The sequence below is a fragment of the Xenopus laevis genome, chromosome 9_10L, assembly GCF_017654675.1.
Source record: "Xenopus laevis strain J_2021 chromosome 9_10L, Xenopus_laevis_v10.1, whole genome shotgun sequence".
NCBI lineage: Eukaryota > Metazoa > Chordata > Amphibia > Anura > Pipidae > Xenopus > Xenopus laevis.
The window spans coordinates 44635240-44748290 of NC_054387.1; the positions used below are offsets into that span (position 1 = coordinate 44635240).

At 41.0% G+C, this 113051-nt stretch overlaps 1 protein-coding gene across 9 annotated transcripts; it reads right to left on the reverse strand.

Moving 5' to 3' along the window:
* Window positions 1-1659: 1659 nt before the first annotated feature.
* Window positions 1660-87839, reverse strand: chd6.L (chromodomain helicase DNA binding protein 6 L homeolog). Of its 9 annotated transcripts, XM_018235250.2 has the most exons (40): window positions 87578-87839; window positions 69338-69518; window positions 63751-63851; window positions 56953-57002; window positions 56317-56816; window positions 54210-54357; window positions 52851-53000; window positions 51651-51716; window positions 50568-50626; window positions 49518-49635; window positions 49172-49258; window positions 47297-47431; window positions 40819-40940; window positions 39867-40110; window positions 38310-38486; window positions 38053-38196; window positions 32226-32481; window positions 29747-29957; window positions 29396-29591; window positions 29006-29170; window positions 28675-28854; window positions 28437-28547; window positions 27558-27760; window positions 26851-27050; window positions 26090-26249; window positions 25713-25802; window positions 25518-25621; window positions 25165-25291; window positions 24092-24143; window positions 23812-23884; window positions 23079-23292; window positions 22704-22912; window positions 19943-21448; window positions 19325-19375; window positions 18112-18263; window positions 17497-17700; window positions 16413-16856; window positions 15847-16029; window positions 5055-5174; window positions 1660-3632 (listed from the first exon to the last, which is right to left on the reverse strand). In XM_018235250.2, exons 4-40 carry the CDS (start codon window positions 56983-56985, stop codon window positions 2751-2753), a joined length of 8076 nt encoding a protein of 2691 aa, XP_018090739.1. In that variant the 5' UTR covers window positions 56986-57002; window positions 63751-63851; window positions 69338-69518; window positions 87578-87839; the 3' UTR covers window positions 1660-2750. The 9 variants fall into 9 exon arrangements, with proteins under 9 accessions (XP_018090739.1, XP_018090740.1, XP_018090741.1 ...); XM_018235251.2 differs by lacking the exon at window positions 63751-63851 and having other exon boundaries at window positions 23812-23881; XM_018235252.2 differs by lacking the exon at window positions 63751-63851 and having other exon boundaries at window positions 18112-18242.
* Between the last annotated feature and the right edge of the window lie 25212 nt (window positions 87840-113051).

Here is a 113051-nt window from a genome sequence, read left to right on the forward strand (position 1 = left end):
GAGTCACTTTACAGGTGCAGGTCAGCACCGAGGGAACATGCCTACAGAATAAAAACCCAGAAATCACACTCTCGTTTTTAACTTGCAGCACAAAATTTCCTGCCGAAATGGGACCATGGACTCCCAACACTGACAAACAGCAAAAACGAGCTGCAGACTCAGTGTTGCCTTTAACCTTTTCCACCGCCGTAGATAATCAGTGATTCTACCTGGCAACTCATGATGCCCATAGGCTGGATCTGTGCCACCATGGAAAGGGTTAAAGAAAAGGAGAACCATGTTATTTTGATTTGAACTGGGTGCCATTAGCTGTTAGTCCAGTTACAGTTCTATATATATATATATATATATATATATATATATATATATATATATATATATATATATATATATATATATATATATATATATATATATATATATATATATATATATATATATATATATATATATATATAAAAAGATAAAGAAGTATGCAACACTAATGATGGAAAGGGCAAGTAACACCAAAAAATGAAAATATATGAAGCCAATGGCAGTCTACACAAAATATGTTTAATTTTATTTTGTAGGGCTTTCTCCCCCGGGTCATTGACTGGATCTCCCTGGTAACAATTTATTTGAACAATAAATAAAGGTTGGACAGTTCTGTGTGAAATAAATGAAAAGTTCTTGCACAGTCACAGATCCCTCCACAAGGGTATTGGCTACATGGAGTACAACAGACTAGTTAGTCCTTTGCTCAAAATCAGGGGTTCTTAAACATTCTATACACGTTTCAGATTCAAAACAACTGTTGTTGTTTACTCACTTCAGTTAAAATCAAGTCAGCCGACACTGACGTCTGGAGCAAAGACTCTGGCCTTAGTGCTGAGACTTATTAAAGGGGTGGTTCACCTTTGAGATAACTTTTAGTATGATGTTGAGAGTAATATTCTGAGAGAATTTGCAATTGGTTTTCATTTTGTATTATTTGTGGTTTTTGAGTTATTTAGTTTTTTATTCAGCAGTTCAGTGCATTTTAAGCAATCTGGTTGCTAGGGTCCAAATTACCCTAACAAGCATGCATCAATCTGAATAAGACACTGGAATATAAATAAGAGAGGGGTTGAATAGAAAGATGAGTAATAACAATTAGCAATAACGATAAATGTGTTGCCTTACAGAGCATTTGTTTTTTAGATGGGGTCAGCAACGCCCATTTGAAAGCTGCAAAGAGTCAGAAGAAAAAGGCAAATAATTCTAAACCTATAAAAAATATATAATGAAAATCAATTGAAAAGTTGCTTAGAATTGGGCATTCTATAACATACTAAAAGTTACCTTAAAGGTGAACCACTCCTTTAAAAGGCCTCTGGCTACAGCAAAGTGGACATATTCTATTAAAAATGCAGGACGTATACTTTCTATACAGGATAGAAATAATTACTATGATCATTTCAATTACCCAATTTCCTTTTTATGGTGTTACTTGTCCTTAATGAGAATTACAAAAAAAAAAAGTATGTGTATGAACATAATTTAACAGAGCATCAAACCTATTCCAGTTATTGCTGAACTGAAGTTCTTTTCTAGCCAGATCCCATTGTGTCCAGTGCGCAAGGGGTTAATGAGTGTGCTTTTTGCACTCGGAAAATATTGCACTCGTAGTCATGTTCATCTCTGCACTTTTCGTCTGAAGTTGAATTTTTTAATATATAGGAAATCCCCTGTCCTAAATGGAATAGTCACGCTTTTTGTTTTTCTGCCCCCAAGCCCAGCACCATCGGCTGAAAAGGAGCACAACAATGTTGTCAATGGCACCAGCTTGCCAGCCACTAGCTTACATATATTGTATTTTGTTTTAATTAAAAAAATACTATTTTTTTTTTCATTAAAGAAATATACATCTATTTTATGTAGCGAAAGGACCCTGCTGCGGGTACTGCGATGCACTGCTGAGCCCTCTCACAGTGACAATATTAAAGTGTATAAGTCCCTTTCTTATCCCTCATAGGGCGCATGAAATTATATCTATATGGGCTCCATTATTTTTTTATTTTTTTTACAATTTCTGTAAAAAAAAAAAAAAAATCAATTGATTTTTTTTTTAAAGTCAAAATGTTCTGTTTCTGAATGAAATGAATTTTTTTTTTTTTTTTTTTAAATGAGTGGGTGATGGTCAAAATGCAAACACTATTACAACCCTTTTCTAACACTGCTTTATACCGGAATTGTGAGAAAAAAAAAATAAAATAAACAGAACGAAACCAAATTTTTGTTGAATACCCAACAATAATTAAGGTTCTGTCACATGTCATTTACGGACAGCACCGTACACAGTTCTATTGCTTTTGCTTACAGCCTGTCTTTGGATTCAGGGATTGTTGTTTGAAGACCAGGTGGATGCACTCCCCTTTGAACCAATCATTTACAGCCTGGTTTGATGAGGTGGAGAGCAAGCACAATTGGACAAAATATTTAAAAAAAAATCATTATTTCGTATCATCCTTATGCTGGAATGACAGGGGAAAAAAAACATTAGAACTGAAACTGTATTCTCTGCGTCCCGGCTGAGTCACAGACCGTGGTATTGTCTTGCTATAGCGACTGGTTGCTACAGGCACGCCTCAGTGAGTAGGAGTACTGGAGGGGGGGAGATTGGGGAGGTTGGTTTAGGTCAAATTTACGGATGGTCAACCCAGAGATCCAAGAGAACTAGAAATATCCAAAGGAAGAGAAAACCGACAAGTCCCAAATTGTGGATATGTCTAATTGGTATCATCTAGAGTATCTTTTAAACCAGAATCCTCCTGGTCTTTCTCAGATGCCGACATATTATTTGTGTCACAGTTCTGAGCTCTGGGGGAGTGTTGCTCTTTTTCTGTGCTTTCTTTAAAGGGCACAGTCTCCTGTTCGGAAGTCTGGGAGTCCGCTTTTGTCTTCTTCCTCCTTCGCCGCTGAGGATCAACGCCACCTGACTCTGAAAGCCGGTTGGGTTGAACCCCTGGTATGGCCATGCCAATTCCAGGCGACAAAAACATGGAAGGGTACAGCAGACTTGGGGACATGCCAGGGATAAGGAATGGGTTGAAAGCTACATGGCTGCTGGTAGTCACTGCAGGTTCTGATTTCTCCTGAAAGGATCCAGTAGAGTTTTCAGAAGGTGCAGCGTCTTGTTTAGTTTCTGGGCATGCGTCTTTGTCCTCAGCTTTTTCAGGGTGTGAGGTACCACTTTTAATTGTGCTTCCTAAAGAAGTTGCCATCGATGATGAGATGGGAGAGTTAATAATCCCTCCGACACCGAACATCTGAGGCATAGCGGCCATGCCGGGGAGCATCATGGGTAACATGCTTAAGGTGCTTTTAACTTCCTCGTTGGTGGAGACTGTAGTAAACCCAGCAGGGAACCCAACCAGCCCAGTTAATGGGATCCCTTGCATATTCCTCATGTTCTGTAATCCCACTATATCCATCCCAGCAATTAGACCGTTCATAAAAAGGGGCCCCATGCCCGAAGGAGAATCAGGGCCCACAGATCCTGCAGATTTAAGCAGTTCACTTCGAGGCCGCCTGCCTCGCCTCCTGGGCATGGCATCATGCATAAGCGTCTCTGACAGCGCTCTGCCAAACTTGCTTTCTGGGAGATATCCCTAAGGGAGGAAAAAAGCAAACAAAACACTTTGATTTTGAGCAAGAACAGTGTTATAAGAAAACCATATACCTTCCCAAATATATTTGGATACTGCTGATAAAACAGAAAATGTTTATATATCCACCACCAGCATTAGAGGCACCTCCATGTGTCTAAACATTTACAATATTCCAATACAAAACTCCAGCAGCACTCCGGTATAGTGAAAGAATTTTATTTGTGCAAATGAAGCTTGATTTGCACAAATAAAATTCTTTCACTATACCGGAGTGCTGCTGGAGTTTTGTATTGGAATTTGTACTGGACCTGGGCAGACAGAGTCACAGCTGGCACCCGACGCTACAAAAAGCGGTGAGATTGATTGTGTAGCACTACACCCTATGTTTGTAAACATTTACAATAAACACGGTTCACTCATTTGGTCAGTGAGTGAAAGCAAAAGAGCTGCACAGAATTAGCAGAGCCACATGCAGTCAATGTAGAACACTGGCTTTAAAGGAACAGTTCAGCGTAAAAAATAAAAATTGGGTAAACAGATAAGACTGTACAAAATACAAATGGTTTCTGATATAGTTAGTTTGTCAAAAATGTAATCTATAAAGGCTGGAGTGGCTGGATGTCTAACAGAACAGAACACAACTTCCTGATTTGCAGCTCTCTAACTCTGAGTTAGTCCATAAAGTAAAAAAAAAAACCCGACCCCCTTCCCTCCTCCCCCAGCCTAGCTGCTACCCTGGGCAAATGCCCCTAACTCTTTACTTACCCCTCAGTGCAGATTCTGTCCAGTGGAGTTCACGGCAGCCATCTTCTTCTCTTCGGTAATCTTCGAGAAGTGCCGTATCGGCGCATGCGCATTTGGGGCAATTTTCTGTTTCTGCACATGCCCCGAAAGTCACGGCAATTGACGAAGCGCCAATCTCATTCTGAAGATTACCAAAGCGGCTGAAGATGGCTGCAGTGAACTCCGCTGGACAGAATCTGCACCGAGGGGTAAGTAAAGATTTCAGGGCATTTGCTTGGGTAGAAGCTAGGCTGGGGGGGGGAGGGTCTATGTAGGGAGAGTTTTTTTTTACTTTACAGTTGAATTCTCCTTTAAGGGAACCACATGGTACATAACTGTTCAGTGAGTTTTCAATTGACACTCAGCAATCAGCTCAGATTCAAAAGCAACAGTTATGACCCATATGCCCCCTTCAAGTCAATGATTGGTTACTGCCTGGATAGCTGAAAAGCAGGAAGTATTGTTCTGACTATTATGTTACACATCCAGTCACTCCAGCCTTTATACATTACATATTTGGCTAACTAACTATATTAGAAACATTTTTTATTCTGCACAGCCTATCTATTTACCCAGTTTTATTTTTATTATTTTTATACTGAACAACTCCTTTAATACCAGGTTATAAACTAATCTTACCTGCTGCCCTGTGTCCTTGTTAATTGCTGACACACGGTCATCCCCTGCCAGCAAGCTAAAATCTGGTTTGCCGGGGTCCTTGCAGCGCTGTCTCCTCTGCTTGGGCTTCTCCGAAAAGCTCTATTAAACAAGAGTTGCAAAGGAAACAGCCTCACTTTAATTTTCTACTTTGTGAGTCAAGTCAGCATGGCCACGCGGCTGCCCAAAATTAGCCTGCTGCCCAGTCATTCTGCAAGATGCACACACACACTCACACACACACAATCTATTCACATCCCCTGCATTTCCATACTGATCAATTAGGATTTAAAAAATGGCTGCGCACTAATCAGATACACAGATATAAAGACTGATGTCCTTATGACTGTGCAGAAAACCCTATAGCAAGTTATTTTACTACAATGTAAAGACTTACAGAAAAATAAATGGAATGCACAGCTATTTATAACCAGGGGTTATCTTATGAATGTGCATATATATGTATATATTCTTTAAGAATATAGATTAAGAATGCATGCCTACAAATAAAGAAGGTATCGATTAGGCATGTTTATAAATGAGACCTTAAGGGCTAGTCCACACGGGGAGATAGCCCTGCGTTTGCGGTCGCGGCGACAAAGCGCCGCGCCAGTCGCCGCGACCGGCGCAGGCGACAGTTTTGTATGGGCGCCTATGTAAAAACGCCTGTGCTAACCACACGAGGCGATGCGCTTTTCAACAGTCGCCTGAAAAAGCCTGGCGAGGCATTTTCAGGCGACTGTTGAAAAGCGCATCGCCTCGTGTGGTTAGCACAGGCGTCATCCTGTCATCAGAAAACATGTTTTTTAAAACGCATCAGTTAATAGTGCTGCTCCAGCAGAATTCTGCACTGGAATCCATTTCTCAAAAGAGCAAACAGATTTTTTTATATTCCATTTTGAAATCTGACATGGGGCTAGACATTTTGTCAATTTCCCAGCTGCCCCTGGTCATGTGACTTGTGCCTGCACTTTAGGAGAGAAATGCTTTCTGGCAGGCTGCTGTTTTTCCTTCTCAATGTAACTGAATGTGTCTCAGTGAGACATGGGTTTTTACTATTGAGTGTTGTTCTTCGATCTACCAGGTTATCTTGTGGGAGCTGCTATCTCAGTGCTGTCCAAGTTCTGTGGTACCGAGGGCCAAAATTTTACTGGCCTATGTGGAGGAGGGCCGATAATGGAAGTCAGTGTTGGCCACTCCCCCTTTTAAACCACACCCACTGTAAACCACACCCATATTACCACAAGAACTTTTAAGATCGTATCCACATTAACGGTGGTAACACCAAAAAACCAAATGGTTGGTACTCACTGCAAGGAAATTCCTCATCACTCATATGTGAAAAATTGCCTGATCCTCCCCTGTCGATAATACAAGAACCCCCAACACATGATTAAACACCTTAGGGGCCCTTAACAACAATTTCCAAATGCTAACAAATCCCAAGAACAAACCCCTAACAGGCTTACATCCCACAGGTAGGGTAGGGCAAGCAGCACTGGGCAAGCAGAGAATGGCACACACAGGGAGGCAGGGCCAGGCCAAGGTATTTTTGCACCCATGGAAAGGCTTCAATCAGTGCCCCCCACCCAGTCCTGCATTACCATTTCCCACCTTACCAGTCATATAGCTCCCTGTACCTGTGCCAGCACCTATCATATTGCCTCCATTTGTACCTATACCAATGGCAGTCAATCCCTCAGATTGCCCCCAGGCCCCAATCTGTACCTGTGGCAGCATAAGCCAAAACATCCATCATATTTTTACCCCCAATCTGTACCTATGCCAGGGGCAACCAAAAGAATCCATCATATTGCCCCAATTTGCATCTGTTCCAGCAGTAGCCTAAAACCCATCATATTGCCCTCAAACATCTGTGTACCTGTGCCAACATATATCAATTCAAAATCGGGAGTCCATATAGTTATTTAGCCAGGCCGAAGGGACCCGCCCCAGTTCCCAAGGCAATCAACTGCAGAAAAGTTTATATCAAAAACGATATAAGCCCAAGGCCTCTTAAAGTAAAAACAAATTAATTTATTGATATTCACATTAACCCTTTAAGTGCCAGCAGAATTTCACATTTTGGTTACGCGAAATGCCAGCCGTTTTTGAAACATTTTGTGCTCTCTCACTTTAGGGGCATTTTCTGAGGGGAAACCTATAGTTTACCTAGGAAGACTATACATTGTTTTTTTCGGTAGAAACTGAGCTTTCTAAATCTGCCTGAGTTTTCATGTATTTCCACCTGTGCAAAAAAATTTATAGTGCTAAATACCAAAAAAAAATGAAAAATTACCATTTTTCATCGTATATCAATTTATACCAGAAAAATATTTCATTTTACGGATGAAAATCCAACTGATTTGGAAAGCCTTATGTCTGTCGAACGTGCCAATACCAGATATGTATAGTTTTAGGGAGATTTAGGACTTCTGTACCTCAAAAACTCCCGGCAGTATATTGCCGAATTTTGAAAGCACTAAGGCAGAAAACGGCATGCTTTAGATTCCAAGGCAAAAACTCCTGAAACCGTAGGTTTACCCCAGAAAACCATACATTTTTGAAAAGTACACATTCTGCCGATTACAAAATGGGTAACTATGTCTCTCTAATCCCAACTACCAAACATAAAAGCTTGTCTGAACATAGCGGTTTTTTCAAAAAAAAATTCAAAATTCTGAAAAATCATTGCAAAGGTTTTATTTTGCTGCTCCGCATATCCCAAACTATATTAGGTACCAAGAAAAAGCACCTGAAATATGATTGCCAGGGGTCCACTGAACAGTTTGACACCCATTATGCATAGGTTTACCAAAGTATCTGGCATTTAGAGACACCAATATGAAGTTAGCACATCCAAATTGATCAGGACTTTACTTCAGCTACTGAGAAATCAACACATTGACTGCATTTTTTGTGGGGTAAAAACACAGAAATATATGTTTACCCCCCAAACCCATATATTTTTGGAAAGTACACATTCTACAGAATCTAAAATGGGTACCCATGCCTTTCTGCTCCAAACTACTGAGTCGCAAGGCTTTCCCAAATTGTCGGTTTTGGTGAAATATGTGAAAATTGCCTCAAACCTTCAACTTCCCAGCACCATATCACCCATGTATCATTATGTACTAAGAAAAAGCACCCTAAATATGATTGCCAGGGTTCCTCTGAACATTTTGGTGGCCATTGTTCATAGGTTTACCAAAGTATCTGGCATTTAGAGGCCCCAAAATGAAGTTAGCGCATACAAACAGTCCCGTGGGTAACTTCAGCTAATGAAAAATCAAACACATTGACTGCATTTTTGTGGGGTAAAAACACAGAAATATATGTTTACCCCCAAAACCCATATATTTTTGGAAAGTACACATTCTACTGAATCTAAAATGGGTACCCATGCCTTTCTGCTCCAAACTACTGAGTCGCAAGGCTTTCCCACAATTGTCAGTTTTGGTGAAATATGTGAAAATTGCCTCAAACCTTCAACTTCTCAGCACCATATCACCCATGTATCGTTACACACCAAGAAAAAGCACCCTAAATATGATTGCCAGGGTTCCTCCAAACAGTTTGGTGGCCATTGTTCATAGGTTTACCAAAGTATCTGGCATTTAGAGGCCCCAAAATGAAGTTAGCGCATACAAACAGTCCCGTGGGTAACTTCAGCTAATGAAAAATCAACACATTGACTGCATTTTTGTGGGGTAAAAACACAGAAATATATGTTTACCCCCAAAACCCATATATTTTTGGAAAGTACACATTCTACCGAATCTAAAATGGGTACCCATGCCTTTCTGCTCCAAACTACTGAGTCGCAAGGCTTTCCCACAATTGTCGGTTTTGGTGAAATATCTGAAAATTGCCTCAAAACTTCAACTTCTCAGCACCATATCACCCATGTATCGTTACGCACCAAGAAAAAGCACCCTAAATATGATTGCCAGGGTTCCTCCAAACAGTTTGGTGGCCATTGTTCATAGGTTTACCAAAGTATCTGGCATTTAGAGGCCCCAAAATGAAGTTAGCGCATACAAACAGTCCCGTGGGTAACTTCAGCTAATGAAAAATCAACACATTGACTGCATTTTTGTGGGGTAAAAACACAGAAATATATGTTTACCCCCAAAACCCATATATTTTTGGAAAGTACACATTCTACCGAATCTAAAATGGGTCCCCATGCCTTTCTGCTCCAAACTACTGAGTCGCAAGGCTTTCCCAAAGTTGTCGGTTTTGGTGAAATATCTGAAAATTGCCTCAAAGCTTCAACTTCCCAGCACCATATCACCCATGTATCATTACGTACTAAGAAAAAGCACCCTAAATATGATTGCCAGGGTTCCTCTGAACATTTTGGTGGCCATTGTTCATAAGTTTACCAAAGTATCTGGCATTTAGAGGCCCCAAAATGAAGTTAGCGCATACAAACAGTTCTGTGGGTAACTTCAGCTAATGAAAAATCAACACATTGACTGCATTTTTGCGGGGTAAAAAACACAGAAATATATGTTTGCCCCCCAAAACCCATATAGTTTTGGAAAGTACACATTCTACCGAATCTAAAATGGGTACCCATGCCTTTCTGCTCCAAACTACTGAGTCGCAAGGCTTTCCCACAATTGTCGGTTTTGGTGAAATATCTGAAAATTGCCTCAAAGCTTCAACTTCTCAGCACCATATCACCCATGTATCGTTATGCACCAAGAAAAAGCACCCTAAATATGATTGCCAGGGTTCCTCCGAACAGTTTGGTGGCCATTGTTCATAGGTTTACCAAAGTATCTGGCATTTAGAGGCCTCAAAATGAAGTTAGTGCATACAAATAGTCCTGTGGGTAACTTCAGCTAATGAAAGATCAACACATTAACTGCATTTTTTGTGGGGTAAAAACACAGAAATATATGTTTACCCCCCAAACCCATACATTTTTGGAAAGTACACATTCTACAGAATCTAAAATGGGTACCCATGCCTTATTGCTCCAAACTACTGAGTCGCAAGGCTTTCCCAAAGTTGTCGGTTTTGGTGAAATATCTGAAAATTGCCTCAATGCTTCAACTATCCAGCATCATATCACCCATGTATCATTACGTATCACAAAAAAGCACCCAAATTGTGATTGCCAGGGGTCCTCCAAACAGTTTGGTGCCCACTGTGCATAGGTTTACCAAAGTATATGGCATTTAGAGGCCCCAAAATGAAGTTAGCACATACAAATTGTCCTGTGGGTAACGTCAGCTAATGAAAAATCAGCACATTGTCTGCATTTTTGTGGGGTAAAAACACAGAAATATATGTTTACCCCCCAAACCCATACATTTTTGGAAAGTACACATTCTACAGAATCTAAAATGGGTACCCATGCCTTTCTGCTCCAAACTACTGAGTCGCAAGGCTTTGCCAAATTTGGCGGTTTTGGTGAAATATCTGAAAATTGCCTCAAAGCTTCAACTTTCCAGCAACGTATTGTCCATGTATCATTACCAGCATAAAGCATCCTAAATATAAACATAGGGGTCTACTAAATAGTTTGATGCCCAATGTGCATAGATATACCAAACTATGTGGCGCACAGAGACCCCCAAATGACAATATGTATAGACATTTTCACGGCTGACGCGCTGGCTGCTGCAACATAACCACCCGGTGTGTGTATTATGCGACATTAGACCACCTAACAGTACAGAGACCCCAGAAAACCATATATTTTCAGAAAGTACACATTCTGACGAATCCAATATGGGTAAATAAGTGTTTCTACTACAAACTGCCAAACTGCAAAGCAATGCTGAACATAACGTTTTTTATCAAATTTCTGAAAATCGTCACAAAGCTTGAATTTTACCCCATTATATGCCCCACATTTCGTAACTTATCAGCATAAAACATCCTAAATATGAACGCCAGCGGTCTACTGAACACTTTGATGCCCAATATGCATAGATATACCAAACTATGTGGCGCACAGAGACCCCCAAATGACAATACTGTATATACATTTTCACGGCTGACGCGCTGGCTGCTGCAATATAAGCACCTGGTGTGTGTATTATGCGACATTAGACCCCCCTAACAGTACAGAGACCCCAGAAAACCATATATTTTCAGAAAGTACACATTCTGACGAATCCAATATGGGTAAATAAGTGTTTCTACTACAAACTGCCAAACTGCAAAGCAATGCTGAACATAACGGTTTTTATCAAATTTCTGAAAATCATCACAAAGCTTGAATTTTACCCCATTATATGCTCCACGTTTCGTAACGTATCAGCATAAAACATCCTAAATATGAACGCCAGGGGTCTACTGAACACTTTGATGCCCAATATGCATAGATATACCAAACTATGTGGCGCACAGAGACCCCCAAATGACAATAGTGTATATACATTTTCACGGCTGACGCGCTGGCTGCTGCAATATAAGCACCTGGTGTGTGTATTATGCGACATTAGACCCCCCTAACAGTACAGAGACCCCAGAAAACCATATATTTTCAGAAAGTACACATTCTGACGAATCCAATATGGGTAAATAAGTGTTTCTACTGCAAACTGCCAAACTGCAAAGCAATGCTGAACATAACGGTTTTTATCAAATTTCTGAAAATCGTCACAAAGCTTGAATTTTACCCCATTATATGCTCCACGTTTCGTAACGTATCAGCATAAAACATCCTAAATATGAACGCCAGGGGTCTACTGAACACTTTGATGCCCAATATGCATAGATATACCAAACTATGTGGCGCACAGAGACCCCCAAATGACAATAGTGTATATACATTTTCACGGCTGACGCGCTGGCTGCTGCAATATAAGCACCTGGTGTGTGTATTATGCGACATTAGACCCCCCTAACAGTACAGAGACCCCAGAAAACCAGATATTTTCAGAAAGTACACATTCTGACGAATCCAATATGGGTAAATAAGTGTTTCTACTACAAACTGCCAAATTGCAAAGCAATGCTGAACATAACGGTTTTTATCAGATTTCTGAAAATCGTCACAAAGCTTGAATTTTACCCCATTATATGCTCCACGTTTCGTAACGTATCAGCATAAAACATCCTAAATATGAACGCCAGAGGTCTACTGAACACTTTGATGCTCAATATGCATAGATATACCAAACTATGTAGCGCACAGAGACCACCAAATGACAATAGTGTATATACATTTTCACAGCTGACGCGCTGGCTGCTGCAATATAAGCGCCTGGTGTGTGTATTATGCAACATTAGACCCCCCTAACAGTACAGAGACCCCAGAAAACCATATATTTTCAGAAAGTACACATTCTGACGCATCCAATATGGGTAAATAAGTGTTTCTACTACAAACTGCCAAACTGCAAAGCAATGCTGAACATAACGGTTTTTTATCAAATTTCTGAAAATCGTCAGAAAGCTTGAATTTTACCCCATTATATGCCCCACATTTCGTAACGTATCAGCATAAAACATCCTAAATATGAACGCCAGGGGTCTACTGAACACTTTGATGCTCAATATGCATAGATATACCAAACTATGTGGCGCACAGAGACCACCAAATGACAATAGTGTATATACATTTTCACAGCTGACGCTCTGGCTGCTGCAATATAAGCACCTGGTGTGTGTATTATGCGACATTAGACCCCCCTAACAGTACAGAGACCCCAGAAAACCATATATTTTCAGAAAGTACACATTCTGACGAATCCAATATGGGTAAATAAGTGTTTCTACTACAAACTGCCAAACTGCAAAGCAATGCTGAACATAACGGTTTTTATCAAATTTCTGAAAATCGTCACAAAGCTTGAATTTTACCCCATTATATGCCCCACATTTCGTAACGTATCAGCATAAAACATCCTAAATATGAACGCCAGGGGTCTACGGAACACTTTGATGCCCAATATGCATAGATATACCAAACTATGTGGCGCACAGAGACCCCCAAATGGATATATAGTAGATAAAATTTACAAGGCAAAACAAAATAAGGCAGTAAAGAGTGAAATGAAAAAAAATCCAATAAAACCACAAAAATCAATGTTTTTTTTCCAGAATAGTGTTATCGGCCATCAGAATCACAGTTTGAATATTTTAGCTGGGCCAAACAGGTTATACGGCTAGAAACAAGTGAACACAACATATGCAGAGCTGAAAATGCAATAAAATGGCTAAAAATTCAATAAAATGGCTAAAAATGCACCAAAATACCCAAAATTGCAATATAATCACCGAAATAACATACAAAAGATATTGCACAGTACGGTTAGCGAATACGCTATTCGTAATGGCAATAAAACATTTTTTTCAGCCAAAAAAAGAGACGATGCGATAAGAAAAAAAAAAAAAAAGCCACAATGCCATGTATGTGCGTGTGCGTGTGTACAAATGGTAAATTACATGTTATGTGCGCGTGTGTGCGTGTGCACATGTGTGTAAGTGCAGTGAGTGTAAGTGACCCCCCCAATCCCCAAAAATGTATGTGTAAGTGTGTGTAAGTGTGAATCTAAGTGTGTATTACTGTAATAAGTGTGTGTTGGTGTGTTTGTGTGTGTAATTGTTGCACTAACCTGAAAAAGTCGCTGAAGACTGTTGCACACGATGTGGAGGGGTCCCAGGAAGACATCTGCGACGATCCTCGTGTTCCTGTGCTGTGGGGGCGGAGATCAACGGCGCAGTGCAGGCTGCAGCAGCAGGACACGTAAGTAACACGTGCCTGCTGCTGCTTTTGGGCCCCTGGGCGATCGCGCCCCAGGGGCCACTCGATCCCCTGCTCTGCTCGTTGCCTAGGGGCAGGGGATCGAAGCGGAACGGAGCGAGCGGCTCTAACAGCCGCTCCTCCGCTCCACAACCCGGAAGTGCTGCAGAACGTAGAATCTACGTTCTGTGGCATTTCAAGTTACTTTTCCACAGAACGTAGATTCTACGTTCTGTGGCACTTAAAGGGTTAAAACAGTATCTAGTACATACCACCCCACATATCCCACCTTACGCGTTTCGCACCCTCCGGCGCGAAACGCAGTTGATTACCTGTGCCAACAGCCACCATATTGCCCCATGTACCTGAGCCAGCAGCAGCCAATCCCTTATATTGCCCCCAATCTGTACCTGTGCCAGCATCAGCCAAAAAATCTACACTATTGCCTCCATATATGTACTTGTGCCAGCAGCAGCCAAATATCCATCATATCATTTGTTTACCTGTGCAGGTAGCAGCCAAGATATTGCCCACAAATATGTACCTGTGCCAGCAGCTGCCAAAAGGAAACTGGGGAGTGATTCTGTCTGGAACAGGGGGTTTATAAAGTTGAAAAACTATTAAAGGCCAAGGAAATCAGGGTTTAAAAAAGAAAGAAAGGAAATTCCCCTTAAAAGTGTGCCCCCCCCATGATTGCGCCCTAGGTGGGCGCCTACTCTGCCTGCCCCTAGTTTCAGCCCTGCAGGGAGGGAAGACAGAACAGAGCAGGAGACAAGGAAAGATCTCAGTCTAATATGTACTACATACAGTGACACAGTGCTGGTGCCCCATTAGCATTTTGTATAAAGTGTGAACAGGAGAACAATGTGGGCAGTTTCAGTCTGGGTCTCAGGTGTGAACAGTACAGGCTTTAGGGTATAAACAATAGAGGTGTCACAAGTGAGAACAGCAGCGGGATCACAGGTGTGAACAATACAGGGGATTAGAGTCTGAATTTGAGGTTTAAACAATGCAGGGTGCAGTTTATCTCTACAGTGATACCTTTTAAATTTTACATATGGTAAACAGACATAGCATCTGGGGGGCGTGGCCCGCGGGCCGCCAGTTGGACAGCCCTGTGCTATCTGGTTACGTTCCCATTGTTCTTTTGTTTGGCTGCTGGGGGGGGGGGAAAGGGAGGGGGGGTGATATCACTCCAATTTGCAGTACAGCAGTAAAGAGTGGTTGAAGTTTATCAGAGTCACACTACTTGGGGCAGCTGGGAAATCGACAATATGCCTAGCCCCATGTCAGATTTCAAAATTGAATATAAAAAAAAATATGTTTGCTCTTTTGAGAAATGGATTTCAGTGCAGAATTCTGCTGGAGCAGCACTATTAACTGATTCATTTTGAAAACATTTTTTTTCCCATGACAGTATCCCTTTAATGACTTCAAAGCTTTGGCTGCTAGGCTGCTATGTTATGTTGTGCATATAAAATATCTATCATGGAGGCCCCCTTATATCATAAACATGCGTTAAATGGAAACTGAGAAGGAATTTGCCTTCTTCTTCTGACTCTTTCCAGGTTTCAAATGAGGGACATTAACCCCAATATATAGGGACCATTGCAAATTGCTGAATTTGCAAACTGGAGTGCTGCTGAATAAAAAGCTAAGTTACTCAAAAAATAATAAAGCATGAAAACCAACTGGATATTGTCTCAGAATATCACTGTCTGCATCATACTCAAAGTTCATTTAATGGTGAACAACCCCTTCAATGAATACAACTGCAAAGTATGAAATTTGGGTACATAGATACTGCAGTGCTGTTTTACCCACAATGCAGCTTTACCCTAGAATTCCAGTGTAACATGGGTGCCTGCCACCAAAACCTGGGTGTGATGAACTAATTGGGTGTCAGATTCCCTAGGCTATGGTTCAGTTCTATGGATGCAAACTATGGGACCAAGTCCAGACTTCCAATAACTACATGATTGATTTTTTTTTGCATTTGTTTTCCAAAGGTAGTTCAACCATTGCTGTGTAGCAAGCTCAGTAAAAGCTGGAGATACTTACACCCCCATAAGTTGGGATATCAATAGTACAATCTGACTGCTGTCGAAGCCACTCCAGGAGGCTTTTGTTGGAGATTACTTTCTCTGGCTGAAGTTTAGCTCCAGGGAGAGCAGAACGAGTAGAGGCAGGGATGGAGCTTTCTGTGTGCCCAGAGCCTTGCTGGTTTGGCATTTCTCTGAGTCCCTGTAAAAAGAAAGAAAAACAGTTCCTTCTCTTTTAGGGTAGATGCAACTAAACTATAATTATATAATTATATAGAGGTGAGTGTAACAGGGGTGAAGGTTGATCCCCTTCACTGAACCCTTGGCTAGAAAGTTAAAATGTTCCAGACTGAGAAAAAACAATATTGTGATATTATGTTATACAGGAAACTAAAGGGACATTCTGATACTGTGCCTTCTCATATGAAGAAACAGAGTTGCACATAAACAAGGCTCACAGGGGAAAATGAACTTACGGCAAAATGTTTTATTGAATATTTCAGCAAATATCTGAAGTATAAATACTCCTCAGAAATAGGACAGTCTAGCCTTTAAAATAATCAAAAATTAATGAACGGCACTCACCAGAATTCCAGCATGCATGCCCCTGTCCTTTAGGAAACCCAGATCCATGCTCTCCACGTTTTTTCTCCTCCCTCTTCTCCTACGCAAAGAGGACTCATCCCTCCTCAAGCTCCCATTCACAATTTGTCCAGTCACGGGATGGATCAGTCCGGCTTGCAGAATCCCTGACAAATCCATCCCCAAGGAGCTCTGTAGCCCACTGATGCCAGCCATCTTGGGTGTGCAGGTGTTCATGGAGTAGGAAGAGCCTCCGCCAGCAGTCTGCTCCCTGCACAGCTCTAAGGCAGCATCTCTCCAGCCGTTTAGTGTGGAATTAGTCCGACCATGGGGTGGGCTGAGATGCTCCATGCCTCTGTGTTTGCCATCAGGCCTCTCGCTGTCAAACTCAAATGGCCTTCTGTGCTTCCTTTCCTCATTTGGAAAAGTTGTTGCCGATAAAGTCTCCTGTAAAAGAAATACTGTGTATTGCTTCTCCTGTACTGCCATAATTTTATGGTATCTCTCTTTAAATGCTACAAGCAAACTTAGGCGGTTATTCTTGCTATGAAGAGTCCCATTTACAGTCCCGTTCCAAGGCTAGCTATTTATAGCTAGTGAGAAAGGCCAGTGAGCTAGTTGTTTCCCAAATAAACACCTTTATTTTTTCTCCGTTGTACCTACATACTTGCTTTTGAGCTTTTTGCACCCAGGCACCTTACTGCTGCATACAAGTTGTGCAGGCACCCATCTGCTTATATTTATATATTTTTTGTTTCTGTTGCACTTCCTGCTGCCTCCTTTCCCAGGCTGTGCATGGGAGCTGGGCTGACCTGATAGGGGAATGCAGGACTGTGATTGGCTATACCCCTCCTACTGTGCTTCTGGCAGGGACCATAAGGACACTCCCACCTCTCATTTGAAACACAGACAGGGACCAGTGAACATCTATAGGGGGCCACAGTAAAGGGTCCAAGACAGTTTAAATTTACAGCCAAAAGTAAAACCATCACCATATAGTATACATCATTTGTTTTTTTTAATTTATCCTATATGTCTGCTATAAATGTGGTTACCAAGCCCACAGGTACCTTGCTGACACACTCACTTTCTGGGCATGAGGCACAGGAGAACCATTGCTGTAAGACAGATTTTGTGCTTCTGAAGCGGTATAGCTGCTGCTTCTTGTACATGTACTCAGCACCGTGGACGGCACCATACACTGGGCTTCAAACTGTTGGCTGGAGGAGGGCCATTTTCCCTTCAACACTGCGTGACAGATGTTGTCTATCCGGTTTATGATCACTCGATCCTGCAATGAGAAAAGCAAAGGGATTGAGGGGAAACAAACAAGTCTCCTGTTACTGCCAAAAAATTAGGTTGTGTGCTAAGATACGTGATTCTATTTACTGTATCATTATTTTAAAGAAAGCCCAAGTCTTATATAAATCCCCATATAATCAGCATGTACGAGTCACACTTGGAAAGTCCTTTTAATCCTAAATAGCAGAAGGCTGCACTGCTGAATTGGTCCTGAAAGGTAAACTGTATGCTCCCATCGACTTCAATGGAAAATATCTCAAAGCATGAGAAGTGATGCTTTTCGGCCCATAAATGGCAGAAAATATAGCACCATGTTCCATGGGGTCCTAAGTCTGTCGCCCCCTATTCTGCATCTCAGAAACAGCTCTAGCAGAGATAAGCAATCATTTTTTATATATACCTTGGGCCATTCAGAAAAGGAATAGAGTGTTTTCTCCTGCAAAAGTTGAGCAATGGTTGGAGCACGGCCATCTTGAAAATCCTGATGTGCTTCTTCAAGAACAGACAGGGAACAAGCGTTTACATCTTCCTCTGTGTATTTATCAAGATAATCTATATAGGACAAAGTAATAAAACAATTATTCAAGACAGACAACAGTCTATATTAGCCTATGTACAATTTGCCATACAAATAAGGTTTTACATGTTCATAAGAGTAATCTCCGATTTCACACACAAACCTCATTAAAATAGAAGCCAAAAAGATGTCAAACTTCTGAGGTCAAAATGATGGTCTTATCTAAGGCCCACTCACAGAAACGTTATTTTGAATTTTCTCTATGTTTTTGATTGTTCCCAATTTATGAATGACTCTTATGACTGAGCTCCTAGTCATGTTTAGTACACTGTAGAAAGTTAGGAGGCTTTGGCTCACTGCAGCACAACACTCAACATGCTGCACTCATGCATGTTGGTATCAGTTGGAACACCTTCATTCTGCCTCTCCTCCTTATGCATAATACAAAGGCCACAGGAGCACCTACAAACTTAAAAAAACATCACCAAATGTTCTATACAATTGATATAGCTGGGTACTCCTTAAATGCATCTAATGACACTTGACTAGTGAAATGTGCCAAGTGTGATGTCATCACTACATACCAGGGAAGGAACTTGTGGATGTGGGAGATGCTGGCAATCTACTGTAAACCTAGAATTATGTACTATAATTAGGGGTTCACATACTGCATGGCTGAATGCCCACAAAGATGGCACAAAGCATAGTGACATCAGAAAGTTGAGGAACTTGTGAAAAATGGGCAGGGTGTTTGGCAGATTTTAATTCAATAAAGTCAGGGCAGGTGTAGTTTGACCTAAACTGCCAAATGTTTGACCTTAAGTGATATGAAATAACAGTTATGAGCCAAGGAGGGCATCACAAAAAGGGGTCTTGTGATTAAAATGAGCAAATATAATATATATGTATGGGGGTCATATGTATAGTTGGGCTAGAGAAGTGCTCGACCACAGAAAAATAGAAGACTATTTTTTCAAAATAAAAAGAGATTAAGTGGTCAGCATGAACAGTTCACCTCCTCTTATACATATTATTAAAAACCCTTCTTCCAAGTTCATCTGAGGCCCTCCAAGGTGAGCTAAACTCTCTCTCTAACCTGTGGTTTCTGACCTCCACATCCACATCCTGCCGCAATTCTTGCTGTCTTCTGTTTGCAAGGAGCAAAGGAGGCAAAAATAAAGAGGGAATGTAAAAACAAAACAAGAAAAAACTTCAGAGAGGTTGTTAACTGCCAAGAGTTTAGATTGATCATTATGCTGTTGCATAAAGCTGTGATGTTGACCAGTGATGTAAAAGCAAAATGAGATTGCATACTATACCATTTAAAATGATGGTGCTTAATATGACAATTAGCTGACTGAGGTCAAATAGAGTAAGAGGGGACACACATATAATGGCAGAGCAGAAGAACACTTCCTGTAGGTTTGAGAAAATTATAGCAGCAAGCAATATAATAATGAGGAATATAATTATGGAGGGGTAGGTTGACATTGCACGCAAAACCACTCCCTTTCATGTAAAACAGTAGGCCTGCCTTGCTTTTTGTCTAGCCTTCATGTACATTTAATACACTGCTGCTTAGTGATACCTATGGGCCATTTAAACATGATCGCTTCAAAAATAAGAAAGCTTAGCTTCCTTAGAGGTTATGGAGTAAATGAGTAATTGTGAAAATTAAATTATATGGGGATGAGTGTTTTGACATTATACCAACCTTTGCAGTTGCACTCTTCCTCCACATTCTCTTTCTTCACTTCTTTCTTCACTTCATCGTCCTCAAGCTTGATTGTTTCGTTTCTCTCCAATGGAACCTTGGTTTCTTCCACAACATTTTCTCCCTCAATTCTCTCTTTCAAGTCTTCAACCTTTTGCTTTAAGAGTCCAGAAAGCATAAGGCTGGTTTTGTGTTTCATCTCCACACAATCGTTGACTTCCAAAGAAGGGATGCAGTAACTACTCTTTGATGTTGAGCTATCCTTTTCTATACAGAGGTCTTCTACCTTCTGGTCCTTTAGTGTGTCCTCCAGTGGAAGATCCTTCATGTCATTTAGCTCATTTTGCCATTTCACAATAGGATCCTCTTTTAGTTCCTGAAGGTCAGCCCCCCATTCCTCTTTCTCTTGCATTGGTAATGGATTTAAATGTGGGCTTTCGGAATGTTCATCAGCTAACCCACAATCTTTGTCCTCATTGATACTGGGGCTCAGTGTTGAATGGTCACCAAACGTTTTATCTAGAAACTCAAGGTCTAGACCTAAAGATTGTTCAGCGGTCTGGCTAAGAGATGTACAAAAGTTATCATCATCTAAGTCCCTCTGTCCAATGGCTTCCACCTGTGCTTTCTCACAGTCCTCTGCTACCAAACCAAGATGGCTCCCTGAATCACCAAACGGTTCATTTATTGTATCTATGTCTTCCAATGGCTCATCCTTTTCACTGCTTCCCAAGAAACAGTCTCTAGACACAGGCTCCTCAACAGGCAATATATTATCATCTTTAGTCTTGCTCAGTGAATAATCAGCTGGCTCATTCTTAGCTTCCAACCCCAAAAAACTCTCCTGGGTGAGAGCGCTTTGTGCACTGTTGCTAGGATCTAACAATGCACTGTTGGTAGGATCTAACAGTGCACTATTGCAAGTCTTCTCATCACATATCATGCACATGAGGGAATCCGACATAGAGCACTCGTCATGGTTGTTTGAGATCATATCTCCGACTTGAGAAATAAAGTTTTCACAAGTAAGGTCCGGAGGGCTGCAGGTTTCATTTGGAACAGAAGCCTCTTCAACTTCTGTTTTAATTTCTTTATCAGGACTGAGCTTTGTGGATTCGCATGTCCTTTCCAAATGACAAGAAGCTGGCTCATGCTCCTTGGAATTCATCTGGAAATGGTAACACATGTTTTCCCCACTATTCCTTTTATGTTGGGCATAATTCCTATAGGCATCTAAAAATGACAGCTGATTGTCATTCATTATATAGTAATCTGTACGGCTAAGCCCATGCTTGGCAGTGCCTATCAGTAGATCTTTATCATGTTTGCCGCACTCCCACCACACTGGAAGATAAAGGCTTGGTCGGCACAGTTTCAGACACTCATGGAGTTGTGGGTGCCTTAGCACTTGTTCTCTGACCTTCCTCAGTAGCTCAATACGATACAGAGTTCTTGCCGCTCGTTCTTCCGTTATGGGGTCCAAGAAAAGAGAGGGGTCAGCGGAACCTGTAGTGACAAACGTACATACTTCAGGTTTATCACAATACTAAGGTTAAGGTTATGGCTGAACATTAAAGAATATTAGCAAGGTGTTTTCAGGAACTTATTCAATGGTGTGCTTTTCAAAATGCAAACACAGTAGGGCACATTTACTTACATAGACTCAGTGGTCAAAGTGCAATTTAAGCACAGTCACCATGTTTTTTTCCCACAGTGCACCGTTCTCCCCAGAATTCAGGCACGATTGCAGATGCAAACGAGTAATTCTCATAACACAATAGCACAATGCCTACTGAAATTGCTCATCACAAATTTGCCACAGCTGCACCGAATATTTTCAGCGTTTGTCGTTGCGACTGGCATCTGAACAAGATTCTTTAGACACAAGTAATGCACCTATTGACACTGGCCATAAAGGAACCTCTTGGTCAGGAGGTGGTAGAAGCTCCAGGGTCCCCCTGCACCAATATGTGCAGCAGCATCCAATTCGTTACAGAAGGCAGGAAGGACTGAGCAAAGCGCAACTATACAAAGAGTGCATTTGGATGCAAGTACCTTTATTGAAAGTTGTTTTAGGTGCAGGAAAAAACGCAAGTTGCTTACTGCACTTGCAAACCTAAATGAGCCCTAAAATATTAAGGAGTTTACTACATAGGTTGCTAAACTACTATAGATACTATTTTTCCTTTCTGAAAGGAAAAATAAAAACAAAGCCTTCACTGGGTGCCACTATGAGCTCCATCAATAGATACAGGGTCCAGTAACCTCTCTGCTTCTCTTTCCTTTGCCTTCTTTCTACCATTCATGTTTATACTCTCTTGCCTGCTCCTTAATACTTTTTTAACCTCAACGTCTCCATTTTTGTATTATTTACCTGCTATTTTTATTTGCACCTTCTACTTGAACTCCTCTCCATAATCCAACCCCCCCTCCCTTTCCTCACTCGATCCCCCCCCACCCCCATCCTTAATCCTTTCTTCTTTATCACACCCACTTGTATATTTCGCTCTCTTTCTTACCGGGCTCATGCTTATTTGCACACCACAGTGTAATTGGACAAGTCTGACACCCCTTCATTGATGTTAGATTAGGAAGGAAAGCTATAGCACTGGAAGGGAATTAATGTCCACTGGTTGAGTAGACTAGTGGGCCTGTTAAATCATTGTCCTACAGCACCATGCCAACCATCAAAAACATTTGTAACTTTTACTTCATTAATAATGGCTAGTAAACTATCTCTACTGGAGATCCCTTCTCTCACCATCATCTTTCCTGAGTGGAAGGCGGCAGACATTCCTGCACATAGCGACGAAGCTGTGGAAATATTTCTCTAGGCTTTCATCGGTCTTCTTATCAAGACGAGACAAAGCACGAAACTGGGTCCAGTCAAAGCACTTCTTCTCAGGATCATATATTACACCAAACGAGGACACTGTCCTGTAGAAGTCTGCCTGCTCTCTTCTGGTCCATCTACAAGATTAATATCCAGATAATACAGGTATGAATAGTTGTTTGCACAAAGAGAAATACAATCATAAACCATAATGTTGCAAAATCCTATTGTGAATAAAAACGTAGGCCACTTTTGATGCTAAACATGCCAATGAATCTTGCTAAATTACATGTACACATCTACCTTTTCTGCATTTCCTTCATGATGGGGTCCATTTCTGCTCTTCTGGCCATCTCCTCCTGTAACCAGTAACTGTGGTTGGTAGAAACCAAAACCTCAGGCCTCGCTAGGTCCCTGCGGTTGCATCGCTGGTATACAGTGATCAATCGGCGAAGTCGTGCAGTAAGAGCTGATGCTACAGGCCAACACAGTTTGTCTGGTTCAGAGCTATCCTGGGCTTCAAACACCAAGCAAGATATTAGCATCCCTCAAAAGACTACAATAGTAAAGCAATACGATGGACAGGAAATAATAACCACACGGATGGATGAGGAGCTAATGTCTATATCCAAGTCAGACTACATCAAAATATTTAAAGGATCCATCCATCTATTCTCAAAAAGAATAGAAATGACTTAATTGTGCAAGTTCTGCATTAATGAGATTGAGGGGGGGGAAGACTGTGATAACAATTTGTCAACCATTTAAAATATTGGGATTGCTGTCGATATGAATTTTGTTGGCATATTGACACTTTAAAGGGTTAGAGAGCTATCGCAGAGACGTTCATAGATTTCAGGATCTTGTTTAAATTTCAGTTTGCAAATGAGAATTCAGATTCAGTGCTGTATTTGTGGAAGATTCCAGATTTGGCTAAATGTTAATTCATGGTTGTGTTGCAACGGATTTTGAAAGTTTTTCCCTAAAAGCTGACACAATAGACACATAAATTGGAACAGTGTTTGCATCTTTTTACCTTGCATATCCTCAACTATATTGCTCTCCTCATCTCTCTTTTCCTCCTTTCCAGTGCTGTCGTTTGTATCCTGCTAACAAAAACAGGTAAAAACTCTTAAGCAAAAGCCATATGCCTTCTACCCTGGTGTTCTGTGTGTTCCAGGCAGAAAATAAAAGATGAACCCATTCAATAGTAAATGCCTCCTGGATCAATAAACAAAAAGACAGAAAACCCTTGTAGGGGAGAAACACACCAAATGGACTGAATGATACATATTCATTTGCTCACCCACACTCACCTCTTGTTGTGCATTTGCTTTCTCTTCATTATTTTCTTCCTTAATTGCACTCCTGTAAAGCAAAGATTAGGTTTCATTGAAAGGCTTTAAGTGATGCCCTCCCACAAAACATAGTAACAGAGTAGTTGAGTATAAAAAGGTAAATATCCAAGTACAACCCCTTTAGAAATTACATTTTAAAAAAAATTCAAGGACCAATAATTGCACAAAGTGAATATATTTTTTATTTAATTCCCTGCACACATGATTTCAATAAGGAACAGGACATCACGGTGCAATGCACTGTGGGTTATGTAGTTCCAACATGCTGTCTGTAAGCTGTGGAGAAGTCGTTACAATTTGTAACCTTAGTGTTTAGTCCCTCCTTCTCTGCTAGGATTTCAAATGATGCAGGAAGAGAAGAACTGGATTTCATCATAGAAAATGGCGTTTATTCATACTTTTTGAAGAAACAGGTAACTATGATGGGTATATTAGGGGTTTCTGTGTTATATGGGTCTCTTCATCAAATTTTTGTTTGGAAGTGGGAGTTGCCCTTTAATGTTCCTGTCTTTGGTGTTTCAGTCCGACAGGTCAGTAATGCAGGTGCAGATTCTGAACCTGTACAGTTAGTTGAAACATTTCTCAGCATGGCCAAATATAAGAAATGTATCAGACTAATGTAATCAATTTAGAACTGTTTACAAAGTTGGGGATGCTCCCCCAGAGTTGTTTTAAAAAGACATAAAAAGGTGAAATATGAAACTTTTAACTTCAATATTAGAAAAAAATAGAAAGTAAATGAAAAAGTATTTTTGGTAAACTATCTAAAAAAAAAAAAAAAAAAAAAAACTAAACTGAAAAAAAGTGTTGGAAGGTGTAAATATTACCACGTACACCATAAAATCTAAATTCATTTCAGTTTCCACTATGCAAATTATTTGAAGAGTTCTGGAATGGGGTTGTTTCAGAAGTTGCTAACAGTGTACCTTACATTTAGTAGTTATTTCCACAGCTGCAAAGTAGACCCCAATGCTGAACAATAATCAACTGTTATATACAAAGCATACATATACTAAATGAACCATGCTCACCGATCTCCAATTTCTGAAGCCACATCATTTACTCCATCTGCAGTGAGCAAGGTCTCGTCTGGCATTCCTACCTTCTCCAGGAAACAAAGTGCTGGATCTACCCGCATGGCAAAGTACCTCTCATATCCTAGAACAGTAGAGGAAAGACTAATGAAAAACCTTGGTATACAGAAGTCATTTGGCATCATTTGTTTTTAAAATACATATTCCCAATACAAATTTTCTGGTGGATTCTAAAAGAGAATAATAATAAATGTAGCCAAAGAGCAAACCATATCCTAAGTTAATAACAAAAGCATTCTTCTGCACAATCTACCTTCTTCCTAATTAATTGCCACCAAAGAAATTTATACCGTGTTTGTAAACGCCAAGCAGGAGAGATTTATCAGCTTCTGCATCCCACCAGTCCACCGGTATTTCCACATAATCTATATCTGGTAACAATACCTCCAGGTCTCTGTGACAAGAAACAGATTATCAGGATCACAATGAACACTTGTGAAAAGGTTCCCCTAGCTCCATTTGAGTATCTGGCCCACAATTCTTACTTGGCATTTTCTCCCTCCAAAACTTTGCTTGCAGCATCTCCCAATACCTCAGCCTTGAGGTAATACAACATACGCACTCTCAGGAGGACTCTAGAAAGGAGAAAATTGTTGAATATAGATTCTTCACAAACTGTGCATTCATAATAAACAGCCCACAATCACTCAGATGCCCTTTGCCCACTACTACTTTTTAGTCTTCCATGCCAATCTTGACCTACTCATGAAGCTCATCCACCTCATTCTAACTCATTCTCTACTGAAAGCAAGCAAACTTCTTCTCCCCTGATCTCTGGCTCCCAAATGATTTCAGTTTAATCACTCTTTCTTCTATCAATTTCTCAGTGGCACGCCATCTTACATCTCCAAAGTAAACATACTTGTTGCAGTGCTGCTTGAGATGTTTCTTGTAGCTGTCATCATGCAGAACTATCTCTGGGTTACAGCTGGCCAGCCAGTCTGCATTCTTTATCTCAGGCAACAGCATCTGGTTTTTCAATTTCTTTCCTTTCCTTCCACGAGGAACAGGCGCAGATAAACCTATAGCAAAAAAAAAAAAAAAAAAGATCAACCGATATCATCAAGAACAAGACTATTGTTTCTCAAACCTTTAGGTGTCCTGCCAGATGTAGAATCTAATCCTCTGTATAAACCAACATAAAAATATTAATCACATGATATATTTTTGCTCTTAGCACTGGCTGGTATTGAGCTTTTTGGAAATCTATTTCTGGTTATTCCATATTTTGCACTTCTAGTGCAAGGGATATCTGGGGCCACTGAGATACATTTAATCAAGCCAAATCCGGCATTGGCAATGCAGTGGCTACAGTCATAGGTCTGGGATATAATAGAAGTGATTCCCAGCTACAATATTAAAAGTGATGTTTTAATGAATTTCTCATTTTTACATATTGGTTCCCATTGGTGACATATTGTGCACATTCTCCTAACCCTGTTTATGGTAATGTAGTGCAAAATGAATGCCTTATTTCAATTCAGTCTCCCCTAAGCTATACATTGCTTTGCACTTTATTAAGTCCCATCCTTTCTCAGGCCCACAATTCCAGGCTACCCCAAATAAATTGGAACCAAAGATATATGGTATAGAGTTATGCAAAAGAGATGCCAGCACGGTTACCTGAATGATTCTGAAGTGCTTGGTTATGTCCATCCTTCGTGGGGGTGATCAGATCCCATATGAAGCTTTTGATTTTCTCATCTCCCTTGTAATGTTTCACGCAGTAAACCAAGAGTGCCCTGCAGATCATCTCCATGTCTTTCTCGTTTAAGTGCCATTTAAAGCGGCCAAGGTTCAGGATATCTTTCCAGCGACCCCAGCTATGGAAATAGAACAGAACTGCCATTCAGAAAATGTCTTCCGCACCCAACCTCCCCTAAGTCACATGGCTGCCCATGCTTGAACTAAAACACCTGCAAAATCCATGGTAAGACCTAAAGTCCTGCCCAGACTTATGTACAGTCAATCATAAAGAAAATGGCTTATGTGTCCCAAACAAATACCAGGCTCAGACATGTTAATACCTTCATAGCTGAAAAAAGAATGACAGGGACAAATCATATAAATATAAAAGAGAAATGACAGGCAGTACCAGAAGTGAAACACAAGCATGTGTGATAGAAGACAGACTACAGAAAATGAAAAATTAGAAACGGCAGCCAAATGCATAATACAATTACAAGTAAAGAGGAGAGAGCAGAGGTGAGAACAAATGGGGGACATTCTAATAAAAGTGCAGTAAGGGGAAATTAGAGGGGGTAGAATGTAACAATGGCTGAAAGAACTGGAGAATATATCCTCAGTTTTTAATTACGACTGTCACTGACCCAAAAATGAGGAGATTTTTCTCCACTCTGAAGCACTCAGCCCGGAGGTAACGCCTCGTTTTGTCGTTCAGCCTCCGGGACCTTGTTGGTCTCTCCTCCGTGTCACTTTCCAGTTCTGAGAATTCCATCAGCTCATCATCCTCAAAGGAGTTGTAGTGTTTGGTTTGCTTCCTGACACGGGGTCGATCAATCACAAGGCTTTCCTTTACATAGGGATAGGAAAAGGTTTTAATACAAAATAGAGATAAACTGAATCCATCATTTTTTGATTATGGCAACCCTAGTTTGCATATTAAAAAAAAAATCCCTCATCAAAAAAATTGTTATGCGTAGTCACATTAATTTAAGGGTTCTGATTTGGTCCATTTTAGCAGCAAGGATTAAAATTTAACCAACCAATAATAGGTTCAGTGCATGCCTAATACAAAGGCAAATGATACTCTTGACAGTCTATTGGGCCTGTGTCTTGGACCCATGGCATCATGATGCTCTGAAACAAACTATATCTGATCGGGGTTCACATAAATATTAAATACCCTTGGTCAGTGGTGTAACTGTAGTGGAAGCACACCCTGTGACCATGGGGATGACCCGCCATACACACACATTTGAGGGAGGGGAGCAGAAAACATTTTGTTTAAGGGGGGCCCAGGCCCCAAACGTTATGCCAATGCCCTAGGCAGAAAATTCCAGTAGCCAAAGACTACACTGGATTGTGGGGCTTTTAAGTAACATTCACAAACAGATCTGTGTGGTTTAGCCTACCACCTGAGTAGCAAAATCCGGAAAGGATGTGCCTATGAGATCTTTCTTTATATAATATAGTAAGAGTATACAGCTCACTACATAGAAGAAAAAGGACAAAAAAGGGCTGATCACCTTCTCATTTCTACCATCTGTATCGAGCTCTGCAATTTTTGCCCATTTTTGCCAGAAGTTGGGATCATCCAAAGAGATGTCCGTTCTATTGCCTGAAGACACAAAGCTGGCCTGTGTAAGGAAGAGATAGATTTAACCAACTGCTGCTTTCTAAACACCAGATGCAATGTATTACTCAGAATGGCAAAACTATTAGCTATGGCTTATTTCAGCTGCATTGTATGAACTTTTCAAAGACCTTAGCAAATGTGGAGCCCTTCCCTTCGGACTGAATAGTGATGGTTTGTGTCCTTCGCTGAAGGATCTGATCTATATCTTCCTCGCAGAATTTGGAACCTTCATCCTCTTCATCCATCAGAGCTCCATAGGCACCTTTTCTCAGAAGATCTTCCACCTCAATTTTTGAGAGGGGCTGTACCTGATCACAACAGAATTATTATGACACAAATAACCAAAGCATTTTCAGGCTATGTGAGAATGTTAATTCTGACAATATTAAACAGTGGTTCCTCACTCAGTAAAAGTTTCAACTGCCAGCCTAAGATATCAGATCATTCATTTAAACTTACCCCATTAGTGTTTCCCTTCCTGTTGATGTCCTGAAGTACAGCTTTGTCCAGGCCCAGCTTTAAGCTTGCTTTGTCAAACATCTCCCGCTCATATGAATTTCTGGTTATGAGACGATACACTTTGACAGCTTTGCTCTGTCCAATGCGATGGCAGCGAGCTTGTGCCTAAAATAATGCAGAGAAAAAACATCGACTTCACTTTTTCATATGGAGAGCTCAGCATTATATAATTCTGCAATACACCTGCCAAAACAGGCACTGTACAATGTACAAAGCTACATACATAGTTTACCAATAAAACTTATTTACAGATATACAAAAAGTAACAACAGATGCAAATCCTGTTTGCAGTAACATGGCTATGTGATACTAACAAAACATACAACTTACCTGCAAGTCGTTCTGTGGGTTCCAGTCAGAGTCAAAGATTATGCAGGTGTCAGCAGCAGTTAAGTTAATTCCCAAGCCTCCGGCTCTTGTGCACAGCAGGAAGACAAAGCGGTCTGAATCTGGTTTGCAGAATCGATCAATAGCTGCCTGGCGGAGATTACCTCGAACTCTGCCATCAATTCGCTCGTAAGTATATCTGGAAACAGAACACTGATTAATCTGGCTGATGAATACTGAAATCAACTATATAACTGCAGAGCCTGATTCCTAAAAAACAATTAGCCTTAATTTGTGCTGCATGGGCTGTATAGTGTAAAGTTTATGAAGGTACAGATGATGAACTCAACTCACCGCCTCTGAATAAGATAGTCTTCCAGGATGTCGAGGCAGCGCACCATCTGGGAGAAAATGAGAACTTTATGCCCACCTGCGATGAGCTTGGGAAGAAGTTTATTTATAAGCACCAGTTTTCCAGCAGCTTGGATCATGGCCTGGAGTTGGAAATCAAGTGCGTCTGGGTTATGCCGCTTGCGGAAATCCTCCAGAATCTTCTCCTCTGCACCTGCATGGCCAAATATCAGTTTTAATCTTTTGGAAAAGTGGCAATCAATACTTTTGTCTGTCATAAACCATCGTGACAAACAGGTACCAGCACCTTTTGGTTAAGAGAGCAACAACCACCATCCATTGGTATCCTAGTTGGATGGATGCTCAAGCAGCTTAACCCTTGCTGTCGCAAGTGTTTTATTGTGGTCAAAAAGTGAACACTTTTCACTTTTGCAAATGGGAGTGCTGCTGCTTGTTTTCTCCCTAGATTGGGGGGGGGGCACATGCTCCCTAGGGATGTAGATCTTGCTGCTAGTGACTTCTCCTACAAGAACTAGGACTACGGTTCACAAACCTGTCACCACAGGGCCACAAATTTCTATTCTATGCCCTCCTAGCCCTTAGGACATCAGGACCCTCCCCTACCTTCCTGCTCCATAGATGCTGCAGGCTACAGCACCAGTGAACCACCGCCACAGCATGTATTATGGGGAGGTGGATCGACGAGGGCTGCAGGTGAGTATCTTTTCCGCACCTTTCAACCCAAGCCCCCGACCTACTCTCTCTCAAGGACCAATCTTCCACTGGCATGGCTAGTGAAACATAAGTTCTGGCCAGGAAGGTGATTCCGGAAGAGGTAATTTCCACCATGCTGTGCTCCTCCAAACCTGTCCAGGCCAAGATATACCACAGGGTATGGGGTACCTTCATTGTCTGGTGTGAGTCTTCTGATCCTCAGGTCTTCAGCAAGGGACTCATCCTCTCCTTTCTGTATGAGTGGTTGGTCAAGAAATTGACCTTCACTCAAGGTACAAATTTTAGTCCCGTCTATCCTTTATCAGCGGCAGATCACTTTGCAGTCCAACATCAAGACCGTCTTACAGGGGGTAACCAGTTTGACACCCCAGTATTGTCTCCAAGTCCCTTCGTGGGACCTCTACCTGGCCCTGTCAGTCCTTCAGGGGGAACACTTTGAACCACTTTACATTATTTGGCTCCCTACCTTATCTCGCAAGGTGGTATTTTTGCTGGCAATCACCTCAGTAAGGAAAGTAACAGTAGTGGCAGCTCTTTCTTGCAGTTTTCCCTTCTTGATATTTCATTCTGACAAGGCTGTCTATTGTCCAGTGCCAGAGTTCTTGCCCAAGGTGGTTTCTGAGTTTCACCTTAACCAGGACATAGTCGTAGCCTCATTATGTCCAGAGCCCAGTTATCCCAAGGAACAGAGGCTCCACAATCTTGAAATGGTTAGGTTGCTCTGAGCCTATATTGGATGACCAAGCCTATCAGAAGATCCAACTCATTCTTTGTTCTGCCTAAGGGACCCAAGAAAGGTCTGAAGGCTGCTAAGATTGGTGGATTCAATCCACCATCATCAGGGCTTACGCAGTTAAAGAGGACCTGGAAATAATTCCAAATTCTTTTCTACCATGTTAGTCGAGTAAAATAAACTTTACTTACACTATATTTATTATTTCAATGTTGTTTCCTTCAGTCTTGGAATTACACTATCACAGCACAAAGGCAGGAGCCATTTTGTGGACACTGTTATTAAGATAATTGTGTATCACTCCAAAATCTTGTGTATGCACCAGAATGGGAAACCTAATTCTCATGTGCAGTGCCCTTTATAATTACAGAGTGTGAGGAAGTAAGGGGGAATGTGAGAAGTGCAGTGATATGTAGAAAGTGATAAATGAAAAGTGAAAATAACTGAATGCCCCGCCTCTATGCCTCAGGCATAGAGGCGTGCAGATAATATTTGATTGACAGCTCAGATATTTAAACAAATTTATAACCAGTATGGATGTTTTAATGAAAAAAACAATTTATGTTTTATGTTTAATTTGCAAAAGACTTTCACTATGCTTTTTATGTGTAGGTGACAAGTCCACTTTAAGGGCCGACCACCACAATTTAAGATCCAAGCTCATATGAATTGCTCCCTCAGTACTTCCTGGGTGATCAGGCATCAGCAAAACAAGTCTGCAGGGCAGCCACACAGTCTTCATTACATACATTTTCATGGTTTTACAGGGTGCACACGCAAGTCTTCGGCTGAAGCTGGTTTCGGGAGAAATGGGGTTTTTTTTTGCCTTCCTCTGGATCAACTAGCAGTTAGATAGGTTTTATATAGACTTAAAAAGTTGAACTTAATGACCTGGATGGTCTTTTGTTCAACCTGACTTACTATGTTACTATGTAGACAAAACCATGTGCATTTGCAGTGGCAATGGCACCAGTGAAGGACTTAAACAATGAGTGAGTATAAAGGGTTACTCACCATTTATTAGATATGGATGGTTGCAACATTTACGCAGCTCCATCATGGTGTTGATAAGGTTGGGCATGTTGTGCTGGTTGGCCCCTTTGGTCAGGAATGTGAAGTTTTTCTCAAGGATGGCCCGGTAATACTTCTTCTGGATGTTGGTCAGTTCTACCTCAATGATAGTCTCCTGTTTGGGAGCTAAGTTTTTTTCCACGTCATCTTTCAGCCTTCGAAGCATCATTGGCTTAAGGATAGACTGCAGCTTCTTCACCTGTATTGTCAAAGCAAAGGACTCATCAGTGGCTTTTAGTATCCTAATAATTTACAGTAGGGGTACATTACACCATATAATACATGAATGATATTCAGAGTTCCCTGTGGAATTCAGTCTCCCTACACCAAAGACTACACATATAAATATATAGTTAAATAAATTACCACTTTTTACCTTGCAAAGACCTGTGAGTACAGTTTCAAATGTATATATATTAATACTTTTTTAAATTTTTTTTTATTTTTTTTGGATGTATGATATATACAATTATAACAGGATTTTTATACTTACCGTTAAAACTGTTTCTCTCTAGTCGAAAGGGGGACACATGGAACGATGGGGTTAAGCTCCACCCTCCGGAGGCAGGACACTTGCAAATTAGTTAAGGGGCATGCCAGAGTAGGCTCAACCCCCCACACTGTACACTCTAATCAGTTTGTTCCAAAGCTGCGGAACTTAAAAACTTTACACATTAACCAACTGGCTGAACTGGTAACCAGGGGAGTATTCATTTGACCAAACCGATCAAGGTCGACGGCTCGCCAATGGGCGGGAAGCATTGTGTCCCCCTTTTGACTAGAGAGAAACAGATTTAACTGTGAATATAAAAATCCTGTTTTCTCTTAGTCTCAAGGGGGACACAGGGAACAATGGGGACTTGACAAAGCAGCCCCAAAACAGCAGGGTGGGAACGAGCCTAGACCAGTGCTGCAAAATTATTTTAGTACACCTAAAATAACATCTTTCTACCAAGGGAAGCCTCGGTTGAAGAAAAGGTGTTCGGTAAATGTATGAACAGATGACCAGGTACCCGCCTTGCAGATCTGCTGTAATGAGGCAGAGTTACGCCACGCCCAGGAAGCCCCCACTGCTCTGGTGGAGTGAGCCAGAATTCTGTCTGGCGGTGCTCTTCCCTTCGCTAAGTAGGCGTGGTTGATTGCCTCTTTGATCCACCGAGAAATAGTTGTCTTCTAGGCTGCCTGACCTCTACGTGGACCAGAAAGAAGGACAAATAGCGATTGAGATCTTCTGAATGGTTTAGTTTTTTTCAGTGTACCATTTCAATGCCCTAACTACAGCCAGACTGTGGATCCTACGTCCCTTGCTATTCTTAGGTTCTGGACATAGAGAAGGAACTACAATCTCTTGGTTCATGTGGAATGACGAAACATCTTTAGGAAGAAAGGAGGGGACCGTTCGAAGTACTGCTTTATCCTTAAAAAAAAAATTAGGAAGGGCGGCTCAATGCTACTTTCCATGTAAGCCAAGTAAGCCAAGTATCTGAGATCAAGCTCATGGGTTCAAAGGGGGGATCTAGTAGAGCTTCTAATACTAGGTTGAGATCCCAACCTACCACTGGTGACTGGAATGGCGTGGCTATACGTATTGTCTCTTCATTTGCCATTTGAGTTGAAAGAAGACCAACAAGGCAGAGACCTGGACCTTGAGTGAACTAATCTTCAGTCCCAGCTGTAACCCTTGCTGTAAGAAAGACAGGATTCTCAGAATGTTGAGATCGGTGAAGGAGAAATTAGCTTCTCTGCACCAGTTGGAGTAGACACACCACACTCAGTGGTATGACTTGGATGAAGATGCCTTCCGTGCTTTTAGCATTGTTGGAATGACTTCCTCTGCTAATCCCATGCTCCTCCAGATGGATGCCTCAACACCCATCCCGTTAAAGTGAATAGTCCAGGATTGTGATGCTCTATTGGCCCCTGCTGAAGGAGGTCTGGTCTGTAATCCAGCCGAATTGGTTGTGCTATCGACATCTCCTGAAGGTCGGAAAACCAAGTTCTCCGAGGCCAAAATGGGGCAACTACTATGACCGTGGTCCGCGATCTCTTGATCTTCTTGAGAACCCGTGGCAACATCGGAAGAGGTGGAAATACATATGCCAGGTCGAACTGCCAGTGCTGGGTTCTCGACAACGAGCGAAGAACTTTGGGGCTTTCCGATTGATTCTGGACGCCATGAGGTCTATGCTTGGGCATCCCCAGTTTTCCACTAGTTGTTGGAAGGCGTCTGGGTGTAACTCCCATTCCCCCGGATCCAGCTGGTTCCGGCTAAGAAAGTCTGCCTTGGTACTTGACACTCCTGTAATATGTATGGCTGACAGCTTTACTGAGTGGAGTTCTGCCCAGTGTAGAATTTGCCTTGCTTCCGCCAGCACCAAGTGGCTTTGCGTTCCTCCCTGTGAGGTTTATGTACGCCACTGTGGTCACGTTGTCTCAATTCGAGAATGTTGATCGGTAGCTTGGATTCCTGTGGGGACCAATGACCCTGAGCTGACCGACTGTCCCATGTCGCCCCCCAGCCCTCAAGGCTGGCATCTGTGGCTATCACCTTCCACTCTGGGGTGGCCCATGACTGCCCTTTGGCCAAGTTTCCGATATCAGCCACCACCGGAGAGCTGCTCGTGGCTAATATCGGACAACCGAAGAGGTCTTGTTAGAGGTCCCCCTTTCCAAGAGGATAGGATGTTGGCTTGAAGGGGGCGCAGATGGATCTGCACCTGCATAGCCGTGTGTACTGTCGTCATTTGGTTGTATAACAGTGACTGAACCTGACTTTTGATTTTGGTCTGTTTGTCCCTGGGAAGACTGAATTCCAGCCCTAGAAATGTCATCTGATGATTCGGGTGCGGATTGGATTTTTGCCAATTAATAGTCCACCCGAAATCCTGAAGAAGAAGAACTGTCTTGTCGAGATCCTCTCTGGCCTTCTCTATTGACCCTGCCTTTAGTAGTAGATCGTCTAAATAGGGAGTCACAGATATTCCCTGCAGTCTAGTAATTTTCCTCCAATTTTTTCTGACGATTCAGGAGGGTGTGCCCCGTCAGGCTGACGTGGGCTTGTCAACCGAAGCCTTGTTGTAGGGCATGTTGTTCCTCCATGTGGAACGGCTTTTTTCATTACCCTTGGCAGGAAATTGGGAGCGTTGAGTTGAACTGCGTCGTCTAGTGAAACGTCCACTTTGGCCATGAAAAAACTTCCCTCACCTATTAGTTGACGAGGTTCGACCTCTGGCTTGCGGGAGGAAGGTACTCTTACCCCCTGTTGCTTGGGAAATGATCTTCTCAAGCTCCTCTCCAAACAATCTTTGTCCCTTGAAGGGCAGTGAGGTTAATGCTTTCTTAGAGCTAAGATCTGCCAACCAGTTCTTTAGCCAGAGTGTTCTGTGTGCTGCAATGGACAAGGCCGAGGTACGTGCAGTCAGCTGTGAAGCATCTAAGGTGTTGTCACAGAGGTAACTTGATGCCTCTGCGATAGTTTGTGCCATTGTTAATAGATCAGTCAGAGGAACACCTTCTTGAATGTCCCTAATAAGGGCCTCAGACCATGCTTGTAAAGCTCTGGATACCCAAGCTGAGGCAAGACAGGTCAAAGTGTTGATCCAGCAGAGGAGTAGATTGCCCTTAAGAAACCCTCTGACCTTCTATCAGAAGTGTCCTTGAACGCTGCTGCGTTGGTGACCGACAGTGTGGTGGACTTGGATAGTCTGTACACCGGTGCATCCACAGCTGGGGGATTTGACCATTTGTCAATCAACTCCTTAGAAAAGGAATACGACCTGGTGAATTTCTTTGTCGCTTGGAATTTCCGCTCAGGTGCATTCCATTCATCTTGGATAATACTAGTTGGCTGATCATGATCAGGAAAACAGACTGAAGAATTGTGTTGCCTCTTAAAGAGAAAAGACGTTTCTCCCTGTTTCTTTGGCTCTTGTGACAGATTTAGTACCTCAAGAACCCCCTTGATAATACCATCTACGTCATGTATGTATTTTTTTCCCTGCATACATCTCTGTCCTCTTCCTCATCTGCAGATGACTCGTCTGAGGAAGGTAGCTCACTATCAGATTGAGATGAAAACTGTTTGTGGACCGATTCATCAGACGTGTTTATGCTTACCACCTTTCTTGTGGTGAAGCTTCGCTAGGGCCTTCCCCAAATTATCTGCAATAGCTGATAAATCCGTCCACTCCCCCTAATTTACCCAACCAGGGTCAACAGCTGACCGTCAGTTATGGGCAAGCTATAGAATCAAATATCTCTCCAATAGAATGCCGGAAGGAACAATGCTAGCCCTTCAGGATTTGAAACAGTTATTCTCCCTTCCCAACACAATGTTTTTTAGATACCCACAGCTACGCCATGCAATGAGGGCCCAATTCAGCTATAAAGCCCTAGACACACCCCTGAGAGTTATAGAGACTCTAGTATACACAGAAGAATTTAGGAAACCCCTTTCATTGTTCTATGCAAGATTGATGCTGGCAGGTAGTACATCTCTGCCTAAATCATGTGCTAGGTAGCAACAAGATCCCCCACAACTTACCTCTGACCAATGGGAAGAAGCTTTAGAGGCTAACTGAGAGGGGATCATAAGCAGTTACACAAAATTAATCCTGAAATAAGTTTGGCATGCCCCAGATGCCAATTTCCAGCTTATCATACTGTGACAATGTGTACATTTAAAAAGTTTCAGTGAAAGAATTGATAAAAAAAAATTCAGATGCCTGAAGCAGGTAAAACCATTTTGGGATATGAAATACTTCAACTGCAATTATAAGGTCCTATCTTGAACATGCAGTACAGGATGGAGAATTTTAGTTATGAAGTAAGTCTTGCCAAGCTAAAATTACACTGGGAAAGAGTTGCTGGAGGTATACCATTATTTTTTACAAGTTGTGCCTACAGTAAAACTTGTTGAATTCTGTCTTAGAAGCAGCTGCAACAGCAGATACAGGGGCTCATATATAAACACTGGTCAAAATTGCTCCTAGGTGGTAACCCATAGCAATCAACTAGTGATTATATTTTCTCAAGGTACAAAATATATCCAGCAACTGCTCAAAGAGCCATCCTGGAATTTTGTTGCCTTCTAAGTAGGGATGCACCGAATCCACTTTTTTGGATTCGGCCGAACCCCCGAATCCTTTGTGAAAGATTCGGGCGAATACCAAACCGAGTCCGAACCCTAATTTGCATATGGAAATCAGTGAGGGGGAGGAAAAAGGAGAGCTGCGCACGATTTGTGACGAAAAGTCACATGATTTTAAGGATTCGGTTCGGCCAGGCACAAGGATTTGGCCGAATCCGAATCCTGCTGAAAATGCCGAATCCTGGCCGAATACCGAACCGAATCCTGGATTCGGTTCGGGATTCGGCCTTTTTCAGAAGGATTCGGATTTGGCCAAATCCTATTTCCTGGCCGAATCGAATCCGATCCTAATTAAGTAGGGACGGGGAGGGAAATCGCGTGACTTTTTGTCACAAAACAAGGACGTCTAAGATGTTTTTCTTGCAAATTAGGATTCGGTTCAGTATTCGGCCGAAACTTTCACGAAGGATTAGGGGGTGCAGCCGAATCCAAAATAGTGGATTGATTCAGTGCATCCCTAATGTATACATATTGTAAGCCCTTGTGGACAGGGCCCTAATGACCTAATGTTTGAGTTTTCCAGTTATTATGTACCCTAATGAACAGTGCTGTGGAATATTTTGTCTATTTTAAATAACGGCTATAATATTAAAAGTCAAATAACCAATAATATTTCCTTACCTGTTCCTCTGTTTTGAGATCTCCAAATTCTTCCAGAAAGGTGCTTTCTGATGGGAACTGCAACGGCTCCAAGAAATTAAGCAGACTATACAGTTCTTCTACAGAATTCTGAAGGGGAGTCCCAGTGAGGAGGACCTTGTGCTCCTGGGGATAAATACAATAGATACAGAATATGACCAGTTACAATCACTTTCCTCCTACAGTGGAAACATACAAATATTGATTCTCAAAATATACCCACTTCAATGGATTCTTACCAGAGCCATCAGTTTTAATCCCTCCAGAAGCTTACAATTTCTATTCTTCAAACGATGTGCTTCGTCTATGATCACACAGCTCCACCGGATCTTCTTCAGCTCTGGACAGTCTGCCAGAATCATTTCAAACGTGGTGATCACAACATGGAACTTGTAGAATCCTGGAATGGGTGTTCCCTATAAGGAAATTTTTTTTTGAGTTTTCTAAAATCTCATCCCATAAAAATTAAAACAGGTATAGGATCTATTCTTTGGCGAACACCTTGTCTGGTCGAAAAGCAAATTTAAACATTTAAGAAAAAAATATTTAATTTTAAGCGACCAGCATGAATTTATGCAGCGTAGTTACCACCATCTAGCGTTCATTTTTAATCTGTAATAATAAATAAAAAAAATTAGACCTGTTGCCTATGGGCAATTACATTCCTGTATGTCAGAGCCTTTTGGATACTGGGTTTCTGGATAATAGCTGTCATACTTAAACCAACAACTGACTACTTGGCTAGTGCCCAATGCATTTCTAAAGCTGTTCCAAGCTTATTAATAAAGGTTTCTCAGTTTAGTTATGTACATTAAACTGTACCAATATATTGGTAAGCTGGATCTCTAGTTAACATCTGTTTTTGTTAATTAAAATTGTTTTTATACAAATATGAACTTAATACGAATACAAAAGGTTTCATTTGTGCCTAAAAATATGTAATATTCATACTTAAACAATTATTGGGTTGTATCTAAAAATTAGGTCACCAAGCTAATCAGGGAGGGTATCTATGACCCCACCCTGAATAATATCCTGCTAAAAATAAACAATAGAAATTCAAATAAGGAAATACAAGATGATAATTCTATACAATTCTTAATAAGTTGACTTCCCAATTTCACTTGGGTTCCCTAATTAAACATATACATATATATATATATATATATATATATATATATATATATATATATATATATATATATATATATATATATATATATATATATATATATATATATATATATATATATATATATATATATATATATTGTTAAATTGCTAAATATGTTAGAATCAATTCTGGTCATGCATGGGAACAGCTGGTGCTGTGATTCTGTTGATAAGATGATTTCCAAATTTGGGAAGAAACCCATGGGAGAAAAGTTTAAAAAAATATAAAATTTTGTGGATACATTTTTGTGGATACATGGGAACAGACAAATTTCATGCTGTTACACATGAGCCTGACAACATCCTCCAGGCAATCCTCTCTCATGACTTATTACTAAAAATTTTAAAACCTTTATTGCCCAAGGAGGTCTTGGAATGGAATTAAGTTTAAAAAAAATAGCATACAATAATACAGTAAAACTTTTCAATTTTGTGTTTAGAAATGTAAAAAAACCTTTGTAGATGCCTAAAACACACATGCCTGACATCAGAGAGAAGGCCTTAAAATAATTGCAGCACTCATGTGGTTAGAACAGCAAGGAAAAACAATGCAGAAAAATACTTCAAACTAGATTATAACCTAATATTATGCCCGCATCTGGACAGAAGAAACACTTACTCACCTGTTCATCTCTATAGTGCATCTCATACTGGTGGATCATCTGGCGGCTGATCTGGCTACCATGGTAGACAACGGTGTTCATCTCTGTCCATGTTCGGAACTCCCGTTCCCAGTTGGTAATAGTGGAAAGAGGAGCAATTATAAGAAAGGGGCCCCTGATGCCCATAAAGAAGATTTCCGAGAGAAAGGTGATGGACTGGATCGTTTTGCCCAGACCCATCTCATCAGCCAAGATGCAATTTTTTCTGCAATATACAGAGACAACATGGTAAGGAAGAGTTGCTGCCACAGATAGTTGGTTTGATTAAGACTTTCTCTGTGAATTAAAATGAAGTCAAACAAAGAGGGTGATTCAAAGATTCATATTAAAAGGCACCAAGGGATGCCTCACTGCACTATGCTGTTCTTAAAGGAATTGTTCAGTATAAAAATAAAAACTGGGTAAAAACAGTTCAGTATAAAAATAAAACTGTGCAAAATAAAAAATGTTTATAATATAGTTTGTTAGCAAAAAATGTAATGTATAAAGGCTGGAGTGACTGGATGTCTCTAACATAATAGCCAGAAAACTACTTCCTGCTTTGCAGCTCTCTTGGTTTCCACTGATTGGTTACCAGGCAACAAACAATCTGTGACTTGAAGGAGGGCCACATGGGTCAAAACTGTTTGCTTTTGAATCTGAGCTGCATGCTGAGGTACAATTGCAAAGTCACTGAACAGTTATGTCCCATGTGGCCCCCATTAAAGTCTAACTCTGTTCTATTAAACATCCAGTTACTCCAGCCTTTATACATTACATTTTTGGCTAACTAACTATATTAGAAACATTTTTATTTTTTATTTTGCACAGCCTATTTATTTAACCAGTTTTTATTTTTACACTGAACTGTTCCTTTAAGAGATACTATAGAAGCATATGGTAATGTAATTCTTTATTCAATATCTTAATTCACCTGTTGTACCAGTTGAAGAGCAGCCAGTTCATGCCCTCTAGCTGGTACTCCCTCAGCTCGTTGTTGTTTTTATAAGTGCGAGAACTTACAAGTTTCTGCCAGGTTTCTGAAGCCGGTCGTTCCTACAGAGACAAAACCAGAGGCAGATAGCTTCAGCTGAAATCCACTAAATCCTAAAGTACCATTTAACACTGCCAGTGGAAATTCAAAGGCTTTAATCCTGAATAAAGGTATCTCCCAAATATTCTCCCTTATAAAAGGGGTGGATCATGTTTAAGTTAACTTTTAGTATGTTACAGAATTGCTTATTCTAAGAAACTTTGCAGTTGGTCTTCATTTTTTCTTTTTTATAGTTGTTTTAAATTATTTGCCTTCTCCTTCAGACCCTTTCCAGCTTTTAAATGGGGTCACTGACCCGATCTAAAAAACAAATGCTCTGTAAAGCTACACATTTATTGTTATTGATACTTTTTTACTCATCTTTCTATTCAGGTCCTCTCCTATTCATATTCCAGTCTCTTATTCAAATGAATGCATGGTTGCTAGGGTCTATTCTGAGATGCTGAATATAAAGCTAAAAACTGAAAAACCACAAATAATTAAAAAATTACAATTGTCTCAGAATATCCCTCTTATCATCATATTAAAAGTTAATTTAAAGGTGAGCAGCCCCCTAATAAAAATCATCTTACTCTTTATACATCTTCAGTCCCAGGCAGCTTTAGGAACCAGCACAGAGATATTTTTTGTTTCTATACAAGTATGGGATCTGTTATCCAGAAAGCTCAGAATTACACGTATGTCATCTCCTATAGACTCAATTTTAATCAAATAATTGAAGTTTTTTTAAATGACTTTCCTTTTTCTCTGTAATAATAAAACAATAAATTATACTTGATCCCAAATATCCCAAAATACAATTAATCCTCAATGGAGGCAAAACAATCCTATCGGGATTATTTAATGTTTAATTGCATTAAATAACATAGCTAATTTAGATCAAATGTAAGTGTGTGAGCATTTTTTTGTTTTACAGATGTCAGTAATTGGTATATACAGTATATATACAGTTAGGACCATAAATCTTTAAACATACAACTTTATTCTAATTTTGGTTCTGTACATTACCACAATGAATTTTAAATGAAACAGCTCAGATGCAGTTGAACTGCAGACTTTCAGATTTAATTCAGTGGGTTGAACAAAAAGATTGCAAAACAATGTGAGGAACTAAAGCCTTTTTTTTATCACAATCACTTCATTTCAGAGGCTCAATAGTAATTGGACAATTGACTCAAAGGCTATTTCATGGGCAGGTGTGGGCAATTCCATCATAATGCCATTATCAATGAAGCAGATAAAAGCCCTGGAGTTTATATCTAAGGGCTATCTGTCTCTTTGGCAACAAGGCACAATAACACAAATTTTTCATTTATGCCCCAAAGGAATTTTACCCCAATGGGTGCAAATCAAAGAGTCATTACATCTACCTGCGACAGAACTCTTTCGATACCAACAATTGGCGAGTTCCATTCGCCCTAAGCTCCCACTGACCTTGGGCACTTCTATTTTTACAACATTTGAAACCCTGTGTTGTCAAGCAGCTCCGGTCAGACGTAACATCTCATCCATCTACTGGATACTCTTAACAGATACAGATGAGCGACTGCCTCCACAACCACATCTTGCAAAATGGGGCCACGACCTTAACCATCCGTTTTCTGAACAGGAACAAGAAGAGATGATCCTCAAATCCTTTACTGGTCCTAGGAGTTGCCGCATCTTGGAAAGCAACTATAAGATCCTGACAAGATGGTACAATACCCCTACTAAATTGAGCAAAATCTTCCCAGGGGTCTCGGATATCTGCTGGCGTTGTGGACTTGGTCGGGGCACATTGCTCCATATTTTCTGGGACTGTACAGTAATTCGGGAATACTGGACACTGCTTCTGTCAGTATGCAAGGACCAGCTTAAACTGGATATCGAGATGACGGCGGCAGCAGTATTGTTGCACCACAATAACATTTCAACATACCTCTACAATAAATCCTTGGCTCAATATGCGTTGAATGCTGCAAAAATCCTGATTCCACGCAAATGGAAATCTTCATCAGTGCCTACTATCTCTGAATGGTGGACAGAAATGGAGGAGGTTCGAAAATTTGAAGAAATCCATGCAGTAACCCAAACAGCTATTCGGAAACATTGGGCCACATGTCTACCGTGGACTCACTATATGGAAGGGGTTAGACCCGGTTGCTAAGTTGGCTACTCTCTGCCAGACCATGACAGGGCCACCTTTTAGTTCAAACCATGTTTGCTACTATTTGCATTTGTTTGCCTAATTTGGTAATTTGTCTTGCCTAACTGTATCTGTAATGTCAAACTGTTCACTTTCTACTGTGATTCGAGTATATTGATAAGCCTGGACTGTTTCCCCCCCCTTTTATCCCCTTTTCTTATCCCCCTTTACATAATTTTTGATCAGGTTGCACTATACTCAGACCTTATATTACTGGCAGCGTACCGAAGACAGATCTGTCTGATTTATGAAAGGATACATTGCTTAGCCTACATCTGTGATTTTCTATTAATATGCAAGAGATGATAATTGCAGTAGCAACATACGTAATGTGTTTTAGCAATGTTAGACTTATATGCTATGTTTTCGATAATTATGTGCAATTGCTGTAATGTCTTTTTTGCTATACAAAAAATAAAGATTTAAAAAAAAAAAAAAAGCCCTGGAGTTGATTTGACGGGGGGTCATTGTATGTGGAAGATTTTGACGTGAACAAACAACATGCGGTCAAATGAGCTCTCCATGCAGGTGAAACAACAAACAAAACATCCTTAAGCTGCAAAAACAGAAAAAGAAACATCCGAGTAATTGCTACAATATTAGGAGTGGCAAAATCTACAGTTTGGTACATCCTGAGAAAGAAAGAAATCACTGGTGAACTCAGCAACGTAAAAAGACCCGGAGGTTCATGGAAGAGTGGTGGATGATTACAGAATCCTTTCCATGGTGAAGAGAAACCCCTTCACAACAGCCAAACAAGTGAACAACACTCTCCAGGAGGTAGGTGTATCAATATCCAAGTCTACCATAAAGAGAAGACTGCATGAATGTACATACAGAGGGTGCACTGCAAGGTGCAAGCCACTCATAAGCATCAAGAATAGAAAGGATAGATTGGTCTTTGCTAAAAAAAAAAAATCTAAAAAAGCCAGCACAGTTCTGGAAAACCAGTCTTTGGACAGATGAAACCAAGATCAACCTCTACCAGAATGATGGAAAGAAAGAAGTATGGAGAAGGTGTGGAACAGCTCATGATCCAAAGCATACGATATCTCTATAAAACATGGCGGAGGCAGTGTGATGGCTTGGGTGTGCATGGCTGCCAGTGGCACTGGGACACTAGTGTTTATCCATGATGTGACACAGGACAGGAGCAGCCGAATTAATTCTGAGGTGTTCAGAGACACTGTCTGCTCAAATCCAGCTAAATGCAGTCACATTGATTGGGAGTCATTTCATAATGACCCAAAACATACAGCCAAAGCAACCCAGGAGTTTATTAAAGCAAAGAAGTGGAATATTCTTGAATTGCCAAGTTAGTCACCTGATCTAAACCCAATTGAGCTGCATTTCACTTGCTGAAGACTAAACTTCGGACAAAAAGGCTCACAAACAAACAGCAACTAAAAGCCGCTGCAGTAAAGGCCTGGCAGAGCATTAAAAAGGAGGAAACCCAGAATCTGGTGATGTCCATGAGTTCAAGACTTCAGGCTGTCATTGCCAGCAAAGGGGTTTCAACCAAGTATTAGAAATGAACATTTTATTTTCAGTTTTTTAATTCGTCCAATTGCTTTTGAGCCCCTGAAATGAAGTGATTGTGTTAAAATAAGGCTTTAGTTGCTCACATTTTTATGCAATCTTTTTGCTCAACTGAATTAAAGCTGAAAGTCTGCAGTTCATCTGCATGGGAGTTGTTTCATATAAAAATTCATTGTGGTAATGTAATGTAATACAGAACCAAAATTAGAAAAAAAGTTGTCTCTGTCCAAAGATTTATGAACCTAACTATATATCTATCTGTGTGGGGCAGAGCCAGTCTCTTCAGTCCCTGCATAAAACATTAGTTCCAAAGCTTTGGCATATTACTGTGTGCCTGGTACTTGTAGCGCTTTCTTACAGTATATTTGAATAATCTGCAGGCCACTCTGAACTACAACTTTCAGGGGGCTATTTATTCAAATGCAAAAAACTCGAGAAATATATATATATATATATATATATATATATATATATATACAAATACAAGAGGTCCTCTGCAATCAATCCATTATCAATATATTTAAGACATAGACAGCACTATTAACTGATTCATTTTGAAAAAAAATTTTTTCCCCATGACAGTATCCCTTTAATGAAAAAGAAATCTATCTCCAATATAATTTAATTCAAAAATGTGTACTGTTTTTATGACAAACCTGACTGTATGCAGTGAAATTCCCCTTTCGTTTTACTTGCTCTACAGCTGCAGATAGGAAACTTAAGACGGTCTCTAACTGCTCTGCAGGGAAACAATCATACTTTCAAATGGCAGGGGGGGAGTCCCCCCACCTTACTTCCCTGACCTCAAGCAGCTTTGTTTGTTTGTCTGTAGAGCAGCCGGCGACCGTGTAGAGATTCGTATCTGCAGACCGAGAGCAGTTTGCATATTCTATTTCTTATTCAGTCTTGCTGTATCGGCTTCTATGGCAGATATTGTTTGACTTGTGCGGTTTTGATAATTTATGACGATCCTTAAACGCAACCTTCCAACTGAAGCTCAGACCACACTGAGCATGTGCGTGGTCTTGGTCTACCAAAGATGTTTAACATAGTTACAAGATGACAGCAGCCAACTTTGAAAACATAAATCATTTGTTTAATAAGGCTTCTGGAGTAGTAAGTTCATGTTTATGTTTAGTATACAAAATACAGCATTTCTAGTATTATTCTATTTTAGACTTTAGTTCCCCTTTAAATGGCTAGTTTGTCTTTAAATAAAAGTTTGGTGTGATGTAGGCAGTCATTTGGAGACAGTATGCAATTGGATGTGATTTTTTTCTTGTTTCTGATTAATTTAGCTTTTTTGGTAGCGAGCTTTTGGAATTTCAACAGCCATTCGGTTTCTGGGGTCCAATTTACCCTAGCAACTAGGCAGCAGTATGAGTATGAGACTGAAAGTCTTTTTATTCAGCGAGGGTTAAACATCTGTGGTTTATAGTCCAAATATTTTCCTGGTGATGGTAGATTTGTATTGGAATGCGTCATGAGGATTTTAGGGAACAAAGCTTCAGTGTGAAAAGTCACCGACACATGAATAAAAATTCCAGGAAATGTTTCTGAGCCATGTTGTACAAAATAGTGTGGGCTGAAAGATGACGTTCCCTATGTCACATAAACTCAACTAAGTTTACAATGCCTAATAGAATAGTGCAGTGCTATTGGTTAAATGTGAAGGTTCCATTTAAAGGAATTGTTCAGTGTAAAAATAAAAACTGGGTAAATAGATAGGCTGTGCAATATAAAAAATGTTTCTAATATAGTTAGTTAGCCAAAAATGTAATGTATAAAGGCTGGAGTGATTTCATGTATAACAAGTCAGTCAGATCACTACTTCCTGCTTTTCAACTCTCTTGGTTTACACTGACTGGTTGCCCTGGCTACCAGACAGTAACCAATCAGAGACTTGAGGGGGGGCCACATGGGTCATAACTGTTGCTTTTGAATCTGAGCTGAATGCTGAGGATCAATTGCAAACTCACTGAACAGAAATGTACCATGTGGCCCCCCTTCAAGTCGCTGATTAACTCAGAGTTATAGAGCTGAAAAGCAGGAAGTTGGATTCTGGCTGTTTTATTAGACATCCAGTCACTCCAGCCTTTATACATTACATTTTTGGCTAACTAACTATATTAGAAACATTTTTTATTTTGCACAGCCTATCTATTTACACAGTTTTTATTTTCACACTGAACTATTCCTTTAAATGGCACAATATACTCAGTACCAGCTAACTTGCACTGATTAATGCTAGCCATTGAATGGGAAGCAATCCAGGGTGAGAAGCTGCATGGCCCAAACTATTAAATTATTGCTGCAGTATTTTGAGGCCTTAAAGGGGTAGTTAACTTTTGGTATGTTATAAAATGACCTATAGAACTAAATTTCAGTTGGTCGCCATTTTTAGAGTTTTTGAACTATAAACTTTTTTGCGGCTTCTTTTTAGCTTTCAATCAGGGGTCACTATACATATTTTAGAAATAAGATACCTTTCACTCCAGATTTTATTCACTGACACTATGTATTTTAAGGAGAATACCACAATAAACTGTTATAACCAATAAAAAAAATTGAGACCCTTAGGTAAGGACATAGAAACCAGCTTAACAACTCCTTAGTCAGGTACAACCCACTTACCATTGGGGCGAGTTCAGGAACCTTTTGGAGCACTTCAAATTCTTTTACTTTAACTGGATCGACATCCTCCTCCAGTTCCCATGTGGACTCTTCATACGACAGTGAACACCATTTAACCAAGAAATGTGTTACCTCCTGGGGGTGAGACCACATGCAGAATTACAAAGGGGTAGTGTTTACTTGGTCCCCCACAGTTTCCACTATTACAGGAAAACTACAGTTTCGGCGAGCTCTGGATCGGTGTTGGGCATTACTAAAAATCTTATGTGAAAATTTGGTTGTAACTTTTACCATGAGTGCTTGCTGTTACTTCTATGGTTGTAACTTTTACCAAACTGTAGTTCCAGTATCAACAAATACATCCCAAATCCAAATTTCAACCTAAGCTTCCTTCAGCAGAACAAAAGGACAAAGAATACTAAATTTTAGGTTTAGGTTATTAAAAGTGAAAAAAGGTGTAAAATCACTGGGGGTGCCAAATATTAGGCAACACAGCCAGTGATTATATAATCACTTGCCTGATGCTTTTCACTATACTGTGCATGTGCAAACGCCGAGAAGGAGGAAGAAGAACTCTCTGTGGTCTGGTCTTGCTTTTTATTGGCAGGTGCACAAGCACATTAGTGCAAAAAGCCAAACTTTACTTGTATGCCCAGAGCAGTGCAGTTTTCTACAGGGGGTGCATTCCTTAGGAAGGATATTTAATCAGCTGGAAATAGTGCAAAGATGCGCCAAATAAAATGGTAAATGGGATAGAAGTTTTAACTATGAGAATAAACTGTCATGGATGGGGTTGCTTACTCTGGAACAAAAAAAAAAATGCTTGCAAGGGGAGATTATTACTCTTCACAAGTACATTAAGAGGCATTAAAGACAGATAGAGGGGGATTTTTTTCCCATAAAAAGGATCAACACATCAGAGGCCACCCCTCAGGGCCGGAACTAGGGGTAGGCAGAGTAGGCACGTGCCTAGGGCGCAAAGCTGGGAGGGCGCCAGGCACGTACCTCCTCTGTCGCCTACCCCAAGTCCGGTTCCCTTCTCTTGGCGACTCAATGTCTTTTTTGTGCTTTGTGCGCACGCAAATTAGCGCATGCGCGCACACTACACAGGCGCCGCGACTGCCGGGCCTGCCTAGGGCGCCTGCCTAGCGTGGCCCGGCACAGCCACCCCTTTAGACTAGAGCAGTGATCCCAACCAGTAGCTTGCGAGCAACATGTTGCTCTCTAACCCCTTAAATGTTGCTCCCAGTGGCCTCAAAGCAGTGATTATTTTTGAATTGCAGGCTTGGAGGCAAGTTTTGGTTGTATAAAAACCAGGTGCACTGCCAAACAGAGCCTCATTGTAGGTTGACAATCCACATATGGGGCTACCAAATGGTCAATCACCGCCCTTATTTGGCACCCCAGGAACAGTTTTCATGCTTGTGTTGCTCCCCAACTCCTTCTACTTCTGAATGTTGCTCACGGGTTCTAAAGGTTGGTGTTCTCTGGCCTAGAGGAACAGAACTTTCATTTGAAGCAGTGGAGGAATGCCCTGCCGGGTAATGGCAGATTCTATTAATGTCTTTAAGAAGGGCTTGGATGATTTCCTACACAAGCATAAGAGCCAAGGCTATTGTGATCTTAAAATCTACAGTTAATAGCGGTATTGGTATATATAGTTATACATATGAGTGCATCGATAGGTCGGTATAACGATGTGCAAATATGTGCACTGAGGTTCATTTGGAAAGGTTGACCTTTCTTAACCCAAATTTTTTATGTAACTATGTATGTGGCTCACTGGTTTGAAGAGTATAATAAATTGTCACAAATCTGTGCAGCAACATAACATCAGCCACAAGAACAATGTAACAATCATTATGACATCCTTACCTCTTCCGTATCAGAGTCCTTTGTATGAGCTACCTCCAGCACTCGGTCCACTTCTACATAGTCTGGGTTAAACATGTCTTCATCTGGCTACAGAAGAGAAATGAAGACATTACTGCGGTATGGTAAAGCTCATTTAAATGGCAACTGAAAAGTCATAGGCAGTGGCCACAGAAAGAAACCTAGAGTAGTCCAACTACTAAACTGGTTCAACTACAACCACAAGTCCAGTTTTATTTCATAGAACAAGAGCAAAAAGACCTATGTGCAAAATAGAGGGTACTAGTTTTCTAAAGGATTCAATGTGCATCCACCCCAGGACATGCACACACATGCATAGGAGGCTAACCTCAGTAAAGATGTGCTTCATTTGCGCCTGTTTGTTTCGAAAGCGCTTGATCTTCTGCTGGATCCTAGGATCCTTTTCCAGGTCTTCCAGGGTTGCCCACTTACAGTGCAGGTAAGAACTAGAGAATGAAACAAGCAAGGATTTACAGCCAATAATGTTTTTGGAGAGGCAATGTTAACATGAACGTCCACAAATGCTTCCTTTTTTCATAATAAACCAAAATGTAATTTAAAGCAACTTTAAAATACCGTGAAACCTCAATTATACATAGGGATACACCGAATCCTTCATGAAAGATCCGGCCAAATACCGAACGGAATCCTAATTTGCATATGCAAATTAAGGACAGGAAAGGAAAAAGTGGGAACATTTTTTTTCTTCCTTGTTTTGTGACGAAAGGTTTCCTGATTTCCCTTCCCTAATTTACATATGTAAATTAGGATTTTGGTTTGGCCAAGCACAAGGATTTGGCCAAATCCTGTTGAAAAAGCCCAATCCCGAACTGAATCTTGGATTAGATGCATCCCTAATACAAACCCTTTTTGAATTTTTCCCTCATTTGACATCAATCTTTTTTTTAGTCCTACTAATATATAACACATAAATGCATTTTCCTGATTTCACAACATTTGTTTCTGGTCCCATGAAAAAAGCAAAATAGGGGTTCTATTGTATACATTAAGAGATTTTTATCCGGTGGGTCGGGACCAAAAACTCAGTCACTATGCTATTTAGGGTGGGTCCCTTTGTTCCCATTTAATAATGCAAAATTTTTTCCTACAAAAAAAAAAAAATTAATACAAAGCATAGAATTGCTAAACTGATTTTTGGGTTGCCTATGAAATCAGCTCCAGTGGCTCCCACGGATGGGAATGCCTAAAAGTGTCACAACTATGGCATAAAATGACATTTACTGGCCTTTTCCATTGAAATCAAAGGAAACTGCATTCATTAATTGGAGCAATTATTGTACATATCTCCTCCTTGTGTTGTGTAGAGAAAAAAAATTACAGTCTCAATAAATGTTTAAATTCAAAATAAGCAACGTACAAATTTCTGTACTTTACATAAAATTCCTCCACTTCCACAGGCATTCCTCCGTGCATAAACTGAAAGAAAGCAGAAAAATTGGAGTCACACCAAGTTATTTTTTCAAATTAAGAGTAGTTAGTAAACTCTGAATTAAATAAAAAGGTCACGCAGATGAAAAGGGCTATTTTAGGGCAAAATCTGGAACATTCATGCAAAATCAGCACTGTCTAACATCAACACAACTGTTGCTTTAGTTAGCACTTTTAGAAATGCTCAAGGCTTTAGTATGTTGTGCTTTGTTATTTTAAATCTGCTTTGCCAAACTGCATCAAATGATATGTCAACGCAAAAATATAATTTATTTATAAGTAGGGTTTGCACTGGCTTTCTCTCTCTATAAACTATTGACAGAGGTTAAACTCTCTGTATCAAACTAAACATTAAGTCAAAGGTGAACAACCCCTTTAAGACAAGCAGTTAGATCTTGCTTATGGGCATTCTACTACAGGTATGGGACCTGTTATCCAGAATGCTCGGGAACTGGGGTTTCCCGGATAACGGGTCTTTCCATAATTTGGATCTTCATACCTTAAGTCTACTAGAAAATCATGTAAACTTGAATAAACCCAATAGGACTGTTTTACCTCCAATAAGGATTAATTATATCTTAGTTGGGATCAAGTACAAGCTACTGTTTTATTATTACAGAGAAAATTCAGAGTAATAAAATTCGGAGCTTTCTGGATTTCGGGTTTCCGGATAACAGATCCCATATCTTTACTACTGACCTATTTGGGTCAGACCGGACACCTTTAGTAGGTGACCTACTCCAGAGTCCTATTGTATATCTAGTGAAGGGTTCTATGAATGGTGGTTTTAGTGTAGACTGGAACTTCTGCAGCAATGCAGAATTTTACAAGGATTTTAAAGGAAAAACGTTCTGCTGTTAGTTTTCAACGCATGATCTTCCTAATGAATAAATGCACATGCTTCGAATAAATATGAATGGGTTGGAATAAAACTATACCAATACATAAAGGGTTCTCTAAAAAGCATAAAGAAAAATAATCAGTATAAAATAAAGCGATGGGGCATTTATACCTCCTTCTGAGAGATTCTGGAAGCCAGGATCCTTTCTATTATATTGGCATCATCCTCAGGGGGTTCCTATGACATAAAGATAAAGATTAAGTTCACAGTGTGTAGTGTATTTGTTATGCAAAACAGGGGTTTAAACGGGAATGGATCACCATGGTATAAATAATGCTGTATGTGTACCTATTTGCATATATGAAGTTTAAAAATACTTTAAATCATGAGTGCCCATACTTTACTAATGAGGGGTCTACTTTTAGGGATGTCATCGCATTATGATCTACATACATAAAAACATTGTTAGCATTCTGTTCGAATGAAAACATTACTTGAATTTAGTATTGATTTATGAGCAAATGTATATTGCTAGGTTAAGTAAAAACGGTTTATTACGTAACTTTAATGCATAAACTGTAATATATAAAATATCATCAGCTAAAGGTCTAGTGGTAGATCCTGATCTACCTACTGGGCAACCCTGCTTGAAATGAAGCTTAGGGCATGGACACATGAATTCATCAACATTTGGATCAGCTAGATCTGTGAACAGAGTCCAGATATGTGAGCATACAACCAAGTTATTTGTGACCCATGAAGGACCTGAGCTCCCTCTCAAAAAAGTATACACTGCATTTCGATGAAACACTATAAAAATCAGTCAGGAGGGCCAAAAGTCTACACCCACCTTGTAATATTTTCAATAAATCTGCTTGAATAACCTTTTAATAAATATATTTTATTAAATATATTCTATCCTATATAACTGCATGTATTTTGCATGTAATATTCTGTTGTCAGGCAGGAGGGCCATGGGGGGGGTAGTTCTCTTTTAAGGAACAGCAATTTGCTAGAATAACCTTTTAAAAAATATTCTATATAGCTGCAGGTACTCTACATTAAATATACTCTTTGTATCTACAAAGGAGAACACAGCAAACAGAGTTATGCCCATAGTTGCACAAATCTATGATAATCCATGGAGAGCTAATGTGAGGGAACACATTGACAGATTTGCTGGGGGTTTGATTTCACTGACAATTTAATTTGTTTATAAAATCAAACACAGATTTGACACCTTTACCACAATGGAATGTGCAAGTGTTCAGTGTAACACAATAGCAAAAGATGTGGCAGGAGCACCCTTAAAGGCTCTGGCATATGGGAAACAAAATGGCTAAATGTGAACCATGAATCCAGGTCTCCCACCTCTGCTTGCCATGCCATAGTGGAAGCCGACAATGCTGAAGCTCTTCCAGCTCCCAAAACAGCAATGGTTTCTCCATCATCATCCACCACTTTGAAATCCAAGTCTTCATTATACTTTCGCCTCTTCACCTGGCGCCCTGATCTGCGCTTCTGTGATGGGAGAAGATCGAGACACAAGTAATGCTGACATCCACTCATAGTGGTAAACGAAAGACATAAAACAGCGATTTAATATTCTGGTGTGATGTATTTTTTTTTTCCTTTTGGGTATAGAGTGGACAAAATCAATACTACAGTAAATAATAGTTTACAGTGTCTATGGAATACTAGGCTAGAAGTAAACTCTTACTATATTCCTCCAAAGTCTTGCAGTGGTGCAGTCTACGACAAACATTCACTACTGTTTTCACAAAAAAAAGCTAAAGTCTAAAGCAGCACTCAGCAAAACTGAAACATCTATAAAACAGGGATGCACCAAATCCGTCAATCCTTGGTGAAAGATTCGGCCGAATGCCGAACCTAATCCGAATCCTAATTTGTATGCAAATTAGGGTGAGGAAAGGAAAAAGTGGAAAAAATTATTTTGTGACGAAAAGTCACATGATTTCCCTACCTGCCCCTAATTTACATATGCAAATTAGTATTTGGATTTGGTTCAGCCAGGCACAAGGATTCGGCCAAATCCGAATCCTGCTGAAAAAGCCCAAATCCCGAACCGAATCCTGGATTTGGTGCATCCCTACTATAAAATGGGGCTCTTGAATTAAATTGTGGCAGACAAGAGGAAAGGACTGTCAAGTTCAAACAACACCCAAACCTTAACTATTGTCTATTGGGCAATGACTGTCCGACTGTAGTTGTCTATGATGTCCAACTGATGTTGCCTCAATGTCTAAAATGCGCTGATTTTGGACCGACATAGTGGCCTATAAACGACTACAACAAAATACATCAAGCCTGAGAATGCTTCTTAATTTGTCTCTTTGTCCCAACATTCTAAGTAATACAGGTATGGGACCAGTTATGCAGAATGCTCAGGATCTGAGGATTTCCAGATAAGGGGTCTTTCTGTAATTTGGATCTCCATAGCTTGGAGTCTGCTAAAAATCATTTAAAGGGGTTGTTCACCTTCCAAACACTTTTTTCAGGTGAATTATTTAATTAAAATGGAGCTATGGGAGTTGGCCTTCCCATAATTTTGAGCTTTCTGGATAATGGGTTTCAGGATAATAGATCCCATACTTTTACTCCATTATCACGGCTGGTTGCATAAAGCACTGCGTATCTTGACAGCGCTATATAAATAAATGATGATGATGATTACCATCAGAATTTTTAGCACTGTACATAGCACTGTACCTGGCTGTCCAGAGATTCAGTTGACTCCTCTGTGCTTTGAGATGCTGGGTTCAGCAAAGATGATTCTCCATCCAAGCTCTCTTCAGAGAACTCTGCTTTCCTCTTACCCTTTTTCTTCTTCTCCACTGGTGTTGGTCCCTGCTCTTTGCTGCAAAAAAAATAAATCACACAAACAGTGAAGCCTAGAAAGTTACCTACATATTATCCCAGCCCTACACCAACCAACCTAGATTTATGGAAAAGCAGAAACCAAATAGATGCAGGGCCCATTTTCCTTATAGGTGAAAACAACATGTGCATGGATACTTTCTTTTGTGGCCTTGGACTAGTACTCGCCAAGCCATCTGTACCTAAAAACTCTGTAATAAACTGCAGGAAGGACATATATATCACTACCATCAACTGGCAGATTATCAGGTAAGTACTTCAATATCTTTGTTTGTTCTACTGCTCTGTGCATTAAAGTGCAACAATTTAAGCATTCGCCACTAAAACTGGTAAAATGTAGCGCATATTCAAATTAGGGGTGGGAAAGGAAACAGTGGGGGGGAATGTTTTACTTCCTTGTTTTGTCACCTGATCTCGATCCCCGCCCCTAATTTGCATATGAAAATTAGGATTTCGTTTGAACAGGCACAAGGATTCGGCCGAATCCTGCTGAAAAAGACTGAATCCTGGCTGAATCCTTGATTCAGTGTATCCCTAATTAAAGCATTATAAATACAACTAGAATACATGTACCAGAGAGCTGTAAGATCAGTTACTGATCACTCTAGCAAAAAATATATAATTTACATTATTTACATATACTAACAAATCCTAGAAAACAGGATGCATTCAGGAGCCGTTGGGAATACCTCATTAAAGACCATCAACACCCCCCAAAGGATGAGAACGTAAGTGCACAGCTAAGAAACTAGTAGTAGCCTAAAAAGGTTGTAAGAGAACAGCAATGGAACCATAAATTAAAGTTATAACAATCCCCCTTAGGATCCAATAATACCTGATTTTAGAGTGCTACAATCAGACATTGCTAATATATCTTAGTCCTAAAGCTCTCAATGGAATACAATCTAGTAAGCAAATGGCTGACCTGTACCACTAAACACTGCATGCAGTCTTACATGCTGCAAGTTTGAAGTTGTTTTTAATTCATCACAATGCAATTTAAGAAAGGTGCACAAATGATCCAATTAAAATTGTATTCCAAAAGATTCCAAAGATCTCTTGAACAAGGCATTCAACAGTTCTGCTGATAAAGTGAAAAGGAACAACAAAAAGTTAACAGTTAAATTAAAATCTCAAATCCTGCATGTTAAAACTCCTTGCTCCCACGCTGCTGATCTAAGGAAGATGCAGCCAAACGGTCATATCAGATCGTTTAATGTATATAGAAAATAAGCACTTATGTATTCCAAAAAAACGACAAAAGAGAGACTCCTGAGAATTAAAGGGATTTTGTCATTGGAAAAAAAGTTTGTTTTTTTCAAAACGTATCAGTTAATAGTGCTGCTACAGCAGAATCCTGCACTGAAGTCCGTTTCTCAAAAGAGCAAACTGATTTTTTTATATTTAATTTTGAAATTTGACATGGGGCTAGACATATTGTCAGTTTCCCAGCTGCCCCAGTCACGTGACTTGTGCTCTGATAAACTTCAGTCACTCTTTACTGCAAGTTGGAGTGATATCACCCCTCCCTTTCCCCCCCAGCAGCCTAACAACAGAACAATGGGAAGGTAACCAGATAGCAGCTCCCTAACACAAGATAACAGCTGCCTGGTAGATCTAAGAACAGTACTCAATAGTAAAATCCAGGTCCCACTGCAACACATTCAGTTACATTGAGTAGGAGAAACAACAGCCTGCTAGAAAGCAGTTCCATCCTAAGTGCTGGCTCTTTCTGAAAGCACATGACCAGGCAAAATGACCTGAGATGGCTGCCTACACACCAATATTACAACTAAAAAAAAAAATACACTTGCTGGTTAAGGAATGACATTTTATATTGGAGAGTGAATTATATGCAGTGTAAACAGTGTAATTTAGCAATAAAAATATCATAAAAATCTTGACAGAATCTCTTTAACAATGAAGCTATTAAAAATACCTTGTTTTCTTGGGTTTGGTCTTTGCAGCCGAGTCCTGATTGGCTTTTTTCTCTTTAGGTGGTTTAGGTTCACGAGGTTTCCTAGGCTTCTTCGGCTCCTTGGGACTCTTCAGCTGCTTTTGTTCCTTTGGGATCTTGGCCTCTGAGGGCTCCTTGACCTTTTTAGGCTCTTTGACTTTCTTGGGCTCCTTCTTTTTCTTTGGTTTAGCCTCCTTTTCCTCCCCTGGCTCCTTTTTTTTACGTTTTTTCTTTACCCCGGTCCCCCCTCCTCCGCTATTCTCCATCCCATTGATGCTGGTCACTTGAACAGGCAAGCAATCTTCCTGCCCAGAGTTCGGGTATAGATCGGAATCATCTAATAGGGGAGAGGTGGGATCTAGAAGTGTCACTGAGTGGAAATCTTGGGGGGTGGATTCTGAAAACGATGGCAGGATGGGGTGTTCGCAAGGTATCGAGGCACTGGACATTGGTGAGTAGCTAAGTGCTTTCAGACTGGGCAGCTGCAAAGAAACGCAAATAAAATTTAAGTAATGCAGAATTCTCTTTCACTTAACTTTCAATTCTTGAAATTCAATTATTCACTTTTTTTTGGGAATTGTTCATGATTTGTTTCCTAAATGAATCAAAATGACTAACCTGTTGGTCTTGCTTCTGTATTTTCATTATCATAAATTATGGTTGTGCACCTAAAACATAAGAAAGACTGATTTAAACAAAGGATATGGATAGGACAGTTAGTCCCAACTTAGACCAAACACGATAGCTTGTACAATGTTTGAGGAGACTCAAATGGACAATACCGCTACTAGCTAAAAGGAGTATATAAAGCATCTTCTATTCAAAATGTTTACTCTTTTCAAGATGTTCCTCCCACATCAAAGAAGTGAGCTACAATAAACCCTGAAACACTCAGTAATGCTCTATGAAGTCATTTTGACCTAAGAGAGGGATGATGTCATCTGTCTGCTAAATTTCGGCTGCTAAAAGTATACGGGCCCATCATGAGGGATGATGATTTTATCAGGCGTTCAAGCCACAAAAAGCACCAGAGGCCAATGGGTTAGGCTAGCCTGTGATTTGAAAATCTACTAAATCCAAAATATGTTACTTGATTTAGACTCTTCCAGTGAATAGAGCTAAAGGACACAACTGTCTGATTATGTTCTATAAAACCCATTGAAGTTTGAAGAAGTAGTCTATGTTTCTCTGGGTGTTTTAATGGCAATTGTCTCTATACGGCGCGCACATGCACGCACGCACACACACACACACCTCATTTTGTCTAAAGCAGTGATCCCCAACCAGTAGCTCACAAGCAACATGTTGCTCTCCAAACCCTTGCTTAATTTTGGTTGCATAAAAACCAGGTGTCCTGCCAAAGAGAGTCTCATGTGGGCTACCAGTACATTTAGGGGCTACCAAACAGCCCTTATTTGACATTCCCGTGGACTTTTTCATGCTTGTGTTGCTCCCCAAATCTTTTTTACATTTAAATGTGGCTCACAAGTAAAAAAGGTTGGGGACCCCTGGTGTAAAGCATGCCAAACATGCTCCTTTTGCCAGGTCCACAAACAAGTGGATTTATGCCCAATCTGCCCATCAACGAGGTGGAATGATCCGGGGGGGGGGGGGGCTGTTGAAGAGAGCATCCATGGCTCCTTGCTCATAGCTAGTGCTATGGAGTTGAGTCCCAAACAGATATTGCTCTGGGAGGCCATAGTTTAGCACCATATTTTAGACTATCAGCTGCAGTCGGTAGACAATATCATCCTGTGCGTGGTCATTTTAAGCAAGTATAAATTATACAATAAACCAATACAACAAACCTATATAATCCCTAAAATGCTGAGAGTTGTATGTACACTGTACATTGCAAATGTGTGCTTAGTACAGGGCAATATCTATGCTGATATAGCTTTATAGTACCTCTCTGTGCAAGCTATAAACAAACTTATAGGCCTGTTCCTGCTGAACTGTAAAGTGGAACCCCTATGTTGATTTATTGTTCATATCTCTGTGGATTCTGAGATAACCCAAGGAATTGCTCTTGCTATCATGCTGTTTTTGGCTGCCCATGATGCAAAAATCATGTTAGGATCCTGGACTGCTATGCCACATCCCCTTCAGACTTCTTTAAATAGGATTACAATACAACAGATCATGGATATAATATAGTTAAAAAAATATAATCCAGTGAGGCAATGGCCTCTCAGAAGGCAGAGTTGATAACTCCACCAGTCTGGAAACAAAAGCAAAATGAACATGAGTGGTGGTAAATGGAACATTTTCTAATTGGACCAGTGTTGTTAGTGGAGTACTGCATGGCTCTGTACTTCGTCCCCTGCTTTTTAACTTGTTTATTAACGACCTGGAGGTGGGCATTGAAAGTTCTGTTTCTATTTTTGCAGATGATACTAAATTGTGCAGAACTATAGGTTCCATGCAGGATGCTGCCACTTTGCAGAGTGATTTGTCTAAACTGGAAAACTGGGCAGCAAACTGGAAAATGAGGTTCAATGTTGATAAATGCAGGTTATGCACTTTGGCAAAAATAATATAAATGCAAGTTATACACTAAATGGCAGTGTGTTGAGAAGGATCTAGGGGTCTTTGTAGATAACACGTTGTCTAATTCTGGGCAGTGTCATTCTTTGGCTACTAAAGCAAATAAAGTTCTGTCTTGCATAAAAAAGGGCATTAACTCAAGGGATGAAAACATAATTATGCCTCTTTATAGGTCCCTGGTGAGGCCTCATCTGGAGTATGCAGTGCAGTTTTGGACTCCAGTCCTTAAGAGGGATATAAATGAGCTGGAGAGAGTGCAGAGACTAAGTGCAACTAAATTGGTTAGAGGGATGGAAGACTTAAATTATGAGGGTAGACTGTCAAGGTTGGGGTTGACACTTGCGCGGGGACATGATTACACTTTACAAGTACATCAGAGGACATTATAGACAAATCAGGGGGCCATTTTACCCATAAAGTGGATCACCGTACCAGAGGCCACCCCTTTAGACTAGAAGAAAAGAACTTTCATTTGAAGCAACGTAGGGGGTTCTTCACAGTCAGGACAGTGAGGTTGTGGAATGCACTGCCGGGTGATGTTGTGATGCTGATTCAGTTAATGCCTTTAAGAATGGATTGGATGATTTTTTGGACAGACATAATATCAAAGGCTATTGTGATACTAATCTTTATAGTTAGTATAGGTATGGGTATATAGAATTTAATTAAAAGTAGGGAGGGGTGTGTGTATGGATGCTGGGTTTTCATTTGGAGGGGTTGAGCTTGATGGACTTTGTCTTTTTTCAACCCAATTTAACTATGTAATTATGTATATTCATCATTTCCAACAAACAAATAAATAAATAAATCTAGATATATCAGCACTTTATATGTTTTTTGTCAAGGTGAGCCAAATGTGCAGTCGCAGAATATTCAGAATTGTTTGATATGCAATGAAACTGTCCATTACTGATGGGTGTTTAGCTGGTGACTTATACAGGGAGTATGCTTTATATCATAAGCATCAGCTAGGTAGAGACCTGGCACAAGCCAAAAGCAGGGTCTAGGTCAGACAGGGTAAAGTTGTGCAAGTAATATCATATTAATGTTCCCAATATGACGTATAACCGCTCACTACTCACCCAACAGATGCTGAAATGGCAGCTGAGCAATGCACAGTTATGCCCCATTAGCAGAACCCATTATACACTTCTTTTGCTGGCATTACTGGTCCTTTAACTCTCCTGCAAACAGGAGGGGCACAGCATAAAGTAATTTGGCACTGACAAAGTAATTAGGGGCTGCTTAATTCATTAACAGTTTTATGACTCTCTATATATCCCATTTTTCCCCTCTTTTTCCTGCTTTATAGTGTTGGTGGCCAGAACACAACCCACGCTCGAATAGGATGCATCTAACAAGCAGCTAATTATCTCTAAACACAGCCTGGGAAAGCAAACAGGATAAATAAAGGTTTCCCCACTGGGGAGGCACGGGCCGAAGGCTATACCGGGTTATCTCTCAAGCACTCCCCATGCACTGCAATGCGGCAAAGGCATATTTGCAGCTCAGCTTTAATTATGTTACTCTCTTTTAAGTTCAAATATTCTTACTATTTAAAAGCTTTCCATTGTTGAGGATTAAAACCAAACAAGTTATTAAAGCTATACAATGCCAACAGAGGTATTCTCCTGTAATGAGCAAAGTTCAGCCACAGGGCCTGTGGCACTCTACAGTTTTTCCGCTGGCGTATTTTGGCAGGCAGATAAAAGCTCAACATCCCTCTTTCCAGCCTGTAATTCACATGAATGGAAACCACCTCTTACTGTGCGTGACAGGCACATTTTGGCTTGGAAACGAAAAGACCAAACAGCACCTGCGGCAGAGAAATGCTCCGGAGAAGGGTATCAAGCATTTTCCCGCCAGCAGAGAAATATTATGTGCACTGCAGGTTTCAGTTAGTTCATAGTATGTTTTATAAGATTCCATCAAATATACAGGTACGGGATCCGTTATCTGGAAACCCATTATCCAGAAAGCTCTGAATTATGGAAAGGCCGTCTCCCAAAGACTCCATTTTATGCAAATAATCCACATTTTTAAAAATTATTTCCTTTTTCTCTGTAATAATAAAACTGTACCTTGTACTTGATCCAAACTAAGATATAATTAATCCTTATTGGTAGCAGAACCAGCCTATTGGATTTATTTGGGGGCCGATTCGAGTGAAGGATTCGAAGTAAAAAAACTTTGAATTTCGAAGTATTTTTTGGGCTACTTCGACCACGACTTCGAATCGAAGGATTCGAACTAAAAATCGTTCGACTATTCGATAGTCAAAGTACTGTCTCTTTAAAAAAAACTTCGACCCCCTAGTTCGGCAGCTAAAAGCTACCGAAGTCAATGTTAGCCTATGGGGAAGGTCCCCATAGGCTTTCCTAAGTTTTTTTGATTGAAAGAAATTCCTTCGATCGTTGGATTAAAATCCTTCGATCGTACGATCGCAGTATTTGCGCTAAATCCTTCGACTTCGATATTCAAAGTCGAAGGATTTCAATTCCTAGTCGAATATCGAGGGTTAATTAACCCTCGATATTCGACCCTTAATGAATCAGCCCCTTAATGTTTACATGACTTTCTAGTAGACTTAAGGTATGAATATCCAAATGATGGAAATATCCATTATCTGGCCCCCAGGTCCCAAACAGTCTGGATAACAGGTCCCATACCTCTACCAGCATAGCTATTCCTCTCTACCCAGCTTAATTCAGCAGGAACAGCCATTTAAGGTTGATTATAACATAAAACTATGGCAGCATAGTTATTCCCCTGGACAAAGCACAATTGAGCAGGGACAACCGTCTAAGTTTACTCACAGCCTGTACAGAGATACCATAGCGCTAGACCATCATAGACAAGACCTCAGTTTGCTTAAAATCATGCAATTTTTTTTAAAGATATGCCACTATACTGAAGGAAGGTTTTAAAAGCATTGTGGCTGCTTCTAACCAGTGCCAGACCTTAGGTGACCTCATTTTGTTTATGATGACGGCTTAATGTAGTCTGTCGCTTACATGTTCCAAAAAATTGAGGCTTTACTGGCCCTTTAAGCTCTGGCATTTTCACATAATCTTGTATCTGGTGATTAAACCACATCTCACCCAGCGATTTTGTTCAGCGGGGGATTAGATCATAAATATTCATGGAAGGCCTGAAAGCCTGACAAAATTAAAGATTATTATATTAAATTAAAGGTTATTATATTTAAGTTTAAAAAAAAAAATCTTGCTTACAAGAAACATGCAGGATTTGGCAAGTGGATAGTCAGTGAAAATCACCTGTACAGACATATGTCATGTTCTGGTTTTACTGGACCTTTAAGGGCTAGTCCACACGGGGAGATAGCCCTGCGTTTGCGGTCGCGGCGACAAAGCGCCGCGCCAGTCGCCGCGACCGGCGCAGGCGACAGTTTTGTATGGGCGCCTATGTAAAAACGCCTGTGCTAACCACACGAGGCGATGCGCTTTTCAACAGTCGCCTGAAAAAGCCTGGCGAGGCATTTTCAGGCGACTGTTGAAAAGCGCATCGCCTCGTGTGGTTAGCACAGGCGTTTTTACATAGGCGCCCATACAAAACTGTCGCCTGCGCCGGTCGCGGCGACTGGCGCGGCGCTTTGTCGCCGCGACCGCAAACGCAAGGCTATCTCCCCGTGTGGAATAGCCCTAAGTGTTACTGAAGAGATCAAGCCATAAAAAAGCCATTTCTAGAGCTTGTTTCCGTTTATGATACAGTAGGTAGTCAATATTTAGTGGAGATAAACATTACTTTTCTGGTAAAGTCAAGGGCAGCCAGTCACAAAGTTAACTCTGCTCTATAGTTTGGCCAGACAGGGTCTCATTCACACTTACCCCTTTTTCTAGGTGCCAAGCCGACAGGGCAACTAAGCCCAAAAGATGAAACAATATAAACTTACTGAGAAAGCTTCTCTGAGCGCTTTGCTTTTAGACTACGGCTATCAGGTTTATACAAGGCTCTCTTTGAAAGTCAGTTTCAGCAAATCAAGGGTTAAAGGAAAACTATACCCCTAAAACAATGTAGGTCTTTATACAAATATATTGAGTAAAACCCTGCTTTATGTAAATAAACCTTTTTCATAATAATATACTTTTTAGTTGTATGTGCCATTGGGTAATCATAAATAGAAAATTGCCATTTTAAAAAAAAAAAATAAGGGCCACCCCCTGGGATCCTACGATTCACGGTGCACACAAACATACCAAACAAACCATACATGTTAGGTCACAAGAGCCAATTAAAAGACAGAGTTCTGTCTTTTGCTTCCACACTTCTTTCTATTACAGTTAGAGTTGTAGTATTTCTGGTCAGGTGATCTCTGAGGCAGCACACAGATCATCACAAAATGGTAGTTCAAGGCAAGAGATGTAAAAGGGCAATATTTACTTAAACATATATACCAGTTTGGCAAGAGTCTTTGATATGCCATTTAATTTGATATAAACTGTCTGTTGATTAAGTATTCATGTTGGGGGTATAGTTTCCCTTTAACTAGGGCTGTCAACTTTCTGAAAGAAAATTCAGATGAGGGAGGGAGCAGGGCCATGGAGGGGCAGGGCAGTGAGGTAAAAGTGTCAAGATTGAGACTGATCATGCCAAAACTTGGTACGAAGGAGCTGAGATAGAGAAATGTGAATTGGGAGCAAAATGACAGATAGTTACAAACTTAGTGGCAAATACATGGCTAGGTAGGGTTGCCACCCAGCTGGTCTTTTACTAGCCTAACCAGTTAAACACCTGCCAAGGACAAAGCTGGTATTAGAAATTTATTGGCAATGTAGTTGCCGATAAATATGCAATACCCTTAAATTAAGCCACTAGACCGTCCACTTAAGCCCTGATCCCCAATCTTACCTTCTCTCTTCCCTCATCACCCGCCCTTCACCAGTCCGTCATGTCATAGCACCGCTGCTCCTTTCATTACTCCGCCTCCTGTGTCTTGCCCCCTCCCCTGCCTGCCAGGAATAAAAATTTTAAAAGGTAGAAATCCTAGGCTTAGACCTTGGATAGCATTTTACCAGCTAGACCGATGAAGAATACCAACCTTGTGGCATCCCTAGGGTTAACCAACTACGCAGTTAGTGCAGAAAATGGTTGGGGTTGCTGAGACTAAAAAAAGGGGGACTTTCAAAGAGAACAGCTCAGTTAAAGGCCTGATAATAGCAGTCTAAAACCGCAGATATCTCAGAAACAACTAAAAATAGAAAATTAACATATACAGCAAAAGTGCTCAGTAAATGCACTTTGACTTATTTGGTAGGTTTATATCCTCTCTAAATATCTCCATATTCCAAATTACATTTAGCACAGGTAGGATAATATAGTCCTGGGGACTAAAGGGAAGGCAAAGGAGGATGGATAGAGGAAAGGTAGAGCTAGGAATTGACTCTGTCCTTCCCACATCACATGCATTGCTAGCAGCTCTGCACATTAATCTCTTTCTGGCACAGTCACGCTGCCAGGCAGACTCTGCTTTCACTGCAATGTGCTCAGGGTCGACTGCCAACCAACCCAGCTGGGCTGTCTCGTACCATATAAGAGAAGGGGATCTCGCGGGAACTCAGCCTAACTACAGTGGAAAGAGAAAAAAAAACAGAAGCGGAATTTTTGGCAGGGTGATGTTACCTGTCCCCGCAAGACATAAAGAAGGGAGGTGGGGGTGGCAGACGGCACAGTGTGAGCGCTGACTCAGTCCAGCACAATACACCTGCCTCATTCCATATAGCCAACCATTAACCATTCAGGGAGCCAGAACGTTCCAATCCGACCCGACAGCGGGAAGCAACGGAAGCAGAGCAGCAAGGAAACTACAATCACCTTCCATAACATCAGCCTGAAATAATCAAAGCTTTAACTTTTTTACATTCTTTTTCCAGTGCTACACTAAGAAAAACATCTTTATATATAACCGAGCAAAACGCTTGTAAGTGCACTATTTGGGGAGGGGGGGGGATATGAGGATTGGCTCAGCCGAGTGCAAAATGGAGACTGACCAGTCAAAACATTGAATCATTGTTTTAAATGAATATACAGGAGTTATCTAGTATTCCTGCCTTATACAGTAAATGGGCAGTATTTGGAGATGTGGGAGTGCAAGAGAGTCTGACCAAAGAATTGGAGTTAAAATCATTGTATCAAATACAGATAGATAAAGACAGATGCAGACTTCCAACGGCACACCCAGGCTTAAATAGTTCTAAATGAAGCCTAATTATTTGTCCTGTGACAATAAGACATAAAAAGGGCATTATGTGCTGGTGGGATGAGCCTTTTGCAGTTTTGTGCAAAAGCCAGTCTGAACAATTGAATTATTGAAGGGTAAAAATATGGTGAAAAGGAGATAAAAGTTTATTTTTTTATTTATAATAAATAAACGTTATCTCTTTTTCACCAAATTTTAAGTCATGCGAGTGTCTTGCTTTACATGATATTATTTCTATTTATATATATCTATCTATCTATCTATATATATATATATATATATATATATATATATATATATATATATATATATATATATATATATATATATATATATATATAGATATATATAGATATATATATAGATATATATATATATAGACAAATACAAGATTCCTCTGCACTCAACCCATTATCAATATATTTAAGACAGAGACATTTTGTGCATACTGCTACTGAAAAATGCCTTACCCTTTAAACAAAACAGGGATTGTTTGTCCATATATTGCAATATATTTAAGCTGGCCAACTACGTCAAAGTCATCCCATATCTGGCCAGTCCTATGCTCAATTTTCATCTGATTCATTAAGAATTCTATGGTTTAATTATACATTTTATAAAAGGGACGAATACGCTTTACCTGCAACTTACTAGCTGCTTTCAAAGTAAAACTCCCAAACTTGGCTGCCCTTTTATTAGACACCAGTGGGATCACCTGACTATAGTTGGAGAGGGTGGGAGCTACAACATGGAGCTGGTCACTGCTCATGTATAACTATAACAAACAAGGGAAAGTTGTGCTCACCACTAGTTTTTAAAATCATTAGGCGGGGGTGCAATGAGGGTGTGACCACAAAATACATATAGACAAATACAAGATTCCTCTGCACTCAACCCATTATCAATATATTTAAGACAGAGACATTTTGTGCATACTGCTACTGAAAAATGCCTTACCCTTTAAACAAAACAGGGATTGTTTGTCCATATATTGCAATATATTTAAGCTGGCCAACTACGTCAAAGTCATCCCATATCTGGCCAGTCCTATGCTCAATTTTCATCTGATTCATTAAGAATTCTATGGTTTAATTATACATTTTATAAAAGGGACGAATACGCTTTACCTGCAACTTACTAGCTGCTTTCAAAGTAAAACTCCCAAACTTGGCTGCCCTTTTATTAGACACCAGTGGGATCACCTGACTATAGTTGGAGAGGGTGGGAGCTACAACATGGAGCTGGTCACTGCTCATGTATAACTATATACATGAGCAGTGACCAGCTCCATGTTGTAGCTCCCACCCTCTCCAACTATAGTCAGGTGATCCCACTGGTGTCTAATAAAAGGGCAGCCAAGTTTGGGAGTTTTACTTTGAAAGCAGCTAGTAAGTTGCAGGTAAAGCGTATTCGTCCCTTTTATAAAATGTATAATTAAACCATAGAATTCTTAATGAATCAGATGAAAATTGAGCATAGGACTGGCCAGATATGGGATGACTTTGACGTAGTTGGCCAGCTTAAATATATTGCAATATATGGACAAACAATCCCTGTTTTGTTTAAAGGGTAAGGCATTTTTCAGTAGCAGTATGCACAAAATGTCTCTGTCTTAAATATATTGATAATGGGTTGAGTGCAGAGGAATCTTGTATTTGTCTATATGTATTTTGTGGTCACACCCTCATTGCACCCCCGCCTAATGATTTTAAAAACTAGTGGTGAGCACAACTTTCCCTTGTTTGTTATAGTTATACATGAGCAGTGACCAGCTCCATGTTGTAGCTCCCACCCTCTCCAACTATAGTCAGGTGATCCCACTGGTGTCTAATAAAAGGGCAGCCAAGTTTGGGAGTTTTACTTTGAAAGCAGCTAGTAAGTTGCAGGTAAAGCGTATTCGTCCCTTTTATAAAATGTATAATTAAACCATAGAATTCTTAATGAATCAGATGAAAATTGAGCATAGGACTGGCCAGATATGGGATGACTTTGACGTAGTTGGCCAGCTTAAATATATTGCAATATATGGACAAACAATCCCTGTTTTGTTTAAAGGGTAAGGCATTTTTCAGTAGCAGTATGCACAAAATGTCTCTGTCTTAAATATATTGATAATGGGTTGAGTGCAGAGGAATCTTGTATTTGTCTATATGTATTTTGTGGTCACACCCTCATTGCACCCCCGCCTAATGATTTTAAAAACTAGTGGTGAGCACAACTTTCCCTTGTTTGTTATAGTTATACATGAGCAGTGACCAGCTCCATGTTGTAGCTCCCACCCTCTCCAACTATAGTCAGGTGATCCCACTGGTGTCTAATAAAAGGGCAGCCAAGTTTGGGAGTTTTACTTTGAAAGCAGCTAGTAAGTTGCAGGTAAAGCGTATTCGTCCCTTTTATAAAATGTATAATTAAACCATAGAATTCTTAATGAATCAGATGAAAATTGAGCATAGGACTGGCCAGATATGGGATGACTTTGACGTAGTTGGCCAGCTTAAATATATTGCAATATATGGACAAACAATCCCTGTTTTGTTTAAAGGGTAAGGCATTTTTCAGTAGCAGTATGCACAAAATGTCTCTGTCTTAAATATATTGATAATGGGTTGAGTGCAGAGGAATCTTGTATTTGTCTATATGTATTTTGTGGTCACACCCTCATTGCACCCCCGCCTAATGATTTTAAAAACTAGTGGTGAGCACAACTTTCCCTTGTTTGTTATAGATATATATATAGATATTTGTTTGCAAGGATCCGCACACCAATTTTTTGCAAACAAATATCTATATGAATTTTTGGACCCTGCACCCACAAAGATTAATCAAAGTCCGGTCTTCAGAGTGCGGTCGTTTCACACAGAATATATATATATATATATATATATATATATATATATATATATATATATATATATATATATATATATATATATATATATATATATATATATATATATATATATATATATATATATATATATATATATATATATGCTTATTAGAACTGCAGCACTTAGGCCACATAAGAAAATGCAAACTTTACTTCACCCATTCTTGCTATATGTGTGCAAAAGTTTGTAGTCAATATGGTAACCATAACATATGCCCAAACCTCAAGGTTATGCAGGAAGAAAAAGCAGCTTAGATGCACAGTACAACTTTGGGACAGGTTCCACTCTGCAACTAAGTATAAATACAAATACAGAGGGAAGGAATCTTCTTCAAGCACAATGAGCTATATCCTCATGCTGGAAAGAAAACAATATGGCAGCTACTACCCAAAGAAGGAATGTTGTGGGCACACAATCTATACCCTCATACTGTTCTGGGAATCAATATGGTAGTTCACATCCCTATGTACAAACACATACAAAAAATGTTCAGTGAATCCTCATACTGTACTATTTATATACTGCTTATGAAAAAGAAATGCCCTTGTAAGTAGGGAAGATAAACTGAGCACTTACATAGAAGGATTTCCCTGTTACTCAACCACACTTCCTATCACCCACATTCACCACTTCCAAGCAGGGAAGGAGGATGAAATGAAGAATCAGAAGGATTGCGCAGCTTTGTTCCATGGTGCACATGATCCGGCAGTCAAAAACAAACACCAATATTCATACACCGGTTTCCCTTTAACTGTTTCCTATACAGGATCTAACTCGCTTATATCAAGAGTGCAGGTTAAAGTGCTTGACGCTACAGTGCTAGAACAGTACAGAATTACTGGGTATTACTGCCTACAACAAGATGATCCTATCTAGATCTTATAGCAGTTTGTAAGATTCAATATAAAGCTGGAAATACGTGGGGTGACAATTTGGCTCCTTCAGCATGTCCCCTCCCATCAGCCCATTGATGTGGCCCTCTTCCGACTGCCTGCAATGGCACCCATTATGATCCCAACAAATGAATCCAGTGGCACAACTATAGAAGACAAGAAAAAACTCTCCCCAGCCGTTCTCTTACCTGTGGTGGGGAAGGGGGGAGCAAGTTGGCGGAGGCAGGGTGGGAGGAAGGGGATCGGAGAGAGGATTTTTTTTCGTAGGTGGCCCAAGCACACTCTGATTGGATCAGCCCAATATGGACCAGCACACAGGTGGCCATCTTGGACAAAGATCCTATTGTTTTGGTGACCTGACCAAACAAGCCTTCTCTTGACGGAGTTGAAGCCCAGTAGTAATATTTGTAATATAACTAGACTAATATGGCTACCTGTACAAGAGAAACACAAACCTTTAATTTCAGGAAGCTTCTTAGTGGTGAAGAAGACAGCAGCAGAATCTACTCCGGGATTTTAACTCACGACTGTGCAACGACGTCTCCATCAACATCTTCTATGATGTCAGATGCAGGTAACACGATCTACCGGGTACATGCACCACCGAATTCTACAGCATGGGGGCGCCCATTCCCACTGTAGAGACATAAAGGAAGACCAACTGAAATATTGAAATGTGGCAAAAAGCAAAGATTCGGTGCATCTGCAAAAGCAAATTCTGGCATGGGAAGACGCAAGGTCTAATTTACTAAAGCAGGCAAAAAGCAAACTCTGCACAATTTGCCATCTTCCAACAATGCAGTGTTTTTTTCCGGTAAATACTTTTGGAGCTAGCGATACAAAACTTGAACACATCTGTAAATCATACACATCTCATTCATATCATTATGGGTGTGCCACGACCATACACAGGCTGATAAAGTTACTTAAGCCTTGAGTCAGCAGATGGGACCTCTTAAAGGGGTTGTTCACCTTTAAATTAATGTTTAGTATAATGTATAATGTTTAGTCATTAAAAATTGGTTCTAATTATACATTTGTAGCCTTACAGTGGATTTGTTTTTTAGTTGGAGTCAATGACTCCCCTTTGAAAGATGAAGTCAGAAGATGACAAATAATTAAAAAACTATAAAAAAAGAAAAAATGAAGGCCAGTTAAAAAGTTGCTTAGAATTAGCCGTTTTATAACAAAATAAAAGGAAAGGCTTTGTGCACTTGGGGGTGCCAAATGTTATGCACCCCCAAGTGATTGTATTTACTTACCTGAAACCACTGACCCGGTGTTATACCAGTGAGCACCACGGAGCGATCCACTTCCGCCTTCCACTTTCTTCGCACGGTTGCACATGCGCAGTAGAACGAAAAGCCGAACTTTAACTAAAAAGTCAGCTATTTCGTTCAACTGCACATGCACTTGCCCCAGGAAATTTGAAGAAATAAGAAGCAGGAAGAGGATCAATCCGTGGTGCTCACTGGTATAACCCTGGGCCGGTGCAGTTTTCTGCTGATAGGAGCACCGGCCTGGGGTTTCAGATAAGTAAATACAATCATTGGGGGTGCCTAACATTTGGCACCCCCAAGTGCACAAAGCCTTTCCTTCTCCTTTAAGGTGAACAACCCATTTAATGGTTTGGTTTTCAGTCTCTACAGGTAGGTAGGTAGGTAGGTGTGAGTGTGTGTAGGGTGTGCGTGTGTGTCTGTCTCTCTCAGGAACACACTTATTTAATTAATAAACCCTTGGGTGCAAATCAGGAGAATGATACAAAATTTTAAAAAATGCTGATGCACACCAGGAACTTAAACAAGAGAGTTATTTACTGGATCAACATTTTGGTCCTCACCATGGACCTTTATCAAGATATCTGCATACTAAAGGTGGCCATACATAGGCAGATCTGCCCACCTTGAGTTGGTCGAATTGGGCCAATCCAAACGTGGGCCCTAGGACTCAATGATTAAATCACAAGGCCAGGACTGCAGGTGGGAGTGAGGACTGTATCAACCAACCAATTCGGTCCTCAATCTGGCAGGATTTTTAAGCCTGATCCAACATCTACCTGAGTTCCAGACAGATATCGGTTGGGGAAGCCCGTCGGAGGGCCCCATACACTGACCAATAAGCTGCTGACTTTGTTTGTGGACAGCTTTTAATTGGCCCGTGTATGGCCACCTTATCAGAAGTAGCATCATATAAAATCAGAATACTCCTCATCCATAGAACATGAAATTGGGGGTGGCACCCAGGAGAGAGTGCTGTGGTTTACTGCTGGAAATTTGTAAATGCACACAAAATTAAAAACAAAAGTTTTATGTATACAATTTTTGTTACCTTTTATTACTTATCTTTATATGCATGCCTGTCCTACTCACCTTTCAGTCTCTCATTCAAACCACTGGTTGCTAGAGAATATTGGACCCTTGCTACCATATAGCTACTGAAACTCCAAACTGGAGGGCTGCTAAATAAAAACCTACAAACCTACACCCCCTATACTGACCCATCAACACCAACTCGCTTAAAGGCACCCTCCAGCAGAAGCAACCCTTCCCCACCCCTGTTATTTGCAGCAGCTGCCCCCAAGCACCAGTCCGTACATCTCCATTGCAAAGAGAGTACTTTGCCATTTGCCACCCCCAAACTATGCCAAAGGCACCTGCCTACCCATAGTTCTGGCACTAAGCAACTGCAGAATCAGAATGTCTCTGTCTATATCATACAGAAACAACTTGTTATGTAACTTGTTATATCACTGCATAATAGTAAAAATGAAAAAAAAAAATGAAAATGCATGCTATACTTTGGGCTAGGACATCTTCGGTGATGAGCATCCTTTTCTGCCCCCTATGGCTGCCCTGCATGCCTAAATAGAATATCTCTAAGGACCCTGAACTGATCAATAACATCCTTCAGGACTGCTTGGTTACAAGTACATTGCCCCTTTAAGCAAAGGTTAGTAAGAATGGGAAGGGAGGGCAAATTGAAGGATGAATCAAATACAGCTCTTTGCAGGTGGCATTCCGACAGCGTTGAGGCAGCAACTTCCCACGGGGTGCAGAGAGAAAGAAAAAAAAAATCTCATTTACAATCAGGCCTCCAAAAGTCACGATGTCTAGACTTGCGCACACGGGCAACATTCTGATGTGCATAAACAATACAGGAAGGGGGTGGGACCTGCAGAGATGCCAGCGGAGATACAAATTGAGGCTGTGCCAGCTGTCTGGAAATTCAGCTGATTAAAAAAGCAACGGGGAAAGGAGAAATGATCCGCATTCTACTGCACAAAATCAGCCCCCCCATTTTAAACACATCTATTCATTCAGGGTAAAGTTGTTAGGTGGTTAGATGCATCATAAGTAGCAGCCAGTGGTAGCCCCTACAAACTGAAAGGCGCCGTACCCAAATAAACTAGGTCATATGTGGGCACTCAGTACTAACTAAATAAGTGGAATGGAACATTGGGTGATTTGAGACGCCTGGGTAGCCATGGTTATAGAGGCTCACCAAAATTGCCCAAAAGTGCTTGTAAGGCGATGTTCACTTGGGTATGTGACAGTCCATGTTGCCATGTAGCCAATGCAAGAAAACAGACGGGGTGGTTCCCCTTCCAAACACTTTTTTTTCAGTTCAGTTATTTTAAGTTTGTTCACTAGAAATATAGACTTTATTTTAATTGCTTTCCATCTTTTATTTCTCACCCTTTTTTCCAAAATTTAAGTTTAAAGTTTAATGTCCCTGTCTTTGGTGTTTCAGTCCAACAGCTCAGTAATCCAGGTGCAGATTTCTAAACGGTTACAATTTTGCTACATTTAGTTGATACATTTCCCAGCAGCATTTGTGGAATTATAGCAACTATTGATTCAATTCTAACAGCTGCCTTTAATGAAACTCAGGAATTCTGCTCAGTAGTAAGATAAGAAATGTATCAACTAAATGTATCAATTTAATTAGGGATGCACTGAATCCAGGATTCGGTTCGGGATTCGGCCAGGATACGGCCTTTTTCAGCAGGATTCGGATTCGGCCAAATCCGTCTGCACGGCCGAACCGAATCCGAATGGGGCAGGGAGGGAAATTGCGTGACTTTTTGTCAGAAAACAAGGAAGTAAAAAATGTTTTCCCCTTCCCACCCCTAATTTGCATATGCAAATTAGGGTTCGGATTCGGTTCGGTATTCGGCCGAATCCTTTGTGAAGGATTTGGGGGTTCGGCCGAATCCAAAAAAGTGGATTCGGTGCATCCCTAAGTTTAATACAGTTACAGAGTTGGCAACCCTCCCACAGCTGCTTTAGGGCAGGGGCACACGGGCAGCCTGTCTAATAATCGCCTCTTCTTCAGGGCGACAATCTCCCCAAACTGCCTTCCGCCTGCTAAAATGAAAAATCGCCTGCAGCAATGCACTCGCGGCTCTTCAATTTCAGAAGTCGCCTGAAGTTTCCACATGAGGCAACTTCGGAAATCGAAGCGCTGCGAGTGCCATTGCGCTGGCTTTTTCTCATTATAGCAGGCGGAAGGTATAAGGCAGTTTGGGGAGATTGTCGCCCGAAGAAGAGGCGATTAGTCGCCAGGCAATTAAATCTCCCCGAATCTGCCCGTGTGCCCCTGCCCTTAGAAGGTGAAAAATGAAACTTTACACTTCAATATTAGAAAAAAAATATAATAGAATGTAACTAGAACAAGTCTTTACTTCTGGTAAACTATCTGAAACTAATTGAACCAAAAAAGTGTTTGAAGGTGAACAACCCTTTTAAAGGGGGAATTAAACTTTACATAAGTTTAATAAAAACAGTTTTGTCCCTTTGAATAATATTTCAAGGGTGTTTCTTGTAACAAAAAAGCAGCGTTTTTTAATATATCTACAGTAGAACCACAATGTTACATTTGCCAGGGCTTGGTGTCAAAACAGCGTAAGTTCTGTGAACAAAAAATGCAAATTGCCTGTGTGGGACCACAAAAAATCAAGGAGAACATAAAATTCGGGGAGGGGGTAAAACCGGGGTTCTATGGTTCTTGGGAAAGTAGGGCTGAATAGAGCTTTAGCTACCTGATCTCTGCTTAAGCCAAGGGATCCCAACTGTGTAAGATCATGTCTATAGAAGGAGGAATGAAGCCACAACCAGAACTGAGGAAGAGTAGGTATAGATCTATTCTGCACATGCCCTTTTCACTTGCATATCCCTGACCCAAATGGCTGGTTGACTAGGCCGCTGGATGAAATAAGGGACCTAAAGATCAATTCAGTTCTAGCTAGATATATTTAAAATATGTCTACTATATCTAAAAGTATTAATAAAAACCACATTGGTGAACATATAAAAATTCACATTAATGGTAAACCTCCCCTTTAATTTGGCACTGTCTCCTAGCCTAATAAAAGCCATTGTCTTAAGATAATGCAGATTTTTTTTTTTTGGATTTGAGTTAATTGACCAATAGTAGGCAAAATCATAATCCTAATTCTTATTAATATATTTCAGCACACAAGATGACACATTTGCACCATCTCCAAATATAAACATTGCACAAATGTTGCATTCACAGCATTGCCATATCATATAGGCGAGTTGGCTGAAAGCATTATTCAGTCTAATTCTATTGAGCACCACAAGCAACTATATAATCAGAGCTCTTTTTTCGGGGGGTGACTGGCCATAGTTCCTCATCTGAACAGCAGTTACAGTGCAGGATGGCAGATATAGTAGAGCAAGTTGGCTGCAGAAAGGCAAGGTGACAGCAGTATTGCTTAGAAATGTTGCCAAAACTGTGGCCCTGCAATAGGTCAGGTCCAGCTCACAGTCTGACTGTATGTAAATAACAGGATCCTGGCTGAAGAGAGCAAATAATAAAATGTATTATGCAAGGTCTGAAAAGATGCAGACGGATTGTGCTTTAGACGCTGCCTTGGCCTGTTCATTGAACTTGAGATCTGTGGTGTTAAAAGAGATTTATAGGCACAATCAGCTTATTATTAAAAAAAAAAAAAAAAAAGTGCTGCAACTAAAAAACATGAGGAGGATTCTCAGCATCTAGTTTCTCATCTATCCTTTGGGCTCACACTTGGAATTGTCCCATATTATTCTAAAGAAGTCTTTTGGATATTTATATCTGTGGTTGGTTCCCTGTCTCTCACATGATCCTGTCATTGTTCATATAATTTTATTCTGCAATGCTCAGTCACCCCAACACATGCCAGATTTATGGACATTACTTGGCTTAAACCCAGACGGTGCAGGTAAAGGCACAGAGTTTACCCTCCAATATAAAGGCTAAGATTATAACTTTAGTTCCCTGGTCTCTCCAATCTTTGGTATTCTGGGTCTAATTTCAAACATGCCTTCATAGCTAATGTACCCTAAAACCTTCATGCTGCTTATTTAATGGTGCAGCAGTTCCCTAAGACTGAACATGTACATCTCGAACATGCAAGGTGCTGTCCCTACTCAGCAATCTTCTAATTTAATTTGCATTCTAAAGTTCACCACATTAAGAGCCCATGTCCAGTTTTCAATGCTTATCACCAAAAAAGTGGGGCCTAAGGTATTCAGGTAGTAGCAGTTCACCAACAAACCTTAAGTATGGACATAAAGTTATCATAAGCGGTCTGATAAAAGACACTCAAGCCCTTGAGTTTGCAACTTACTGGTCTGTGTATGGGCCCTCCACTAGGCAGGTTAGAAAATCCTGTTGGACAAGGACAAGAACCACTTTGACGCATTAATGCAATCTGCTAGCAGCAGGTCTCCCTAGGCCTCCATTACCATTTGATCACTGTCCTAGGGGCCAGATAATTGGGTCCTCCCGATTTGGCCCAGCTCATTAGTGGTAAATTAGGTAAAGATCCATTAGTTTACAAAGCCTTACAGCAGGCATGTCCAAAGTCCGGCCCTGCGGGCCATTTTCAAATTTACACCAGCCCTCAGCCTCTGTCATGAAATTAATAATAATGTGCCCCCCCCAGCACAGTGCGATCTGGAATCGCATAGCCGTGGCAGTAATATTGGGCATTACTCGCATACTTCTTTAGGGCTGAAGGTGCAATTGACATACTGAAGTTGCAGTACAGTAAACTAAACCAAAGACGTATGCGAGAGCAGTGCATCACTACGTGCCAGTACGTGTCTATTGCTAACACCTTCAGCACACAGGCAGCAGTATAGATGATCATTTCACTAATCATGTGCCCAAATATTACTGCTACGCGATACCTTGTTTAAGGTGCGGAGAATAAGTCCAAACAAACTCCACTTCCTAAACACTGTATACGTGTCCATCTCCAGGAGTGAATGATCCTGATCGCAAGCTAGCTACCTCGGAATGGATGTCAGGCTGAATGGTCGGCCGCAACGCATTTTCTCCTCACCAAATCTGGCCCTCGTTGCCAAAAATTTGGCACAGGGTAGCCGGATGATAGAAACTCAATATGCACAAACCATAATCCTTGCCCTGAACAATGTATTGTGCTACTGGAGTCAAATCCTGGTTACAGCAACACAAATAACTGACTGTTCTATTTTTCAGGCTGTTCCTGGAGATCCTTATTGCCCCAGAAGTGTCAGTTTGTCAATAGCAGCAATGATCCAGGACTTCAAACTTGTCACAGGGAGTCATCATCTTGGAAAGTGTCTGTGACACTCACATGTTCAGTGGGCTCTGAGCAGCTGTTGAGAAGCTAAACTTAGGGGTCGTCACTAATTATCAAGCAAAAAATGAGGTTGGCATGTAATATAAAAAGATGCTACGATGCAGATTATTAAATTCTGATGCACAAAAAGAGTGATTGGGAGCACCTTCCATTGATTGAAATGTGAGAACAAATTAGTGGTGTGCAGGGTCAGAAAATGTATAGGCCTTTGATAACGCTCGCGCACAGCGAGTGAAACGCGCGTCAGGCGCTGACAATTTTAACTTTATTAGGCAGGGACATGAGTAATCTATATTTGTCTCGGTGGTGGGAATCTCTGACTGATACAGTGGGGGGGGAGGGTGCATATCTATGGGTCATGCTTCTTTTCTTTGGATACACCTAAATTTTGATGGAGTTGCACTGGTTTCTGTACTGACATGTAGTAATTATCTGTATTAATTACTAATCAGCCTTATATTGTGACATTTCTATTCTATGTGTACTGTATATTGTGAGTGGGTCCCTAAGTTCAGTAAGTGACAGCAGCACAGAGCATGTGCAGTGAATTAGCAGAAAAGAAGATGGGGAGCTACTGGGGCATCTTTGGAGACACAGATCTTTACTGCTAAAGGGCTGTCGTTGCCTTGGTCTGGTACAGAAGCTCAAAACATAATGTACAACATTTCTAGCCACTATTTTATTTACTCTTTACTTCTCCTTTAAGGCACAATGCCTCATATTCCGGAAAAAACATGTTTCACAGAACCCTAGGTCGTGAGCATTCCAAAACAGGTTCCTTAGCTGTGTAGAGTCTAATGGATAACAATGAGTATAAAATATTCCATATATAAACGCCGAACTGGCAGGTCCCAATGGTGTCAGATATACCCACACATCATTTGACACCATTTACAAAACAATTAGTGTATTTTGTTTTTTAAACAATTCTAGTTTTAACATCAAGTATTCTCATAAATAATGTCATTTGTGTCACATAGCTCACTAAAACTTGCGGCCAATGGTTATTGCCGAGCAGTAACACTGGAATGATTGCTCCGGCACAGTTGGCCAGTATAATATACCATTAATGGAAATGTGGCCGGGATTTTGGCTGAGTATTTTAAATGTGGCATCCTGTTCACACTGAAAAGCTGATGCTGATGTTTCACATAATTCAGCCGAATACGTTGTTGCATAAAGGAAAATACCACATTGTTTGTGGCTGAAAATGGATGGAAAAAAGGTCAAACCATTAAGACGCATTTTTATTCTGTACAATTCTGGAATCCGTTATCCAGAAACCAGTAATCCAGAAGCTCCGAATTATGGTGGGGCCTCTCCTATAGACTTCATTTCATCCAAATATTCCAAATTTTTAAAAATGATTTCCTTTTTCTCTATAATCATAAAAAAGTACCTTTTACTTGATCCCAACTAAGATATAATTAATGCCTATTGGGTTTATTTAATGTTTAAATGATTCTCTAGCAGGCTAAAGGTATGAAGATCCAAATTATGGAAAGATCCATTATCCGGAAAACTCCAGGTTCTGAGCATTCTGAATAACAGGTCCCATACCTGTGTGATTGCTTCAGAAACTGTGTAGCCACTGGGTGCAGCTTTTCAACTTTAAAAAGGGCAATGAGGTTTAAATAGTACATAAACCGTATAGGATACAATGGTTTTAGTCCTTAAAGGAACAGTAACACCAAAAAATAAAAGTGCTTTTAAATAATGAAAATCAAATGTACTGCAGTAGTAAAATTGGGCTGTTTGCTTCATTAACTTTATAGAATCTTTTAATTTATATAAACAACCTGCTGCGTAGCAATGGCAGAAATTAAAAAAGGACTAAATGGCACAGGTTAAATACTGGATAACAAAACAAGATTATGTTCTACTAGAGCTTATCTGCTGTGTACCTAGCCGGTAAAATACCTGCCGAAGCTGGTATTACAAATGTACCTTAGCAACCAGGCAGCGGTTTGAATGAGAGACTAGAACATGAATAGAAGAGGGTCTGCATCAAAAGTTAAGTAATAAAAAAATAACAATAACCCCTGCTTTATGTTTTTCACACACGTGCCAAATTAAGCTGTAACACCAGTACAGGATTGTTTCTAAGCAGTTGGAGCTGGAGGCCTCCAGGCATAAACTGGATGAGCAGTTTTATAAGTGTGGTTTGCTTCTGCATGGCCTTCACATTGAACGCAACACTGTGTCAAACTAGCAACTTATTGTGAATGGAATTATTATAACTGTATGTAAAGGAATTCCACTTCTAGTGGGAGTGACTTGCACAAATATTTTTCCCTTTCATTTCAGCTGGGAAATTCAGCACCTGCACCAACCAACCCTAACCCACCTCTTTTATTTGCACCAGATCAGTTCTGACCCCTTCCATAACATAATCAATATATTACAGATGGAAAGGAGCTGTAAGGATATTATGTATCCCCTCAGATTTCATATCTAGGTTTGCTCTGAAAAAGTCAGGGTTGCCTGGAGAAAAGATACAGTAGAACTCCCATTTTACATCCCTTGATTTTAAGTTTCCCCTCATTTTACATTGTTGTTTTACGGTCCCACCTATATATTATGCATGCTACATTTCCCTGATTTTACACCATTTTTTTCTGGTACCTGAAAAAGGTAAAATGGGGTTTCTACTGTATATCCCATTTTCCTATCTTACAGGGGTAGTTCACTGTTTGGTTAACGGTTAGTATGTTAATGAATGGCCAAGTCTTTGTAACTTTTCAGTGGGTCTTCATTTTTTTATTCCCTATGGTTTACAGTGAAACCTCAATTTTATACTCCCTGATGACACACACAGGGAGCATAGGGCAGACAGAGTATTGAACACACAGGGAGTATAGAGCAGGCAGAGTATGGCACACACGGGGAGCATAGGGCAGGCAGAGTATGGCACACACAGGGAGCATAGGGCATGAAGAGTATGGCACACACAGGGAGCAGAGGGCAGGCAGAGAATTAAACACACAGGGAGCATAGGGCAGGCAGAGTATGGCACACACAGGGAGCAGAGGGCAGGCAGAGTATGGCACACACAGGGAGCATAGGACAGACAGAGAATTAAACACACAGGGAGCATAGGGCAGGCAGAGTATGGCGCACACAGGGAGCATAGGGAAGGCAGAGTATGGCGCACACAGGGAGCATAGGGCAGGCAGAGTATGGCACACACAGGGAGCATAGGGCAGGTATGGTATGGTGCACACACATGCATAGGGCAGGCACAGTATGGCACTACAGGGAGCATAGGGCAGGCAGAGTGTGGTGCACACAAACACAGGGAGCATAGGGCAGAGTATGGCACACACAGGGAACATAGGGCAGGCAGAGTATGGTGCGCACACTGTGGGGGTTGCTCTGCTATCCACAGGGGAGGAGAAGGTTTATGGATTTAAGGGTATGTTTAATATGAGTTTTTTCATATATGAGTGATGAGTGATAAGTGATATCCCTGCAGCGAGCACCAAGCATTTGTTTTTTTTGGTGTGCTACCACCATCAATGTGGCCTACAAGGTTGAAGGGCTTTTTGTTAGGCTCTATGTCTCCTTTAAAGGACCAGTAACACAACATTTTTTTTAGTTAAAAATTCACTCTACCCTTTTCCACCTACAGATCTATCCTTAATGCTTTATATAAAACAATACTATTATAAAACGCTGCTTTCGGATGTACATTGTCTTTCCCAAAAGGTGAAAAGGCAAGATCTAAGGTGTGGTGTTCCACATCTCCTCCTTGCCAGCCTTCTAAACCGGAAGTTAGTTGTTGCTGCGGGCATTCGGAGAGGTGAAGGAATGAACTCACTGATTTAGGAGGGGTCTTAGTTAGTTTTTAGATTCATGGCTGACCAGTGTGCTGCTGCATTCCTTCACCTCTCGCCTGCTCTTACAGAAATAAATGACGCAGAAGAAGTTACACTGCCCACAGCAAGAACTAACTTCCGGTTTGGAAGGCTGGCAAGGAGGAGATGTGGATCGCTGCACCTTAGATCTCGTCTTTTCGCCTTTTGGGAAAGTTTACCTCTGGAAGCAGCGTTTTATAATGGTATTTTTTTTATAAACCATTAAGCATGACACATTTTCTGCAGGATAGATCTGTAGGTGGAAAAGGGTAGAGTGGATTTTTAACTGGTAAAAATTTTGTGTCACGGGGTCCTTTAAATGTACTGATTTAGTCTTCAACAAGAGACGGCGATGATAATAATGAAAACCCTATAGCATTTCAAAATGTCTTCTATTACAGGTGCTTTACATTAAAGGGGTAGTTCACCTTTAAGGTAGGGACACACTGGGCGATTTGGGGAGATTTAGTCGCCTGGCGACTAATCGCCGCGACTTTCCACGACCAATCTTCCCCCGAATGCCTCCCCTCGCTCTGCGCCTGGCTAAAATGAAAAATCGCCTGCGCTAATCACACGCGGCGATTCGTTTTCCGAAGTCGCCCGAAGTTTCCTTGTGAGGCAACTTCGGGCGATTTCGGAAAACGAATCGCCGTGTGTGATTAGCGCCGGCGACTTTTCATTTTATCCAGGCGCAGAGTGAGGGGAGGCATTCGGGAAGAAAAGTCGCTGCGATTAGTCGCCAGGCGACTAAATCTCCCCAAATCGCCCAGTGTGTCCCTACCCTTAATGCAGATGAACTACTAAGTAGTTAACTTTAACTTTGTTTTAGATTGTCCTATTCAATCTGTCAACTTTTCACCAGTTTTAGAATTATTTCCTTTCTTCCTCTGCCTCTTGCAGCCTTCAAATGGAGGTCACCAACCCCAGTAGGAAAAAAACTATTGCTCTATAGACCACACTTTTTTTTTTTGTTATTGCTGTTTTTTTTCAGGCCCTCTGCTATTCATATTCCAGTCTCTAATTTATGGTTGCTAGGGAAAATTGAATTCTAGCAACCAGATAGATGCTGAAACAAAAAAAGCAAAATAATTCAAAACCACAAAGATAAAAAATAAGGACTAATTGCATATTGTCTCATTATATCCCTGTTTACATCAGTTATTTTAAAACTAAACACCCTCCTAGCCCTAATTCCAACTACAGCAGCAGAATGACTTTACTATACTGTAACTGACTGTATATGACTGCTCTAAATATGCAATCCAGTATTGCTCAGATTGTAAGACTAGCTTGCTAAATTGGAGATGTCCAAATTGAATCCTTGCATCCAAAACATGAAACTGGCTGCTGTTACTGTAGCCCATTCAAACTGCCAAAACATTGCATGTTAGTTATGTTTCTGAGCTATGTAGTCACCTATACCCCATACTGTAATTTTGGCATGAATAACTAATTGATATGGACTGTGAAAATTGTGACTGGAATCGAACCTAAGACCCCAAAGCTGTAAGACTATAGAAGTGCTGGGATTGCAATATAGAATATCCTTGGTTTTACTATATCATCGGATAAGCCAGTTACACTTCTAATGATGTAATTTGCTGGACTGCATTGATTGCAAAATAATCTGAAATTAAATGCAATCAGTGCTGCCTTTTTAGATGAATGTTTCCTGATTTGTCATGGGATCTGGTAACCTTAGGATAACCTGGGCGCACATGCGTTCCTGAGCAATTAGAGAAGGACTGAAGTAGGAAATGGTATGTTCAATCTACAGAGGATGTAAATCGAATGAAAGAAAATGTAATTCTAAGCAACTTCCCAATGTCAATTCATGATAAAATGTTTAATGGTTATAAAATTATTTTTACATGTAATTGGAAGTGAAAGCACTTTCTGCACTGCTGCTTCTGTCTCTAGAAACAATGTAGCAGAAGTCAGAACCTGCATGCTTCTTCACAAGCCTATTAAGGTGGCCATAGACTTAACAATTACGATGTTTCTTGGAAACGACCTTTCCAAGAATGATCATTCCAATACACACATGTAGAGCTGAATCGTCAGATACATAGGTAGAAACAATAGAATTCTACCTGTGCTGACGATTCAGCACTAACAATGGCCAATGTGTGGGAGCCTTCAAAGGCACCCGATCGACAAACCGATCTGCCGATAACAGTCGTTTCTTTTCCCACCATACACGCACCGAATATCGAACAAAAATTTGTTTCGTACCATATTATCTGTACGTCTATGGCCACCTGGCTTCTGCTATACACAGCACTCCAAAAGTCATAACCAGCGAGGCACAGAACAGCAAGGGACACACACACTGCTTGCAATAGCAGTTACAGTAGAACCCCCATTTTACATTTTTCAGGGGACCAAAAAAAATGGTGGAAAATCCAGGAAAATGCAAAATCAGGGAAATGTATTATGAATAATATATACATGGGACCAGAAAACAACAATGTAAAATGAGGGGATGTAAAATTGAGTTTTCAGTGTATATTTACAAATAAATTTACTGAAATCTGCAATGAATGTATATTGTAAAGCTAATTAGGGGCATATATATATATATATATATATATATATATATATATATATATATAAAAAATTCTGACACACTCAATTTATTCCTATAGGATTTTTAGAGGCCTGTTTATCAATGGGTGAACGTTAGAGATCACTTTGATAAATATGCTTCTAAAATTGTGGCTGAATTTATTATTTCACACTTTGATAAATCTGCCTCCTTAGTTTTTTTCATTATTTCTGGTGTTTACATGCCCTTTAAACAGAGGCCTGCAGGGAACGTAAGCGAGGGCACAGGAAGAGGTAACAGGCAGTGGCAGCTCAGAGATGTAGGAGGGACGACTGATAATCTGACACCAGGAAGTGAATGAAGTCATGGAGATTGTACACAGCCACATGTGTATCAAGTGTGTGAGAAGGCGCGGGGCAAAGGAGATTAGGCTATTCAATAAAAAAAAGTAAAGATACACAGAAGCAAATAAAACTGAACAGTAACATATAAAAATGTAACAATAAGAACTACAGTAACAAGTATTTTGCAACAGTTACATTGAATAACTGCAAACAGGAAACATATACTGCAATGCTAATAAAAATGTTTTATCTAAGACAAGAACAGATGACCCCAGATCCTAAACCAAAAGGCATTTATAGAAAGGGGAAGTAAACCTGAAAACAAAAAGGAATGTCCCATGAAAGAAATTGGCATGCTAAGCAGCATTCCAATATGAATTCACTACACATATTCAATGGCTGTAAACTGATTTATAAATAGGCTTGCTACTGAAAAGCAGAGTCTGTCCCTTTTGGTTCTGACTTTTGGAATAGTGTCGAGGAACATGGGAAGAAGCGGCCAACGCTCAGACAAAAGCCACAGCTTTCAATTGGAATTGCCTTTAGGGTAAAGCCGCACTGGGCATTTTGGGGAGATTTGGTCGCCTGACTCTGCGCCGGCTAAAATGAAAAAACGCCAGCGCTAATCACATACGACGATCTGTTTTCAGAAGTCGCCCCAAATTGCCACAAGGAAACATTGGGCGACTTCTGAAAACGAATCGCAGTGTGTGATTAGCGCCGGCGGTTTTTCATTTTAGCCGGCGCAGAGTCAGGGAAGGCGTTTGGGGAGATTGGTCGTCGCAAAGACAAGACGATTAGTCGCCAGGCGACCAAATCTCCCCAAAACGCCCAGTGTGGCCTAACCCTTACATATAACTTTAAAGGGGTTGTTCACCTTTGAATTAACTTTTAGTACGATGTAGAGAGTGATATACTGAAACAATTTGCAATTGGATTTCGTTTTTTATGGGTAAGTTTTTAAGTAATTTAGCTTTTCATTCAGCAGCTCTCCAGTTTGCAATTTCACCAATCTGGTTGCTAGGGACCAGATTACCCTAGCAACCATGACCTGATTTGAATAAGAGACTGGAATTTGAACAGGAGAGGGCCTCAAGTGAAAGATGAGTAAAAAGTAACAATAACAGTAAATGTATAGGCTTGCAGAGTATTTGTTATTTTTAGATGGGGTCAGTGATCCCTCATTTGAAAGCTGGAAAGAGTCAGAAGGCAAATAATTCAAAAACTATGAAAAATAAATAATGAAGACCAATTGAAAAATTGCTTAGAATTAGCCATTCTATAACATAATAAAGGGGTGGTTCATTTTTACATTACATTTAAGCATGTTATAGAATGGCTAATTCTAAGCAACTTTTCAATTAGTCTTCTTTTTTTTTTTTTAATATCGTTTTTGAATTACTTGCCTTCTTCTTCTGACTCTTTCCAGCTTTCAAATGGGGATCACTGACCCCATATAAAAAAAAACAAACGCTATATAAGGCTACAAATGAATTGTTATTGCTACTTTTAATTGCTCATCTTTTTATTCTGGCCCTTTCCAATTCATACTCCAGCCTGTTGTTCAAATCAATGCATGGTTGCTAGGGTAATCTGGATCCTAGCAACCAGATCAGTGAAATTGCAACCTGGAGAGCTGCTGAATAAAAAGCTAAATAACTCAAAAATAATAAAAAATGAAAACCAATTGCAAATTGTCTCAGAAGATCACTCTCTATATCATACTAAAAGTTCATTAAAGGTGAACAACACAATTACATTTTTAATGGATTTATACTAAAAAGTAGCATAGAACTAAGCTAATGCCACATGGGGCTTATTCTTGGCCTGCGGATAAACTCAGGCTGGAGCCACTGCTTGGGCTTTCTTGATTCACAGGAGAAGGCTGATGCCAGCAGTGAAGCAGATTCTTAGCCTGAAGCCCCTTGTGGCATTCGTTTTAGACATAATGGGATTTTTGGGTTTTGTTCCCATTTAAAAGGAACAGACCGATATTTAAAGCAAGTTGTGCAAAGGAAAAACCAATTACAAAACCATAATACTTTGGCTATTTATACCAAAGACCAGCCTTTCTATGGCAACTCAATCTCTTAAATCTGTCCCCCCCCCCCCAGTTGTAGGCACCTCTAAAGATGTACGCCTATGAAAGCAGCTTGTTGGAACTCCCCTGGCAATCATGCTGAAGTTATAGGGGCTCGCATTTAACAGATTCCTTTTAAACCAAGTAGGGCCACAGAGAGGGAAGCAATTTTGACTAGCCAGATAACACTGAAAAATATCAAGTCAACATCCAATTAAGGCTTTCACAGATGAGCTTGTGTTCATGAGAAATAAGAAGTTTTCAGTTACTTTTATCCTTGAGCGAGAGTAAACCAAACACCTGGTTGAGACCTGCCATGTTTATTTTACTTGAATGCTTATATATACCAGCCAATCAGCAATTAGTTTAATCCAGTCTACTATAATAAGACTGATGGAAGCGCCATTCTGATTGGTTGCTACGCCTATTCTGTGGATTTCTCCACTGAACTGTTTTGGGCCTTGGGGACTGCAGCGTGACAGGCCAGAATTAAGTCCACTTACCCTCCTGATCTGAAGGGGAAAAATTCCTTATTTGGAAAGGAGTCTTCTACAGTGCAATGAGCTTGCGCCAGTCTGTTGGCATGTACCTTTAACACTTAACTTCTTGCTGCCGTTCAAGTGTCGCACCTCGTGCTCTACAGGTTTCTTTGCCAACTGAATTCATACAAAGCTCATAGGTTCCAAATACCAATGTCCAGCATGAAAGAATGTTGTTCACGGCAAACTGGTAAGATGATGTACAGTCTACCAAATCTCAGCAGAGCCGGCAGATGCATCTTAAGAGTGTTCTGTACCTTATGACCCAAAAACATAAGATACAATCTGAACTACAATTTCTACAATCCCATTGGAGTGGCAGCTGTCATTCTACCACAAATGAGGCAAGTCAATTTGGCCTTGTGTAACTTGCTCCCAAACTGGGCTACCTGATACCACGCTACTTGCTCCCAAACTGGGCTACCTGATGCCAAGCTACTTGCTCCCAAACTGGGCTACCTGATGCCAAGCTACTTGCTCCAAAACTGGACTACCTGATGCCAAGCTACTTGCTCCCAAACTGGGCTACCTGATGCCTAGCTACTTGCTCCCAAACTGGGCTACCTGATGCCAAGCTACTTGCTCCCAAACTGGGCTACCTGATGCCAAGCTACTTGCTCCCAAACTGGGCTACCTGATGCCAAGCTACTTGCTCCCAAACTGGGCTACCTGATGCCAAGCTACTTGCTCCCAAACTGGGCTACCTGATGCCAAGCTACTTGCTCCCAAACTGGGCTACCTGATGCCAAAATACTTGCTCCAAAACTGGGCTACCTGATGCCAAAATACTTGCTCCAAAACTGGGCTACCTGACCAAGTTACATCCCAACTTGGGCTACAGCTGCTTAGTAAAGTTAGTAGGCCCCGATTGCCCGGCAGCATGACTACTGGTGAAGTAAAAGGAGGTGATGGCAAGTTTCTAGCATGGGGTGAAAAGGTGGTACTTTTGGCACTGGGTTATCTTCTCGTTACACTATTGGTGGTTGCAGCAGGTAAGGACGGTTTAAGCAGCAAAGTGATGACTAAGAATGTCACTGCAGGCCTGAAAATAAGTGTAAGTGAATTTCATTGCAAGCACAGAATACCAGTCTCTGCACTAGACACATATACTTGGCATCATTCAATAATACAGCAGCACATGCATTTCCCCATATATCCATGCACATTATCCTACCCTCCAAAAATCCCATTGTCCGATATGCCTGCATCAGAAGCATTACATAACCATATAATAGGTGCGAGAGGGGTGTAAAAAAAGGGGGGGAGGTTAAAGGTTCTCTGTGATAACACCTACTCCTCCCCCACTTGGTACTGCCCACCGCACACGCTTTATTGCAGTGGGCAGAACCAACTGGCCAGTAAGGGGATATAGAGGGGAGACCCAAATTCAGAAATAAAGAACCTTGGGAGGTAACGGAAGGAAGAAACAGGAGGGGGAGGGGATACAGTGATTTGCTCTACATGAAATATTTCCAAGCTCTCGAGAGGTGGACACGTTTGCAGGCTTCTCCCCCCACCTCCTTGTGCAGCAGCATACTGAAGGAAAGGCAGAAGGGATAGTCAAGGAAAAATCCCAGTTTCATTCATAAGAGGTGCCCGGGGAAGGGAGGCACGGCCCCCACACGCCCTACGAGGGCCCGCGAACTGTCACGGACGCTGAAAATGAAAAGTTAAAAGCTATAACTTACCTAAAATGGCCACTGCTGCAGCCAAAATACAAACAGCTATTATTTGGTGAAGTTTAGCACAAGACACCCTGCAAGAACACCCTAGCCTGACTGAAGGAACGCCTCCGCCACGTTGCCATTGGGCCGCCTGGCGACAGGCACAGGGAAGGCAGCTCGTCGATTGGCTAAGGGCTTGTCAAACAAGTGGTGGTCGTTTTCAAGCGTGGTTGCGCCACCATTATTGCTCCGCTCCATTGTGCTGCTATTTGCATGGATGATATGTGCGCGCTGATTGGCTGCCAGGGGAAAGGGGGGCCCTGAGAGAAAAAAGGAGGCGTGAGAGAGAGGGAGCACCGAGGGGGTCCTGCTGGATATCTGAGCTGCAGTTTCCTGCTGGCTCTGTCTTATTTTTGGGAACATGTTACTTCAGGTGTGCTGCCATACTGATTACTGGCATGAGGGGGACCTGCATCATTAAAGGGACTGTTCACTTTTAAGTCAGCTTCAAGTTTGATGTAGAGAGTGATATTCCAAGACAATTTGCAATTGGTTTTCCTTTGTTATTATTTGTGTTTTTTGAGTTATTTAGCTTTTTATTCAGCAGCTCTCCAGTTTGCAATTTTAGCAATCTGGTAACTAGGGTCCAAATTGCCCTAGCAACCATGCATCGATTTGAATAAGAGACTGGAATATGAATAGGAGAGGGGCTGAATAGAAGGACCAGTAATAAAAAGTAACAACAACAATACATGTGTAGCCTTACAGAGCATTTGTTTTTTAAAAGGGAGTCCGCGACGCCCATTAGAAAGCTGCAAAGAGTCGGAAGAAAAAGGCAAATAACTATAAAAAATGAAAACCAATTAAAAAAACCTTAAAGGTGAGCCATCCCTTTAACATGAGAAGTTAGCATGCTGTTAAGGTGGCCATACACAGAGATGGCGATGTCGCCAAAAGAGCGTATCTCTCCCCGATATGCCCACCTTGAGGTAGGTGATATTGAGCTAATCCAATCGTGGGCCCTAGGGCCCAACGATCGGATCCTAACGATGGGTAACGTGCGGTCGGATCGTGGGACCGCATCAACGAACAGATGTGGCTGCGATCTGTCAGGATTTTTAGTCCTGTCCGATCAACATCTGGCCGACTTTTGCCCATATATCGATTAGGGAAGCCTGTCAGAGGGCCCCATACACGGGCCAATAAGCTGCCGATTTATCGGCCCGTGTATGGCCACCTTTACACTCAAGCATACAAAATTACACACGGACACATGTGCATACATGCATGGATTCATCTGTGTGCAGCTTAACATGGGTATTTAAACCTAAATATTCATACCGAATCAGCGCTTTCCATTCCAAAGTATAAGGAGCGATGACGGAGAGAGGGGCATTTCAGTCACTACTGTTCTCCCACAACATTACACATGTGTCGCCACATTTATTCCTTTTTGAAGACTCTTCGTTTTTAAAAGTTACAGTAAATATAATTGCTATTAAAAGCAGTAACGGTTTATATTGTTTGCACTGCTAGTTCTGACTGCTGAAACAATTTAGCAAAAGCCAGCCGAATAGAAAATTCGTATTTAGATGGAGACCCAGAAAAAAATAGATATATTTATTTGGGGGGGTTCCATTCCTTTTAGCAAATAAATACGCCAACAAGCCATTGTTTTACTTACCCTTACTAGATGCCCCTCTTCAAGCTTGCATGAATGTTTTGGATTATAAAGGAGTACTTGCAACCACAAGTGCATTTGCAGTCACACATATTTCCCCTCAGTCAGTTGCATGTCCATTCAGGCGAAGAGTTCCCCTGACTCAAAGTCAGGCACAGCCAAAATGTGCTCCTTGCACTTCAGTAGAGTTGTACCTGGCACCAGTGCCTGCCTCCTGATCCGAATTGAGTGCTGCTGTACCTATTGACTAATGGGAACTTTGGCACTACCATCACCTCTGTACCAGGCAGTCGCTCCAGGTTACTCACAATGCTCTGCATCACTAGGTGCAGCACACTTTTGTCAAAAGAATCAGGAGCACATGTCACTCACGCTAGACACCAGACATTGCACCAACTGGACTTTAAAAAACTAAAGTCTGTCGGCATTGGTAAAGCTGTGTGTACATGGATAGGAAACTGGCTACAGGATCAGGTACAGAGGGTGTTTGTTAATGGTACATTCTCTACTTGGTGTAAGGTTCTTAGTGTGGTCCCTTAGGCTTGGTATTGGGTCCACTTTTATTTAACTTGTTCATTAATGACTTAGGGGAGGGTATTGTAAGTAATGTGTCCTTTTGGCTAAGATCAAGTGTAGTATCTGGGCCTTTTGGCTAGGATCAAGTCACTTGGTCCTCTGGCAGGCTAAGATCAAGTGTAGTATCTGTTCTTATGTGAAGATGGAGAAACACTTGGTCCTCTGGTTTGGGCCCTCAAGCTAAGCTTGATGAAAACGGAGGCACTGTGCTCCCTTGAGGGGTGCTTGATTCACTTTTTTTGGGTCTTGCACTATGCACTTCTTGCTAAATCTTGCTTAACTTCCTTTGCTTCAGACTTAAGGCGAACGGGGAATATTCTGCCTGCCAGCTGGAGCCTTACCAAGGCACTTTGCACTTTTGACACTTCAGCACCTTTTTTGTGCTTGTGTGTCTTTTTCGTGTGTTTTTCTTCACAGTATGGGTGTCATAGTCCTTTGGGCTTGACCCCAGGTCAAGACTTGCACCCTGGGGGAAGCTTCAGCAGAACCGAGGGTAGATGGGACTCCCCCTAGCCACAAGGTGAAGGGGAGTCCAACGGCCCTAAACCCCCTCGGGGGTCGGATGATGGGGCTCACCCTAGCTTTGGCGATGGTGAACCCATCTGCTCATGCTGTTCTTTTGGCCTGGCCTGGGACACTTGAGAAATGGAGCCCATGCCTTCAAGTAGGACTCTCTGAACGATGATTTAATATTATCAGTGTTTGTTGATGACACAAAATTATCCAGCCCAATTAATTCCATCCAGGATGTGGCATCCTTGCAACAGGATCTTGACAAACTGGCAATCTGGGTGGCTAAGTTGTAAATGAGACTCAATGTTGGTAAATGTAAAGTCATGCACCTGGGATGTAAAAATATCCAAGCCACTTATACCCTTAATGGGACTGCACTAGGCAAATCCATTATGGAAAAGGACCTTGGAGTCCTTGTAGATAATAAATTTGACTGTAGCAAGCAATGCCAGTCAGCAGCCTCACAGTCAACGTTTTGAGCTGAATTAAAAGGGGCATAGATTCAAGAGAGGAGAGGGTTATTCTCCCTCAGTACAAAGTGCTGGTTATATTATTGCTGTTTTGATCTCCAGAATATTCCTGCTGTTATATATATTATTTCTGTTTTGATCTCCAGCACTCAAACGGGACATTAGTGAATTAGAGAAAGTCAAAAGAAAGGCAAATAAACTGGTAATGGATATGGATAAGTCTCAGCTTATACCTGTATTACAATATTACTGTAGTATTGCTTGATGCTTTCCACCCGTGTTTGGAGCTTGCATACGATTGAATAAGTACAGTTGGATCCAAGGGAAATGTTGCGTTTTTTCTTTCTGCGTTCTCCTGCAGAGGAACGTAGGAGAGATACATCACTGAGGAACATGGGTTGAAACGGACCCTAAATAACAAACAAGCTTTAACAAAAACACCATTTGACTAAAAAAGACTGTGTTTCATGCCTCATTGAGCAGTAAATCATATTTTAAGCTTTAGCTGAAGGGCCAGATCAGGGCATGAAACGCATAAGGCTTTTGGTAAGAAAAACATTCTCAATAAATCAGTTCCTTTTTTAATTTCTCAAACCCTTTTGTGTTGGTACCCAGTTCTGGACTGTGTACTGTACACTGTACTGGATGAGAAGGAAAGCTGAAAATACTGGGGGATGCCACATTGTTGGGCTCAAGTATTTCTAGTCCTTTCCCTCCAACCCATGGCTTGGTGCACCAGCCTGAGATACTCCTTGCTGAATGCTGGATCAACATTTATTTCCCTGAATATCCAGGCACCTCTGTTGGGCTACGGCTGAGCACATCCATAGTACAGACCTTTTTCTGAGATTTTTATACTGCAGAATCACTGTAATAGAATTGGTGCAGGGGAACGCCTAAAAAACCTGAAAGAAATGGCAGCACGGAGCTCAACAGGGAGTATGCAGGCACTTCTCTTCTTCAAGGCAGTGAACTGGAATACTGTTTGCTGTACTCCATGTGCTATTTTTCAGGCCATCCTTGTATCCCCTGAGAGAATTCTAGTAGGTAAGGGACTAGAGGGCATGCCTACATATTTGGCATGGGGTAGAGCTGGTAGAACTTTACTAAATATAGACGCCACCCCTAATTTAATTACAATATTGTTGAACCCAGGGCCGGCCTTAGGCCTATTGGACCAATTGGGCCCAATAGGGCCCCGCACCTCTGGGGGCCCCCGCAACACAGGGCAGCACAGATAATATTTCCCTCAGCACATGATGCTGCCTGGCCTGCCCCCAACTTTGAGAGTCCAGCCCATCCCCAAATCCATAGGTCCAGCCCACCCCCAACTCTGATAAGCCAGCCTATCCCCCAACTCCATAGGTCTAGCCTGCCCCCAACTCTCATAGGCCCAGCTTTCCTCCAACCTTGATAGGCCCTGCCTGCACCCAATCCAACCAAGCCTGCTCCCAAGCTGAATCGGCCCAGCCTGCCCCAAACTAATTGGCCCAGTCCACTCTCCTATTTCCTCCCTCTCTCTCTCTTACCCTGTGTGCCCCTATTATGTGCCCCTATTTCATCCCTCTCTTACCTTGTCTGCCCCTTTCCTTTCTATTTTGTGCCTGTATGTCCTTATTTTCCTAAATACTTGGTGTGTCAGTAGCCAGCAACACTTTGTCTAGGGGCCCCGCCAACATGGTCCCAATTGAGCCCCACATTTGATAGGATCAACCCTGGTTGAACCTTTCTAAGGGCTGGTATAAATAAATACATACAGGCATATACATGTATGTCAGAAAGCCTGATTCCGTATTCCATGTGCTGAGATACATTCCGTGTGCTAAGCATGTGTACCTAAACCCTGCCATGGAAACATGCCTCTTGCTTGGGAAAGTTCCTTCTGCATTGCTGTCTCTTCAGCCGATTGATTCAATGGTATGTGGCAAAACAAGCTGATCGCTTTTCACGGTCGCTGTCAGCAGATTTCTGGGTTTCCCCTGGTTGGAGATATCACAACTGAAGCATTATGTATTTAAGACAGAAAATTTTATTTTAACCCTCTATGTAAAGGGGAAGTTCTTAAAATTCTATTTTAATATGACGTAGACAGCAGCATTACAAGACAAAACTGCATTTACTCTTAATTTCCTTTTTGATGGTTTGGAAACATTTTTATTTTTATCGCATTGCTCATTTCAGGCTTGGAATTTCAACTCCTAGCTGGGACTTAATTAGCATATCAACCAGGCAGCCGTTTGGAAGTCACGCCATAACAAGAATAGAAGAACAATGCTGCCAAAGCAGCATTGGCAGGGGTGCAGCCAAATAATATTGGGGACCTCACCTGTCATTTATTCCAGCCTTGAGACATTGATTTACGATTGTTTTGCTCAGTACAGCATGTTGTAGAACTTAGCAGGACATTTCATTATCTTACCAGGTTTAGGTTTTCAGAATTCTATTTTGTGATTGGCCAGTGGGTGGCCTTTTCAGGGTCACTGATGAGTCTTGAGGCATCAAATTCACTCTTGTTCCAAAAGAGGTTAGGGAGGGGCATAAGGAGAGTCAGTGGCGGAGGAAGGCTTCCGAGCAACATGGCTTGTGGGTACAGTGAGCAATAGAGGGCTAAATAACACAAGTTTTATAAATTATTGCTGACCTAACCATCATTCACATGCACCTTGTGAATTACTCATCTGCAGGTGCTTACAGGGCCCCTTCTCAGCACCCCAGCTCTCTGCATGTACGGTTACCAAATAAATGAATTAGTAGCCTAAAACAAACATTTATGATTGGCCAGAGAACAGTTCAGTGTCGGACAGAGATGCCAGGGGCCCACCAGAAAACCTTAGACCGTGGGCCCACTTTCCAAACTATTATTCCTCCTCTCCTAACTCAACCTCTTTATTATTTACACTCTTATTTATACTCTATTCTTCCATTATTAAGCCTCTTTTCCCATAAAGAAATAGGTTTTGACCATGGAATAGGCCAAATGCCCACTGGGTATTTTCATGGTACCCAGTGGGCCAGTCCGACACTGGGACAGTTTGAATGATAGATTGCAAGAAATTGTGTTAAATAAATTTCTGTGGTTGAACCAGTGCCTCAGGGGTTTGTCCTTGGTCCTATATGGTTAAGAAACCCTTTTTAAGTTGATGGTAACATCTCCTTTCCTCCAGTCTCAACACATCTCCCTCTGTTACCTGCACATGAAACATTTTTGCTGTATGGTTGTTATCATAACTGACCTTAGCAACTAGGCAGTACAGGAGAAAGACAAAACATTAAAAAAAGAAACAGTAAAAGTCTAGCCTCCCATTCTGTCTGCTTAATAAAAAAATCCATTTCATATCACTAACTCATAATAGATTTAGCATCTTATCACCCACTCTCTTTCTCACCCTGACAGGCCAGCATGTGTTTCCATGTAAATGTAATACCCTTGTGTGGGCTGATGTGTAGGAACTACCTCTATATATAGTTCTGCTATTTTTGTGCATTGCAGATTTTATTACTTGAACATTAAAGGGAAAATTATCCCTATTCAGAAATAACAGAGATGTCTGTAGGGGCTCCAACTGTCTGGACCTGCAGAGTAGCAGTTGCAGTCAGGACAAGATGGCTACAATAGGGCAAGAAGGTAACAGAAATGCTATATTTGTACTAACAAGCCTCCAGTTCTTCTATTGTAAGTACAACTTTCAGCAATTGCTTTATTTATTTTTTATTTTACATTAAACTTACACGATACCACCCAATTTCAATATGTTATAGAATGGCCAATTCTAAGCAACTTTCATTTTTTTTAATAGTTTTTTAATCATTTGCCTTTTTCGGCTTTCAAATGGGGGTCACTGACCTCAGCAGCTAAAAAACCATTGCTCTATAAGGCTACCATTTTATTGTTATTGTTGCTTTTTATTACTTGTTTTTCTGTTCAGGCCCTCTCCTAATCATATACCAGTCTCTCATGCAAACCACTCCCTGGTAGCTAAGGTAATGGAATCCTAGCAACCAGATTACTGCTGATATTCTAAACTAGAGAGTTAAAGAACAAAAAGAAAAATATAAAAAAAAAACAAATGAAAAATGAAGACCAAATGCAAATTGTCTTAGAATATTACTCTGTACCTCATACTAAAACTCAATACAAAGGTGAACAAACCCTTTGAAGAGAAACATAGTTACATAGTTACATAGTTAAATTGGGTTGAAAAAAGACAAAGTCCATCAAGTTCAACCCCTCCAAATGAAAACCCAGCATCCATACATACACCCCTCTCTAGTTTTAATTAAATTCTATATATCCATATCTATACTAACTATAGAGCTTAGTGTCACAATAGCCTTTGATATTATGTCTGTCCAAAAAATCATCCAAGCCATTCTTAAAGGCATTAACTGAATGAGCCATCACAACATCCCCCGGCAGTGCATTCCACAACCTCACTGTCCTGACTGTGAAGAACCCCCTACGTTGCTTCAAATGAAAGTTCTTTTCTTCTAGTCTAAAGGGGTGGCCTCTGGTACGGTGATCCACTTTATGGGTAAAAAGGTCCCCTGCCATTTGTCTATAATGTCCTCTAATGTACTTGTAAAGTGTAATCATGTCCCCTCGCAAGTGCCTTTTTTCCAGAGAAAACAACACCAACCTTGACAGTCTCCCCTCATAATTTAAGTCCTCCATCCCTCTAACCAGTTTAGTTGCACTTAGTCTCTGCACTTTCTCCAGCTCATTTATATCCCTCTTAAGGACTGGAGTCCAAAACTGCACTGCATACTCCAGATGAGGCCTCACCAGTAGTGATGGGCGAATTTATTCGCCAGGCGCAAATTTGCGCGATTCGCCGCCAGCTAATAAATTCGCAAAACGGCCACGAAAATTCGCTGACGAAAGTTCACCGGCGTCCAAAAAAATTGTCTCCGGCGCCAGAAAATAACGCAGGTGTTAAAAACGGGCGTCGGCGTAAAAAAACGGACATCGACGTAAAAAAAAAAAACAGACGCCGGCGTTGCTAATTTTTCGCCGTTTTGCGAAACGTCGCAAATTCGCCCATCACTACTCACCAGGGACCTATAAAGAGGCATAATTATGTTTTTTCATCCCATGAGTTAATGCCCTTTTTTATGCAAGACAGAACTTTATTTGATTTAGTAGCCACACACTGACACTGCCCAGAATTAGACAACTTGTTATCTACAAAAACCCCTAGATCCTTCTCATTTAAGGAAACTCCCAACACACTGGCTTTTAGTGTATAACTTGCATTTATATTATTTTTGCCAAAGTGCATAACCTTGCATTTATCAACATTGAACCTCATTTTCCAGTTTGCTGCCCAGTTTTCCAACTTAGACAAATCACTCTGCAAAGTGGCAGCATCCTGCATGGAACCTATAGTTCTGCACAATTTAGTATCATCTGCAAAAATAGAAACAGTACTTTCAATGCCCACCTCCAGGTCATTAATAAACAAGTTGAAAAGCAAGGGACCTAGTACAGAGCCCTGCGGTACTCCACTAACAACACTGGTCCAATTAGAAAATGTTCCATTTACCACCACTCTTTGTAGTCTATCTTTTAGCCAGTTCTCTATCCAGGTACAAATACTATGTTCCAGGCCAACATTCCTTAATTTAACCAGTAACCTTTTGTGTGGCACTGTATCAAATGCTTTAGCAAAGTCTAAGTAAATCACATCCACTGCCATCCCAGAATCGAGGTCTCTACTTACCTTCTCATAAAAAGAAATTAAGTTCGTCTGACAAGATCATTATGCATAAAACCATGCTGGCACAAACTCACAGTATTATGATTTGCCATGAAGTCCAGTATCTTATGCTTTATTAACCTTTCAAAAAGCTTTCCTACCACTGACGTCAGACTAACTTGCCTATAGTTTTGAGGCTGAGAACGGGATCCTTTTAGCAATTAGCAATTCGCCAGTCTTTTGGCACTATGCCAGATCTCAATGAACATGTCTGGTTTGAAGAGAAAGAAAGTAGAATTTTGGAAAAGGTTAAAACTAAGTAAGCTTTATCAGAAAGGTCTATATAAATACTCCAGTAAACCCTCAAAGTAATCCTGCTGTGAATCCTCTGCATTTCTTTCCTTCTATTGTGTACACATGGGATTCTGTATTAGACTTTCTCCTTTCAGCCTAAATCTCCAGGGCATGGGCTTGAGCATGATCAGTTTGCTCCTCTCTTCTCTCTAATCAGAGCCCAGAGCTATGAGAGAACAAGGAGAGAATCCGGCAGGAAGTTATGTCACACCAAGCTAATATGGCAGCTACTATCCTAAACAAACAGAGACAGATTCTAGAGCTGTATGGTAAATAATTCTACAAAATAAATATAGCATTCTAGCTTGCACCGTTGTGGCTAATCTATGGGCAATAAACTTCCTCAGTACCTTTCCTTCTTCTTTAAAGTGGTTGTTCACCGTTGAATTAACTTTTATTATCATGCAGCGAGTGATATTCTGAGACAATGTGCAACTGGCTTTAATTTTTTTATTATTTGTGTGTTTTGATTTATTAATTTGCAATTTCAGCATTGTGGTTGCTGGCATTCAAATTCACCTAGCAACCATGCACTGATTTAAATAATATGAATAGGAGAGGCCTTAATAGGAAGATAAGTAATAAAAAGTAGCAATAACAATAAATCTGCAGCCTTACAGAGCATTGGATTTAAAAAGGGGTCAGTGACCCACATTTGAAAGCTGGAAAGAGTCAGAAGAAGAGGGCAAAAATTGTATTTCACAAATTATAAAAAGGAAGGCCAAAAAGTTGCTTAGAATTAGCCATTCTATAACACACTAAAAATTTACTCAAAGGTAAACCACCCCTTTAAAACTAAAAGCCACGTGGTAAGGAGCTAATAGAGACATGACTCTCATCTTGCCTCATGGAAGCTACACTGGATGTGACAAACATATGTGTCCTAAATTTGCCAATCATATTCATCCCACGCAGTTAACTTCCCCTTGAGGAATGAAAAATCTCATTGACGCACAGTAGCCTCTCATAGTCACTCAGGGAGCTCAGTTTCCAAGTATAATTCAGTATCCCTGATAGTTAATATAAACTAGAACAGAAGCTGCCCTGGTGAGGTGCTGGTTAGCCAGGACCCTTCCATGACACATACAAATACAATATAGAGCGGGAGAAAGGAAAGAGGAATAACAGGGGAACAATATGGGGTGTAGAGAGAAAGAGGCATAGGTAGGAGAAAGAAGAGCGAGAGTATATTTCATGCTGCTGAGAGATGATAATTATCTTATAATCAATTTTTTTTCTTTTGTGCACCATGTTGCTCCCTTCTTCCTCTTCTCTTTTCCATTTGTCTTGTATCCCCATACTATTCCTTTGCTTCTCCTCTTTTCTGTTTATTCCACCTTCCAAGTTTTGGCTTCACTTAGAATTCCACCTTGCTCTCCTGCCCTTTTCCTCTTTTCCATTAAATTTTGCTTCTCTTCCTCCCCTTATGGGGTTACGAAGTCTAGTAAAACCAGATTGAAAGTCTTTTCCAAAAAGCAAATAAAAGGTGCTCCAGAGCAGTGTGATTGTGATGTATAAAGCTGTCTGAGCTGTGGCGGAGTTGGCTATTTGATTGGAGAGTGTTATCTATGGAGGGTTCTAAGATGTATGACAAAGTCACAATAGACAGCTCAACAGACAACACATTCAAACTGTCAGCTACTGATGGTGGCACATCTGGACCTGATGCCACATCCCCTCCCACTTAACACCAGCAATCAGACCAGGGCAAGGAGGGGAGGTATCACTAGTGTACAGAGTGCAGTTGTGCCCTGTATACTAAAAGAGCCTTTACAAAAAGTAAAACAAAACGTAAAGAAAAAGGTCTTATGGAAGGAATGGCACTGGCTCAGCTGTAGCTTGGATCACAACACTGCAGCACCTAACTTCACTCAATACACAATAGCGTATGGCCTTACAGAGCCTCCATGGTTACACCGCACAGTTTGGAAACATCTAAAGAGGGGAAACTTAAAGCAGCGGCTCTTTAATTTTATTTTACCCAGGTCTCACATGATAATTTTAGTCATTAAAATAAACTTCCAATAATTACAGTTGGGTCTATTGTTTCCAACCATTATTGTTAGATCCTATAAAGGAGCAGCTGCAGGAACTGCCAGAGGTGTTCCAAACCCAGCTGCCTCATAAAATGCCTCTTCTCCGAGACCACCCCTAAATCTTATCTAGGTTCTGGACATAGGGCCTCAAAGTTGTGTCTGCCTTTTAACTTTGGACTTGACTTGAAGCAACGTGAGGTGTAGTACAGAAACTATACTACCTAAACTCAATGGCAACCCCCCATGTGCTCGCTTGCACCCCAGGTTACTTGCAGCAAGCGGGGGAGGCAGGAGCCCAGAAAGAGCTCCTCTTCAGGAGTTAGGAACTAGGGGCAGTCAGGGAGAAGATGTATGTGCTTAGCAACCCTCCAGCTTTTCACCCTTGGCATGTGCCTCTTCTGCCTACCCCTATTTCTGGCCCTGGGGCCAGGAGTAGAAGAGGGCTCAGACTGTGGGATCAGCTGGATGATGCTGCTTGGTCCCTGCTAGCCTTGCTCCTACACTGAAAAGAAGTTGTGCTTAACCTGATGGCATCCCACTGCAGAGGTTGAAGAGGGCCATTGACTTATTGGACTTGCCATGCCTCCTGGGCCACCATCATACAGAAGACAGAATAAACAGGTTCACGTACCCACAAAGTACTTTATTTTAATGACTGAAGCAAACTGAAAAAACAAATGTCCTGGAATCTGTTTTGGCTGTGGATTTGTTCTTCCCCCAGTTTTGCATATTTCAAAAATTCAACCCTCCCACCCCCAAACACAGTGAAATCAAAAGTGGAAGACAAGACACATGGAAAGAGAGAGAGAGAAAGAGGAAGGGATAAAGGTAACTTTAAGAGCAGAATGTAATAAATACGGGAAGGCACAAAAGGCAAAATACAGAGCAGTTTGAGTAACACTGATTTACAATATTTCTAATTTGGTGGATAAATGCACTCTTGGGGGCACATTTACTATGGGTCGAATATCGAACCTTCGAAGTTAAATCCTTCAACTTCGAATATCGAAGTCGAAGGATTTACCACATTTCGTTGATCGAAGGAAAATTCGAAAGATTTTAATCCATCGATCAAAGGATTTTCCTTCGATCAAAAAAAGCTTAGAAAGCTTATGGGGACCTTCCCCACAGGCTAACATTGGTGCTCGGTAGGTTTTAGGTGGCGAAGTAGGTGTTCAAAGTTTTTTTTTAAAAGAGATGGTACTTCGACTATCGAATGGTCAAATAGTCGAACGATTTTTATTCCGAATCGTTCGATTTGAAGTCGTAGGAGGTCGAAGTAGCCAATTTGATGGTCGAAGTAGCCAAAAATTTTTTTCGAAATTCAAAGTATTTTTTATTCTAATCCTTCACTCGAGCTAAGTAAATGTGCCCCTTAGAGTAGGCTACATATTTGTTTGTCTCGCATGTCTCTGTAGCGTGTCTCTTTAGCATAATGAAGAGAACATGCAAATGGCAGACTCTCGTTTGTTAATTACTGCAGATGCCACAGCACAACCCTATGGGAATACCTTGCTGCTAACAGAAAAGTGCCAGACATGCATACTCAGTGCAACTATAGCTCTGTGGGGCACACTGCTACCAAACACCTCTTTATTTATAGTGACCTCTCTAGTTTTTAGTTATTTCCCCCCCGTGTCCTCATTCTGTATTGTGCCCAATTCTGTTTTCAGATTGGCAGCGCACACAGGCAGCACGCCAGCTTTGCATCTGTCTGTTCCTTCCATGCTGGGATTTTATGCAGAGACGATGGTCTGGTTTTTTTTTTTTTTTTCAGTTTTCAGAAACTATACTGCAGAGAGATCAATTTCCTCTAACGTCTCATGTTCAAAAAGAAAAAAACAAAATAAAATATGGTAGCCGCCCTGGGGGGTGGGGGGAGTAGTTGTCATCAGGCAGGGGCCAACAAATAATAAAGGGTGATTTAAGAAGACCTTGGACACAAGTGTGCATCTTTTAGTCCTCAAACAGGCAGCATTTCTGAATGAGTTTTGGCTGTACTACAAATATACACCGTGAGGTAAGGGGCAGCATTAGCAGATACACACTGGCCCTCATACCAACTGTATTGTGACCTGTGAACTCTGTTGTCCTCACTAAATGATGCACAAATTAGGGGGTGGTATGCCGACATGCTTTCCAGGCCTTCATGAATACAGTCACAGTTACCAACTTGTCGGCAGTCACAGTCTTTCTCTTTGCTCCAAAATGGAAAGCTGTGGCAATTCATCTTGGCAAAAACATGGTGAATTGCGCCCATTTTTTGCACACTGCCTTCCATATATTCCCCCATGGAATTCATATACAGGTATACGATCTGGAAACCCATTATCGAGAAAACTCCCATAGACTCCATTTTATCCAAATAATCCAAAATTTTAAAAATGATTTCCCTTTTCTCTGTAATAATTAAACAGTAGCTTGTACTTGATCCAAACAAAGATATCATTAAAGGGATACTGTTATGGGAAAAAAATGTTTTTCCAAAATGAATCAGTTAATAGTGCTGCTCCAGCAGAATTCTGCACTGAAATCCATTTCTCAAAAGAGCAAATAGATTTATATAATATATTTTATATTTAATTTTGAAATCTGAAATGGGGCTAGACATATTGTCAATTTCCCAGCTGCCCCAAATCATGTGACATGTGCTCTGATAAACTTCAATCACTCTTTACTGCTGTACTGCAAGTAAAGCTGGCCATAGACGCAAAGATCTGATCGTACGAATCGAGGATTCGTACGATTTTCGAACCGTGTGTGGAGAGTCCCGACATCTTTCGTCCGGCGGAGATCGGTCGTTTGGTCGATTGGACAGGTTAGAAAATTTCTGTCGGCTGCCGATAATATCTCAGCGTGTATTGCCGATCGTACGATTTTCAGTGGGAGACTGTCACTAGCTTTGGTTGGACATAGATATCGTACGATTGCTGTCAGGGGCAGAACATCTGCTGATCTGTTCTTTAACTAATCTGACTGGTAAGACTTTGATCTGAATGGTTAGTGGCGGGTCGGGAGATGGGAAAGTCCGATCGTACGATGATTCGTACGATTGGATCTTTGCATCTATGGCCAGCTTTAGAGTGATATCACCCCCTCCCTTTTTCCCCCCAGCAGCCAAACAAAAGAACAATGGGAAGGTAACCAGATAGCAGCTCCCTAACACAAGATAACAGCTGCCTGGTAGATCTAAGAACAACACTCAATAGTAAAAACCCATGTCCCACTGAGACACATTCAGTTACAATGAGAAGAAAAAACAGCAGCCTGCCAGAAAGCATTTCTCTCCTGAAGTGCAGGCACAAGTCACATGACCTGGGGCAGCTGGGAAATTGACAAAATGTCTAGCCCCATGTCAGATTTCAAAATTGAATATATAAAAATCTGTTTGCTCTTTTGAGAAATAGATTTCAGTGCAGAATTCTGCTGGAGTAGCACTATTAACTGATGCATTTTGAAAAAAACTTGTTTTCCGATGACAGGATCCCTTTAATCCTTATTGGAAACAAAACCGGCCTATTGGGTGTATTTAATGTTTACTTGATTTTCTAGTAGAGTTAAGGTATGAAGATACAATTAACGGCACTTCCGGGTATGAACTTTTTTTGGTGGCGTGCAGCAATTTTCCCCTAAAGGCTAGCATTAGAAGTTGACAGCTCTGTAGATACAGTAGTGCCAAGTGTTAAACGTTTTTACATTGGTCTATGGTGAAATTAAAGATAACTAAAATAATTCTTTTTGGCTAGGGCCTGTGCCAGTAATGTTACTTACAGTAAGTCCTAAAGGGCTGTGTGCAAAATTTGGAGCAACAGGAGTTGTTGATGAGGAGGTATAAGGAGGGTTATATGGAACAATAGGATGAGTTATAAGGAGAGTTATATTGTGCAATAGGAGGAGTTATAGGGAGGGTTATATGGAGCAATAGGGGGAGTTATAGGGAGGGTTATATGGAGCAATAGGGGGAGTTATAGGGAGGGTTATATTGTGCAATAGGAGGAGTTATAGGGAGGGTTATATTGTGCAATAGGAGGAGTTATAGGGAGGGTTATATGGAGCAATAGGAGTCATAGGGAGAGTTATATGGATCAATAGGAGGAGTTATAGAGAGGGTTATATGGAGCAATAGGAGGAGTTATAGGGAGAGTTATATGGATCAATAGGAGGAGTTATAGGGAGGGTTATATGGATCAATAGGAGGAGTTATAGGGAGGGTTATATGGAGCAATATGAGGAGTTATAGGGAGGGCCTAGGTGGCCTTTCCACAAATCCAGGCCTGGATAGGAGGAGTTACATGGAGTATTATATGAAGCAATAGGAGGAGTTATAGGGAGGGTTATATGGAGCAATAGGAGGAGTTATAGGGAGGGCCTAGGTGGCCTTTCCACAAATCCAGGCCTGGATAGGAGGAGTTACATGGAGTATTATATGAAGCAATAGGAGGAGTTATAGGGAGGGTTATATGGAGCAATAGGAGGAGTTACTGTATAGTATAGGGAGGGTTATATGGATTGATAGAAGGAATTAAAAGGAGGATTAAATGGAGCAATAGGAGGAGTTATAGGGAGGATTAAATGGATCAATAGGAGGAGTTATAGGGAGGATTAAATGAAGCAATAGGAGGAGTTATAGGGAGGATTATATGGAGCAATAGGAGGAGTTATAGGGAGGGTTATATGGAGCAATAGGAGGAGTTATAGGGAGGGTTATATGGAGCAATAGGAGGATTTATAGGGAGGATTATATGGAGCAATAGGAGGAGATAAAGGGAGGGTTATATGGAGCAATAGGAGGAGTAATAGGGAGTGTTATATGGAGCAATAGGAGGAACTATATGGAGAGTTATATGGAGCGATAGGAGGTGTTATAGGGAGATTTATATGGAGCAATAGGAGGAGTTAGAGGGAGGGTTATATGGAGCTATAGGAGTTATATGGAACCATAGAAAAAGTTATTTGTTTAACTTATTATAAGAATGAGTAAACTGATTTTCAACTGAATTTTAATTAAACTCAGTTTTACTATCAGCTTTTAAGAAAGTGATCCAATCAGTGTAACTGTAAATAAAGCAAGGCGTGCATTACATATAATAACTGTGAGCAAAGGTTAATAACAATAAGCAAACTAACAGAATTGCTTTATTTCTGCAATACTCTAATGTGATAATGCAAGAGCATCTCAGCCCAGCTCTATTATCCAATAATCTTAGCAAAATTATCTCTAAATGACATTACGCTTGTTTTCTAATTATTATTGTATAGCTTAGCTCTCTAATGTGAAAATGTGTATGAATGAAATGCTCTACTGTTTCATCCCTCATTACTATGAAATATTTTGTTTTAATGCCTTACAATATTTCAATTACAAAGTATGGGACAAACAAGATCATACCCACAGTCCACACAGGCCACGCCCAGCCGATTCAGACATGCCCAGGTCCAATCAAACTCCGTCTGTTTTTCATTAGACTTGCCCCCTTTCAGGGACTGTCCTACTTAAAATGGGAGATTGTATAATGTGAAGTTGTATAATGTTTCTACTTAACATTCATATTGGTCATGACTTGGTACCTCCTGGCAGGCAAGGTTAAGTGATTTAAGAGATATTGTCCCTAGGGTATCGTTTTGAATACCAGTCTGGACTGGCATTTAAAATATTCACTGGTATTTCATCTACATAGAGGCCCAAACAGTCCCCCCAAACTAAAGTTTCATTTTTTACCTTAAGCAGCTTTGAGGAGGGAGGGAGGTCGCCGACCCTGTAAACTGTTCTAAATTGATACATTTAGTTGAGTATTTCTTATCTTTGTCCCTGCTGAGCAGAATCCCTGAGTTTTATTAAAGGCAACTGTTAGAATTGATACAATAGTTGCTAATACTCAACAGATGCTGCTGAGAAATGTATCAACTAATGGAGCAAATTGTTACAGTTCAGAATCTGCAGCTATGGCATCTTACAGCAGCTCCTCTGGTATTTGCCAGAATCCACAGGTTGCCAGTCTGGGCTTGGTTCTGGAAGTAGGGGTTGGGTGATGATGTTTAGAGGTGGGTCTGTAACATCAAGGGGGGGGCTATGATGTGGCAGCTCATGACTGACTACAATGCACATCACTGTCTGGGTCAAAACTAGACAGGTGGCAATCACCATTAAATGAACATTTAGTATGATGTAGAGTGATATTCTGAGACAATTTGCGACTGGTTTTCATTTTTTATCATTTGTGGTTTTTGAGTTATTTAGCTTTTTATTCAGCAGATCTTCAATTTTGCAATTTCAGCAAACTGGTTGTTAGCGTTTAAATGACCCTAGCAACCATGCATTGATTTGCATAAGAGACTAGAATATGAATAGGAGAGGCCTGAATAGAAAGATGAGTAATAAAAAGTAGCAATAACAATACATTTGTCGCCTAAAGGTGGACGCCAAACGAGCGGATCTCCCTCCGATATGCCTTGAGGTGGGCAATATCGGGCAGATCCGATCGTGGGCCCTAGGGCCCAACGATCGGATCCTAGCATTCGCAAACGGGCGGTCGGATCGCGGGACCGCATCAATGAACAGATGCGGCCGCGATCCGACAGGATTTTTAAACCCATCTGATTGAGATCTGGCCGACTTTCGGCCAGATCTCGATCGGGGAAGCCCGTCGGGGGCCCCCATACAAGGGCCAATAAGCTGCCGACACAGTCTGTCGGCAGCTTTTATCGGCCCGTGTATGGCCACCTGGAGATTCGGGGAGATTTAGTCGCCGATGACTAATCGCCACTTCTTTGGGGCGACTAATCTCCCCGAACTGCTTCCCCCGTGTCTTCTGCCTGCTTCAATGAAAAAAACGCCTGCGCCAATGCACTCGCAGTGCTTCGATTTCCGAAGTCACTCGAAGTTTACTCATGAGGAAACTTCGGGCGACTTCGGAAATCTAAGTACCGCGTGACTAAATATCCCCAAATCTCCAGGTGTGCCCTTACCCTTAGGGTGGTGGCAGATGTGGCTACTGGGGGAGATTAGTCGCCCAGCAACACATCACCTCTTCTTCGGGTGACTAATCTCCCCTAAATCGCCGGCTAGAATGTAAATCACGATGGGATGGCACACAGAACTTTTCATTTACCGAAGTTGCCTAATGAGGAAAGGGCGAGTTCGGAAAGCCAAAGTGATCCGAGTGCCATCCTGCCAGCGATTAACATTCTAGCCGGCAAGAAGGCAATTAGGGGAGATTAGTCGCCAGAAGAAGAGGCGATGTGTTGCCCGGCGACTAATCTCCCCAGTACTCTCGTCTGCCACCACTCTTAGGGCAGTGGCTGACTGGGAGATTTGTCACCATCGATAAATATGCAAGACTGTCGCCAACAAATCTCCCAAAAATGCATCTCCATTGGTAACAATTAAAATCACTGCTGGTAAAAACAACATATCGCAAAGTCACCCACAGTTTCCTCCCGAGACAACTTCGGGTGACTTTGGAAGAATGAAGCGACACGTTTGTTTTACTGCCGGTGATTTCATTTATTTCCAATGGAGAGGCATTTTCTTGCCCACAGTCGTGCATTTTTATCGGAGGCGACAAATCTCCCAGTCAGCCACTGCCCTTACAGAGCATTTGTTTTTAGACACGGTCAGTGACCTCCATTTGATAGCTGGGAAGAAAATGGCAAATAATTACAAAACTATAAAAAAAAAAATAATAAAGACCAATTAAAAGGTTGCTTAGAATTGGCCATTCTATAACATACTAAAAGTTAATGTAAAGGTGAACCACCCCTTTAAGGCACCCACAGACAACTGTGGATATATCTTGTGTGGAATGATAATGTGCTGTTGTTTCGTTCAGGGGAAACTGGTTTACTTCTTACATTTTCCAGAGTTCAACCCATTTCCCCCTCACCGCAATACTTGACACTCTTCATTCAATAGCTGTATTACAAAGGGGTAGCAAATGTTAAATTAAATTCAATTTATTATGATGCAAACAGTAATATTGTGAGCAGTGGCGTAACTAGATATCACTAGGCCCCACAGCTAATTCGTTTTCAGGCCCCCAGAATGTCTAGAGTTTGATTTGTTTTACCAATACTTATTGAAATTGTATATGAATTAGGGCCTCATGGGGCCCCTATACCTCCTGGGCCCCCCTGCAGCTGCAGGTTCTACTTCCTCTGTAGTTACACCACTGATTGTGAGACAATATACAAATGGCCTTCAATTCTTGTTTTTTTTTAATACTTTTATGGAATGATTTCACCTTGGGGTAAAGCAGCTCTCCAGCAGGGTCAGAACTAGTTCCTCGGGTGCAGTGAGTGGGAGACAATTAAAGGGTGTTCGGGGGAAATACGGGGTGCAAGCGATGGAGTGGTGTGCAGGCCATTGGTAAAGAGAGCGTGACTGAGCAAGGTAAGGGGTGCCTATACTACTTGGCCCAACTCTGCTTTTTCATTTGAAAAAAAGTGGTTTGAATGAAAGACTGGAATATGTATAGTAGGGGCCTGAGTAGCAGGATAACCAATAAAAATGACCAATAACGATAAAATTGTAGCCTCACAGTAATATTTGTTTTTTTCAAGTAGCCGGGGTCAACGACTACCGTTGCCACCTGCCCGGTTTTGACCCGGACAGCCCTGTTTTTTGAAGGGCCGTCTAGGTCAAACCTGCCTGCCGTTTTTCCAAATTAGGAAAACTGAGCAGGATTTCCAAGGATTGATTTGGTGTCTGGCCAATCGCCGACTGCCGCATCATGGCCCGCTGTGTCGCGGCCCTGCCCCTGCTGGGATTGCACCGGGCAGAAAGGTGGCAACCCTATCAATGACCAGTGCCGTAACTAGAGGGGGGCGAGCCCTGGTGCGTGACGTGCAGCCGGGCCCCGCCCCCCTCCGTACATGCCGGATTTCAGTGGTGAGTGGGCTGCAGGGGGGCCCTGAAGGGGTGCAGGCCATGATCCGCTTGCACCCCCTGCTCCCCCGGTAGTTCCGCCACTGTCAATGACCCACACTTGAAAGCTAGAAAGTGGCTGGAGAAAAAAGGCAAATAATATGAAAACTAGAATAAATATATAAAATGATGACCAATTACAAAATTGCCATTACTAAAAGTTAAACTAAGGCTATTGGCAGACGAAGGGTTGGCTCAACTGCTCTCAGACTGCGTATTTTTCGAGGCTGAGAGAAGCAGATGTGCTCCGTGCCCCAGCTACATTATGGGGGTTATTTATCAAAGGACAAACTTTGAGTTTTTTATACCTCAAATGAACTCAATACTCGAATGGTTTCTAATATAAGAAAAGACTCGAATGGAAAAAACTTGATTCAGCGAGTTCGCAGTTAACAACCCGAAAATTCAAGTTAATTTTCAGCAGAAAAAATCTCGAATTGCTCGAATTGTTTGAGTTTTCATGCAAAACCCTCCTAAAAAAACTCAAACATCATGAAGGCTATTAAAATCTTCAAATGGTTCAAGGGACCTCTGCCATTGACTCGTATATGAACTTGACAGGTTTTAGATGGTGTAGTTTCTAGCTATTTCCAGGGTCAGGGTATATTAAATCTCAAATCTTTTTTTTAAAAAAAAAAAAGCCTTGAAAAATTTGAGTTTTTTAAACCAGAAGAATAGATTTTTGACCAAAAAATAACCTTGAAAACTCAATGTATCCTTAATAAATCTGTCCCTATGTATATATACGTTACACAATGCAACTGTATTGACACACACTGACTTTGACTGACTTCTAAGGCATAATTGTAAGAATTGGTGGGAATCCTGAGGCAAATCCTATGCATTCCTATTTCAGCTACTTACTGTGTCGGCTCATTTGTGAATGGCAAGCTAATGATGTGTACGTGAGAGACTTCCTATAAACCTTTTTTCATCATCACATGTTATTTTATCTCTGTACTGGAAAGAAGAATCTCAGTATGGATCTACGTGGTCTGGTTGCTAGGACACAGGGTCTGTGTGTTCCTTGCACGTGGTACCCGTTGCTGTGGTAACGCCTCCCTTGGTATCCTGGTGCTCAGCATGTCTATGGCGCTTTGCCTCTGGCTTGTGGATAAAGTGCCCAGGAAGGAGGGGAGGCGAGGATGAGGAGGGCAACAGACTATTGGAGAGATAAGGAAGCACATAAAGCGAGGCCTTTGTCTTCAGTACTTTGTTCACTATATAGTCCAACTCCTTTTTCTTTTATTGTACAAGATATAAGGATTATGTTATAAATTGGCTAGTATTATACTTACGTGGCAATTCAGTAATGAGCAGCATCTCAAAGGTTATACTGGTATCCCATTATTCCAGCTTCAGATTCTCTCACAGCTCAAGAGAAACTGTTCAGAAATGACTTTTTTTCCCCTTCTTTCATACCTCAACAAAGCATAATACAAGTAACCTAACAGAATACTGTTTAAATCTCCATGTGCATAATTATAACATCTCTGTACCTCCGTGAAACCCTATAGGGGCAATGTAATATGCATCATTAACGAACGTTTGAAAAAGATGCTTGTCAATGTTAGCGACCATGGGGTATATTTATCAAAGAGTGAAGTTAATAGTGAAGTTCCGCCACTAGAGTGAAATTCCGCCACTCTCCATTCATTTCTATGGGATTTTTAAAGGTGTATTTATCAAAGGGTGAACTTTCACTTTCACCCATTGATAAATACCCCTTTCAAAATCCCATAGAAACTAATTAAGAGCTGCGGAATTTCACTCTAGTGGCGGAACTTCACTCTTTGATAAATTTACCCCCATGTTTGCTCCATTTTTGACTGATTTTTGACCTCAATGACTTCTTGCAAAGTTTGCAACCAAATTGCTTTTGTGAACGTTCACAGTGTATGTAATAAAGTTTTGCAATCGCAAACCGTTTTTTGTGACAAACTATTTAAGGAAACTCCAGAGCAGGAGTTAAAGGTTCTCAATGAGCAATTAAGATTTTTATCCACAGTTTTGCACTTTGCAAATTTTATCACATTTCCCCTTATGTCTTTCTATTAGTCCATATAACTCTCATTATAATTTATTACATAAACTCCCTCTATAACTCCTCCTACTTTTTGCTATAACCGCCCATAACCAGGCCCGGACTGGCAATCTGTGGGTTCTGGCAAATGCCAGAGGGGCTGCTATAAGGTGCCATAGAAAGTCAGTATTTAGTGGGCTGGTGGGGGCTGTTTGGGCCTCTATGTGAGTTGATTGGGCCTCTGTGTACCTGAAATGCCAGGGCCTATTTTAATTCTCAGTCCGGAACTGCCCATAACTCTTTCTAAGGTTCCGAGTTTTTGCCATTTTGCCATTTCTCCCTATAACCATCCTTATATAAGCTCCCTATAACTCCTCCTATTGCTCCATATAACTCTCCCTATAACTCCTCCTATTGCTCCATATAACCCTCCCTATAACTCCTCCTATTGCTCCATATAACCCTCCCTATAACTCCTCCTATTGCTCCATATAACCCTCCCTATAACTCCTCCTATTGCTCCATATAACCCTCCCTATAACTCCTCCTATGGCTCCATATAACTGTCCTTATAACTCCTCCTATTGCTCCATTTAACCCTCCCTATAACTCCTCCTATTGCTCCATACAACCCTCCTTATAACTCCTCCTATTGCTCCATATAACCCTCCCTATAACTCCTCCTATTGCTCCATATAACCCTCCCTATAACTCCTCCTATTGCTCCATATAACCCTCCCTATAACTCCTCCTATGGCTCCATATAACTGTCCTTATAACTCCTCCTATTGCTCCATATAACCCTCCCTATAACTCCTCCCATTGCTCCATATAACCCTCCCTATACTATAACTCCTCCTATTGCTCCATATAACTCTCTCTTCCTATAGCTCTTTATAATTGTAACTGTTGCTTTTAACTGGCAATCCTTGAATAGGCAAGGTCCCACAGCAACAGCTATTTTTGTTGATGGATCCGCACACACACAATTCTTTATTTTATAACACCAGTAGTATCAATGTTTCAGGGGGGGGGTCCCTCCCCCCTCCCCCCTCGCAGGGGGGTTCCTTCCTTCATCAGGATACAATCCCATAATAATAAACACCTTTGTAGCCATAACGCCACCTCTTCCCCGATGATCCAATATTCACTTGAGAAAACAATTCTCAATAGAAAAAATCTCAATAGTAAAATACATACAACGTATCAAGTCCTGCATAAACAGTGCAAAAGATCATTTCTATCCCCAACATACTGTATGTCAAAAAGTCCACATTTCAAAAAAATGAAAAAGTATTTAATAAAGAAACAAATAGCAAATAGCTTCTCGCATACAATGAGCGCCGAACCTGTGTCTGCCGCCTGAGGCAGTGGCCTAGATGCCGCCCTGCTTCTCCCGCTTAAAAATCAGCGTTGGAGCGGGTCAAAAGGGGGCAGCATCGCTAGTGCATTAAGCGTAATTACGCTCTTTGCACTAGGGAAGCCGAATTTCCGTTTTAAAACCCGGAAATTCGGCTCTTAAAGTTACAAGAGGCGGCTTTTTGCCGCACCTTGCCTCATGGCAGGAGCGGCCCTGCATACAATGCCATTAGAGTAGCGTATAGTGGAAACATTTTGTTCTCTACCTTTGAGGATGTTACTAATACATTCATTTGCCATCCCCCTGGTATTTCCCATCTGCATCCCTCTGAACCCCCAAAACGTTGATACTAGTGGTGTTATAAAATAAAGGGGCACTTTCCCAACTGCAGAAAAATCCCTGAACAAAAATTGCTGTCATTACACATCAAACCTTACTGCATATAGCCATGCCAGATGCTTGCCTTCCCCTCACCTTATCCCATCACATATCTTCAGATCTGTTACACACAGCGCCCAGTATAATAATAATAACAATAATAATAATCACATGCAGTATGAGTGTGAGTTCTTTGTGCTGAGCTACTGATGTAACAGGCAGTTCCCAAGTGCAGGAGATAGAGCTGGACCAAATCTGCATGCAGGGGATGTTTCTCTTGCCATCTGCTCCTCGGTGCTTGCGGGGGACCATGACAGTGTGCTGCACGGCTGTGTTTAACCTCTACACCAGGTATCGAACCAGTGGCAAACATATATTTATATATCGGAATAAACAGATCTTTACTGCAAGGTGACACATGGCTCCTAACCCAGTGTGCTGCTTAACAATAAATACAAAAGTGGCATAACTAGCAGGGGTGTGCGGGTTGCCATCAAACACCAGAGCACACACCCACCTGGGGCCTACTGGATACGCTATAAAACATATAGCAGATGGGCAAGAGGGGGTTCTTGATCATCAGATATGCGCCTGGAGGCCATTCGGAAGAGCAAATCGCAAGCACAAGGGGGGGGGGGGGGCAGGTGCAGGATGAGCCATCTCTAGTAACACCATTCAGAGAGCATTAAAACAGAGCATTCTGAGTGACGCAGATCCTATCTGATACCCATTGTAAGCAGCCGTCCTGTCCTGCTTTATGGCTGAGATTATACAAATGCTATCTCTATAACAGAGCATTCTGTCACAGTGACACAGATCCTATCTGATCCCCATTGTAAGCAGCAGTCCTGTCCTGCTTTATGGCTGAGATTCTAGCTATCTTTATAACAGAACATTCTGTCACAGTGACACAGATCTTATCAGATACCCATTGTAAGCAGCAGTCCTGTCCTGCTTTATGGCTGAGATTCTAGCTATCTTTATAACAGAGCATTCTGTCATAGTGACACAGATCCTATCTGATACCCATTGTAATCAACAGTTTTGTCCTGCTTTATGGCTGAGATTCTAGCTATCTTTATGTCATGGGATCTGCTTGTGATCTTTACAGTGTGATTTCATAATACACACCCTGGTACAAGAGGTTTCTTCCTTACACGCGTGCATTTAAACAGGAGATCCTCCTAAAAAGCTGCTTTTTGCATAGTGAAAAATATATATCATTCTAAGCAACTTTCCAGTATACATTCATTCCTCATTTTCTGTAGTTGTGATTTTATTTATAGATGTAATTGCAGCTGAAAGGAGTTCTCGTTTACCCCTGTACTCTGAACCTTGAACAATGTACTATAGACCCATAGACCAACCAACCATCAGAGTAGTTTCAATTTAATTGAATAGAAATGTAGTGAAGCTTCAGCTGATACTAGTAGATTGTTTCTAGAGTCAGAACCATCAGTACACATGATTCAGGCAGGTACTGCCTCC

Bases quoted from the DNA above. Each gene is read 5' to 3' on its own strand.
- chd6.L (XM_018235249.2), bottom strand. From the start codon at position 56,985: ATGATAATGAAAATACAGAAGCAAGACCAACAG. The intron at 49,636-50,567 runs GTACGTTGCTTA...TTCATTCTCTAG, and splicing joins TATGTAAAGTACAGAAATTT to TTCTTACCTGCACTGTAAGT. The intron at 28,855-29,005 runs GTAAGTTTAAAT...TGTTGTGATCAG, and splicing joins GGAAGGGAAACACTAATGGG to GTACAGCCCCTCTCAAAAAT.